Source organism: Rhizophagus irregularis, chromosome 1, assembly GCF_026210795.1.
Source record: "Rhizophagus irregularis chromosome 1, complete sequence".
Lineage (NCBI taxonomy): Eukaryota > Fungi > Glomeromycota > Glomeromycetes > Glomerales > Glomeraceae > Rhizophagus > Rhizophagus irregularis.
Genome location: NC_089429.1, coordinates 7,828,747 through 7,932,159, shown reverse-complemented (window position 1 = coordinate 7,932,159; position 103,413 = coordinate 7,828,747). Strand labels below are relative to the sequence as shown.

Genomic DNA, 103,413 nt, shown 5'->3' with positions numbered 1-103,413 from the left:
AAAATAATAGATTTCAAAGGAATTTGTATTAAACAAAAATATACCCAAATTTTATCAAATAATAATTATAATACACTGTAGTTCAAGTATTCATTAGAGTCCATACTTAAATAATTCTATTCCCAAATTTCAATTATTCATTAAAGTCTGGACTCTAAGTATAGAAAAGTTTGATTAAGAAAATTATCTCCGATAATTTTTCAAAGATTTATTAATTATAATATCTCAAAAAGCACATAAAGAATCAAATACAAGTATATGAGTAAACAACTTCCAGCTGTCAAAGAATGGGTTGAAATTTCCATAACAAGGGACAAGGAATGTGCAGAGGATTCTTTACTTCCAGACTAAGACTTCGTTGAAGAGTTACAGCATTACTTTGAACGAAGAAGAGAAATGCAACAGAGATAACTTATTTTAAAGCTGGCAATGATTTTATCTTTAATAGTATTTCTTAAAGAATCAAATGTAATTAGAAATATGAACAGTTAAAGAAAGTCAATGAAATTATTGATTCTTCAATCAAAGAAATTACAATTAAATATGCCATTTCAGCAAAGTTATCTACTGCAAATATTTTGATATTTCAAAGGATTTAGTGCAAAATTAATTATAAAGTTGACTCCTTAATGAAAGATGCACTGAAAAAAATCTTTTTTAAGACTTATTAAAGTTTCACTCGTACGATTGGTTATTTACTAATTCAAAAATACAAAAAATATCATATATATTGAATCAAGGATTGGAATTACGTCCGTTGGTGTTTTCTAATTTATTTCAAAGATGGTTGTATACCGAGATCAGACATTTGATGATTTCATGTATGAAACAAGTGCGAGCTTCGAGAACTGGAAAAATTATTTTTTTAACATTTAGACATTTAGTGAATCACGTTTGCCAACGATCAATACAAATGCCGGACCAGCAGAAATATCAACATGGAAGATAAATGCGAGGTTGAAGATTGTTATAAAAGTCCTATTAAAACTATCAATGATACAATTGAATGGACGGAAGAAATTAAACAACCATGGGAACTGAATGGAGAGTTTACATGGTCCCTAATCATATGAATTCTATATACAACAAACCAATTTCTAATAATAATTAGAATAATCAGAATAAAACTTATATTATATTCAAATTAAAATAGGAAATACATTTAATGTTCATTGTAATTTCAGCTCTGAAATGAATAATATAAATTATATGCTTGTCTAAGCTACCAAGTACCAACATATTCAAAAAATAAACAGCATGATTCAACAGGACAAGATTTGCTGACTTTCCATCCTCTTTATATGTCGCAAAAAAACTATTTAAATTCAATAAATGCTCAAAAATTTTTACGGCATGTACAAATTGCCATACATTATACAATACTGCTGAAATTTGTACAGATACAGAATTTAAATGTAAGCATGTAGAATTTCCAAATCACACATTGTGAATAAAAAGGGAACCCTGTGGAACAGTATTAACTGAGAAAATACCAATCAATAAAGGGTATAAAAGACGTCCCAAAATGTTATAATAGTAGTAAATTATAATACTATTATTATTTAAAATTAATATTACAGCCAAAAGAATAGTGTTATAGATGTAATGAATTATTTACTTTAGAAGAAAGCTAAATACTTATAGTGAAAAAAAAAGTATTTCTTTTTATTATCTTTGCATATAAAAAAAATCCTAATACAATTATACAATTTCATACTGTCATATCTGTCAGCAAACAAATGAGTCGTTACACACTGGAATATTATAAATTATTCAGTTAAATGAATTTTAAAAAACGATAATGATGTAAATTTTATAGAAATATATAATAGGAATTAGAAAATAACTTTAGCCATCGTCGTGGATAGACTGGACATATGGCCCAAGAATGCGACGTAGACAACCGACGATATAAACCACCTTAATCGCACGCTTCAACAATTCAATTAATAACAGATAATTGATTTTTATTATTCAAAGAAATCAAATTGCAAATGAACTTAGTAAGACTACTGGACGATTCTCCTTAACAGCAGATATGTGGACTTCATTTAATCATCTATTAATCAAGAGAGTTTTCTAGGTCTAAGAATTATGTAAGGGGTTTATTCATAAGGATTTAATTAATTTTGTTACATGCATGAATTCAGAATTTGCTGATTTTTACAAATGCAAACATTAGTCTATAAGAAAACTTATGTAGGAAAATAATAATTTAATATAGATTTCATAATGTTTATTATGCAAAGATCAAAAATTAGTAATACGAATGATTAAACAATGTTGAAAATTGAAAGCAATTCTCTTATTAATTAAGGGATAATACATATATATAATCAAGATGATATATTCTCTTATTAATTAAAGGATAATACATATATAATCAGGATGATATTATCACAAATTTTTTAACAATTTATTTCTAAAAATAGATTTTAGTTGTATTTTTCTTTCGAGTATGGTATTATTTAATAAAGTTTCTGAAAATTAAGAACCAATTACTGTTGCTCTTGCCCTGCGTGTTTAATAAACTAAAATTAGAAGTTATTGATAGAAATTAATACAATAATTAACTACATGATACGAAACCTTTTTTATTATCCTTATTAGAGAATCGATCGGCCTCATTTTCAAACTTAATTCCAATTATAGGTTAAATGGAGTAAAGTTCTTTGTATTTCTTCTCCTATACAGTTATACAGTTAAGATTTAGAACCAATCGCGTACACTTTGCAGCTATCGTGGATGATCTTCCATTTGTATAATAATATTTGGATAGAAATATATATTATCATAGTAAAATTCATAGTAATATTTCTTTGTTTCAATAAATATAGTAATCTTACTTTTAGTATTGTCAATTAGTAAAATATTGTTTCAAATTTTAGGATCACTACAATATAATCTACGGAAGAATGTTTAACCGTGCAAATCATGTTACTATTTATAAACTTACACGTCATTTTTTTTCCCTTTGATGGTTTTCATTGTTAGCTATATAAAATAACACGGTGTTCATTGGTTTAATCTGGTTTCTTTTTTTTTTCGTAAAGTTATATAAATTGGGCGTCAGAATACCAGCTAAAAATTTCTTTATGTCCAAAGACAAAAGCTAATGTCTAGATTATGTTATCAATAATTTTTTACTTTCATTAATCACCTACCACAATTATCTGATACTAATAATCTATGAAATTATTTATATTTACACACACTTCAACAATCGTCAAATATATCTTCACTATCAAATGTTCCCTTGCGTGTTACCTTTTCACTTTTTTTTTTAAAAAAAAACATCGCACGTATTCCTTACAATGATAAAAATACATGTACCTTATAATGGTTTTATAAATCATTTATTTCGTTATTTCTTTATTTCGTTATTTCGAGTTTCGTTATTTTCGAGAACATAAATCATGTTCACACTTCCTTCACGTTCGCACTATCGCTACACCTAAACTACTCAGGTAATGTCTATGATATTCTTAAAAAAGTTGTTTTGAAATCCACCTCTTTTATATTTCATCTATTAATTTAAATATTCTTTTATTAATTTAAATTTTCCGTTCTTTACATTTTAACATTATTATGTTTAAAGTAAGATTTTAATATTAACAGCTAATACATGTATTATATAAAAAAAAAAGATTATTATACAGTAGTCCAGAATTATGACCAAGCTATATTCTAAAACAATTTATATCTTATTTATATGTATTATATATAAGTTTTCTAAAAAATAAGTATTTTTATAATAAAATATATTTTATGTATGTAATGTATGAAAAGCAAATTATACTTGAATGTAATATATCAATGAATGCGTTTTAAGTGTATATTTGAATATAAAATAACTGTACTATTATAGTAATAATATTTATATATTATTCTTATAAAATGCTTAAATTTCGCCTAAGTAAAAATACTTCAAAATTCTGAACACGTTAACGCCATCTAATATATGTATATATTATTGTTATTCGCAATAATTGTACAGAATGTGTGATGATCAAATTTATTTCTTAGCTTAAAATGTTTATTTTGTTAAAAAGCATATGTAAAATAGATAAAACAATGATGACACAGGAATTTGTGACATGTGGATTAAAAAAAAACTAATTGTAAATATCAAGCCCTATAAAAAATTTTTCAGAAAAATGATCACGTGTCTGAGTTTCTTCGGAATAAAAACTAGAAAAACTAATTATAATCTATCTAGGTCATAAATTTTAAATTATTGAGACAGATTAATCTCCTCCGTACTACACCCCACAAGTGGGATAAAACCTTCTTTCGGCGAAATCTGCGGCGGGACGCACCAGCACATCACGAATTCTATCTTCCAATGAGCACGCCGCGGGCATGCACAAGGCTTTGTCACGTGTCTTGGTGTGAGAAAAGATTAATAATTGATGTTAGCCCTGTTCATTTTCGGTCGGTCGCATTTTTCGGTCAGATTTAAGTTAATTTTGATTGGGCTGATCAGTTTGTACAACGCAACCATTTTCTGAACTTTTGGCCCAATTTTTTTTTTTTGGGGGTTTTTTGGTCGAACGCCAAAAAATAACCAACCAAAATTAGATAAATTCTGTTTACGTGACATTTAAGAAAAATATATATATCAATATAAGGAGTTCGAACTAAATTTTCAATCTAAAGCAGTTCAATTTGCGATCGAAAATAAAAAAATTTTATTGGATAATTTTTGTACAACAAAATCCGACCGAAAAATGCAACCGACCGGGCTTATTATTATTCACGAGTTATAATTTAATTAATTCGTTTAACCATCCAATTCTTTTTGGGGAAAGCGTACTGATCTTCTCGAGACAAACCATTTTTCATGTGCCGCTGAGCCACAACCAGAACTAAGAATGTATTATATTATTGTGTCGGGATGAGTATATAGTACAGTATATTTGAGGATAAGATTTTAAAACGGTGAAGAGATATTCGCCCTTGGTATGAAATGTTTATATGCTATCCAGAATTATAAGTTTTGTATAAAATAAATTTTTTTTTTTTTAACTGGTTAACGGGAAAACTTTATTAAAAAATTGATGGAAATTACATACATGCCTTTAGTTTGATTTGGAGTTAAAGTTAAAAATAAAACTAACACAATAATACTAAACTAAATATCTAGAATATAATAATAAATTATTATATCCCCAACAAACCAGGTTAAACGAAATTTATGAAACGAAAAAAATACAAACTTACCCCCATGGGGCAAAAGGACTAAAATTAAACAAAAAAAAAATTTCTAACTGCCCGGCTCGCAAGCATTATAAAATCCAAATGACATCTATTGAAATATATGCTATCTAACAAACCCTCTGCTTTAATACGAACGATTTGTAAAGACATATTTCTATTGTTTTCTGAATGCTTAAACCCGTTATTTTGAGCGGTTGATTTTTTCTTCTTGTTAATCTTTAACGATTTTTCTTGAGTTCACAACGTTTATTCCAGATAATTTTAGTTTCATCATATATATAATTCAGAAATGATACACTTAACGTGATTCTATCATCGAGATTCATTTTAATCTCGTTTTATTTTTAAAAAATCTGACAATTTCAACGGAAATATGCCCTTGATCATATCGATAAACGTAATATTGCTTTCGTCAAAAATCAACCTTCCAAATTTTTCATTGCTATATAAAAGAAATATATCTGATTTGTTAATCTTATACTTTTCAAATTTCGAAATTTCTTCAAAAAGATATAAGAACGATTTTTCAATAATTTGTTTAACGTTATTCTTTTCCGAATTGTTTTCCGAATTGCACAACCAAACATGGTTAAATTTCCTCCTTTTGTATAAATTAAAAGGAAAAAGAGAAATCAGTTAACTTTTACGTTTCACGTGTTATTAGTATGCATATTGAGCGATATATCTCACGAATTGCGATCAGCTGCTAATTTGACTATATCGTAAATTTCACATATGTTGCATGCAATTCGTTTATCTTTGAACTTGCATACTACACTTATTTTTCAATAAATATGAGTACATAATTAAATTAATTAAAATTTAGATAATTTATGCAGTAAATTACTTGAAGGAAGATTTCAATCGATAAAAAATGAAATACCAAAAATTTCGTTAAATTTTGGGTTTAACCCCTGGTAACATGATCAACTGGCATAACCAAAATATATAGAGCCAGCCAAAAAAATTTTACTATTAGCAGTACGCATTTTTTCAGGGCCGGAATTATGATAATTTCGGGTAATAGCTTTCCGCCAGGCATTATCTATAAATGGAAAGAGATTTTCATGATTTATGATTTTTTTTCGGCTGATTGTATGCAAACTATATTTCGGGGGGTTCTGCATAACCTAATTTTCTCGTACATCAAAAAATGGTGAGAATTGATCAGACCACGCCACATAGATTAAGCAACTATTCATAATGAAGTTATGTTTAGGAAATAATAATCACTATAAATATTTATACGATCACGTTTAAGTTTTCAATTTTTTAATTTTTTACCATTAATATATGAAGATCATCAAGAGTATTCGTAACAATCAATGTTAATCGTATACTTTTATACATATAAACAGGAACTGGGCGCACAGTACTACAATACTCTGAGAAAAAAAAATCTTATCAGAAATAGACTCTGTGAAATACACATGAAAATACATGAATACAATTTTAAATTGGGAGTATTGGCAAATCTTACCGTGGATGATTTTTATCATACAATAAACGTTAAAAATAAATATGGTTGAATTTACTTGTAAATTTGAACTTTTTTTTTTCGCATCTAACCTAAATAATTACTTTTTGACATACTTATATATAATTTATATTATTAGCTCGGGATAACGACTTTTTTTTTTTATAATTTTTGGATGAGAATTGCGGCACGACTATTTTCGGTAAATGTGTGTTAATTTATTGTCTCGATGATTTGTTACCAATTTTTTTTTTTCATCCGAATTTGTTATTGCTAAAGTACCAAAATCCAAAATTCGAAAGGTACGAGAAATTGCCTGTTGTAATGAATCCAATCAAATTAATCGGTCACAAAAAAATGTTGGACAAAATCATCGAACTTGTTTTTCGATCAAAAATTCACAAAATTTTCACGATCCTCGATTTAAATTTAATACCATATTAACGCTCGTGTTTTCATTTGGACTCGAATGTGAAATATTATGATTTTTATATGAAAACTACAGAAAACATAAAATTTCACAAAATTCATAAATTATTTATCGTTTACTAACTTAAGAGATGCATTATATCCTTCATTCTTAATTTTATAAAATAAATAATGATTAATTTTTTGTTGAAAGAATCAAATTAAATTGGAAAAAAATGGAATAAAATAGTGCCGAATACCCTGAATTTTTTAATTTAAAAAAATGTTTTTTCTATGCCTATCAAAAATTTCAGATAAGATTTTTTCCCATCGGACGGTCAAGTACCAAATTTATATATTCATTTATTCGATTATGCATAATATTTGAAACTAATATCAAACTAGTCAAATTAAAAAAAAATTTTCACCTTTTATCACGAAACAACAACTAAAATTCATAATTATTAAAATCATCTGTCGATTAATTATGGTTAAGAACTTTTTTTTATCAATCAGAAAGATAAAAAAATTATAATACCAAATTAGTCTCAAATATATCTAATTTAAACTCTGAATGGGAAAATTAAATTTATATTAAAATTTACTATCGCGTAAACTTCTAAAAATTCATAAATTGGTTTTTGGATTAAAAGAAAGATTTTTAGATAATCGTCATTAATTATTTTATATTTTAAATTTTTCCGAAATCAAATAAAAATTGATCATGCTATAACACTTTTCCTTGTTGAACCGATTTGCATGATAAAATAAAAAAATCGCTAGTTTGATAATTCAAATTTGGATACTTGGCGTGCAGATATCAATTAAAATTTTTAGATTTACCCCAAAATGAAATCTTTTAGTATAAGTATTATGATGTGATATGCATTACATTATTACCTTACATTAAATAATAATTATATTTCGTACTCGTAAGAATTGTTATAAAATGATGCCTCAAATTTTAAAAAAATTAACCATGAAATTTTAAAATTAAAAATCGAATAATCGCTCAAATTTAAAATAAACAAAATTTAACGATTTTCTTTAATCGTTAAATCTTAACTCGCGTTTCGTTCATGATTATCTCGTTTTTTCGTAATTTTTTATCTATGGAATAATCAAAGTAATTGGGTTACAGACATTTTTGTAAATTCAATCGTAACAATGATGTTCTGTTCTCAATTTTCTTCGTGAGGCGGTGGCAAAATATCGGCCACCTCCAATTAATATTATAAGATTTTAAGCGGCAACCTTTTTTTTCAAAAAAAAAAATAATTATATGATTTTTGCTTATAAACACGGATTTTTTTTTTATTACTTATTGACTATTGTCGTTTTTGATTATATTTTTAATATCGTTCGCGGTAATAGTATTTTATATAGAATAGTTCCTTTTTTTTTTTATTGAAATTTTTCTCTCAATCATAATTATTACATGAAATGAAAACTCAAAAAATTATTATTTTCGTTACATCTTTCAAACTATTTTATTAGTTTCTTCGAATTTTATCTTTTATCGTCATATAATCGAATTTTTCTACTATTTTTTTACATAGATGAGGTTTTTTTTTACTTTTATATCAATAAATCGAATATCCACTTTTATTAAATTTTTTTTTGTGTAAATCACGTGTAATATTTTACAGTTGACAATTATAAATTTTGCTAAAGTTAAAAATCGAACTATAAATAATTTTTTTTTTCACCAGAAAAAAAAAACCATACAAATTGTTCGATTAATCGAATATGTAAAAAAATGGCATATGATCATAAATGCAACTGACCCAGAATTGAACAGGGCTAATTCTTGATTTTTTTTAAAAAAAATCAGGAATTAAGAAAAATTGGGCATACCAACATGACGATCGCTTATTATTTGAAACGGTAAAATATAAAAATTGGGCATAACACCATGTCGATCGCTTATTTGGAACCCGGTAGATATTTACCAATAATAAATTAATATGAAATTTATTTTAGTAATTTTTCTATAATTTCTATAATTAAAGTTTATTATGATATATTTTTTTTTTATTTAAAAATTTTTTTTTTTTTTGGTTTCATAATAAATTTTTTTTTATCATAACATGCATTTATATTTTTTTTTAACTAAAAACTAAAAATAATATAATGAAAATTACTATTTACTATTTAATTTACAGTACATAACAAAAAAAAAATAAAAATATATAATAATAAATCTAATTTTATGAAAATCACGTCAACTACTTTTATATAGTTAATATTTTTCGTAACACAAAATAAATTTGTGATTATTACACAAAAGATCATTGACACTTTTATATTAGATCAATTTTTTTGTCTATTAATCACAATGGGTTTGGTTACCGTACACAAATAATACATACGCCATTCATTTTAAAAAATGAAATTTTTTGTTTTTTTAAAAAAACCCTTTTTTTTGAATAACGATAAACTTTAATAAAAAAAAATAAAAAAGTAAAAATGGAAATTTTAAATATTGATTGTCTTATTCTTATTTTTAATGAATTAAGTTCAGATAATAATTCATTATATTCATGCCTTTTAGTTAATAAAGAGTGGTGTCATTTGGTAATCCCTATCTTATGGGGAAATTATCCAAATTATACTATATGTATAAATTCAACAGAAAAATTCTTTAATATAATACTTTCTTGTTTATCAACCTCTTCAAAACAACTTTTGATTGATAATAATATTAGATTGTCTCAAACTATTCTTTCAAAATCGTCGTTTAATTATGTCAGTCTTTGTAAATTTCTAAAAATTGAAATTATAAATAATATTATTAATATGATTTTTAGAAAAGAAATTTTAACTAATGTTGATTATTCAAAAGAAAGAGATCTTTTAGAACAAGAAATTTATAAATTGTTTGTTAGTCAATGCGAAGGCATTAAAGAATTGGAATGGCAATCTTCTCAACCTATAGTATCATTTCCCGGTGCTTCAACAGGTTTCTCTCAATTATATAACCTAAATATTGATCTATTTTATGTAAATTCAAATAGTCTTTATGAAATGTCTCAAATTTGTAAAGATTTGAATGAGTTAACTATTAAAGGTTGTTCTCAAGATATTCCCGGATTAATTTCTTTAATTGATGCACAAAGAAACTTAAAAAGTGTATCATTTGATTTTCAGACTAAGGAAGGGACTTGTGAGGAACTAAGCAAGGCATTAGCAAGGAAAGGTTGTACAATTAATAATCTTTCTTTATATGGTTCTGTTGATATTATTCCCCTATCATTTTTAATGTCACTTAATAATTTAAAAGATTTGATAATTTATTATGATTTTGAAAGTTATGGGAGGATTTTAAAATTTCAAAAATATTTGGCAAATTCAAAATTTCCGGATCTTCAGATTCTTGATATTAGTGATGATTTATTATGTTTTAAGGAATTATCAATGTTAATTGAAAATACCAATGGAAATATTACGGATATCTTTGTTTATACTTCTAATAAATCTGCTGAAAATACGGGAATGTTTATTAATTCAATTTCTAATAATTGTCCAAAGATTGAATTTTTAACTACATACCTTGGTCCTAAAGATTTAATTCATATAAAATCATTATTAAAGAATTGTAGAAATCTAAAAAGTTTACGTTTTAATAGTTTGAATGAAATTAAAAATATTGGTGATGGTTTATTAAATATTTTAGCTAAATTTTCTCCAAAATCTTTATCTAATATATCAATTAGTGGGAAATGGAAATATTCTGTTGGTTCTTTTGAAAATCTTTTTGAAAGTTATAAAAAAAGAAGATTACTTCATTTTGATATTCATGATGAAATTGTGTATATTACAACAGAACATGCAAAAGTTGTTAAGAAATATTACGATGAGGGTGTAATAGCATATTCAAATCTTATTATAACTGGTACTAGTGAGTACTAGCTAATTTTATGTATTTTTAGGTATTATTGGATAAAGTATGGGTTTATTTTATAGCAGAGCAAATAAATTTTTATTAAGTACTGTAAGAAACTTCTTTTTTAACTGTATAACAAACATATTTTATTTTTGATTTATATTTACTTCAAATTTCACGTAAATTAAACTGTAACTTAAAATTTCACGTAAAATAAGCTGTAAATTTAATATTTTCACGTTCAAATTCATCGGATTTTTTGCGGACATCCAATTTGAACCTTCTTGCTACGTCTGCTGGCGTGTTTATAGCGAGATAAATCAGTTTATGCTAGGATTGAAAGGGCTGATATTTTGAGCATACCGTAACATATTTTTATTGGTATCGTCGAATGCGTTCAGTTTTTTTTTTTGAATTAAAATATGTAAACTATAGAAAAATGACAATAGTTAAATCTCGACCATCATGACTCAAGCGTTTAAATGATTTAAATGATCGTTACATAAAAAGCCTTGTCTTTTATGGATAATTCAGGCCAAATTTTTGTTACCTTTTTAGATATTGACTGACATTATCCTAATTCCCGGCCCTATAGAATGCGTAATGCGTACAACGACAAGCGTCTTTGCGTGCGTTCAACGTCGGCATAAGTTCGAGTATTATGCGTTTTCAAAGTGTGATGTCAGATGCCTTATATGCTTGAGCGGTTAAACCTGACTAGCGATATTTTTTTTTCGTTCTGTTGAGGAACTCTACGTACTGTTATCGCGCCTTTCAGAATTATGTCACTCTTCTATAATTCGTCCGGAATATGTGATTGGTCACAATTCCGAAATGAATTTATTACAAAGAAAAGTAAGTCATAACAATAACTTTCCGTATGTAATAATAATAATTTGTTTAGCATGATGGGTACAGAATTCTGAAAAGCGCATAAATTCAAATGTTAATTGGTATCAGGTGATCAACTGGTTCATTTGATGCTCAGATCGAAATCTGAAAAAAAAAAACTGTAAATCGAAATTCTTTACATGAACCATTTTATTTTACTATTCTTTTATATTATATATATATAAGAATTTATTCGTAATTTTAAATTATTATTACTAATTTTCAATTATAACCGATTGAAAGAAATATGTGTATATGTTATATTTTAAATTATATTTTACGAAAAAATATTAAACTTTACTTCTTTAAATTAGAAATAGGAATGTTTTTTTAAAAAGATTTCAAAAAATTATCCTATTTTTTTTTTTATTAAAATTATCTAAATTTATTTATCTTCTATTCCTCCTTGATCATTGCTTTCTACAATAATAATAATTCTATTCATTTTACCAAGCGTTCGTTGGCCAAAATGAAAAAAAATTACTCTAAAAAATGAATATGATTTGGATAAACCTTCTGATAACAGTTCGCTAGGGCTATTTAAAAAAAAATTGAGAAACGCGCATTCCCGTTATAATATACCGAGTTAATTCTGGTCAAGTACCTGGTATATTTAAATTTGGTAAAATTGCGAAGTATTTTAATTTTTAGGTGAGGTCGAAATGTAGAACAATATGCTTACGGAATTGAGGACAATTAGGGTAATTTCAATGATCTTTTTTTTTTTAGGTGATTTGCTCGGTATAATTATTTCAAATTAACAACCAGCTATCTATAATTATTTACTGTAATATAGTCGGTATATCACAACTACAAGAATGAAATAGAAATAGTTGAAAGAGTCTGCAGATAAAAGAACAAAAGAACAGAGAAAAAAATAATTCCAAGAATCGGATCTTTGCAATAACCCGATATAAAAATTATTTAATTTTTCTTATTTTTTTTAATTTAATAAAACTGTATTTATCGTATATTCACGTAGTCAATTACTGGTTCATTCACGTCCAAAACCTAACCTTTATACTTTTATATTCTGCAAAAAAATAAAAATAAAAAATAAAAAATGTCGTTTTTGATGCATATATCATCACGTGTTTGTTATAATACCCGTTAAATTATTACGCACCGGAATAGCGGAGAGGACAATTAAAAGTAAAAAATTAATCTTTGCGTCAACAACATTCTTCTAATTCATCTTCAATGGAGATACAATAAAACATTTATTGGTTCTGCCTATTTTCACTTTTAATTAAAGTAAGAATAGATGAAATTTAACATACAAATATTAAAAAATTTTTAATTGTTATGATGTATTAAAATCTTTATTATTGAAATTTTTATCATCTCTAATCATTCCACCTTTTACTTGAAAAAAAAAAGTAAAATAATAAAGAAATAAAAATAATTTAATATATATATTTCAGAACTTTTATTAATATTTTTCCTCTTTCCTCCCACTTTTTTACAATATATAATAGTTTAATAATAAATACTAAAATACTGGAATATATTTAAGATAAAAACACAATATTACTACCTTCAAACGCCCACCAAAGATTATATCAATTCTCAATCGTATGCTAACCAGTAACCACTAATCTAACTCTTTTCTTACAGTACTTCCTAATTCATTTTTCACAACTTGGAATTTTTCAATAAATCCTTTTCTAAAAATTTCTTCATATCCCATATTACATGTTGATAACTCACTCTTTAAGGGGTGGGGGTATTTGAAGGTCATATAACATAAAAGTGTAACGTAAGATTTTTACATACTACATGGGGGTGGGTATGGGCTTATAATAAATGGATATTACGTAATAAATGTCACTTCCCTTACTGTAATTTCTTTTCTTTAGCATATTCCAATAGTTTCCTTAAATTATATGTAAATATTATATAAATAAGTAATAATAGAATTAAATAAATAACTTACTCCCTATATTATTAAATAATTTTTAAATAAAGAATAAATTATATGAAGGCGGAACCCAAATAATAGTATTGGCTATGGTTTTACCGCTTTTCTAAATGATGGCGGGAACTCCTACATGTGAAAAGGGTTCATTAATTCGCGCACATGATGATAATTATAATAAATTAATACTGATATTACTGATAAATTATTGTAAAAAGACAGAATATTAACCTAAATCCGTATCATTAGCGTCATGTAACAAAGGTTCTGCCATTATACAGCGCGGGATGACTCCATATTACCAAAAATTCATGTACATCAAGAATGACTGGATCACTATAGTATATTAAGTTACAATGTAAAAATTTGTTAATTAAATATTTATAAATAGAGAACGATTTATCTAAATAATCAAATCACCTTAGGTACGAAAGAATCATATACACAGTAAAATTCGATATACCGGAACCTTGATATAACGGAACATAAGTAAAGTCTTGATGTACCAGAATTGGGTCTGGAACGGATTATCATATTCTATAATTAATTTACCCTCGATATAACGGATTCTTTGACAAATTTTACGGATGGTAATTCGCTGCGTAGGTCCTTCTTCCTACAAAATTTAGTAATAAAATGCACAATATAGGCTCAATATTTCTCCTAAATATAACAATATAAAGGTACCAATATTAAGTGGAATGTAGAAAAAAATAATAATTAGAAATGAATGAATAAATACCGAATATCCAAATAAGCGAAATCAGATTTATCCCTAAGAGTTAAATCTTTTAATTTTTCATAGCCTCCCGACTTCTAATTTTTTTTCATTTTGATTCTTTTTATTTTGCTAAAATGAATTTCTTGATCAAGAGTAAGTTGCGACGAGTTAGTAAACCTTATCTGGAACTTTCGTTATTATTATCTTGAATGATGTCTTATTTTTAAAAATATAAATAAAATTTTGAAACATACATATCTGTAACAGAAGAGCAAGTAAGGAATGCTGAATATACTTCGATAAACTCGTACTTCATGTTTATAAGAAAAGTCAAAGGATAAACATATAAAGTTAATTGAAAACCACGATCATTATAAAATACGAACTCAAAGGATTAATAACTTAAAATATATATTATCAAACCTGGTAATATAAAGAAGCGTTGCGTAAACTTCTTGACAAATTGGAGATTCGCGTTGCAACAACTCCTATCGACGTATCTCATGAGGCCACCAAAAGCATCTATTCGTATACTTATCTCGTCTCCTCAACTTATCCATATTCTGCTGATTTTTTGGTAGTTCAAGAGCAAAATTATCGAATTATAAATTTGGATCCGTCATTCATATCCAATGTTGGTTTAGAAAAGGGGGGAAGGTCCCACTCCCACTTTCTAATTCAGCATTTCAAAGTACTAGATCCCTAATAATATAGATAATTTAAAAAATTTGTGCAAATTTTTTATAAGCAAAATTCTGACTCGAAATATAATCAGGCTAAAATACAACATTGTCGTAAAAATAATATCAATATATACAAATCTTTAAGAAAAAATTGTGTAAATACCTCGTTTGATCCTCATCATTGATACCCTATAAAATCTTATCTTCTCAAATATCCATTACAAGAGAATAATACGTCCATTCTTGCAAAAGATTACTGAACTAATAATTGCATTTCTTCTCGAGTTCTATAATCGGTTAGGGGCTTCTTTTAGAATATCTTTAGGTTTCATTAGTGATATCCGTCTTTTGCAGCAAGTCATCTATCTTGATTTTCTTGAATTCTTTGATAGTAAACTAGGAGCGAGCGAGGGATTCTCTTTCCTCAGTGTACTGGCGGATAACCCGCTTAATGTCACTCAAGCTACCATGACCTCTGTGCAGAGAAATATAGTTGACGTTCTCTCAGATAATCTTAGGGATTCCAAAGAACCGCTGGCTCACGTAGATGCATGAAACATTTCGGTGCCGCCCAGTATTTATATCTTTGATTATATATTATCATGTCTTAGTCAATTATTTGTCTAATTAGAGCTTTTTCATTTGCTTCATGTCAATTAAATTCTACGCCGATGACCATTGATTTGGTTCTTAAAATAATAAAGAACCACCTATAAAATAAATAAAAAAAATCAATTAAATAAATAAAAAAAATTTAACAAAACGCACACATATTTTGGTCACTATATTACATAATAACGCAACGGACTCATTTTTAAATAATAAAGAACCACCTATAAAATAAATAAATAAAAATTAATTAAATAAATAAAAAAATTTAACAAAACGCACACATATTTTGGTCGCTATATTACATAATAACGCAACGGATTCATTCTTAAAAAATAAAGAACCACCTATAAAATAAATAAAAAAAAATAATTAATTAAATAAAAAAAATTTAAAAAAACGCACATGGCACATATATTTGTCACTATATTACATAATAAAGTACCGGTAATCTCTTTTACCAAGAAAGTTTCAATACGTCTGTAATTTTGCATTGCTGAGGTTGATCTTGTGATCTATACTTAAAATTAAAATAAAAAATCAGAACTAATATTCATCCAGTAACTCGGTGAATTAGCTTAAAATTAAATCTCGGGAAGCTTGAAGACAGCGATAATTTGATGATGGCTTCTTAATCTTAGATGAAAATTTCAAATACCGCTGATGACAACTACTGTACCTACTTACAGTGAAATAAATTATAAAATAAAATTCTTTCACATTAACTTGCTTTTGTTAAAAGCAAGATCCTGTTGCGCGATCGCGATCACCCAACTCTTTCTAGTACAATTCCATATCTGAACAAATTTTTTTTTAAATTATCTTCCATTAATCGTAAAAAATACGATTGAAAAAAAATGTCCATATTATAATTTAATATATACCTTCAAACGCGTCCATGATTTATAGATATAGATAGAATATTATATTTGCACGTTCTGTAAGTTTCGGAAATTTGTTTGAACTTAAATGTGAACTGATACGATAATTAAAATCTGAATCATCTTGTCTGTTGACACGCAAACTGCAATTAATTATGTTCATTTGTGGAAAGTGAAAATTTGGTATCTTATAATTACAATAAAATATGATATCAGAATATACCTACATGCTTCTGATACTTTACGAAAAATCGGACCTTCACCATCATAACCATTCCGTCTATCAGATACTTCAATGTATCCGCCTGGTTTCGTTACTCTGCAGTGTGTTCCTACTAACTACCAAGGTGGAAACGGTAACTGTTGACTTAACGAGTTAATAAACTTTTATTACCGCCGAAAAACAAATATTGAATTTCAATGATCAAAATAATAAAATTTCCAGTTTTCTACATTTGTGATTCCGTTCTTCTCCCCCTTCAGATCTTGATTCTTGGGTTCCATTGTTTAAAAAGATTATAAACGTATAATCATAAAATATTTTCATGAAAATCAACATTCTGATACAATATTAACTAGAATTTTTCTAACCGGGGATGATCACCGGTGACTGAAATTATGACGATCGACCAGCATTAAAAAAATATAGTGCCGGTAAAAATTGATAATCCTGGCCAACGGTGATTTGAAGTAAAAAAAAAATTATAATTCAGTATTTTATATTTATATTTTAATTAACAAATCATAAAAATTTAAAAAATTTACCTCTGACTTCTCTTTACGTTATCTTTATGGTTACGCTCCGTACAATATGATCTAAAATAGGTTAATGTCTCACACAATACTTTCTAAAGAAATAAATGGTTGTCTTAGTTAAAGAACAAAAAAAAAGTTTGAACAAACGACATACCTGCGCTCAAACTTTAGGTCGATGAATAATTACGTTGTTGTTGTATTTGTTACGTCGTTATTTTCTGGGGACTCCTCTTTAAAATTGAAATTAGCGCTTGTAGTTCCTTCAAACTTCAAATTTTTAATAAAAACAATTGTCTAAAAAAACGAAGTTCAAACTCTAAGTTCTAACTCACAGTGAGCACCCCTTGAATTTGTTAATCAGTTAGTTGCACAACATACTATTAAAGTGTCTCGCAAAACATAACCTTAACCTTATTTAGAGTTTATGGTGCACTGATAGACACCATATTTGTTAAATGTATTATAAATTTTTTTCCATCATAGTATATTCATACGTCGCAGTTTGATGGTTTTCTTTAACCTTTTTCTTTTTTAGGACCCGATTGATAATCTATTTAACGGGATATCTCTAAAAGGTTATTACTTCATTACTTCATGAGGCATTCCCAAAATTTACTTTTAAAATGATTTACCTCACGTGACTAATTCTTTTTGCTGATTGCTGATTCTATAGACCTCTATAGACTCTATCATAATTAACCGAAAAATTTTCAAATCTTCTATTGGATTTATCGCTTGAACAATATCCACATTATAGATCTGCGTTTTAGTAGCACAAGAAAGGATGGATCGAAAATTTCGATCTTTCTTATTGAATTATTTAAAATAAGAATCATATTTTACGTTTAATATTATTCAACATGGTTCAAACAGAATAATGCATGCATGCGTAGTGAATTATGAACTTGAATAAAGTATAAAATAACCAGCTTGTAATGAATTTTTTTCAGCAAAAAAACGCTCGAAAAACTATGAGAGTGAAACTTCAAGAAATTATCAAACAAAATCAAATAATTTAAGGAATCCAATAATCCAATTACATATGTCGCTAAACCACCTACTGTTGAAGTCACTGAAAAATCTGTCGAAAAAGGGAGCGGTTGTACTATCAACCGATTTTTATTATTCGCTTTTTATATGATATTTTTTTTTAAAATTAAACTAAATTTGACTTAGTCAGTAAATCTTCACCTGCTAAATTACATTCATTCATATAATTGGTTGAATGAACGCATAATGTGGTGCAGAATTTTCACTCTCGATAAAATCCGATGTTATCGTTATTGATGATCGTTTTCAAATTTCAGTTGATGACACATAATCTGTGTAAGATTCCGTAATTATTAAAATATCAGCTAAAATTTTGTAAGTATTTGATGTAAAAAGTTGGAATTTTAATACCAGAAATTTTTGATAGCAGAGAATTTAGCCTAGCTCGATTTTAAGCTTGAATTCTATATAGGATTCATGATATAGTTCCTGGACTTCACAACTTATTTTGGTTCTCAATATAGATTCCATAAATTTCGTATATCGGGAAAGAGGCCGGGAGCCTCCCATTATTTTTATACCCTATTCGGAATTTTGTCCTAGAACTCCCAAAGTTGTCTATATAAAGTTAAAATCACGGATGAAAATGAAGAAATCAAATACATTTTTCTTATTTAAAAAAGTAATATTATTTTAGTTAACTCTTGTTTAATATTTGTACAACAATATAACTAAAGAAAGTCCTGTATATGAGATTATGAAGATTTATGGCTAGATTTTACTCGAGTGATTAATTTCAACTCTTTATTAATAAAACAAATGATTTAAATTGTTTTGTGATTTTATTTTTTCGTTATAATAAATAAATTAGACAATCAGATAATTTATATTTACTGTAATAGACTTGTATTCAAAAGTTGAAAAAATTGAAAAAGATTCAAACTTGTTTTTGTAAAAAGTTCTTGTGGCAGATATTTATATGAAATGAGTTCCTTTAACTCAATTTAAATCACAATTGTAATTATAGATATTATGTTTTTCTTAACACACTGTATGTAGCAAGTTCACAAAATTTAAAATGGAAGAATATCGAACAATTTCTCGGTTTATATTTATAATTTGATAATTTAATATATTAGTGTTATTTATTAATTATATTGTAATTTATTAAATTATTACGTAATAGTACAAAAAATAAAACGAAAAATAAAATAAAATTTTCGTTCTCAGAGTAATAATTAAAAATATTAAGTATACAGGAGTACACAAAGTAGTATGTACAAAAGGGTGTATTTCGTTACAATAAATTAATGAATGTTTTGCCCACTAAAAATATTCTTAAAAATTAAATCGTTTGCAGCATAACGACTTTATCGCTACGCTACAAATTTAGATTTAATCGACATAATTCATAATTACTGTGACTTTATCGCTATGCTACAAATTTAGATTTAATCGACTTAAAATAAAAGCTTAAGGAAAATAAATATACAACCTTAAAAAATTAAATCGTTCGCAGCATAACGACTTTGTCGCTACGCTACAAATTTAGATTTAATATACTTAGAGAAATCTTTATTATTTATCTAAATTTTTTTAAATTTTCGTTATAAGCTAAAAAATATTATGCTATTGCATAGGCGTGCTGTATTTCAATAATTTATGTTAAACGAGAAATTGAAATAACGAAAGGGTAAAAGTCTCAAATTTGATTTGTATACTAAATTCAAACCATTTTGGTAAAGTGTAACAAACGTAATTTTGTACACTAAAATATTCTTGTCTCTACGCTACAAATTTAGATTTAGTCGATAGAAGTAGGAATAACAATATATCTTTAGCTTAGAAAATTTTTATATGATAATATATAATATTATGTTATTGCACAGGCGTGCTTAATGTTGGTATGATGCGGCAATCATGACATGAATAACCGATTCATATCATGACCATTCATTGTTAAATGTTAACAAAAACTTTTGATAAAAATTAAAAACAAGAGTTTTGTAGTTAAGATTGAAGTTTTTTTTAGCGTTTTATAATTTATTTATGTCACACCAAGAATTAATTTATAATTTCTTCATAGAATTTACCACGTCGCACGAAGAAATTTTTTATTATAGAATTCCAGTGTGGAATAATTTCGGTCCTAAAAGACCGTGGTCCTACGGTTCGGTGTAGGACTGGTCCTGTCACTCATGTATCACTCTTTTTAAGAACTTTTTTTTGCAAATAAAAAATTTTTTTAGCTTTAAATTTAATATAAAAATTCATTTATTATATGAAGACCGGTATGAGGACTGGTCAGTCTTCGACAAAAAATGCAAGACCGCGGTCCGGTCCTACAAGTCCTGGGACCGGTCGATATATATATATATATTTTATCAACAAACTACTTTAAATAATACATTTATTCCGCGTCATTTCTATCTTCTAGGAATCTAAAATTGTGTATTGTACTCCCAACAATCAAATTCTTTTAATTTCCATGACCTTCCAAAATAATTAATAACTCCTCAACTTTATTCACGGCCGGAAATAACCGGAGAAGATAAATAATAAGAAGATATGCAAAATATATGCAGGTATTGGATTATTAGAATTTTCATTCTTTTAATACGTTCATGATTGATTAGATATCAAAGTACAAAGGTTAAATTTACGATTAATTTATTACTAAAAGTGAAAAAGAAGGAAAAATAAGCTTAATCATACAAAGATTACCAAATAAAAAATTTTTTATGTCCAAAAAATTTTTTTGGATTCCGGAAAAAAAAGATGCTTATCAATATATGGTAATATGAATTTTTTATTAATTTTAAATAGATAAAATTATTAATTTAATAGTAATATATTATTCCGAAATTTTATATTTTTTGATTTGTTTGTTTTAAAATTGGGATTAAATTTTTTTTTATTTTAATAAAGAATATTAAATTTAGAACAATCAGGAAAATTGCATGGTTACCACAAATCGTACAATAGAATGTCCTTCGCTAACGCTTCGGACAATTATTATCGATAACGAAAATACTAATAATTTCTTTGTTTCCGTATAAATGCCGGTAAAAAATCTTTAAACTTAAATTGTGATATCAATGTATGAAATATTGTACCTTACTTTTTATTAATTAACAAAAACTTGCACAAATGATTTTACAAAATTTTACAATGAAATGCTATACAAAAAAAAAGTAATGATAACTGTGATTTACTTGCTCAAAACTATTAATAATTCTAGGAAATGTATTACTTTTTCTGTATATTGGTGTTTCGGAATAGTCTTTATTCATATAAATTTTTTAAAAATAAAAAATCAAACTAAATTAAGCATGGTATCTTATCAAAGAACGAACAAAATTAAAAGATTTTCAAGAAAAAAAAAGGGATGAAAATTTAGAAATTTTGAGGATTAGTTTATATTATTACGAAATTTTGAAAATTTTTTTCTTTTACTTTACTAACGCAAGATCGGCCAGAAAAGCCCAGAATCACGTTGTAAAGTGTAATGTTGCGTCACATATAATCCAGTGAATATACTGTGTATATATATATATATTATAAACATGGACCGGATCCCGAAGAAAGCGTCTATTTAAATAGCATAAAGTCGTTTTTGTGATCTCTAACAAAAGACTTCTATTTAAATTCAGATCAATTCTCTGAGTGCCTTATGTTACGAATGTTGATCGGTGCAACTACAGGATTTTTAAATCGACTATATAAAATTTATGCTAACATCAAAGTAAGAAATATATTACATTGCTCACAAAAATTTAGTTTAAAAAATATAGCACAATTTCAATTATTGTTTAGGGTGCGGGATGGAACGATCACACTTTTTTCGCACTTTTTGCTATTTTTTCACACTTTTGGCGTGCCACGTTTTTTTTAATTCCAGACGAAATTACCCTAAATCCAGCCAGAATTAAGAATCACACCGAATCACACTTTTTGGGTTTTGGACTTGGTTTTGAAACTATTTTAAGCCTAATGATGTAGTCCAATTTAGTGACGTGCCAACTTTTTTTTCTTTGTTGCTAAAAAAAAAGAGGTTTGTACAAGTAAGAATCGGTGTAACCAGGTTAAATTTACGTATCGAAAAAGAATGAGTCATAATATTGTTAATTTTTATTTTTAGAAAATTAATTAAAAATAAATCAGCTATTGTAACTTATTTCCGGAGTTTCAAATATTATGAACAAAGAAAAAAATAAAAATATTTTTCACAAGTCTCGTAGATAATCTTTATTATATGAAATTAAACTTGTATTTTTAATATTTTATTAAATTTTAAGTCATGAATGAATAAACAAAATTTAAATTCCAGACGCAATAAGGACTTGATGAATATTGATATTCTTCTCGATATTACATTCACCCTATATACCACAATCAATTATTATTGCATATAATTTGAAGAAGCTATAATATATTCATCATATGAAATTCCTTTAAATCCTCCTCCTTTTTAAAACTCATCCACGTTAAAAGGAACAATGGAGAGGTTGTTGCAAAATAAACAATATCTATATTAGAGGTTTTATTCATTATTACAAATTAATTGATTTTAAATGTCTCTTTTGTTAGTCTATTAATAAACTGAAGATTTACTTTGATCCATTTAATATGCTATTAGGTCGTATCCATCTGGGCTCAAGACAGTCGCTTACTTAATTTTAATAGTGACCAATTAAATGACTTTTATCGAATAAAGAACCGAAAGGGGATGATGGAACATCCCTTTCATTATTATTGAAATGTTCTGTCCAGAACTGAGACCTTTCCAGATTCGACAAGAAGAGCCATTTAATAAAAAGAAGAACCATTAAATTAATCAGAAGAATAATTTAATAAAAAGAAGAACTTTAAATTAAATGATTCAACCAACTTTATCTATACACCGCAAAGGATCCAATGGGGAATCAGTTGAACTAGCATCCCCATTATTGTGATATGCAAGTATTTCTATCTCTGCAAATTATCCACAGGATCCAATGGGGAATCAGTTGAACTAGCATCTCCATTATTGCGATTTCTATCTCTGCAAATTATCCACAGGATCCAATGGGGGATCAGTTGAACTAGGATCCATACTTGTCATCAGCCCATTGCGATATGCAAGTATTTCTTTGACCATTTCAATAGCGACTTTTGTATCTTCATATTGATCAACGTTCGCGATGAGAGCCATTTTGACTACTTTATTATATGAAGTGTCAGTAGTAATGATGATAATGGTGATTTAGGTGGTTTGAATTTAGCAAATTTTCTATTTGAATGAATTTGTTTCGAATATGTGAATTTAATTTTTGATTTTATTTCTAAAATTTTTTTTTTGTACTTTCTCTTAGGATTTTCAGAGCCTTTTTATAAGAAATTTTGGCGGCAATCGTAGGCGTAAATAATTTAAAAAATGAAGTGTTGCATTACTTTCTTTTCAAAAGATTACGCAATATTATGCAAGAAAATCTCATCATTTTCCTTTGTGATTTTAAAATGATGCATAATTGTCTTAATTTTACGCCTAGCCCAATGATAATAAAAAGATGATATAATTGGTTACATAGCGTAATTACATAATCACCATATCCATTCTTTACAAAGTCATTGTTATTATAATTTTATTATTTATGTAACATTAAAATTTATGTTTAACACATATTTTTCGTTTTAGGTAAATGATATTTTATTTCCACTAGTAAATATAATTTCATGTAAATAAAACAAAACTAATCCAAAAAAAATCGAACCCCCAAAGTTCTTTGTTTTAATACCGTGTGATACACATATATAATATAGATTATAACGTCAATATAAATAAAGTTTACCCCAAAAAAAGGAAGATTTACTCCTTTTTATCTAAATTGCGTATATTGATTTGATGTGAAAATCATACCTTTTTTAATTCTGGCCAAAATCATACATAACGATGCAGGTCAAAAAATCCTAATGCAGGCCGAAATTTTTTAATTTTCTATTACCTTTTTGAACTTTTAACATGGTAAGGTAAAGAAATTCCATAAGTTTGTTCTAGACTTCTAAAAATAATTATACAAATTATAAAAAGAAAACAATAGGATCGTCAAAATCGTATTATATGCAATTTATAGAAATAATAAAATCCTGCAAAAAAGACAAAGAATCAAGGTCAAAAAACCTATTTTTGTAATCGTTATTATAAAAAATATATGAATATTTTTTTAAATCAATTTTATAGAATTAATTAATTTCAATAATTTCAATGATGCAAACATATGTGAAACATGCCAAGAAATGCATTGCATAGTTTTACAAATTTTTTTTTTACACAAAAAAAAAAGGTGTCATGAGAACTTTGAAAAATCTTTATTTTTTATCGATTTTAGCTAGTTCAAAATTACAATCTATTAATAATTTTTTCTTAAAGGATTGTTAAAATCGAAAATTCCAATGAATGCATATTGGCGTTTTTCGGAATTAGTCATCCGTCTTTCATCTTTTGTTGTTTAAATAATTTTTTTTTTTTTTAACAAAAAAAAATATTAGCCCAAATAACCTAAATGAATCATACGAAATAGTGTATCATTTTCTCTCCTTTTCTTAAAAGAAAAAAATATTGCTGATTTTTTTTAAAAAAAAGAATTTCAGAAATTTTATCGCAGAATCTCGAAATTTTTTTTCAATATAAATTTTACGTTTACTTTTGTATGTCGTCATATATCATAGGTAAAGATCCACAATAATGCAAACGTCACTATACTTGCCGCCCATCCCAATCCCAATCCCATCCCATCCCATCCCATCCCAAATCCCAAATCCCATTCCAATCACAAATCCCAATCCAAATCCCATATCCCATATCCCATATCCCAATCCCAATCCCAAATCCCATATAAATATATTAAAATAATTATGAATTTTCAATTTTTTTCTTATATAAAACTTATTACTTTTGTTTAATCTTTTATATATATAAAAATATTTTAAGCTTTTTTTTTATTGATTTTTATTACTTTTTTTAAAATAAATAATGATTAGTGATTTAATTACTTAAATATTTATGGCTTTTGTGGCTTTTATAAAAATCTTTCATAAACAACTAAGCTTTTAAATATACCATAACAATATTACTTTTGCCACTTTTTAAAATTAAATAACTAATAAATTATTCTAATGGTTTAATTGCTTATAGCTTTTATAAAAAAAAAATGAAATAATTTATAAAAAACCAAGTCCTTTAAATAGATTAAAATAAATGATATTCTATTGGCTTAATTGTTTATGGCTTTATAAAAAAAAATGAAATAATTTATAAAAAAACTAAGCCCAAAATTAAATATACTATGGCTTAATTGTCTTAATTTTGCAAAAGAGAACACTTTTATTAAGGCAATAAATCTTCAAAATTTTCTGTTTTTCAATATGAAATAAAATTTCATTTATTGTAGAAAACAAGAATGAAATAATGTTACTATACTTATTTTTGAAATAAAACTACGAAATATCCGCTATTTTTGACTATTTATTTCTGTCCAATCATATTTCAATATTAGATTTCTATTGATTTAATCGTAAAAAAAAGATTTTTTTTAATATTAATAATATTAATTATTCTTTATATTTAATAAATAGGTTATTTAACAATTAAAACTACCAAAATAGTTAAAACTTTACAATACAAATTATACAAATAAAATAAAAAAGGGGATTTTTTTTAATGAATCTGAAAATTTACTTTTAAAAATTTATATGTTTTAATTTTGTTTTTTATTATACAATGTCATAAATATTTTTTATTTTAATTTAAAGACTTATATTGCTACTTTATTTGACAAATTTTAAGTTTTTCACATTATTTTTTATTTTAATGGGAAAAAAACACCAACTTCTACTAGTTAAGTTCTAACTTAAAAAACAAAAAGCATTTGAAATTTTTTTTTAATAAATACTTAGAGGCCAACAAGAAGTTTTATTTTCCATATTTAGTTTAAGAATTATTTTGTGCAAATGCGGCATTACATTTGATCTAAAATTTTCAATTTTAACCGATTTTAGGCCGGCATACGAATTTGGCCAGAATTAATAAAATTTTGGCCGGAATTATAATTCAAAGATCGTTAATTTTAACCACATATACACTATATGTTCAATGATTAAGTTGACACCTCAATTTATAATATATCGATCATAGTAAAAAAATATTTTATATACAGTATTATAACAATAATAATTATTATTATTAATATAATTATTAATATTATAAATTTTACAATAAAAAAATAATTTTGCAGTGAAAAAAAAAGGTTAAATTAATTGGGATTTGGGATGGGATTTGGGATATAATATGGGATATGGGATTTGGGATGGATTTGGGACTAATGGGATTTGGGATTCTCCCAATCCCATTAATATGGGCGGCAAGTATAAACGTCACTGGCGCAAATGTATCGTTCTTATACGTGTACGACATACTATCTTATACGACCTATATTATGTGACATATACGTCGTATAAGAACATAGCACCTGATCGTATAAGAACGATACTTTTGCGTCACTGGCCAACTAAATATCGATCGTGCTTCAATAAATCCCAAAATAGTATACATTATTATTTTTTGAATACGTCAAAATAAAAGGCTACTAACCTAAAAAAATCACATGTTTGCATTGATGCACCACATAAATAATACTTATAATATAGAAACGCTTTTAATCGATAAACTATTGGTTAAAAATATACTGTATACAGTATATATAATTCTTATACATTTTTAATATATTCATTGTATTGTATATTTCAATAAAATAAAGTTAATTGACTCGGAATTGCATTCAAAATGATATTCTCACACACACCTTTTATTATACGTTATTCGCATTTATTATGTCAGACATATTGGACTTATCTAATATTTGTAGAACATGTTCAAACTGTGATAAAAAAGAATTTCGGTTTTGTGGTGTGTAGATTGTGGTGTTGCATATTTGGTAGAATTGTAAAATTATCGAGCTTATAAGACATTACCGGCAAAAATGGTTCATTTCTATGATTTACTCAGTTATGTTGATGGAAGATCCACTCTGGAATCGGGGATGATGGTGCTGAGTTATGGATCTGTGGTGAACCAGGACATATACTCCTTTTTCGTAACATATGATGATTATTTTGGTTGGAGAGAAATCGTCGATCTTCTGTGGTTAATTTCGTCAAGATTATGTAAAATTCATTTGCTCATGGAAAATTACATGGAGGCAACATTTTAGCTGAACATAATGGAAGCAGAGGATCACTGACACGGGTTTACATGACGATTCGAATCTAATCCGATCCGATCTGATTTGAATGAATTGTTGATCCGATTCGATTCGATTCGATCTGTCTCGGATCAGATCCGCGGATACGAATCGGATCGGATTTATTTCGGAACACTAAATTTACGCCATATGACATTATCAAATGACCTAGTCATTTAAAAATTACATCATAATTCTGGCCAAAATTATCTGGATAAATATTGTATCACGTGATAATATAATGTAATACTGGCCATAATAAATTTGGCCTGAATTAATTCTAAATCATTCGAAGGTCCACTGATTTCAAAATGGCCAAATGACCTGGCCATTTGACATAACTGTGACATTCAGAAGAAATTTTTGGGGTTGTACCATTTGTTCCTGAAATTTTTAAAAGTAGTAAGCTTCACATAATGAAGATGTTAACGTTAAGATGAAAGTGATTTTCATTCATTTGAACAGTAATTTAGAGATATATTATATAAATAATAATAAGGCCGTTCCAATTTAATCTTTAGTTTAACGTCCTCCCCCCCCCCTCTATTTTTGAAAAATTCAAGGGTGATTTAAACATATATGTTTGATATGTTTAAATATGCTTAAAACACCCCCTCCTTTACTAAAATTTAATAGTACCGAGAATTTCCGATTTTACCGAAAATTTCCGAAATTTTCAATATGTTTAATTTTCATGTTTGTTTAAATTATCCCCTCCCCCCCCCCCCTCAAAATTTTTGGCCGGAAAGGACGTTAAACTAATTATTAATTTGGAACGGCCTAACTGGTACATGGTTATTACCAAATAAATATAATAAGATATATTGCAGTATAATAATAATAGAAATTAAGACCTACGTTAACGAGGAACATATCCCATAACTTTTGCTTATTCCGTCGATTGTATCATATTTTTTGTTTACTAGGCTATGATTATAATGTATATTTTTGTCTAAAACAATACTGTGATCAATAAATAATACATAATCGGTTAGTCATAAAAATATGAGTGTACGCTATAATATACATGCACGCCTGTCACACTATAAGAAATAGGAGACCTGTCACGAAATAACTAATGCAGAACAACGATAATGAATAACCTTTACGTAATATGTATTGATAAATCAACATTCTTCATCCACCTATTAGCTGATTCAATCATCATAAATTGGAATCAATTTACAGTGAAGAATTTTATTAACACAAATATTTACGATTCATTATATGATCCAGGTAATTTTTTTTTTACGTATAATTAACCAAATTTTTAATTATTTATCAATAAATAATTCTTCAGCAAGGATTGTCGAAGTTTATGAGACACCATGCAATTTAATTTTTATTTAATTTTGGACGTTGTTATTAATAATTTTTATATTAATTATATTTTTTTATTAAAATTAACTTCATAATAAGATTTAGTAATATGTACAAGTATACAAATAATATCTAGGATTAACTTTTGGCGATGGATACTAACAATTAGCATGAAAAAAAAAAATTTTAAACAATTATTTTCGCATGAAAAGAAATATATTGTATAAACAATTGAATGACATTAAATAAACAAAATAGGAAATTGATAGGTCTATAAAAGTTTTCCAATTGTTGCGTATACTATATCAAAGACTTATCGGCTAATTGATAGCTTTTCATAAAAACCACACAACATCCACGCTATATACTATACAACATACATTTACACTCAGACTATAAATAACTGTTTGTTATTTCACTTTACTAAATACCCACTTCTGACGTGTACTACTACCTGTGCGCTTAAGTGTGACTATATATTTAAAATTTGGTCCGAATTCTGCTGTTAGAGCCCAAGCCCAATGTAGGTCATAAAATCTAACACTTTTGTGGAACATTGTTTTAATTTCTATATTAATATAATTTTACCAAGTAGTATTGAAAGTTTAATAATTGAAACATTTGGTGGGAACATTTTAAAAATTGATATACGTTTCCATTCAGTAAGTTTGAAGATTATCCGGCAACAATGTCCATATATTCCATGTTAATATCACTATGTTATGTAGCGATTGAACAGATGCAGTCATACCACGTCTGTATAAGAAGGTTAACTATAAATATAGACCCTGGAAATTTGAGAGAAACAGGAGAGACTGCTCTAATTATATACAATTAGAAAAAATATGCTTTACAACAGAGAAGTGTATAATGTATATTGCCCAATGGAGACGAATTGTTACTGGAAACAAAGAAAAATTACAACTGTGAAAAAACGAAATTCTAAGCTAAAGGAAAAGAAAAGGACAATTATAATATGCAATCTATATAATTTTCCAAATCTCCCTAAAAAGAATTGCCGTCTTAGTTCCTAGCCATAGATAAGGAATTAAGGATCGTATTCCCCTATGGAGTACAAGCTGAGTTACTATGTTACCGGTATAGAAAAAGGATTTGATAAAAGCGTTAAATGCCTATGGAAGGCCCAGCTTCCACTATGTAACACGCAGAAAGAGGTGCCCAAATCTGAGATCAAGAGTGTTTGGTGTGTACTGAGAATTATTTTTTGATGTATATTTTTTTTTATCTTATGTAGCTAGGGGAGATGGTGAAAATATATGAGTTGAAGGGAGGTTTATTATAATTCTAATTACAAGGAGATTCTAGAGAGGAAGTGAACATTTAAGATTATTGTAAATAATCTGAAGAGATTTTACGAGGTCGCATAGTGTACAACAAGATAAAATATTTCTTCACATGAAAATTCACTCACAAAAGTCAATCCATGACAACATAATTCAGATCATCGCTGTATCGCTGTACCTAAATTCATGGAAGGACATCATTAATGATATTAGTTACTTTTAAGCACCAAAGGTATTAAAGCCATTCACAACAGATACTCAATCACTGAAAAGAAAGAAGATAAATTGATGCAACAAATACCGTCATGTCACCTATAGAATACTAGATCTATTAAACAAATGTGGTCTTCCGATCAGATCATGAAAATGCCTATCTGCTGGAACATCATATTGGAAAAAAAACAAAGGATTGGAACGTACTATATAGAACGTACACTTTTTTGGTAATATATTTTTCTCGCCATCAGCGAACATGAGATAATAATTACTAACACATCAAAGAATCTTTACTAAGTATAGCAGAAGAAAGTAATCATGGGAGATTATAGTAATTCAATTGTTGAATGGGATCGAAACCTAGAAGATCATAGAGTAGATAGAGTAGTTAGACTCACATTGCTGTTTTGTAAGATACTTCGCCCAAAGAAAAGATGCAACGAGAATTTTATTATGTGAGGACTTAATCTGCATAAAAGAATACATTATTATATTAAGAATGTGTTTAGACATGTAAGGGTTCACAAAAAAAAACAAAAAAAAGAATCATACCATCAATGCAAAAGAAATCAATAAGAAAAAATTCACGCGAATTTTTTATGACTAGAATAGTGTTTAGCAAAATAAAATTAGTAAAATAAATAATAATAAGAGGATCTTGTTTGCTACTAAGGAATGTATCGGGGCAACTTCTAGTTCTATCTTTTAACAAATTCACATTTGGTCGGATGTTACATATACCAAATTGAAAAAATGGACGATGAACAAGGAGAAAGTCGTAGATTCGTTAGGTTTCCCAGGTTTGAAAATTCTTTTACACGCTCGTTGGAAACTTTTTTTTTTTTGAGTTACGACGTGTACGTGGATTCTTGCTAGGAGTGTGTGTGAAATCTATGAGTTTTTTCTTGGACATGTAACGGAGGTTTGACGATTAGCGTTAAAACGTGTGAAATAAGTAGGAATATTATTATTATCTATTAAAAAATAGTGAATTTTTAAATAAATAATTAGACTAAAAGTTTTACAAAATAATTTGTTAGCGTTTAATTTGAAGGTAATCATTAAGGCAAGTTTAATTTAGCCTTTCCATATATAACAGTGATTCAAAAAAACATCGGAATCATATTGTACAATAAACAAAGAAATTTTTGCATCACCGTAGAACATATCTATACATTTTCTTCTTAGGAGGTTCCGATATAAACAAATTATATAGAAGGTTATTTGTTAGTGGATATACAGCTGCAATATCCGGTTCAGGATACTGAAATTCTTAACTCCTAAGCGCACAAACTTTGTACTAGTAATCTCGATGAAGTTGGACAAATCATTATATTTGTCGTTCTGGTTAATAATATGTGTCCATCGTGAAAAGTAGACCACTTATCGCTTATTTTTTTCTTAGTTCAACAACCCCATCAAATATTTCTTAAACACAGCCGTAATCCTGTACAATATGAAAATCCTGTGAACAAAATGTGTAATCGAATTCATAGGAGATGCGGACTAAATAATTTCCGTTGACCACAATGTAATTTAGTTTCTTCAGGATAGTATCGGATGAATAGTATCAGTTACTCAATAAATCATTTGAGTGTAATAAAGTCTACACTACGGGATGTGATTTAGCCTTAGCTAGTTACACATTCTTTGACACGTTCTCCCGATCATTCCTATTTCCTTCTATTACTACATAACACTGTAATGATATAACACAAGTTACTAACAATACACGTTATTGTTATTGTTGTCCGTTAGTCCATAGCCAAATATCCTGTCCAAAGGTACCCAATAGGTGTGACAAAAAAATGAAGGTGTATCTTACTTGACAGAAAAATCCCCTGGTATTTTAATCGCAGTATTCCTCCCAGTAAAAGACGTCGTTATATCCCATTACATTAATCATTCGCATAACAAAGGTCCTGTTAGCAACATGTTACCATTTTCTATCGAATTCCACGTTAATTTTAGTTTGAACCCTAGTTTTAAAAGTTAATAGACAATAAGTGCTCTTATATGATATGCCTTGAAACTAACCGATCCTTACAGTGTCCCCCCATTGACACTGCCTTTTCTTCGAAAAGTCCGTTGTACACTCGTAACGGGTACTAGTGTCCATCTTTGAGCGACCAGTTAAAACATCTATGACAAGGCTTATATGCAAAAACAATTCTTCAGTTATTAGTTGTGGCCGGAAATAACGGGTTAGATAATGAATGTATCATTCAACGAGCCCATGGTAATGTCCTTAATCCAGATAATACACATATAATGTCTATTGCGTACCCTCTTGTTATTTTTTAATTGCATTTTTCATGACGAAATAGTTGATGATATACGTGGACAATATCTTTGAACATCAAAACAATTACCACTGGTAACGATCAGACATGCGAATTCGAAAACTGTTAGTTGGCAACAATCAGACCAATGAAACTCTACCAGCTTTTGATAGTGATATTAATATCTATGTTTGTTCAAAATATCATTTGCATTTCTAGTATTTCGCTGCGGAGAAAAAATTATTGGACAGATGTCATGTGATACCTGTCAGAGTGTCATGTGGTTTACACATCACATTCCAGTATTTGCTGCGGAGGATAAAATTAGTGGACAACAGATATTGACTGCGGACCCATGCAGAAATGCGCAGTAAATACTCTTCCGACTCTATATAACGTGAACCTCAAAAGGTCATTCAACGTTTCTAACACATGTCGAATATAGTTGTGCTCCTAGTCATAACAAGTGTTATAGAAGATGGTTCACGAGGACACGGCCTGATAATGTTATTGTTTCAAATGAGTCATCCCTAGTTATTCTTTGAATATTGTAATTCCTAACTACGAGACCGTAACCTTAGATTACGAACTTATTATATGATAATATTTGTGTTACAGTCTAGTCCCTTCCGAAGGAGTGAGCTCCGCTCAGTTGCACTGATTTTTTCTTTGTAATGTTTTCATACGTAGCAAAATTCTATTCCCGTTATTTCTCACTCTAGTGTATTCTCATTATAAACACCAACACTCAGATCATCTCCAATCATTGATGTTGTGCTTATGTAGCATCTCTGTTCTTCAAGAGTTATGAAAATGCGCAGGATGCGTTATGTTATAACATCTAAGGAAAGAGTATGATTGGGAGTTTAATAATTCCGATGGTTTCTTATAACAACAAATATGAATAAGATAATGCAGATAGATTCTTTTGGTCATTTGAGAAACAACACTAAACGAAACCGTAAATCAATCCTGCATGTATCCACAGAGAATAGTGAATGTTTACCTCACGCAATAGTATATGTGTAGTTTCGTTTCCATTCATCTTTCTTTTTAAGACTAAAATCAGCCCAGTGGAATAATCAACAATCACAAATCGATAACTCGTGGAACAATGTTCTTCTCGTGTTGATGAGGCATAATGGTTTCGGAAAATGTTTATGAAATTGTCTTTTGTAGAACAGATAGATAATTGATTGAGAAGTAAATTTTAACGATCAGTTGTTAATTATATCACAAAGGAGAGCATTCTGATAAGAGAGATGCTTCGTGATGGCGACACATTACCTATAATGGAATGGACGGAATTTAACAAACCAGTGTTAATTAGTTTATCTAGCTGCGAATATTTTTTCTCATGACATCACAAATAAAAAACATACGAAACCCACAATCTGCACGAGACGTATCTGGTCTGTTGAACTGATGCGAACAAAAATTCTCCAATTATTGTGAACACCATTATGAGATAATAAAGTAAATGATCCCAGAAAACGAGAATACCTGATAATACGAGCAGTCCATATGTTGATTCATCCAGACTATGATCTTCTGGAGCACCGATTACTATGAATCAGATCACGTTGCTCCTCATACTAGTTCTCTACAAAAAGAATCTCATTATCGTTCCTGTCTTTGTCCCATCAATCACGACAACATTCTCGTTCTCATTCTTGTTATTCCAATACTCGTTTTCGTATTTCACACCTTCGTTTTTCGATCACAAGTGTTGACACTTTATACTATAATGTGACTCGCAATTACATTTAAAGTTTTCTAGTTAGCTTTTTCATCATTTTCGATTTGTGTGGGATAAATAATATCACAAGATCAACTTTATTAAAAAACGAAAAATAAAGATAAATGCCTTACATAAAGGATACATTACTATAGTCATACAAAGTGCCTATAATCTACTTCACATCTTTTAGATAGCAACCTCGTGCTATTAGCTGAGCTGTTTTGGGCTTTGCCCTGAAAAAATGAGGAACAGCGTTTCATAGAACAGAAACGAGATAATTGTCCCTTCTTATTCAGACTATCGTATTAACTAAGGTAATCTTTACTATTTGTTCTTTTTGTTGACTTTCTATAAATTCATACAACTAATCTATTATAACACGCTATCTTAACTACATTAATCTGATGATAACTTGGATAGTCTTATTTAGATAACTATTATGCGTATTTTCATCCCCATCAAAGTAACGAAAAATTTCTTCCAGCTGGTCTATTCTCTTTGTGCGTATCGTATTTGTAGATTTTTTGAGTTCTTCAATAATTTGGTAAACTCCCATGTTCTAGTGAATAATCTTATCTAAAGCAAAACGATTGGAAGGTAATTGCAATTTTTTTCCAACCATGAATTTAAACGAGTTAACGAGTTCCTCGGTGGAGATTTTCATTTGAAGGATGCCATCGTACTCATCTCCAGGTACAAGGCAGTTGAGATATATATAGGGAATAATCTTGCCACTGGATCTAAAGCCGCCTGCGTAAATTATGGCGTAAGAATAGTTAAAACAAAGTGCACAGTAATTATTAATAACACTGGAACGCGTTGGGACACGTTGGGACGCGTTTGGACGTGTTAATTAGTGCTAAAAATAGCGTAGAACAATGATAATCAAACACCTCATTCTATATTTCCTTTTAAATAAGCCTCCCGATCTTTGATTTTCCATATTCATTATCCAAAATGACATATTACTATTACATTCTTCTTCTTTGCTGTTCCCCACTCTTGTTACTTCTTCTGGGGAATCTTTCTAAGCCCAATTTGGCTAACCATACTTTTACTAAGGCTTGTATATTTTGGTTACAACTGGTTAAGGTAATTCGTCAGTCATTTTTCATTTTCAAAACGACAAAATGTCGATGCTCACAAAGTACTTTTTTAGAGAAAAATACTACGATCAAAAATTGCATTTTCCACAAGGTTTCAGAGTTTCTGACGAAACGAAGAAGCAAATCGCCCTTTGGAATGACATAATTCAATTTAAACACAAAGATGATAATGATGAAATTTTCTGTAATGATCCACTTTTGATAGTCGAATATAACCAACCAGGCCTCGCCGCCCGAAATCTTAGGGAACTTGACGTCGCCAACGGTATTACCGATAAATATTATATAATCTATCTTAAAAAGTTTTTTCTAACCTTATTTTCTGGATTAGTAATTAGGGGTACTCAAAATTATATACCCATCGCATTCCCAAGGGTACATCCACCCCAATCCAACTCTGTTATTGCCTTTAACAGCATGCAAACGTTGGATGACGCTGTCGTACAATTATTTGAACGTTACAGTAACTTCACACAAGGAACAAATCATCCTACTATTGGAAGAATCTACGTGGTTGAATTTCGAAGAGCGAATACTTTCGATGTTTCAGAAAGACGACGAGTCTTTAATTGACGTTTGCTTTTTCTGAGATAATGATTGATTTGCATTCACACGCTTTTCAAAAAAATTCATTAATGGAGATTAGGTTGTGTAGAAGAAATTCTGCATATGTTTTTTTTGCATTAAGTAATCTGTAGTATTTTGACTACTTTTGATTTTTAGTATCATATATAATAAAATAACTGCAATTATTTTCGCGTGAATTCCATTTTTTTCCGGTTCAGATTGGGCATATGTGAACTTTGTTCTCGTGCTCGTATATTTTTTTATTAATAATAATAGTTTTAGCCAGTTTCACTAATACACCGAGTAGCTCTAATAATGATTGCTACGAGTTATATGCGAACTATACCAATTTAACTAGTTATTTTTTCGAATATCTTTTATTATCTTTTATTTTCTTATAAGTTTCCCTAATGCTCCCCTTCACGTTTAATCTTGATTTTCTCATTACAATCATGACAATCCCTAGGTCTATACTCTTTATCTAGACCGAATTTAACAAGCAACCATTCTTCCAGCATATTTAAGGAAAAAATTTCTTTTTGTTCCTCATCATAATCAATGAGAATCACGGTTAATTTACCATTAATGATTTCAGTTATTTTGCATCCAATATAAACCGGCACCGAATCTTTTTTACCATCTACAATACTTGAATAAGATTTGTTTATCCTTAGCTCATCTCCTATTTTGATAACGCCTGCAGAACACACTTTCTGAAGATATCTATCTACTTTCTCCTCTAAACATTATGTGCATTAGAATGTTGTTCTAATTCCTGATTCCTTAGTTTTAGAAACAAAGAAAACGAATTTATGATGACATGAACATGATTTTTGGGAGGCTGCTCTGTCCAGTAACGGTTAAGTTCCCCTTCTGTGAGCTTGTCATTATCGTTCAAAACGAGGTCCAAAAATTCGTCCTTATGATCATCAGGAATTTCTACCTTCCAAAGCTCTATGTCTTTGGCCTCGCTACATGAAAATACCTGCTTAATTTTTTCTACAAGACAGCCAAGATTATCGGCAGTCTCTACTTCAAATACGACAAGTCTCGGCTCTTTTATAGAGACAACAAGTGAGCGTAATTTTCTCCATGATTCTGTAAAGGTTACCCATAATTAATAACCACGTATTTATAATTCAATTTACAATCCCATTTACCATATCTGGAGTGTGCCTTGGTACTGCTCGTCCGGGAAAGTTTTTTTCATATCTTGATGATAAACATCTGCTGGAAGCTGGACTATGCCCAAAAGTGTTTGCAGACAATAAGTTAATTTTTCCATAGCTCAACCTCCATTGAGTCTCCATTCTTTATAAGGAAAAGAGAAAACTCGATTAACAATTTCGCATGAGAAAGATTGATGTGTTATACCAGAAAGGCTCGGTTGCAAAATTCTCGCACTCCCTAGGCATGTGAATTTTTTATAAGGTCCTTCAAGAAACGCCAGACTCCCTTATGACCCTAGTATGACCCTATTCAAGTACATGTACTTATTTCATGTGAAACGGGAATAACTACAAACAAATATAAAGATGATGTCGCCTAACTCGTTTTGTGTTATCAAAAAAATTCCTCCAGAACTAGTGAATGACACGCAAAATACATGAATATAAATCTCTGCGTAATGCAGTAATGGACATAATATAGTGAGAGCTTAATAGTTAATAGTAGATGAGGCAACAAATAATAATTTATTCAATTCTTTGTTAAGAATCATTACACCAATGATTGTGGAATACGGGTGACGGTCTCACTTCTCAGCCATACTCTTAATATCTGTTGCCCATGCACTGTTATTGTATACTATATTAATGAATCATGAAAAACGTGTATAAAAAAATTTAAAATATGACTCACTAACTCTACACACGTTTGCTTTCTCTAGACCCCTATTTCTACACATGGATAACGAATTTCTTAACATTTTTTCGGATACAATGAATCATCAAACGCTCTTTATATATTCTCGTTCCTCATTGTAGATTTTCAGATGTTTTCGTTTCATATGAAATCGATTGTGCTATTAATAAGAATATCGTGTTATGATTAATAGACATTAATTACAAATACATACAAAACGAAAAAATAAATGTTAATATTATTAATATATACTATACCTGAAGCCGCAGGAGACTGATTCACACATTAATACTACTTTTTATCTTCCTTCAGTGTAGCCGAGCGTAGTTCATTTTATCGGAAACTTGATTTTCTTTTTGTAATCACTTTGTCTATTAATCATATACAGTTAAAGTGCTGTTGATCGCAAATGTTTCTGTCTATGGGCATTACAATTAATAAAAAGTCTACCCAAACGAGAAACACGTCTTAGAAAGATTTCCACACGAGGAAGAATGTTGGCAAAAAGCGATTTACGACGTTGTCTTCATGTCATACCTGAAGGGCAACAATTAACAAATGCATGTATAATATTCAAATACAGTAAATCCGTAACAAGGCAGTATATATTTCTTTATCCTATGTAATACAAAATTTAGGTAATACAAATATTCGAAAAAAGATACTTGCATCGTTTCACACAATGTAATCGTTAACAGAGTGGAGGAATAACGTGAACGGGATAACATGGAAAGAATATGAGTGCCCAAGTGAAAACACTATACTAATTATTAAACAACATACAACTATTTTTGATATCGTGTATAAAAAAAAATTCTATGGACTCTATATCTTAGTAATTTAATCTATAATATTGATCTAATGATAAAATTTTTTAATTTATAAATTTCATGGTTTCAATAATTTCTTCGTACCTAAAATCCTCCTTAATTAAAAGTTGTATCATGTCTTCAATTGCTAAATAAATTCATTGATAAATTAAAATTTTTGTCGAACCTGAAATAATGTATCGAATTAAAATTTTTAATTTGGTAGAAACTTATGGTAGAAACTTATGATAATATTAAAATTTCTTAACCTTTTGCTACGACCTACGAATCTTGGATTTGTTGGGTCTGTCACGTGATTTTTGCTGTATTAACGACAATTCGACATATACAAAATAAAATAGTGAAACACGCGGGTATTTCATATATTACACAAACCGAAAAATGCAACTGATCAGAACTGCAAATTGATAGACCTATATGATGGCACCATATCCCTTAATGATAGCTATTGTTCTAAATTCCGCGGAATTTCAGGATTTCCGCAGAGGATTCCATGGAATTTCATTGTATTACAGATTAGATCGGCACATGAATAGCAGCCAAATTTAGCTGCAAAACGCTTATTGGATCTATCATAAATACGTAAAATTTGATCGTGATTTGTTCGATCATTCAAATAAAATATGGTAATATCCTTGGAAATAACACTTTCGAAAGTTGGAAATGTGGAATTTAAAGTACTTGACTTTTTATTCTTCTCTCCTTTGAAAAAAGGTAACAAACTTTTTAATATTTAAAAAAATTGACTTTGTTCTCCTAAAAAAAAATTGTATGGTAACTATAAAATCCTCTAAATTTTATTCACAAGGGAAAACGCGTTAATATTTCATTGTAGGATTGCCAAAATATTAAATTCTGCTGAAGAATTTGAAGAATTCAGAGATTCAATTGTGTTGGTGTACTGTAGATAATATACTGTATATATATAATATATTCTTTTTTTCATCCGTTCAGTAAAATTATATATTTTAATACTAATCTTAAATAAATGATCAATGTAAGACCAGCGTGTATGTTTATACTTCCATCCTGGTTCGTAATCTAAGTTACTCTCTATATATACTGGGGGCGTCCTTAACGTTGTACAATTTTAACGTACAAACTAACCCGAGTTTAGGAGTTACTATACACTTGCCCGTGATAGCGTTAATGTTAATTCCAGCCAGTTTGTACGTTAATATCGTACACCCTCACTGTCCTATATACTGTACCATTCCGAAATTAAACAACCATTTTTTGAACTTAATTCCGGCCATAGTAATCATAATTCTAGTCAAATTCTCTATAATGCGGGCCGGGTTGCTTATTTTCGGGGGTTGTTTAATTTCGGAATGGTACGGATAATGGATTGTTGGATGAAGCTAACTCTTGATTTTTTTCTGACACACAAAGTACACAGGCAATAAACCTGTCGGTATAGTCTCTTGTATTAAGCCTCTATCATGCTTTTAGCGTCTCTATCGCCGCTTTGATATCTCATTGAGAATGTACGCATCTGAATTAAGTGTTCTTGGGGTCTGACATATTATGATTTGTTTTTTTTTTCTCAGTATCAATGCATAGTGCTGGAGAAAGATTACTGATTATGTTTGCTTTTTTCTTAGTGTCACCTACAAAAGTTTGGTCTCGGCTATCTTTTTAAGTTGTTATTAGTTATATTGTTGATTTTATTAGTTATAGTTTGTCTAGGGTCTTCTTAACCTGGACTGCTGGACCAGATGCTTATCCTGGACTACAGTAGTCAAATTTGATCCGTTGTTTAATTTTTCGTGTTATATATTTCTTCAATATTTCTCGTAAGCACGTACATTTTTTTTTACATTAAAGGTTTTAATTGATAATACTTTGCAATCCCTGACACCAAAATCCCGATAGTCGATAGTTAAAATTCTTGACGCCAAAGTTTTTTTATAAATTTTATAAATCTAATTTTAAAAATACAGAGGCGCAGTATCGGGTCTTAATTTATCCCGGCTAATTAAAATATAATTTGAATTATTTGATTAGTATTAACGCAAAATATTTGTAAATTTTATACCATGCAAATTGTTTGCAAATTTTATTAATATTAATGAAAATTAACTAACGTTACTAAATTATTAATGAAATTAAAAGGAAAAATTTTTTTATTATTTTAACTAAAAGGACTATGTACAGTATATTACTAGATTACTAATCTTCTGAGATTAGAAACACTTGCACTAAAAAATTAACTAATCTCATACTCATCCCAGTCAGGATTTTGGCTGTCAAGATTTAGATTGCATTTATCGAGATTTTGGTTTCTGTCGATATTATGGTTGTCAGGATTTTTGGGAGATCCCGTAATTATTGTAATTGTAAAAGGCACAATATTTATAGATTTTGCAGTTTTATTATTAAAAATTTAAAATATATATATATATATATAATTATTTATTTATTTGCATTAATATAAAGCCATAGACTTTCGATATTTATGGTTGTCGGGATTTTGCGGTAAACCCCTTGGTAATTTAATAAATACATTTTAAAAATTTTTTTTTGTTTGAAATAAATATTTTGCAGATATTGATTTTATAATACAAGTCGACCCTCAGAAAATGGTGTGATTTATAAAAATACTATATGGTGTGACTAAAGAGACGGACCATTCTAATAAAGGGGTATGTGACCGGTAATTCCTTTTACAATATAGTCTATATAGAGTTGAGTATAGCTTGATTAAACTAACTGTATTTCATTTTATTTGTATGTGCATTCTCTAAAATTGATTTTATAGCTTATTTTTTGGGATGCTGACTTACTAAATTTTCGTTTATTCAAATTATATTTATTTTTGTTGGGATGTGTAAAACCTTGGATTTCCCCACGCGGTATAAAATTTGAATAAAATCAATAGATTATACCTGACCTGTTTCGGGTCCCTGTCGAGTATCCTATGATAATAAATATAAACAATTCGAAGCATCATCGTTTTCTTATCATTCTAGTTTATCTTTTTTTTTGTTTATCATCACGAAGAAAAGGGTTGATAAAACAACTTGTTTGCTTTATTCTGAATTTTAATTTGAATTATGTAATACAAAAAGGTTGCGATGGAAAAATAATTTGTTACATCAACAGGAATCAAAAGAAAAGGCTGAAAATTCTTTTAAATTATTCAAGAAGAATAAAAAAAAAACAAAAACTCGTTTTGAAATTTAAGTTTATTATTATTTTAGATGTAATGTGCCCAATTCCATGAATGTGAGAAATAAAATACATACAGAAAATATACAATCTTTTTCTATTATGAATATTTGTAACGTAAAATATTGTTCATTGGCGTAATCGGTGCAACTTTATATAAACTCATGACTTATATACAAACATATTATCTAATCGTGAGTTTCAATCTTGGATCGACACATAAATTTGTGGATACGGTTAAACATTGCTAAAATCAAGTAATAAAAATAAACTATAATCCCATGGCTAATATTAAACTCGCGCTTCTCGAACTGTAATTCCGATAATCACAATATTTATTTATCCCAACTGCTTCATTAAGCCAAACTTCATGTCATGAATATATCTGTTCGCGCCATTAAAATCCTGATGATTCAAGAATTAATGTGATTTGTGGTATTATGTCATAATTTCAAACGAATATGTCAAAAAGCGTGTAAAAATACTTTATTTCTATAGCGTTTCCTTTTGTGTTTTGGTGGAGCATGCTTTCTGTGTTTTAATTGATGTTCGTTGATTTTTGGGTTGTATTGATCTCCCGTACGGATCCGAAACGATAAATAAACGTATTGTTCGTTTTGTTATATAAACTGTCTCTCTCCCAACTTATTTTTTATAAACTCCCCCATCATTCATCATTTAAGTCATTATAAGCTTATCCGTCATTTAAATTCATCCGTTATGTAAACTATTCATTCATTTATTTATTGTAAACTCGTCCGTCATTTAAACTCGTCCGTCATTTAAACTCGTCCGTCATTTAAACTCGTCCGTCATTTAAACTCGTCCGTCATTTAAACTCGTCCGTCATTTAAACTCGTCCGTCACTTAAGCTTATCCATCACTTAAACTCATCCTTCTCGCATAATAACTGAAGTATGTATCATCTATGTATTATTATGTTGTCATCAGAATTATTTTATTAAAGATTTTTTCTTTTGTTTTCAAGTAAACGAAATTACCCTACAGTTAATTTATTAATAAAAATCTTTCAAGGTTTAATAATTTTTACACATAAAGATGTTAATATGTTCTATGCATAATTATTCTTTTTTTTACACGTAAATATGTGAATGACGTAATTGTTCTACAATGTTATTTTTAATACATATTTATCAAATAATATCGTAAAAGTTTATTTCTATAATCGTCAACGTAGTTCTTCTTTAATAGTTAAATCGTTAAAAAATGTAGTTATTTAAGGAAATACAAGTAAAATATGGCTTTTTGAAATAATAATAAAAAAATAACGTCCACTTGTTTTGAAATTTATAATTAATTTTTGAATCTTGCCATCATTTGATTCAAATAGTTCATAGAATGTTCGTGGGAAATATTATTAAACATTATTATCTTTTTGAATCCCTTAGCATACATGTATTATTTAGTTGTACAGTATGTTATAGTACCTTCTTTACTTTAACTACTGTATTAAAAGAGAATAAGAACAAATCTTTTTACGACGATCTAATAATTTATAGTAACTTTTAGTGGCAAATTTTAGGTATTATTTAAACTTGCATGGCATGGCATGGTGTGATTTTAATCTATAGTATGCAGATCCATACAGCATTTTTTGTACTTCAATTTCTATTTGCGAAATGGTACGCTTACTATATGAAGTTATCAAAAAATATAAAAAAAAAAGATAACAATAAAAAAGGGTTAACTCGAAAAATAGTTCAAACTTTTTTAAAAAAAGAAAAAGCAAATAATACGCATTTACGCGTTTGCATTTCTTTTAACTTATTATAAATATGCCTAAATAACTTGTAAATAAAGAAATAAAGAAATCAGCCAATTTTAGAAATATATTTAATAATAAATATACTAAAATTAGTCAATGTGAACCAATTATAACCAGACCCCAATTTCCAAATAAACCTTTATTACAAAATCAACCTATAAACCAATAAATTAATCTCCTTATTGGTAGTCAATTATGTATGCATTTGTGTTTGCGCAGACAATTTTCTTAGTTTTCTTAGCAATAACAAACTTACGCATATCTGCAAATTTACTAATCTGCCGCTAATGATGTCATGACATTTTGTAAAAATGCGCCACAAACTTTAAGCAGTATAATCGGCGTAATCTGTCACACATTTCATTAATCTTACACATTTAGATAAATGATCGATAACGTTATCAAAAAATGTATGTTGAATGGGGTACGATATTAACGTACGAACTGGCCGGAATTAACGTTAATGCTATCACGTGCAAGTGCATAAATCCTAAACTCGGGCCAGTTCGTACGTTAATATCGTACAGACGTTCACTCCCATCGTACCGTAATTTACAATCTGGAGTTAAATGATTGATAACCATTACTTGTACCAATTTTCTAATTTTTATTAAAAGTTTATATTATCTAATTCGATGTTTTTTTATTTTTTAATATATAAAAGAGTAAGTATTGAGAAGCAGATTGTGTAATTGAAGCTTAATATTTCGAATGTTTTTTCCAACGACAAGAATGTTGATGCGATGAATATCGATGATGATAGAAAACAAATGAAGAAATAAACAAATAATTAATTTAACATATACGAATTGATATCAATACAACCAATATCCTCTGTATCCTCTGGTGGAGTACGTAGATTACCTTATTATTTCGATTGGTTAACATTAATGAAAAAGTTTATGCAAGAAAAGTTTTAAAAAAATACTACGAGAGGAGTTGTGACCCCCTTATCAATTGATTTTTACGAACAAATTCTATGTTGTGTAAATTTACATAAAATTCATGCTCCTAGTACATGAATAGATAATATACGTTTTATGGTCACAGTTCCTAATTCGATGCATTTATATAATAGTCAAAAAGTTAGTAACTCTACAATTAATGACACTGAAATTGAAAAAATGGCGATGAACAAGATCTGAATTAGAAATTTGAAGACTAGCGTAAAATGCGTGAAATAAGTAGGAATAATATGATTATCCATTTTTTAATTAATTAAATTTTATAATTATAATTTTAGCTTAACAAAAATGGGAATGCATTAGATCCTTGTTATAGGAAGGCAGTAAGATTGCATATACTACGAACCAAAGTCAACACCATTTGATAATCGATGTAAAATATTTTACAATATGTTTAGGGTTTGGTTACAATTGTAGCATCAAGTGTTTATACTGGCATGTGAATCTATAGAAAAATGATGTTCCTTTCCGTTTCCAAGTAATTGCTAGATACAAAAGAATGATCCTCTCGTAAGGTAATATATATGAACATGTATTCTTTAAGTATTTTAAATATTTGTTTATTTTATAGGAGTATCCTTTGTACGATTATGCATCGATCAAGTTGAAAATATATTATGGTTTTCACATTTTGAGTTTTCGATAAACAAAATTTACAGTATTTACTTCAAAGGGAACTAGTCGCTTGTGGCTTTGAGGATTAGGTGTAGCTTATTAATTAGTGGGTAGTTTAATCATTTATGTTTCTATTGGCACGAAAAAGTTTTAGAATTACGAGATTGGTATAATAAGCGTCGGACTAGATGGAATTGATGAAGCATGAAATTTACAAATTTGATCACTTTGTAGTAGACTTATCATAGATCAAATTATTATCGATTAGATCAAATCGTCAGAAATATCAATTATATTATTTTATTGTGTGAAAAGATTACATCGGGATAATAAATTTTTTACCGACTTGTAAATAATGAATGCATCTGCATCGCGTGAAACTTTTAGGATACATATGTTTAAAATATAATTAAAATTTCATAATAAATTTTTATTTATAAGATAAAAATAGGAAAACCGGATTATTATACAATTTAATTTTAAAATAATAAAAATTGCTATAATTTTCGAGGTAAAGTTAATTAAAAACTTATAAAATTTATGAAGAAATATTAGATCTGCATTCTGCAACGGTAGCAACTGGTGCAGCTCCATTAGATGTACTTGAAGAATAAATATCACCTATTGTTTCTTTAGGATAGGAAATATATGCTGCTTATATAAACACACAAGACATTTATTAATAAATTAAGATGAGATATATATTTAAGAAAAGACGAGTATATGACTTACTAAGAGATCTTTAAGATTCGCGAGAAGGTACAAGATATGCCAAAAAAACGAGGCACGAATTAATATCAACATGTACCGATAAATGCAATTACTCATGAATAATAATCAGATGAGAATTTAAACATCTCTACTTATTCATCCCGTTCAATCTCGACCTATCCAACTCAAGTACGAACTACTCGTCCAATAAGTATTATTCTGTATCGACATAACTGCCAGTCCGAATACCGCTTATTAAAATAGATCATATCATCGACTTACGCCATCAAGATAAGTATTTCTTTCTTGTACCCCATTTGCATGATCTTTACTTAAAGCTATATCGTTGGAAAAACCAGTAATCAAGTTATTTTTGTTCAACTTTGATAACGGACTCTAATTATTTTTTTTTTACTTGAGTTTCACTAGCATTAAAGCTCATCACTTGTATCCTTGAGTATTTGTAATAAGATGAACAAAAGATATTTTTTGATTCTAGAGTAATCGGACTAGCTTATTTAAATAGTCCTACTAGACAAACCATTTCTTCAACTTTCACATGATCACCGCAGAGAACTATCTTGATATTTATTATTTTCCTTCCCAATACTTTTTCGTCGTGCGTTTCGTTTTCTTGAAAGACGAAAGCCTCTTTGTTTTTGAACGTTTTCTGGTTATTGCTTGGTAAACACCCAGGTTTCTTCAAGATGATGTTTCATCATCAATTTCCATCGGATATAATCATCATTCTTATTTACATCAAATTTGTATCAGAGCGCTTACGCTATTTCTTGGTTGTTAATATTAGCCGTGTTGATTGACATGTGATGGTTAAGTAGTAGATTGAAGTAAAGTTTTCTTAGTTTTGAAGACCAAGTTCGTTGTCTAAATTGGAATTATTAGTAGAATTATAAATTTGCTTATTCATAATTATGAAAAGTTTGATTTATTTATAACTTTCATCATTTCCTTGAATCATCTGCCACCAAAAGCCGTCTTTTCATACATGAAAAGCATCATAATAATGTTTCCGCACCTGCTAAAGCAACTGACTAGCTTGAACAAAAGCACCAACTAAAAAATTACGGCACTAAAAATAATTACATATAAAAATCCCTCTTTTTTTATTAGACTTTTCATAATATTCGAATATACCCTATTTTAAGGTGGAAAACAAATATTGCGGAGAAACAACACTTATATGAATATATCCTATTTTAAAGGTGGGAAAAAAAAGGCGCGAAGAAAAAACCACGGGTTATCAAATTAGCGCGTGCACCTTTATTCTTATCAACTTGGATTGGATTTGCCGTGTGTGTCACCAACTTGAATGGTTATCATGGTTATCATAGAATTTGATCTGACATCATCTATCAATTTTCACCAATTTCATTCCAATACTTTCAATACAAAAAATAACTTAATGTTCCTTTTTTATAAATAACTTGGTTCTTTAGCATATGTTTGGGATCCTAAACATGCTAGGAAGACAATAGGAAGTGCCGTGACCTCTTAACATCTGACTTAATCTCTAGTTTTCCTTAACTATCAACCGCCAAGATTTAAAAAATAGATTGTTAAGTTGTTGCAGCATATAACATTTTTCGATAACGTTTAAATCATATTAGATAATGCAGCTAAGGACTCTTTATTTATTTTGGTAATTATTTCATTATTTAATTAACAATTAAATACATTTAAGAGTTAAATAATATTTGATTTTAATTTTTGATTTTAATTAATATTTATTTTAATAGATTAAATTGAGCCAATTATTTAATAAAACTATTACCTCACTTGAACGAATTCGTAATGGTGATAATTAGGACACTTTTTACATTTATGATGATTCATCAGAAAATATTCTGGGATGGTGGAGTTGGTGGTATAGGTGTGATATTTTGCACATAACCTTTGCTTCCAGCTTGGCTTCATGGTACAGAATCTAACACTTTTGTGAAACGACCGGACAAAACAAATCCAGATTCTGACTCGCTAAAATCATCTAAAATGCTTCACAAATTAACAAGTAAACAATTGGTAATTGAGAACTGAAGGAAAAAACTCGTATGGCGAGATATATCATATCTAAGAAACATTGTTTTTATTTCTATATTAATTTAATTTTACCAAGTAGTATTGAAAGTTTAATAATTGAAACATTTGGTGGGAACATTTTAAAAATTGATATACGTTTTCCATTCAGTAAGTTTGAAGATTATCCATGTTAATATCACTGTTATGTAGCGATTGAACAGATGCAGTCATACCACGTCTGTATAAGAAGGTTAACTATAAATATAGACCTGGAAATTTGAGAGAAATAGCAGAAACTGCTCTAATTATATACAATTAGAAAAAAATATGCTTTACAACAGAGAAGTGTATATTGCTCAATGGAGACGAATTGTTATTTTATTTTACTGGAAACAAAGAAAAATTACAACTGTGAAAAAACGAAATTCTAAGCTAAAGGAAAAGAAAAAGACCATTATAACATGCAATCTATATAATTTTCCAAATCTCCCTAAAAAGAATTGCCGTCTTCCTAGCCATAGATAAGGAATTAAGGATCGTATTCCCCTATGGAGTGCAAGCTGAGTTACTATGTTACCGGTATAGAAAAAGGATTTGATAAAAGCGTTAAATGCCTATGTAAGGCCCTACCCAAATCTGAGATCAAGAGTGTTTGGTGTGTACCGAGAATTATTTTTTGATGTATATATATTTTTTTTATCTTATGTAGCTAGGAGAGATGGTGAAAATATGAGTTGAAGGGAGGTTTATAATAATTCTAATTACAAGGAGATTCTAGAGAGGAAATAAACATTTAAGATTATTGTAAATAATCTGGAGAGATTTGACGAGGTCGCATAGTGTACAACAAGGTAAAATATTTCTTCACATGAAATTCACTCACAAAATCAATCCATGACAACAGCAACGATCACTAATAATTCAGATCATCGCTGTATCGCTGTATCTAAATTCATGGAAGGACATCATTAATGATATCCGTTTACTTTTAAGCACCAAAGTATTAAAGCCATTCACAACAAATACTCAATCACTGAAAAGAAAGAAGATAAATTGATGCAACAAATACCGTCACGTCACCTATAGAATACTAGATTCATTAAACAAATGTGGTCTTCCGATCAGATCATGAAAGTGCCTATTTGCTGGAACATCATATCGGAAAAAAACAAAGGATCTGGACGTACTATATAGAACGTACGCTTTTTTGGTAATATATTTTTCTCGACATCAGCGAACATGAGATAGTAATTACTAAACACATCAAAGAATCTTTACAAGGTATAGCATAAGAAAGTAATCATGGGAGATTATAGTAATTCAATTGTTGAATGGGATTGAATCAGTATCGAAACCTAGAAGATCATAGAGTAGATAGAGTAGTTAGACTCACATTTCGATACTTCGCCCAAAGAAAAGATGCAACGAGAATTTTATTATGTGAGGACTTAATCTGCATAAAAGAATACATTATTTTATCAAGGACGTGTTTAAACACGTAAGAGTTTATAAAAAAACCATACAATCAATGCAAAAGAAATCAATAAGAAAAAATTCACGCGAATTTTTATGACTAAAATAGTGTATTTAAATTAAATTAATTAGCAAATAAAATTAGTAAAATAAATAATAATAATAAGAGGATCTTGTTTGCTACTAGGAAATGTATCGGTAATGGACTGATAGTGGCAGGATGTTGCATATACCAAATTGAAAAAATGGACGATGAACAAGGAGAAAGTCGTAGATTCGTTAGGTTTCCCAGGTTTGAAAATTCTTTTACACGCTCGTTGGAATCGTTTTTTTTTTTTGAGTTACGGCGTGTACGTGGATTCTTGCTAGGAGTGTGTGTGAAATCTATGTTTTTTTTCTTGTACATGTAACGGAGGTTTGACGATTGGCGTTATAACGTGTGAAATAAGTAGGAATATTATTATTATCTATTAAAAAATAGTGAATTTTTAAATAATTAATTAGACTAAAAGCTTTACAAAATAATTTGTTAGCGTTTAATTTGAAGGTAAAATCCTGTTTAATTTAGCCTAATCATGTAGTAATTTAATCTATAATATTGATCTAATGATAAAATTTTTTAAGAATTAATTAATTTATAAATTTCATGGTTTCAATAATTTCTTCGTACCTAAAATCCTTCTTAATTAAAAGTTGTATCATGTCTTCAGAACCTGAAATAATGTATCGAATTAAAATTTTTAATTTGTTAGAAACTTATGATTATATTAAAATTTCTTAACCTTTTGTTACGACCTACGACGGAATCTTTGGATCTTTTGGGTCTGTCACGTGATTTTTGCTGTATTACGACAATTCGTCATATGCAAAATAAAATAGTGAAACACGCGGATATTTCATATATTACACAAACCGAAAAATGCAACTGATCAGAACTGCAAAATTGATAGACATATATGGTGGCACCATATAACATCATTTTTGCATCAGAACTAGCTTATTGGATCTATCATAAAATTTGATCGTGATTTGTTCGATCATTCAAATAAAATATGGTAATATCCTTGGAAATAACACTTTCGAAAGTTGGAAATGTGGAATTTCAAGTACTTGACTTTTTATTCTTCCCTCCTTTGAAAAAAGGTAACCTTTTTTTTAATGCAAATAAATATTTAAAAAAATTGACTTTTCTCCTAAAAAAAAATTTGTATTGTAACTATAGAATTCTCTTAATTTGAAAATTTTTATTCACAAGGGAAAACGCGTTAAATTCTGCTGAAGAATTTGAAGAATTCAGGGATTCAATTGTGTTGGTGTACTGTAGAGTGTAGATAATATACTGTATATATATTCTTTTTTTCATCCGATCAGTAAAATTATATATTTTAATACTAATCTTAAATAAATGGTCAATCTATATAGCAATTGAAAAAAAATTGGTGATATTCAGGTCACTGTTTAAATTAATTTGGATGATATATCGTTACAATATCGCACGCTATCAAAATTGATGCAATACGCGATGCATCGAACATTTTCATTGTTCCTAGGATAAAAATTATATCACGTAATAATATATAAATTTGTAATTCTGGCCGGTTACTGCATTCAGGGGAAATTTTTGGGGTTGTACCATTTGTTGTTATTAGATAACAATCAGTAGTTTTATTAGGTTAGACATTTTATACTATAATATTTATATATTCCTTGATCCCCCTAAAAAGAGTAAGTTTTTTCGCCTTTCTCAGCATATTTAGTCTTGAAATGGGTCCATTCAGTTCCTATTGATCTTTACTCCGCCTTGCCAGTATATTCGATGAGTTTAATTAATCATAAAATTGATGTTGCACGAAACGCTAATTTTTTCCTTCGGTACAAAAACAAAAATGTAAATATTATAATTAACATTTAATATACCGTACCTAATTTTATGATTATAATATGGTTTTGATAGAATGAATAAATAAATAAAAATCTTTCATAAGCATGATTACTCTTAAATAATATTTTGGTGTCAAATTATAGTAGGGATGGTTGGTTCTTTCAGCTCGGCGTCCCAGCCGTCCTTAAGGATTAAAAATAGGAGCTTCAAGTTACATTTGTATGTAGAACATACGAAAGTTGATCAACGTAACAAAATAAATTTTTTAATTTGGGTTTGATCTATAAGCTATCTTAATTTCAATTTGAGCTGGCTCGTTGGAGCCTGTTCGGAGTCGAGACAAGCTTAGTAAATACTAAATTTGGAATCGGCTCGAGACGATACCATCTCTAAAGCTCTAAAGTAACATTGCACGGTCACGCATATGATCCTTTTTTTAAAAAAAATCTAGACTCTCAGGCACAAATAATTCATAATCTTCATAGTTTCATTTCACTATTGTATTTTCTTTGTAATAATTTATTATTATTTGCGGTTAAGTAATGAACTTTATCAAATGCATAAAAATCGAAAATGTTTAAAATTATAGGTAATATAATAAAGAATAAATTTACGACTATGGATTTGCCTAAATCACCAGTTAATCAATACTTAACCTAAAAGAAGCAAGAAATCAGACTAATCCCGTTTGACGACATACCTAAAGAAAAAAGAAAAAACGATCGTCTAGATCTAAAAAGAATCTAACCGGAACTATTATGAAATGCTCACAAGACTTTCAGTTCACAAGTACGTAAGACCAGCGTGTATGTACGTTAATCCTCACTGTAAGAGGGCGGACATCCTTATATTATCACATTATTGTCGATCATTTTGCCAATCATTTCAATTATCTATTCGATATTATCTCATAAAAAAAATACGATTATGTATATTAAAAACCAAAATGATTTTTATTTAACTATGTTCATGTAAAATTGATTGAGAAATAATGTTTTGAAAACTTACATTTATTACATAAATTATTATAATACAATAGCAAGTATTTATTTAATGCTAACTTTTTGATTATTTAAAATTTTTTATAATTATTTTTGTCACTAATTCTTGAATACCTAAATAATGTATTTTGAAAGTTTCTAGTTTGGCCCAAAGCTTCAAGTCAAATTAGCAGATGATCGGCACATATATGAATTATTGAAAATTTTGGCCTAAAGCTTATTTTGGAACCACATTTTATTTTGCCACAAAATTTTTATACTAAATTATTAATATATCTAAATTATTAATATATTAAACTATTAAATAAACCAATTTAGAATAATTTTTTTGAATATTTATGGCCTGGAATAAAGTTTCAAAATCAGTCATATGTTATGATCGGCAAATGATCAACATGTGATATAAGGTATGTCCGCCCTGTTCACTGTATCCCTATATACTGTACCATTCCGAAATTATTAAACAACCATTTTTTTGAACTTAATTCCGGCCAAAGTCGTCATAATTCTGGTCAAAATCGTTATAATGCTGGCCGGAGTTGCTTATTTTCAGGGATTGTTTAATTTCGGAATGGTATGGTAATAGATTGTTGGATGAAGCTCTAACTCTTGGTTTTTTTCTGACATATAAAGTACACAGCCTGCCACAACAGAATCTATTCATGTTTTCCAATTTAATTCTACTGATTGTAAAGGAATAATTGGACAAATTACTAATAATATAAAAATTCTAATAACAAAAAAAGAATCTATTTTAGTTGGTATAAAATTATGCCAAACACACCGCATTATAATAAATTTATTATTAATGAAGCTTATAAGCTACTTGAATACAATAAAATTTGTTCTTATCCAAAGCATAATGAATATAGAAATCAATCAAAAAATTTAAATCAAAAATCAAAAAATCTTAATCTTGAAAAAGTTTCAAAAAGATTAATTTCAATTTTACAATTAGATGAAAATGATAAAATCTGTAGTTTATGTAGAAAAAAACAGATAAAGATCCTGATTATAATACATTAAAAGAATATAATGCACCAATCCTCAAAAAAAATGATGATGATAATATATTAAAAATAGAAAATCATACTTATTCATTTAGAAAAGATATTTTATATAATGGAGAAGAATTAAAACAATTTGAATCAGATTATCAAGAAATTATAGCATAATTAACAGTTTCAGATAAAATTAGTTTAAGTAATAAAATTAAAAAATGTCTAACATACTTTATAAAAATCAAAGATTATTAAATCAAAAGCCAATTTATGATTCTAATGAATTTAAAAATACATTAAAACTAGTGCAGATTTAATTGGATTTTTTGATGAACTATATGAAGGAACTAATTCTGCTAGTAAATCAGAAAAAACTAATAATAATAATAAGAAGAAATTAGTTTCTTTATGTTATTTTTTAGCTAGTATTAATAATAAATACCATATGGGCTGATTTGTCCACCTTTAATTAAAATATTGATTTTGTTACATTTAATATAATATACAGTAAATTGGGGTGAGTATTAAAAAATTTTATTTAATGTTATTATACTATAATTTGGTAAATATTTCTTTTAAATTAATATAATTCTTAGCACTTACTATATATGTTGAAAATTCGTATTTCAACTTTAAACGTAAATATCTCCAGATCCAATGATCCAATCGGCAAGCTCTTTTTTCGCTCATATAGTCCAGATCAAGTGCTTTCCAAAGAGCCTAAATTTATAAAAAACGGATCAGTGGATCCAAAGATATTTGCATTTAAGCATGTTAAAAAATTCGTACCTCAATTTAAAACGTAAATATCTCCGGATCTAATAATTCAATCGGCGAGCTCTTTTTTCGCCTATAAAGTCCGGAACAAGGGCTTTCCAATGAGCCTAAAATTATAGAAAACGGATCAGTGAATCTTGATATATTTGCGTCTAAAGATGGTAATACAAACATCGACATAAAATAATTATTTTTATTGTTTGAAAAGGTATCCGGTCAAAATCGCGACGGGTCAAAATCTCGAATTCTAATGCTGGTCAAAATTCACGTGATTCCGCATAATTCTGCATAACTCTGCATAATGCAGGCCAACTGTCGGGATTTTGACCCATTCGGGATTTTGACCCGTCGCGATTTAGACCCATAATTACAAACTTCTGGAGCATCAGCTGCTTTTATTGATATACTTGCAAATTTGGGATTATAGTATCAAGAAAGACAGTAGATAAAAAAAAAAAATTATTTCAAATGAATATGAACAGTCTGTTGATAATTATTACATAGTCCTTTTAGTTAAAATAAAAAAAATTTCCTTTTAATTTCATTAATAATATAGTAACGTTAGTTAATTTGCATTACCGGTAATATTAATAAAATTTGCAAACAATTTGCATTGGTATTGATAAAATTTACAAATATTTTGCGTTAATACTACAAATTATATTTTAATTACCTGGGATAAATTAAGACCTGATACTGCGCCTCTGTATTTTTAAAATTATTGTTTAATTGGAAATTTATAAAATTTATAAAAAAAAAACTTTGGCGTCAAGAATTTTAACTGTCGACTATCGGAATTTATTTCTTTAAAAATTTTTTTTTGTTTGAATACTATGGTGTGACTAAAGAGACGGACCATTCTAATAAAGGGGTATGTGACCGGTAATGAGTTGAGTATAGCGTGATTAAACTAACTGTATTTCATTTTATTTGTATGTACATTCTCTAAAATTGTTTTCATAGCTTATTTTTTAGGGAATACTGGCTTACTAATTTTTTGTTTATTCAAATTATATTTATTTTTGTTGGGACGTATAAAAACCTTGGATTTCCCCACGCGGAAAATTCGAAAATCAATAGATTATACCTATTTTGGTCTGACCTGTTTCGGGTCCCTGTCGAGTACCCTTGATAATAAATATGAACAAATTGAAGCATAATTTTCTTATCATTCTAGTTTATCTTTTTTTTTGTTTATCATCACGAAGAAAAGGATTGATAAAACAACTTGTTTGCTTTATTCTGAATTTTAATTTGAATTATGTAATACAAAAAAGGTTGCGATGGAAAAATAATTTGTTACATCAACAGGAATCAAAAAGAAAGGCTGAAGAAGAATAAAAAAAACAAAAACTTGTTTTGAAATTTAAAGTTTATTATTATTTTATAACAATAATAGATGTAATGTGCCCAATTCCATGAATGTGTGTCGCCCATGAGAAATAAAATACAGAAAATATACAATCTTTTTCTATTATGAATATTTGTAATGTAAAATATCCAAAACATAAAAAATTTGCGACCAAATATTGTTCATTGGCGTAATCGGTGCAACTTTATAACTCATGATTATATAACTCATGATTATATACAAACATATTAATTATATATAAACATATTATCTAATCGTGAGATTCAATCTTGGATCGACACATAAATATGTGGATACGGTTAAACATTGCTAAAATCAAGTAATAAAATAAACTATAATCCCATGACTAATATTAAACTCGCGCTTCTCGAACTGTAGTTCCGATAATCACAATATTTATTTAACCCAACTGCTTCATTGAGTCAAACTTCATGTCATGAATATTCTGTTCGCGCCATTAAAATCCTGATGATTCAAGAATTAATGTGATTTGTGGTATTATGTCATAATTTCAAACGAATATGTGTCTTTGAATGAAAGTGATGTCAAAAAGACGTGTAAAAATACTTTATTTCTATGTTTGTGTTTTGGTGGAGCATGCTTTCTGTGTTTTAATTGATGTTCGTTGATTTTTGTGTTATATTGATCTCCCGTACGGATCCGAAACGATAAATAAACGTATTGTTCGTTTTGTTATATAAACTGTCTCTCTCCCAACTTATTTTTTATAAACTCCCCCATCATTCATCATTTAAGTCATTATAAGCTTATCCGTCATTTAAATTCATCCGTTATGTAAACTATTCATTCATTTATTTTACTCAGTCATTTAAATTTAAACTCGTCCATCATTTAAACTCGTCCGTCATTTAAACTCGTCCGTCACTTAATCTTATCCATCACTTAAGCTCATCCTTGATTTAAGCTCAGAAATTCTGAAGTATGTATCATCTATGTATTATTATGTTGTCATCAGAGTTATTTTATTAAAGATTTTTTCTTTTGTTTTCAAGTAAACGAAATTACCCTACAGTTAATTTATGAATAAAAATCTTTCAAGGTTTAATAATTTTTCTTTTTTTTACACGTAAATATGTGAATGACGTAATTGTTCTCTTATTTCTACAATGTTATTTTTAATAATATATAATGCATATTTATCAAATAATATCGTAAAATTTTATTTCTATAATCGTTATTCTTTAATAGTTAAATCGTTTATATAATACCTATTTATCAAATAATATCGTAAAAGTTTATTTCTATAATCGTCAACGTAGTTCTTCTTTAATAGTTTAATCGTCAAAAAATGTAGTTATTTAAAGGAAATTAAAAGATACAAGTAAAACATGGCTTTTTGAAATAATAATAAAAAATAACGTCCACTTGTTATGAAATTTATAATTAATTAAATATTATTATCTTTTTGAATCCCTTAGCATACATGTATTATTTAGTTGTATGTTATTGTACCTTCTTTACTTTTACTACTGTATTAAAAGAGAATAAGAACACGACAATCTAATAATTTATAGTGACTTTAGTGGCAAATTTTAAGTATTATTTAAACTTGCATGGTATGGCATGGTGTGGTTTCAAATCTATAGTATGCAGATCCATACAGCATTTTTTGTTCTTCAATTTCTATTTGCGAAATGGTACGCTTACTATCAATTTCAAATGAATTATGTTCTTGATATAAACTTTATTCAAAATTATCAAAAAATATAAAAAAAAAGAGATAACAATAAAAAAGGGTTAACTCGAAAAATAGTTCAAATTTTTAAAGAAAAAAAAAAGCAAATAATACGCATTTACGCGTTTGCATTTCTTTTAAATTTTAAATCTTATTACAAATATACTAAATAACTTGTAAATAAAGAAAATAAAGAAATCAGCCAATTTTAGAAATAACCAGACCCAATTTCCAAATAAACTTTTATTACAAAATCAACCTATAAACCAATCTCCTTATTGATAGTCAATTATGTATGCATTTGTGTTTGCATAAAAACACAAAGGGATTCAATTTTAGTCACGTGATCTTACTGAATTGCTTTAAAATGTGTGCCGGATCGGCACATGTGCCACAGACAATTTTCTTAACAATAACCTTTGGAATTACGCATATATGCTAATTTTGTCCGCTCTGCAAGTTTACTTAGAGCGTCAAAGGGGGTTTTTGTTGTAAAATTTGTAAAATTCGATCGGAATCGCTGCCGCTAATGATGTCATGACATTTTTGTAAAGATGCGCTACAAACTTTTAAGTAGTCCAGTATAATCGGCGTAATCTGTCACACATTTCAGACCCTTATACACCAATTACCAGTATAATCGGCGCAATCTGTCACACATTTCAGACCCTTATACACATTTAGATAAATGATAGATAACGTTATCAAATAAATGTATGTTGAATACCTTATTTAGTAATTTACAATCTGGAGTTAAAATGATTGATAACAATATTTATCAACTATTGTCGCCTTGTACCAATTTTCGAATTTTTATTAAAAGTTTATTATTATCTAATTCGATATTTTTATTTTTTAATATATAAAAGAGAAAGTATTGAGAAGCAGATTATGTATTCGAAGCTTAATGCTTCGAATGTTCATCTTTTCCAACGATAAGAATGTTGATGCGATGAATATCGATGATGATAGAAAATAAATGAAGAAATAAACAAATAATTAATTTAACATATACGAATTGATATCAATACGACTAATATCCTCTGTATCCTCTGGTGGAGTACGTAGATTGCCTTACTTCGATTGGTTAGCATTAATGAAAAAGTTTATGCAAGAAAAGTTTAAAAAAATACTACGGGAGGAGTTGTGCCCCCTTATCAATTAACTTCCTTAATTGATTTTTACGAACAAATTCTATGTTGAGTAAATTTACATAAAATTCATGCTCTACATGGATAGATAATATACGTTTTATGGTCACAGTCCTAATTCAATGCATTTATATAATAGTCAAAAAGTTAGTATCTCTACAATTAAACAAATCTTTTGGATTTATCAGTCGTTATTAATCGAGGGAGCTGGTGATGCGAACGATAATTATCTTCCATATTTGATATTGACCAACGAACAGGTACGTGAATTTTTCCTAAATAGTCTAGGTGTTCTGATGAGATTTAGTGAATCTGGCAGCCACAGGCGGCAATCATATGTTGAACGAGCAATCCAGGAAATCCAAGATTCTGGACGTTAAAAGAATTAAAATTGTGAAGAGGAAATAATGAGATTTTTCATTTATTAAATGAAGTCGTATATTTTTCTTCATGATTATTTAAAAGATCAGGGACGGAAAGGGATAGTTTTCTTTTAATATTTATTAAATTTATGTCGGTATAATTGGTCTTTTATTATAATAGATATTAAATTTTCCTCTCGGAATTTTAACGGGAGGAAATAGAGACGGAGTAAGATTTTATTTTAACGTTTTTATTAAGATAGGGTGTTAGTGTTTTTTCATGATTGACATTTCTTATGATTAGTATTTCATGAATTTAAATGTATGTCTGGAGGGAAATAAAGACGAGGGTTTTCTTCATAGGAAGTGTTGGGTCAAATGGTGAATATAATGATGAAGTGGTCCTATATAGTGTATCGGTAATGGGCTGATGGTGACCCAGCATTCTCTTCTAAGCATATTTGGTCATTTCCTCGGATGATGTTACAGACACTGAAATTGAAAAAATGGCGATGAACAAGATCTGAATTAGAAATTTGAAGACTAGCGTAAAACGCGTGAAGTAAGTAGGAATATTATTATTATCCATTTTTTAATTAATTAAATTTTATAATTATAATTTTTAGTTTTACAAAAATGGGAATGCATTAGATCCTTGTTATAGGAAGGCAGTAAGATTGCATATACTACGAACCAAAGTCAACACCATTTGATGGTCGATGTAAAATATTTTACAATATGTTTAAGGTTTGATTACAATTGTAGCATCAAGAGTTTATACTGGCATGTGAATTTATAGAAAAATGATGTTCCTTTCCGTTTCCAAGTATTTGCTAGATACAAAAGAATGATCCTCTCGTAAGGTAATATATATGAACATGTATTCTTTAAGTATTTTAAAAAATAATCGTATATTTGTTTATTTTATAGGAGTATCCTTTGTACGATTATGCATCGACAAAGTTGAAAATATATTATGGTTTTCACATTTTGAATTTTCGATAAACAAAATTTACAGTATTTACTTCAAAGGGAACTAGTCGCTTGTGGCTTTGAGGATTAGGTGTAGCTTATTATTAATTAGTGGGTAGTTTAACCAATTATGGTTCTATTGGCACGAAAAAGGTTTAGAATTACGAGATTGGTATAATGAGCGTCGGACTAGATGGAATTGATGAAGCATGAAATTTACAAATTTGATCACTTTGTAATAGACTTATCATAGATCAAATTATTATACGATTAGACCAAATCGTCAGAAATATCAATTATATTATTTTATTGTGTGAAAAGATTACATCGGGATAATAAATTTTTTACCGACTTGTAAATAATGAATACATCTGCATCGTTAAGATACATATGTTAAAATATAATTAAAATCTCATAATAAATTTTTATTTATAAGATAAAAATAGGAAACCGGATTATTATACAATTTAATTTTAAAATAATAAAAATTGCTATAATTTTCGAGGTAGAGTTAATTAAAAACTTATAAAATTTATGAAGAAATATTAGATCTGCATTCTGCAACGGTAGCAACTGGTGCAGCTCCATTAGATGTACTTGAAGAATAAATATCACCTATTGTTTCTTTAGGATAGGAAATATATGTTGCTTATATAAACACACAAGACATTTATTAATAAATTAAGATGAGATATATATTTAAGAAAAGACGAGTATATGACTTACTAAGAGATCTTTAAGATTCGCGAGAAGGTACAAGATATGCCAAAAAAACGAGGCACGAATTAATATCAACATGTACCGATAAATGCAATTACTCATGAATAATAATCAGATGAGAATTTAAACATCTCTACTTATTCATCCCGTTCAATCTCGACCTATCCAACTCAAGTACGAACTACTCGTCCAATAAGTATTATTCTGTATCGACATAACTGCCAGTCCGAATACCGCTTATTAAAATAGATCATATCATCGACTTACGCCATCAAGATAAGTATTTCTTTCTTGTACCCCATTTGCATGATCTTTACTTGAAACTTTATCGTTGGAAAAAACCAGTAATCAAGTTATTTTTGTTCTACTTTGATAACGGACTCCAATTATTTTTTTTTTTTTTGCTTGAGCTTCACTAGCATTAAAGCTCATCACTTGTATCCTTGAGTATTTGTAATAAGATGAACAAAAGATATTTTTTTGATCCTAGAGTAATTGAACTAGCTTATTTAAATAGCCCTACTTTGAAATCAGACAAATCATTTCTTCAACTTTCACATGATCACCGCAGAGTTATCTTGATATTTATTATATTCCTTCCCAATGCTTTTCGTCGTGCGTTTCGTTTTCTTGAAAGACTGTTTTTGAACGTTTTCTGGTTATTGCTTGGTAAACACCCGGGTTTCTTCAAGATGATGTTTCATCATCAATTTCCATCGGATAAAATCATCATTCTTATTTACATCAAATTTGTATCAGAGCGCTTACGCTATTTCTTGGTTGTTAATATTGGCCGTGTTGATTAACATGTGATGGTTAAGTAGTAGATTTGAAGTTGAGTTTTCATAATTTTGAAGAACAAGTTCGTTGTCTAAATTGGAATTATTAGTAGAATTATGAATTTGTTGATTCATAATTATGAAAAGATTGATTTATTTATAACTTACATCATTTTCTTGAATCATCTGCCACCTAAGGCCGTCTTTTCATACATGAAAAGCATCATAAAAAAATTTTCCGCATCTGCTAAAGCAACTGACTAGCTTGAACAAAAAGCACCAACTAAAAAATTACGGCACTAAAAATAATTACATATAAAAATCCCCTTTTTTTATTAGACTTTTAATACATACCGTAATATATAAATTATAAAAAATACGAACATACCCTATTTTAAAGGTGGAAAACAAAAATTGCGGAAAAACAACACTTATAAGTTCTAAAAATATAAATATATCCTATTTTAAAGGTGGAAAACAAAAAGGCGCGAAGAAAAAACCACGAATTATCAGATTAGCGCGTGCACTTTTATTCTTATCAATTGGGATTTGCCGTGTGTGTCACCAACTTGAATGGTTATCATGGTTATCATAGAATTTGATCTGACATCATCTATCAATTTTCACCAATTTCATTTCAATACAAAAAATAACTTAATGTTCCATTTTTATAAATAAATTGGTTCTTTAGCATATGTTTGGGATCCTAAACATGCTAGGAAGACAATAGGAAGTGCCGTGACCTGTCTTTGTTTCTTAACACCTGGCTTAATCTCTAGTTTTCCTTAACTATCAACCGCCAAGATTTAAAAAATAGATTGTTAAGTTGTTGCATCATATAACATTTTTCGACAACGTTTAAATCATATTAAATAATGCAGATAAGGACTCTTTATTTATTTTGGTAATTATTTCATTATTTAATTAACAATTAAATACATTTAAGAATTAAATAATATTTGATTTTAATTAATGTTTATTTTAATAGATCAAATTATTACCTCGCTTGAACGAATTCGTAATGGTGATAATTAGGACACTTTTTATATTTATGATGATTCATCAGAAAATATTCTGAGATTTTCGGGTTGGTGGAGTTGGCGGTATAGATGTGATATTTTTCACATAGCCTTTACTTCCAGCTTGGCTTCATAGTACAAAATCTAACACTTTTGTGGAACGACCGGACAAAACAAATCCAGAATTCTGACTCGCTAAAATCATCTAAAATGCTTCACAAAATTAAGAAGTAAACAATTGGTAATTGAGAACTGAAGGAAAAAACTCGTATGGCGAGGTATATCATATCTAAGGAACATTGTTTTTATTTCTATATTAATTTAATTTTACCAAGTAGTATTGAAAGTTTAATAATTGAAACATTTGGTGGGAACATTTTAAAAATGATATACGTTTTCCATTCAGTAAGTTTGAAGATTATCCGGCAACAATTTCCATGTATTCCATGTTAATATCACTATGTTATGTAGTGATTAAACAGATGCAGTCATACCACGTCTGTATAAGAAGGTTAACTATAAATATAGACCCTGGAAATTTGAGAAAAATAGCAGAGACTGCTCTAATTATATACAATTAGAAAAAATATGTTTTACAACAGAGAAGTGTATATTGCCCAATGGAGACGAATTGTTATTTTATTTTACTGGAAACAAAGAAAATTACAACTGTGAAAAAACGAAATTCTAAGCTAAAGGAAAAGAAAAGGACAATTATAACATGCAATCTATATAATTTTTCAATCTCCCCAAAAAGAATTGCCGTCTTTCTAGCCATAGATAAGAAATTAAGGATCGTATTCCCCTATGGAGTACAAGCTGAGTTACTATGTTACCGGTATAGAAAAAGGATTTGATAAAAGCGTTAAATGCCTATGTAAGGCCCAGCTTCCACTATGTAACACGCAGAAAGAGGTGCCCAAATCTGAGATCAAGAGTGTTTGGTGTGTACCAAGAATTATTTTTTTGATGTATATTTTTTTTTATCTTATGTAGCTAGGGAAAGATGGTGAAAATATATGAGTTGAAGGGAGGTTTATTATAATTCTAGTTACAAGGAGATTCTAGAGAGGAAGTAAACATTTAAGATTACCGTAAATAATCTGAGAGATTTGACGAGGTCGCATAGTGTACAACAAGATAAAATATTTCTTCACATGAAAATTTACTCACAAAATCAATCCATGACAACAGCAACGATCACTAATAATTCAGATCATCGCTGTATCGCTGTACCTAAATTCATGGAAGGATATCATTAATGATATTAGTTACTTTTAAGCACCAAAGGTATATTAAAGCCATTCACAACAGATACTCAATCACTGAAAAGGAAGAAGGTAAATTGATGCAACAAATACCGTCACGTCACCTATAGAATACTAGATCTATTAAACAAATGTGGTCTTCCGATCAGATCATGAAAGTGCCTGTCTGCTGGAACATCATATTGGAAAAAAACAAAGGATCGGGACGTACTATATAGAACGTACACTCTTTCTAAAAAGATGCAAATAATAATTGGTAATATATTTTTCTCGCCCATCAGCGAACATGAGATAATAATTACTAACACATCAAAGAATCTTTGAAGTATAGCAGAAGAAAGTAATCATGGGAGACTATAGTAATTCAATTGTTGAATGGGATTGAATCAGTATCGAACCCTAGAAGATCATAGAGTGGATAGAGTAGTTAGACTCACATTGCTGTTTTGTAAGATACTTCGCCCAAAGAAAAGATGCAACGAGAATTTTATTATGTGAGGACTTAATCTGCATAAAAGAATACATTATTTTATCAAGAACGTGTTTAAACACGTAAGAGTTCACAAAAAAATCATACAATCAATGCAAAAGAAATCAATAAGAAAAAATTCACGCGAATTTTTTATGACTAAAATAGTGTATTTAAATTAAGTAGCAAATAAATGCATTCACATTTGGTTGGATGTTACATATACCATATTGAAAAAATGGACGATGAACAAGGAGAAAGTCGTAGGTTCGTTAGGTTTCCCAGGTTTGAAAATTCTTTTACACGCTCGTTGGAAACGTTTCTTTTGAGTTACGGCGCGTACGTGGATTCTTGTTAGAAGTGTGTGTGAAATCTATGAATTTTTTCTTGTACATGTAACGGAGGTTTGACGATTGGCGTTAAAACGTGTGAAATAAGTAGGAATATTATTATTATCTATTAAAAAAATAGTGAATTTTTAAATATTTAATTAGACTAAAAAGCTTTACAAAATAATTTGTTAGCGTTTAATTTGAAGGTAATCATTAAGGCAATCCTGTTTAATTTAGCCTAATTATATACTAGTAATTTAATCTATAATATTGATCTAATAATAAAATTTTTTAAGAATTAACTAATTTATAAATTTCATGGTTTCAATAATTTCTTCGTACCTAAAATCCTCCTTAATTAAAAGTTGTATCATGTCTTCAATTGCTAAATAAATACATTGATAAATTAAAATTTTTGTCGAACCTGAAATAATCGAATTAAAATTTTTAATTTGGTAGAAACTTATGATTATATTAAAATTTCTTGACCTTTTGTTACGACCTACGAATGTTGGATCTGTTGGTCTGTCACGTGATTTTTGCCGTATTACGAATCTTCCCCAGTATCACCGACACTTTTTCCACCCCCACGTGATTTTGTAATATTCATCACCGGCATCACACCCCACCGCGTTTTCACTGTTTATATTTATCTGAGGGACTTTGGTTTTTTTTGCCTCACAAAATTATTTTTTTCACATCCCTTTAAATGTCACCGGTCACGTGGGGGTGGAATTTTAATTATAAAAGTGTCGGTGATACTGGGGTAAATCGTATTACGACAATTCGTCATATGCAAAATAAAATGGTGAAACACGTTCAACATCGAATATTTCATATTATTACACAAATCGAAAAAATGCAACTGATCAGAGCTGCCTATATGGTGGCACCATATAAATGTCATTTTTGCATCAGAACTAGCTTATTGGATGATTTAGATCTATCATAAATATGTAAAATTTGATCGATCATTCAAATAAAATATGCCAATATCCTTGGAAATAACACTTTCGAAAGTTGGAAATGTGGAATTTCAAGTACTTGACTTTTTATTCTTCCCTCCTTTGAAAAAAGGTAACAAACTTTTTTTTAATGCAAATAAATATTTAAAAAAATTGACTTTTTTCTCCTAGTAAAAAAAAAAAAAATTGTATTGTAACTATAAAATTCTCTTAATTTGAAAAAATTTTATTCACAAGGGAAAGACGCGTTAATATTTATTGTAGGATTGCCAAAATATTAAATTCTGCCGAAGAATTTAAAGAATTCAGAGATTCAATTGTGTTGGTGTACTGTAAATAATATACTATATATATATATTCTTTTTTTCATCCATCAGTAAAATTATATCTTTTAATACTAATCTATATAGAAATTGAAAAAAATTTGGTGATATTTAGATCACCTGTATAAATTAATTTGGATTATGTGCCGTTACAATATCGCACGCTATCAAATTGATGCATCGAACATTTTCGATATTTAGAAATAACTTCGCGTGCTCTTCTAACGGTTGAAACATTATCAGAGACTATGGCCGATATTCGACCAACCCCAATATCAACAACAATGACTTTCGATAACCTCGATAACCGACGATAAAATATTCTCCGGTATGTGAAGTTGTGAACGTTATAGCGTATCTTTAATTAGTGTATTCATTTTCGTTTGCTATATCACAATTTGTATTTGATCATTAGATTCGTATCATGAATATTTATCGACGATATCATGATTTTATCATCGTAATTAAATAAATTTAAAGAATTTGTTCATGCTATAGAATATTATTTGTGTGATCCCGTGCGAAGCAACGGACTGTTCGCTAGGATAATCTTAAAATTATTATCAAACTCATCATAGCGTTTAACATTAATTTCATTATAATAATTAAGGAAATGTTTGAGATTTATTTACTGTATCAAGGTTTCTCCAACCATAACTGGAATTAGTGCTTCGATCCGGATTGATCCGTTGATTAGGATCACAACATTTTTCTATTATTTTTGTCAAACTATAATTTTTGTCAGATTTGAAAAAATTATTCTTCTTCAAATTTTATTAATTTTGGCCAAACTTATAGCTCCAACTCAAATAAACCGTTGCCAAACCGTAGTAAACCGCGGATTGATCCGTTAAAACCCCATCCGGATCGAAGCACTAACTGGAATGTATAGTATCTAAGTATCCAACGATCTATGATCTACAGTATAAAGTTAATTTAAAAAAAAATGATATTGTTTTGCTACACACCTAGAGATGGGTTGAGCGACTTGAGTCGGTTCGTTCCATTCGGTTTGGTACATCAGGTTCCAACTTCCAAATCGGGTTTGATAAATTTTGATATGTACTGACTCGGATCTGGACCGAAGTGACAGAAACCGATTATGGAACCGAACCTCCTACGCCGGGCAGTGGAAGAGTGTGATGGTTGTGATGGTTGTGATGGTTGTGATGGTTGTGATGATTGTGGTGGATGTGGTGGTGGTGGTGGTGGTGGTTGTGGTAGTAGTGGTTGTGGTGGTTGTGGTGGTTATGGTGGTTGTGATGGATGTGGTGGATGTGGTGGTGGTGGTGGTGGTGGTGCTCCTATACTGAGCCGAGCGAGTCGTCCGCCATTCCTATGACATACACCTGATTTAATAAATTAGAATAAACTGAATAATCTGTAATCAATAATAAATTTTAGATTTATAGTAAATAATCCCATAATTTGAATGCTGGCAAAAAAAAAACCTGTCAAATATAGTTAAACCACGTACTTCACGTACTTTTAATTTGTACCGTCTCCATTTAACAAAACTCTCAAGTACAGTACATTGATAGTACATGCAAAATAACTAAAAAAAAAGAAAGAAATTAAAAAAAGAAAGAAAAAAAAAATATGAAACAATTGATTAAAATAAATAATTTATATAACATTGTAAGGAAGCTTCCGATTACCTTTATTTTTGACCATCATGTTGGCGGTTGCATTTTTGGAAGGATTATTATTAAAAGTTAAACCATATGGAGTTGGCGATCCCAGTGATTTCCCTCTAGTACTTTCGCACCTTGCATCGATCGCTGTGATGTTAACAATAAGGTTTTTAAATATTTCATTATCGACAAAATTCTTATAAAAAAATGGTGCCACGAACATATTTATTTATTCTTTCTCGTTTTAAGTAGATGCTAAAAGATGAACTTATGACATGAATCAAGAACATTTATTTCTCCAATAAAATTAAGTTAAATTACTACTTATATTAATAAATCAAACTTACCGGGAAATTATCTGCTGTATTTCGGAATATTAACTAAAGTTGTAACTTTTTCATTGAATATTTAACATAGATTGCATCAATCTAAAAGAAAAAAAATCAAAATTTATTATGGTAGTTGACTTTATAATATTTGATCCGTTTCTACCCTACGGGTCGTATGATATCTATATTTTAACAAAAAAATTTTTTTTTGCAATTCACAGTAGTTATATTTTAGATTCTAAATCGAATAAATGAGTAAAATTGAATGAATGAGTAAAATTTGGCCAGGTCAAAAAAAAAAAAAAAGAAAATAATTTTATATTTTATCTGGTAAATTGTTCCTAATGTTGAATCAACATATCAAACACGTGATGTAATATAAATTAATATAATAAAATCATTGAATTGACGGATCCTCCTTAAATAAATAAATTATATTAACGCTGCGGCTAATTAAATATTATTTTAATACAATTCGTCCAAAGAAGATTCAATGAACAAATTTATAGAACTTTTTATTTTCGGATGTGGGGTAATAACAAAAAAAAAAATACTTTGTGATAAACAAAATAAATGATTTAATTGATTTACAAATTGGGACTCAACGCAATCATAATACCGATCTACAAAAAGTAGATTGATGAAATAAAAGAACGATTTAGAATTGCATGAGTGATACAATTTATTTATTATTTTTTTTTAAAAAGAAAGTATTTTTTTTAGGGGGAAGAAAAAAAAAGAAATAATTTGCCTAATTTGTTCACATTGAATGTTTTTCTTTGGTAAGATGCCTCATTTAGATTCTTTTTTTTTTTAGAAAAAAAAAAGAATATCAAACAAAAGACAACATATGACCAATTCTGAGACGCCAACATACATCAGATGAGTTCTTAAATGAAACAATTTACTTTTACTATTATTATTTGAAACCTGTTAGAGTTTAGAATCAAGTGAAATTGAACTAACCTATTAAGAATTTTGATGTTTTTGTGTACATAATAAAATCAATTAAAATCATTATAAATTTTTTTTTTTAAATCATGAAACAAATTTTATTTGTCCATTCTTTGTTTCACATATGTTTGTACTAATTATACTAAAATGGATTAAAATAAACAACATATTTTTTATAATGAATATTTTTTTAAAAAAATCACTTTTCAATCGTTCCTTTTAAAGAAATTCATATCTTAAAAAGTCTCATGAAATACGCCCTCAATGATCACATTGTTCTACAACATCCTTTACGTACGTCTAGAATATACATTCTTCATTCTATACTTTAGACGCGAAAAGGAAATTGTGTGATTCACGTGATATCTGATACGATGATATCTGGCCAAGATTATGTTAATTTGGCCCAAGGATCTACAAATTTTGTTAAGGCATTATAAATTATGATTTTTATTTTTTTTTTCAAAAAATAAAAAAACTTGATTGTTAAAATTCTTTTCAATTACATGCATTATAATAAATAAATGCTACAACAAAATTTTTATTGGCGCATGAAATTTAAAAGCATATAAAAATAAAAATAAAAAATATATCACGAATTCTTACAAATAACAATAGATTTGAACTATACCATACAGGGAATAAAATGATTTAACATTACAAGGTAATTTTATAAAAGGATTTTGACGTCAAACAAATAAGATTTGAAATTTGTTTGGAAATTTCCAAGTGTTACATACATTCCAAATGTTACATACATGGATCATATTTTGTTCCTAGTATAGTTATTGAACAAAGTAATTAATTAATTAATTAATGCATAACTATTTTTGGTCATTGAATATTGTCTGTACGTCGTTTGAAAGCAAAAGTATTATGTCATACGGTCAAATTTCTTTCACAATACATTAGTTATCTTTTGATATTATTATTGTAAAAACAGATATATAAACGCTTAAGTTTTTTTCATGTTTTTTTTTTTCAAAAAGAAAGAAAACAAAAAACTCATAAATCTCATAAATATCTCTCTTCCCAATATTTATAAAAATCTTGAAATCTCAAAATCTCGAAATCATTAAAATGATCGAAAATAAGTTTCAAATAGAATTTTTAGCAACATCTCTAGTTCAAAAATTAAATAGAAAAAATATTTTCCCCCCCTTATTTAATGATCCCGAATCATTTATTGCCCCAGCTGGATCAAGACCAAAAAAACCTACTAATTCATTTCTTATATGCAGAAGAAATGTCTCCAAAGAAGCGAACAGAAAAGGAGCTCACAACATGCGAGTAATTAGCAAGGCAGCCGGCATATTATGGAATAGTGCGACCCCTGAAGAAAAGGATGTATACAAAAATATAGCCGAACGTGTTTATGAAATCCATATATTAAGAAGTTCAAATTTAGTTAATTCAACTTCATTTAAAATTGAATTAACAACTCAACCTTCACCTATTTCTCATCCACTTCCTTTCCCTTCTCCATCCTCTATACTCGAAACAACATTAAATAATTATTTTAACGATCACGATAACAACCAAGTCATTCCATTTAATTCATTTAATTCATTTAATTATAATGATTTCGATGAAAATCATCAATGGATTTAATTTAGTTTAATATTAATCATTTTCTTTTCTTTTTAGTTTAGAAAATATTATCCTTCTTTTATCAATTTTTTTTACTCATCAATTATTATCTGCATGAAAATACTTACTGTGATATTAAATTTTCCATATTTTTTTTCGTATTTCTTTCTATAGAATGTATTGAACAATTTTTTTTTATATTTTATTAATAAACAAATCAATTTTACAAATATCAAATTTCGTTAATTATACATTAAATATTTTAAAAATATATGATTTTTACGATTTGATTTCTTCGCATTGTCTCACCTGATTATATTACTTTGCGCTCCCAAATTAATGATTTTAATCCAAGGACGACAAAAAATTTATCTTACATGATAAATTGATATGACTGATCTAAGGTACACGAGTACACGCAAATAACCATAAATAATCTTGCATTGTGTATCACAAAATACATGTATCAATTATATGGTCTCACGGTCGTCATACAATTATCGATCTATTCAAATTTATAGTACTGCTTACTGCTATGATAAGAAAAGCGTGATATAAAATTTCGGATTTTTTTTTTTGAGGAAAAAAAATAAATAAAATAAATTATCTAAATATGTAAAATGCCTCATTTAGGTTCTTTATTTTTTTTTTATGTAAAAATTCGTTGAAATTTATTGCTACACAATGCTACACATTTATTTTATTATTCATCTAATTTTTATGTTTCACCAATTATTCTAATTATTCTGTGATTAGATTAAAATAAACAACAGTTTTATTAATAAATAATCTTTCACTTTAATTGTTCTTTTTAAAGAATTCCATATCTTAAAAAATTCTCATGAAATACGCCCTCGATGATCACATTGTTCTACAGCATTTTTTTACGTAATTCATTTAGACGCCTAGAATAAACATATTGAACCTCCCTTCCTTCTATCGTTCAAACGCGAATAAGGAAATCGCGTGATTCACGTGATATGATACTTGGCCAAGATTATGTTTGGTTTGGCCCAAAGATCTGCAAATTTTTTTAAGGCATTATAAATTAATTCCGACATTCTGTTAGATCTATTGGAAAGTCGATAATTTATTATTCCATAAAAAGTTAATACAATTAATATACAATTGATAATTGTTTAGGGTAATTTTACTTTTATTGTACACCAATAAAATATATTTGTTCCATTTTCCAAATACTCACTTAAAGTCAAATATGCAATATTTTTATGTGTTGCAGATTTCATCGATTGTAAATTCCGCCCAATCTTTTTTGAAGAAACTCATATATAAAGCGCCCAAATTTATCATTTATTTTCATTAACTCCAAAAACTTTCTCCCTTTTTCCCAAATAATAATAAAAAAAAATCCAAATTTGATAAAAATGTCAGAAATTGAAAACTTGGCGACATCTTTAATTAATATGATTGATAGAAAAAATATTTTCCCCCCTTTATTTAATAATCCGGAATCATACATTTCTCCAGTCGGTCCTCGAACAAAAAAACCTCCTAATTCATTTTTAATATGCAGAATAAACGTACATAATGAAGCAAAACGAAAAGGAATTTATAGTATGCGTGTCATCAGTAAAGCCGCTAGTATTTTATGGAAACAAGCATCCAGCGAAGAAAAAGCTGTCTATAAGAAACTTTCTGAGCGTGTCTTTGAAATTTATTCTACTAAAAAATCTGAATAATTCTTTAAAAAAAAAAGTTTTATTATTTTTATTTAACAAAATTTGTTTTATTTTTTTTTTATGTCGTAATTTTCATATGTATTTTATATTTGGTTAACATTGAATAAAGAATTACTTTTTTTAAAAAAAATGTGAATAAAATATAAGACAAGTCAATGTTTTGAAAGCAAATGACCTATATTCCGGAATTCCGGACCAACTTTATTTTTTTTTTAAAAAAAAAAAAAGAAAGTTCGAAATGACTAATTATTGATAAAATAAAATCCAATTTTATAATTGTAAATAATACAAATTCTAAAATTCTTTTTTTAAAAAAAAATATCGATAAACAAATTTTTTATCCAAATTTGTTCATATAGAGGTTGCCACGGATCTACGTACAATGAAGAGCGTGTGATCCAAAAGGAACTTTTTCGGAAATCAACTCCGTAAAGAATATCATGATAAATACAACCCAAATTTTTTTAAAAAGGTTATCCGCAAAAAATCTTTTTGTGTATTCTTTGTGTATTTCTTGTAATTATTATTTTAATTTTTCCCTGATTGTTAAAAATTTTTATTTTTAATTAAATAAATTATTTAAAACCGGATTTTAAGGTTTTCATTAACATAATTAATTACATGGGTATTATCTGTTATGGTTTCGTTGTTCTTTTATTCTTTTCATATGCTTCCTTATTATTATGCGACTTTCTTTTTATGGATGTGATAATCCTTAAATAAATTATAAATAAATTGGTTCAACCGTAGAGAATTGTGGCACAGCAAACTTATTGAAACCGTAATGACGCGCAGCAGCAAGTTGGGATCAAATAATACCTTTTGTAATCACATTTGTTGGTTAATTCGCGTAAACGTGTTTTTCTTAAAAGCCTTGTTAGAGAATTGTGATTCAGTGATCATTTTTCCCAACAAAACGTTTTGATATAAAAATTCATGAAGGAAATTTTTTGAATAAATAATTTTTACAATTCTACTCGATATTAATTTATTAAATTAAGCTAATTTTACTGATATATATAATGATACTGTATATATATATATATTGATATATATTGTATATCAATTTCTTTTTGTTTCATGGAATAAAACGATAAGTTATCGTCGTGATTAATCACATGATCTATCAATTTCATTGGCTGGCAAATGTCGATCATCGCAGATTTCTAATGACGTACTTATCGTATCAGTGATCAGACTGATCAGTCCTCTCAACAACTTTTCTGACTTTCAAAATGGCTTTTTTACTTTGCTCTGCTGTATTTCGTCATATTAAGCCACAAGAGTTTATTTTATTAGTCATGATTAAGAAAGAAAGCTTCGACAGTTTTTTTTATTATTTTTTATCAAACTTAAAGTCGACGTTTTAAACAGAGAATTTTTTAAAAATGAACAGTGATCAAGATAGTAAGTCTCATTTGTTTCATATTCTTCCTATGTATTCTCACCACTTTCAGGAGTTAAAATTCTTTATTTGGTTTTAGAACTCCATAACTATCTTAAAGGACAAGAAAAATTATCGTATTTATCGTATTATGGCTTTCTACTACGCAACCGTAAGGTTATTGTTGAATCGATATCATTCCCAAATACGTGGGACAATCTTAACATTATGTGGAAAACTAAGTTTCTAAAAGAAGCGGAACAAATTTTTGATAAAGAAAGCTATATTTATTTAAAAAATAAGGTGCGTTTTATATTTCGCAGTTTGTGGGTAACTCCGGGTTGATTGCGATTGACTTTAGGAGAATTACTGGGTTTGACAACTTGGTATCCATCCCAAGTCCTCAATTCAGGCGCCCTAAATTTGTCGTTAATAAAGATTTTTTAATTCTGGAGGAGGAATTAAATGTGAAATATAATAAGTTAAGGCAACTCCGGGTTGATTGCGATTGACTTTAGGAGAATTACTGGGTTTGACAACTTGGTACCCATCCCAAGTCCTCAATTCAGGCGCCCTAATGCACTACTAACGAGTCTCTTCTTTACAACAGGTAGATGCTGAAAATAGACGGTTATATAAAAAGTTAAGAATCCTATGGGAAGAGATAATAAATACATACAAGGAAAACAAAGAAAATCACAATGGTACTGGTAATACATTCACACTCTATATTCATTAAATAATGTATTAAGTAATTACTTATTTGTATATAACGAAACTTTCAATGTAGGAGTTGATGTAAAGAAAGGAAAATATTCCAAAGATAGCAGTGTAGCTCCTCTCGTAGAAACTACAGAAATTGTAAATTCAGGCGATGAATCAGAAATATATTCCAACATTAATGATAATGAGTACAAGGATGACCTGGATGTTGAGTTTGTCGGGTCTGAAGTTGGACCAAGCATCGCTACTACCGAATTTAAATCAAAGAATAGAATCTCTACTTCAGTATACCCCACTGATGATAGCCCAATGGAAACTTGGATATTGCCTTCTGGCAAATCGGTAGTTGACGTAATAAGTGGCCATTCTTCTTTACATAAATCCCAGTAAGTTTTAGATCATTATTTCTTTTCCCTCTGCTTTTCAATCTAACTTATATTCATTTGCACATAGTCCATCTTATATGGGGATTATACGACTTGGAACGAAGATTCAACAGCCAGAGTGGATTGGGAGCGACGACTGGGAATATTTACAAGAAAGCGTTGAATTTCCCAAGGATTCACTAGGACCAGACGCGAAGAAACTATTTAACGATTTATTAGAAACAGTAAGTATTTAATAAAACTCTTGATAATGTACTATTGTATATTTAATTCTATTATTAACTAATTGCAGAACTCCCTTGCGGAATACTCGGAATGTATTAACAACGCAAAATTCGATGCAAAAAATAAACAAATGGTATTTGTTGTAAATGTACTTCGATGGTTGTAAGTATTTTGTATAACGATGTCATTTTAATTTTGTTATTGTTCTGATCATTAATTTATTTTTAATATTAAGTGCGGATGTAGTTTTCAATCCTACGAACGCGTTCCACTGTCCTTGTGAACAAGAATCTATTTTGGGATCACTTCTATTGCATCCCATTTTACAATACGTCTCAAACATTTATAATAAATATGTTTATATTCCGTATGTTTCAGAATTTCATGTCAAATGTTTTTCACTTTAATAATTGAAATATATTGCTTTCTCTCAAACTAGAGGAGAATTCTATCTTCAAGCAAGCGCAAATCAGCGCTTGATTCGACGTAACATTAAGCCTGAGGACAATAAACCATTAGGTCTTAAAATTGATGGAGTTTTTGAGTCTACTGGTAATAGACCGTTTGAATTTGGGATGATAGAGATGTCCGGTGGGTATAACACCGATGATTTTCCTCGATATCTGAAAGACCACGTTCGTGGATGCTGGGGTATGCGAGACCTTCTCAATAACATTGCAACGATGCTTCCATGTGGCGATTATAAGGTTATGAGACAACTTCGTGTATGGTTTCTTCATACACATGGTAAGTAAAGCGAAGTGTGAACTTTTGAGTTTTAACTTTTCAATAATTATTAAACCAAGTGTCCACATTTACTAGGACAAGATGTGCAAATTTGGGGAATGGACATTCCTGCTAAGAAAGTTTATCTTATGTTTCTCCTCGGTACTTTCCGGTTCCCAATCAGTTGGGAGGATCACTACGAACTTATGCATGCGCTACCGATATTATGGAATTTCGGAGTAAGTTTATTATTTTTGGTTTTTCTTATAATGAAGCATCTCATTTCTGATCTTTTTTTGCACAGAAAGGTTTAAATGAAACTGTTGACGTACTTGAGAAGTTAAAGAAATCACACAGCCGCAATTCAATTTTATCCTCTAAAACTTCAGCATTGAAAACTTATATTCGGCCTATTAAGCAATCTCCAAAAAAACCTACTGGCAAAAAGGCGCGTACTATAAATCCAATGAAGCGTGAACAGCTTGAGGATCCGCCTTCTCCATCACCTGTTTTTTATTAGAATATATTTTTTTTTGTGAATCGCAAAAAAAACAAAATCTTATTAATATGTAATATTAAAATTTCGGCAGAAAAATAAATAAATATGCATATATGCAATTAATCTACTACTATTTTCATCATGATTGAATATCAGTTCCAATCTCAAATTTTTGACAGAAATATTTCAAATACTGTACCAAGAATATCATTTTCTCGAAAAAAAAATATATATATACATATCGTAAATGTCTAAAAAAACTGTAGGGTAGATTTATTTCATATATTAGCGGTATGTCTAATGGTTAATGAACTATGATTACTAGAGATTCTAATTTTCCAAAATTAATATAATTTAATTTTACGGTACTAATATTTGATTTATTTTATTGAAATAAATTACTAAATAAATTTTACAAATTAACTAATGATTACTTCATAAAATTGTCCAAATCGTAAGCCTCAAGCAAATTAATTCAGCTTGCCCGAATCCATCAGTTGCTAGCTCTGAAAGACAATTATAATTTTATCAATATAAAAATGATTCTACTACCATGGTAAAAATATCCACTTTTAATCTTTTTGAATTTTTTTTTGTTTTAAAGATTTGGTATACAGTATTTCAAGGTATTAATTATTAAAGATCCGGAAAATGAATAAAGCTATTCAGCCATTGGGAACATAAGAGATGTGCCAATTAAAGCGAAACAAATTCCTGTAAACAGTTAAAAAATAAATACTCTTTTTTTTAAACCGAAAAGAAATATTTAACTTTAAAATAACATACCTTACGTTAATGTACAGGTAGATCTGTGGAAATATTCTGATAAGGTCATATATGTGTTACGCAGTGTCGATAGATCCTGTAATTTATTAGTAAAAACTGATATTTATCGATTGTTCACCATTCGTATATCATTGGAATTTCCAACTCAAATTTGTCCTTTCCTAAAATCCTCGTATTTTTAACCGATTTGTGTATGTTTCGTTGTGAATTGGTCGTTACAGACGCGCTGAAAGTGGCGGAACAATTCCAGAGATATTTTTTACGACCCGTTAATTTATCTACATCTCGTTTTTCGTTTATCGCCCAACATAAGTGGTAACATTTGCCTTCATTCCACGATAAAATCACGTGATTTCAACAAATTTCATTATCGGCGTCTAAAGGGTCCTCAAAGCAAATAAATAATAAAAAGTGTTGCTTTCGATTAAGTGATTAATCTGTTGTTTTTGCTTAACCCGATTGATTGTTACCAGGTAACAATTTTATACAGTTCAAAAAGGATATTTTTTTTAAATATCGCTTGTGAATTAAGTCGACTATAAAGTAGTGTTTCGATCCGGATAAAACCTCAAATATTTTAACGTGGGATTATAATTAAAAAAGGTTACAAATTTCGGCTTTGAGTGGACTATAATTTCGGCCAGAATTAAAATAATATTATTCCATAAATTTTTATTAATTTTGGTGGTCCCAGCCTAAATTAACCGAGCCGGTATCCGGATAAAAACCGGATAAAACCGCTACGGATCGAAACTCTACTATAAAGGGCTTAAGGGCAGAGATCGAAAAAAAATCATTAAATAATTAGAAATATAATGAACTTGATCCTTTAAAATAAAAAGATTTAAATAACATACCTCGATTTACAAAAAATAAAAGCAATGTAATATTTTCTTCATTCTCATCTTACATTATAAATAATTTTGCCCCAAATTATCATGAGATTATTGTCCAAAATTAAGAATTGTCTCATTGTCTCATAAACTGTATGTGAGTTGACATTATTTTGTCCTCTTGTGTTGAATTTTGAATCGAAAATTTAATGCTAAATTCTGATTAGCAATGTTTAAATTTTTTTTTAAAAAATTTCATCATCTACTACGTTATTAATGTGTATAATTAGAAAATGCATAATAGAGGATTGCCTGGCGTACGAATATTTCTGTATTGAAAAGAATATTAAATAATTAGAAATATAAAGATATTAATTCTTTAAATAGAAAGAGATTTAAATTTACCTCAGTTACAAAAAAAAAAAATTCTGAGAGAAACCGACTATCCTTGTGATATTTTCAGGCTTGCATCGATTTGGCCCAAATTACCAAGTAATTATTTTCCAGGGTTAAGAATTATCGAATTATCTTGAAAATAAAATAGTTTTTTAAATAAAAAAAGTAGTTTCAACGGATTTTTGTTCAATATAAATTATATGTGATACCGTTTAACCAACTCGATCGCTTTGCCGACAAATTTCTTTTGGTTGACGTTACATTACTGGTAAATTCATCCTTTCGTCCTTTTGTTGCGTTACCAAAGTCTATTGATCACTAAATATGAAAGGGATTTCATAAAAATTTTTCTTTTGAATATTATATTATCTTCCAGATCGATCAATTCGATAAAAACATAATATTTTTACGTTATTTACGTTAAACTATACCAGCAATTTTTTTCTATTGTTCGTGAAAATTTCCAAAAAGAATAGAAATCAAAAGTTAACGAGTAAATACAACTATGTATAACGATAAGAGTTGCATTATTGAGACGTGTGAAAATGGATATTTCTGATAGTAAAGTAAGGGTACGGTGAAAAGAAGGTTGGGAATAATGAGCAAAATTCCAAACTCAACTACTAAAGCGCAAAAGAAATTTTTGTACTGAAAAAAAAAGTTCATAAACCAGTTTTCTCTCTCTCATTGTTTTTTTTTTTTAGGAAAAAAAAAACTTTAAAAGGAACATTTAAAATTTTCAAACAAACATACTCTATGTCGGTTGTTAAAAGTGTAATTTCAAATAATGTGAAAAAAAGACGACTTGACCCTCCTTCTTGGACTGTACATATAATAAAGAAGGACCAAGTCGAAAGGGAGATAAGAAAAGAAAACCAAAAATAAAATGCACTGGATAAACTGTTAAATGTGTAGATATTCAATGAACATCATCACTCGTTAAGTCACGTGATTCGACATATCGATGTAAAATTGTAAAAATGTAAAAAATAATTCAAGAAAATGATTTTTGAAATTACGATTTCCGGGTTTGAAAAAATCTAACGTGTTTCCAGGCCTAACTGCATCATGATCTGGCTCTTGTGTACAGATCATATACCAAAGAACCGGTATATCAAGAACCAAGTACGGTCAACAAGAGTGGATTATCGATGTTCAAAATTTTCTGTCCGTTGATCCCGTAAAAAGTATTATTCAAGATTAGTACCTTTTTATTATTGGTAAATAATAAAAATGATAACATGCATACCGAAAATCTGTTTGGTGACAAAAAAATAAAAATAAGAGTGAACTATTGCAATAATACACACAATATTATCATATTTTTCATATGGGTTGTAGTTGTAATTAATTATTAAGCGGATGATCATTACGATTATTGAGCATTTGAAACCACAATAAAAGGACATAAAAGGACATAAAAAAACCTTTTTGCTTTCGATATTTCCTTATTTGAAATTTTTTTGTTTTTTCATTTTTTCCTAATTTGATCAGCCGCAGTTTCCTTGTACGCTATTAATTGTTGAATAAAGTAGTGATTATCTCGGAGTTCGCGATATTGATAATATTATTATTTCTATATTTAATTTATTGAATTTAAGAGTCCCCCAATTTACACTTTTTCAGCACATTATTTATGATTGTACCTATTGAATAAATTGTTTGTTTCATAATATAAATGAATAATGGATTTTTTATTAAAATACAAATTTAGGGATTATGAAGCGGAAATAATATTAGAGGTTGATGTTTATTGAATTTTACGATATATTTATTTAATCTGAATAATTTGTACAATTCAACGATATATTTATTAATTTATAATTTAACAGTTAATTGTATCATACCAAAGAAATTCTTTTAATTTTTTTTTAATTAATTTTTAATGTTACATTTTTAATGATTCATGACAATTGTCATTCCCTTTTTTATCTCCATAGAACATAATCAACCCTTTACAGGAAATAAAATTATTTTATGAATGACGTTATTTGATCATGGGATTACTTATAAAAAGGTACATTCTCGCCTTCAATCATTTTCAAAAAGGTTCCTTACTCAAAAAAAATTTTTTTTTTTTAATAATTATCATTAAAACTAAAATAAATTCATTACTTTCATAATTTTGACCATTAAATTTATAGACCTTATTTTTATATTTAAATAAATTGAATAAAATAATTTCTGTCAAAAATTCTTGCTTCTTTCATAGTAGAAGATTTATTCATTGACCTTAGGTTTCTATTTACTTAATGTTTAAACTTGGTCTCATTGGTCTCATTTCAATTTGGCAAGTTTAAGAAATGTTTGATGGAGATTCAATTTCTTCAATTAATTTCCAATTCATAGAAGAAAATCTAAGTAATATAATTAAATCACAAAAAAATCTTGAAAACATTTCTTTTAATTTTGATAGCCTTCACTTATATAATTCACTAAATAGTCCTAGTCATTCATCTCCTTATCCTAAATTGAATATCAATCTTTCAATTAAAAGAGATCGAATGGCAAAGATGGCCGGGAGCCACACTTGTGTCATGGCCTCTAATAAATGACTCAAGTAAATCCCAAAGCAATTTCTGGTTTCAAAGCATGCTTTTTCTTGATCTTTGAGTTAACAGAGATCATGTTTATTTAACAAGGATTCGTTAATGAACAGCTCTAAGTAGAATATTAGCAATTGCTTGGGGTTATTTGATGACTTTGACTCAAACGAAACTCCAGGAAGAAGAAAGAAGCTTACTCTTATAATATAGTCCTTTAACAGTGAATTATGACTAGATAAAATATAATTATTAGAATTATCGAACTTAGTAATTTCACATAAGATGTATTATACAAGTTTTTTGTTATATAAATAATCTGATAAATGATCATTTTTCTAGTTTTCATTTAATAAATTTTTTTTTTTTAACTATTTCAAGACACATGATTCCACGTGCCAACAATATAAATTTAGAACACGTGAAGCCCTTGGTTTGACTTAAAGTAACGTGACTAAAAATTAAAATTAATTCTGCGCCTACCTGTTTTTGTTACCGAAATAAGTAATTATTTCTATATCAAATTTTGATAAAGTTGTGATACTAGAAAATAAATGACAATTCACATGACAACTAAATACAAATAACTTGTAAAGAAACCTGATTCTTCTTTTTTTCAGCTTAATTTAAAAATACTTTTTAATCCGAATGAGTAAAAATCATTTGAAAAAATTTAAAATTTTATAAAAATTACAAAAGTTGGGGAACGAAAATTACGCCAAGGACAGGGGACATAGCTGAAGAAGTAAAGATATGATTATGCACACTATGATCATGAGAACCCATTTGAAAATAATATGCATAGTATTAATTAACTCATTTTAATTGCGGAATCTCTAATTCAGGTTAAAACAATTTTTTTTTTTATCAATCATTGCCTTATCATCGGATAAGATATATTTTTTTTTAAACGAATTTTACCGTATGTACAAAGAATATTCACAGAATCATGGATGATAATTTTTCTGGATTATCCGGAGTATAAACTAATAAACTCCTTTCATGCTAATTGCTAATTAGTATTCATTATACATCATACTTTCATAAAGTCTGCTCTTTAAATTTTCCATTTGGGCTTGGCAATGAATATATTTTAAGAATCATTTCTTTTGGATATGTATTTTTTTTCTTTGCCTTGAATATTTTATTTCCTCTAAAATAGATTCTTTGAATATTGCATTTTTTTTTTAATGTTTTGATTTTTAAGCGTTTAAATATCAATTAATATTATTCGTTATCAGTATAATAAAAAAACAAGTCTAGAACCGGTTTAGAATATATTTAGTCTTCATAATAAAATTCAATGATATGTGAGAGATATGCAGGATAATAAATATGCTATAACTTAAAAAAGTTGTTGATTTTTAGAAATTATTAAAAGATTTTCGCTGCGCCAATACATATATATATATTGTGAAACATTTTCTCAATATTTATGGACAAGTTGTAAAAAATATTTTCACACGGGATTTGAAATATGTAACATAATTTACATAAATAGTTAATTAAATAAAAATTATGTTACATTTTGAGAAATTGGTTACGTACTTACGTACGCAACTTTGATATGTAAAAAAGGTTCTATTGCTATTGTTATTATAAAAAAGTCATATGGTGTGACTATGGTGTGAGGGTTTTCCAATATGTTTATTAGTACATTGGGCCAAAATATGGTGTGCTTATTTTATATGACGTGATTATACAGGGGTGACTATATAGGGGGTTGACTATATATATATAACTGCATATAATATATATATATGCAAAAATTTAAAAATTAAAAATTTTCATCTTTACTTTTTGATATCGTATCTTATACGTATAGAAACTTTTAAATAGTGATGCCGACTTAACTTTTAATATGCTGTAATGTTTAAAATGTAAAATTAAAATAATGTGAATTTTTATCTTTTACATGAATCTTAGTAATAAACTATTATTAAACTATTATTAAACCCTATTGAAACTAAAACACTAAATGACAAAACCGTTTATTATTTAACTCCAGTTAAGTCGGCACACTATTCCTTTTTCCACTTCTTTTCTCCTTTCAAAATCCTTTTTTTTTTTTGAAAAAAAAAAGTCTGGAAGATAGCCGATAAGCTTCTTTTGTGCACACTCGTGCAAAATGTAAAGAATTTCCTAAATATTGTGATAAAATAATATTAAGGGAGACCCGATATCTAGCTGCAAAGGATACAAATAATTCAAATTTAAATTTTCTTGAATGTGTTAAATTTTTATTTGTGATATGAAGAAGGTTTCTTTTAGGTCGATATGATTTCTTTAAAGTTTAATTGAAATACCAAAAGGTTTATAATGTAATGATTAATAAGCCATATAACACACTTATTATACACTTCATTATTAATATTATAAAAATGAGGTCACAAAATTCCTAAAAGTTAGGAGAAACACCGCAATAAACAGAAAGAATTTAATCATCCTACAAACCATATTCATATCAAACATTTTATATGAGAGGTTTCATAAGGATCCAGCGTAGAGAAAGGTTTGCAAAGAAATAACTTTTAATTTTTTCTTTGCTGAACTTCTTTCTTTTTTTTACATTCGTTTAATTTTTTTTCTTTTTTTTTTTAGACATCCACTTCATAGTCTTACCGCTTCTTACAATTGATCACATGATTAATTTTTTGTCGAATGAAGACACCAAGTGAAGTGAAGTAATTTCAATGATCGATTGTGATGAAGCAGGTAAATATTTTATGTTAATCAGGTTAATCATATTTTATATTTATACAAATATTTACTTTTACTTTTAGGAATTAAGATATGTGGATGTTCTCTATGCTTTATGGCGTGTCCTGTATCTACCAGGATCAATGTCCATACAAACAGTGGATCAGTATCAGTATAGTAGGTAATAAATATATCACCTTTAATTTTATCTAAAATTAATCAAACCCATTTGCAATTTTATTAAATTAAACTTCTACCCACTTCCTCAGGATTTGATGGTAAAAGTGTCATAGGCAATGACAAAAATTTTATACCATAACAATAAAGTTCATTTGCAACCACTCTATCATATCTACAATCAACCGTAGATTCTCATGCTAGGGAATCATTTTGTGACAGTAGAAGTTGTGCAAATTACTTGCAAAAAAATAACCATATAATAAAAAATAAAACAACAAAGAAAAAAAAAGCAACAAAAATGGACAAATAAAAAAATCAAAAAGAATAGCCGAGTAAAAAAAAGGTTAAAAAATTATATAACAAAGTTTATATAAATCATGTGATTTTACATTACGTGAGTTTTTTTTAGAAAGAAACAAATATTTGTCATTCTTCTAATTTGTATTTTTATATTATTAATTTTTAATGATATGTTATGTTAATTAAGATATTTAAGATCATAAATTAAGAATATTAAACTATAAAAACTATGAATAATAAATATGTTAACGTATTTTAAAAATTAAAAAGTGATAAAAAAAATTTTTTTTTTTTGATTGGTAAATTTACAGTATGGTTCTCAATATCAAATTTTTCTAGAATTTTTCTAGTATAATTATCCTCCCAATAAATCAAAGGAGCATTCCTACGTGAACGAAAATAATCTGAAAGACGTAGTAAGAATGCGCAGCTAACGGATAGTTTTCGTTCTGTAACAACGTGACTCTGGTTTGAATCCACAAAATCATATAATTATTAACAAAGGCTAAAAATTTATTATATAGAACCTTTTTATATATGAAATATTCTGCGCAAACTTCAAAATCTTTATTAGAATAACTAATTAGCACATATAGCGTTCGTTTAATCATAAAAACGCAATCCAGATCATTGTTTGACTATCGAGAATAAAAATATACGTACCGATAATTGTATGTATTTCACTTGATCTCATTTATATATAATTTCGCGATGTAACAATTGTAACATGCGATACTTTTCTCTCTTTATAATAGTGTACCGACCGATATCTCGCATGTTGGATTTCGGATCTCTTATCAAATCATGTGTAAATTTTACATTTTATTAAGGAATTTTCTTCGATATTTGTGGACTTACTGTGTAAAGTATCCTTTATCCAATTTTGATCTTTAGCAATTCCTATTTTTGTATCATTGGGTTCGCGAAGTACTTGAGATCAATATGAGAAATAAAGGTTTTATGACATCTATTAGAAGATTTCTTTTTAAGATATTTATTAGCCAAAATTATCATAAATTGCAAATAAAATTCCATCTATCAACGCTAGAGACGCGAAACTAATATTTCTTTTGTTTTGTCTATTTAATATAACTATACAAAATCTCTGATTTGCACGTCAATACGGTATAAAGGCGAAAATCAGTTGATTGTCAGGTGACACGACTGACACGTGATTGCAACAGTAATACGTAATTTTTTAATAGTAAAAGAAATTTTTTAAAATTTCAAGATATAAAATATTAAAAAAAAAAATTATTTGAGAAAAAAGTATCGCCCCATTTTTTGTGAGAAATTATTCAGCATTGACCATTATCTTTGATAAGATACTTTATTTTGGTTAGGTTGATTTATTTTATTTTATTTTTTTTTTTTAAAAAATAAATCTAAATATAAGATGACAGATGACCAATTCAAACGCCAATATGCATTTGATTGTTTCAAAAATATAACATGATTTTTTATATTTTTAAAGAATAAATTATTAATCGGAATCTTTTAGAATCATAGAATCACATTAACAATAAAGTTCTCATGACATATTTTGTGCATGCTTATAAATTCATTATATAAACTATTACAAATCATTTAAAATATTTCTTATCATGTTTCACATATTATTTATATATTTAAATTAATTGTTACATAATTTGATTTAAAAAATTTAAAAATAAATATTATAATAACGACATAAAAAAGGTTTTATTGATCTTATTCATTATTCCTTTTACAGAATTTCATTACCATAATAAGTTTAATTCAATATGCTTTATTGGTTTTTTGCATTTTTTATTTAACTCTATTTAGAAGTTTTTAACATACACGTTCAAAAGCGAAAAAGGAAACACGACATTACGTGTTTTGGCCAAAATTACGAACTAAAAATTATGAAATTATGTCACGGGTTTTGCCGGCGCTATAAGATCACCTACGGGCACGTGATCGGGTTTCTAAAATTTTTAAAATTTGATAATTCGATGTACCGCTGACAGATCTACCTGACGCCCGTCAAATATGTAACACATATCAGATATTATAAATCATATTTAAATTTAAAGTTATGATAGAATATAAAACACAGATCAATTAATAATGCGTGGCAAAGCTGCTAATAAAATTTTTTATAGTATAAACTTCCACTAAATTTTTTTTTCTTTTTTTTTGGCGAACCGTCTTAAAGAAAATTTTATTTATTTCTTATTTGTCCACATATATTTAAAATAAAACATATATTGAGATTAAAAATATAAAGTATTTCTTCATGATTTACCAAAGATACATATTTTATCCACAGATTGGATTGAAGCATTCTAAAAATAGACTAGAGTTATTTATCGAAATTTAAATTAAAATAGACGGTAATTCTTTTATGATCCACATTGTTCTTTTTTTCTCCAGGGATTGGATTGGGCTAAGTATTCTAAAATAGAATAGGTCGGGTAGTAATATTATTTGATGAACCATTGGATTAAATGAAGCATCCTAAAATAAACTAGATTTATTTATCGAAATTTTAAAGTGAACAGTAAAGGTATACATTGTTTTTATTTTTTTTTCAGATTCGACAATGGAATTGGATTGGATTTAAGCATCCTAAAAATGGACTAGGTTAGATAATATTATTTGATGGATTGATGAATGAAATCATCAGGGATTTTAATTTTAATTATTATCGATCATTGATATAATGATTTTAATAATATAAGGGGCAATGCAATATGTGCGATAATACGATCATATCATCATATGTAATGATTGAAGTAGTACTATGCGGATAATAATATAAAAAAGATACACATTGACTACTGTAGATTTATTTATCGATATTTAAAATAGACGGTATGATCCATCATTGTACTTATTTTCTCCAGATTCGAAAATGGGATTGGATTGGGGCTAAGCAAAATAGACTAGATCAGATAGTAATATTATTTGATGATCTACCAAAGATACATGTTGACCACATATTGACCATTGGATTGAATGAAGCGTCTTAAAATAGACTAAAGTAGACAGTAAAGGTATACATTGTTTTTATTTTTTCAGATTCGACAATGATGGATTGGATTTAAGTATCCTAAAAATGGATTAGGTCGGTCATTGATATTATGATTTCAATAATATAAGGGGCAATGCAATATGTGCGATTATACGATCATATGCAATGATTGAAGTAGTACTATGCGGATAATAATGTAAAAAAGGCAACGACACAAAGAGATATTAAAGCTAAAGCGATAACAAACATTGTCGTGTAATATTGATCTCAATTATTATTTTTTTATATTATCTTGTATTTGGATTGATCCTTATTATTGTTTTTTATTTTGAATCCTTCCTTATATAAACCGCATTTTTTTGACAAGGAAAATTTCAAATTTTTTTATCATTTTTGAAAATAATTTATTAATAATCATAATAATCAACAAGAAATGAAAATGTGCAAATTCGGTCTTGAAGTAAATATTATTATTGTTTTTTTTCAAAAAAAATATCAAATATTTTTAACGAGACATGTTTCTCTTGTAGGAAAACAATCGTATCAGACATTCCGTAAGAATGTATGGACATTTGGATGATTGTTTTATAAGGATTAGCAAGATATTGCCGCAATACACACCAAAACAAATTGAAAACCAGTAAGTAACAAAATATTTGTGCATATTCTTTTTCTTTCTTTTAGGGCAAAACTTTAATATTTTTTTGACAATTTTAAACCTTAGTTATAAAAAATACCTTGACGAAGAAGGTAAGTAAAACAGACCTCTTTAATATTTTCTTTTAAAAAAATTAATTCTAACCCATCTTTTATTTTACGTTTTTGATTAGCTCCGCCGATAAATTATGAACGTATTTTGGAAACATATGAAAAGCTTCAAGCGATAAATATTAAGAATGAACGATTGAGAAAATTAGTATTTATATGTCAAGAATTTTATTTTTCATTGAAAAAATCTGTGGAACAGAAAATTCATATTTATATTTAATTATTTTCTTGATGAGATTAATTAATAATTCATTGTTTGTTATCTGACTTATATATTTATCTTTAAAATTTCAAAAAATAATTTTATTAAAGTTTACTTACTTAAAACTAAAATGTAGATACATATAATAAAACTTAATATTTTTAAAAAAAATTATATATATACATAAATATTTTAAAATGTTATAAAATTTTTCAATTCACGAATACTAATTTTATGTATATTTGCCAGATTTTTTTTAAAAAAATCCCTTAATTTCGGAATCCGACGCATTTTTTCCTGCATCATCGAAGAATTACTTGAACAAAACCTTGAAAAAAAAAAAAATTATAATGAATTCGTTCTTGTATCTTTTAAGATCAAATTTAAAATTAATATACATTGATAATATATTATTATATTTGCAATTATTTAAAAACAAATGGATAGACACCTACAACTCATTTTGTTGTTTCTCCATAAATTCATTTATTTATTCAAATATTTGGCTAATATGATAGCAGTAGTACAGTAGTGTAGTCTCCGAAAGATGGTTTATTGATTTTGTATCTTTTTCTTTTATAAACTCGTCGACGTTTTAGAAAGTAAATACGATGTTGTCGGCAATGATCGTTTTGCTTGACATTGTGAAGTTGAAATTTAAGGGTTTTTAAATGAGAAATGAGAGAAATATAAGGCCGAGTAAATGAAATATCTAGATTCTCGTAACTGGCCCGCGTCAATTTTTGCGTCCGCATCATCTAAAAAATTTATTTGTCCGGCCTAAATAAGTATTTTATTTATTAATAGAACATGAAGGCCTAAGTACGCCAAAAAATGTGGTATTAAATAACAAATTTTGTGAACTAACACAATTTTTTTTTTTTGGTTTTGTTTATTAATTCCTAATCATTTCTCTGAATTAACCCTAAATGGAATTATTTTTCTTAAAATATTTTTCTGTTACAAATAGTAATTATAAATATAATATTGAGAAAATGAATAATAACATAATAAATATATAATAAATATATTCATTATTTTTTTTTTAAGGAAAACAAGCTAAGAAAATAATGATAATAATAAATGATAATAAACTAATAATTGGTGCATCAAAGGTGCATCAAATGAATTTTATTCGTCAAAAAAATCATATATGCATTTATCGAAACACAAAATTTTGTGATCTCTGGCGGTCCTATTATATTAGGTTTAGATAGAATATACCAAATTAGGCTTATCGAAAAATATACGTAGCACAGTATTATACTACATGCACATCTATCAGCTGGTTTAAAATTTTAAAATTCCACATAATACGACACATAATACGACGGTAAAAAAAAAGAAAATTTTCATAGCATATACTATACAAATACTATACAAAAATTTTATAAAAAATATTTTTCAAGAATTAATTTTTTTTTTTTTTGATATTTTCTTTATTTTTTTCTAATTTTATTTTTTTTAAAAGAAATAAAATACTTTTTACTTTGATAATTATTTTATTTAAACTAAAAAAAAAAGAAATATTTATTTTTTTTTTTTAAACAAAAGATGCCAGATGACCATTTCTGAAACGCCAATGTGCATTAGGTTCTTCTTAAATGTAATCATTTATAGTTGTTCATTTTAAAACCTTGATGGAATCAAATAAATCCGATTTTTTAAAGTTCTCATGACACTTTTCTATTCGTTAGAAATCATGCGAAAAACATTCTCATGCATGTAAATAATCCTTAAATCGCTATTCATTTTTTTTCATTTTTGTTCCTTTTGACGGAAGAATTGCATAAAATACTCCTTTATCAATGATGATCTGCGATTCTGCGATTGCTATTATGTCCCTCTTTTGGCAGTCATATTTTCTTTTTTTGGTTTTATTGATTTTTATTTCAATGATTTGCCCCTTATGTTTAGGAGAAAAAAAATAATGATGAGTTAAATAATATTATTAAGACAAAATCATATTATCAAGACGCGACGGTGATGTGACCATTTATCACAGTATATAGTATATTCAAGAATTAACATTTAGGGAAATTTATTTTATTGAAATATATTCAAATATATATATATATATACTGTAATATATATTATTTTTTTAGAGCGGAAATAATTTATGTTTCTCATAACAATATTTTCAAATAAAAGATCTAATCCGCTTATACCTGAATTAAATTAATTTACAATAATTACAATAATATGCTATTTTATTTGAGTAGTAAAGTATGAAATTTGTGACACATTCTTTATCCAATCATCTTTATCCAATCATTAAAATATCACATTACTGATCAGTTTTTTATATATTCCACTTGATTGTATGTAGATCCGTGTGATGTAATTGCTTCAAATAATGAACATCTATTTTAAATTTTTAAATTTTTGTGTGATTCCCGATCAATTTTTTGGGCAAAAATTTACAATATTATTTATATTGAATGTGATGTTAATATATGCTTCAAAATAATGAAAATCTATTTTAAATTTTTAAATTTTTACGTGTGATTCCCGATCAATTTTTTGGGCAAAATTTACAATATTATTTATTAAATTGAATGTGATGTTAATATATAATCCATATTATATACGAGAAATGAAATTTAAATAAAGAACTCGGGAGTCTTCAATTGCATAACTTTGAAATGATTAACCATTTTCTTAAATGTATTTTCGAGATGCAATCACAGGACAAAATTAATCATTTATTATTTAGAACGAATAAAAAATATTAAAGAGAAAAAATTTATTTTTTGTTTGTTTTTAATTGTTATAGATTAAATTATACATGATAAGTGGTGAACAATTAAAGAAAGTGGATTATGAAAGAAATGGACCTTAATAAATGAAATTAATTTAAAAGGGAAAAACAAAAGAGAGGGGAAAAGGGGAAGACGAAAAAAAAATGAAAATAGGGGAAAAGGTGAAGGATGAAAAAGGGAAAGTGGGATCTCAATTACTAATTGTTTACTTCTTAATTTTGTAAAGCATTTTAGATGATTTTAGCGAGTCAGAATCTGGATTTGTTTTGTCCGGTCGTTCCACAAAAGTGTTAGATTTTGTGCCATGAAGCCGCAAAGGCTATGTGCAAAACATCACACCTATACCACCAACTCCACCAACCCGAAAATCTCAGAATATTTTCTGATGAATCACAATAAGTAATAGTTTTATTAAATACTTAAATGTATTTAATTGTTAATTAAATAATTTAAATAATGAAATAATTACCAAATAAATAAAAAGTCCTTAGCTGCATTATTTAATATGATTTTAAGTCGAAAAATAAATGCTGCAACAACATAACAATCTATTTTTTAAATCTTGGCGGTGATAGTTAAAGAAAACTAGAGATTAAGCCAAATGTTAAGAAACAAAGACCGGTCACGGCACTTCTTATTGTCTTCCTAGTATGTTTAGGATCCTAAACATATGCTAATGAACCAATTTATTTATAAAAATGTAACATTAAGTTATTTTTGTATTGAAATGAAATTGGTGAAATTAACAGATGATGTCAGATCAAATTCTATGATAACCATTCAAGTTGGTGACACAAAAGGCAAATCCAAATTGATAAGAATAAGAGTACACGCGCTAATCTGATAACGTGATTTTTTCTTCGCGCCTTTTTGTTTTCCACCTTTAAAATAGGATATATCCATATTTTTAGAATTTATAAGTGTTGTTTCTCCGCAATATTTGTTTTCCACCTTTAAAATAGGGTATATTCGTATTTTTATAATTTATATATTATGTAAAGTCTAATAAAAAAGGGGGTTTTTATATGTAATTATTTTTAGTGCCGTAATTTTTTAGTTGGTGCTTTTTGTTCAAGCTAGTCAGTTGCTTTAGCAGATGCGGAAACATTATTATGATACTTTTCATGTATGAAAAGACGGCTTTAGGTGGCAGATTATTCAAGAAAATGATGTAAGTTATAAATAAATCAATCTTTTCATAATTATGAATCAACAAATTCATAATTCTACTAATAATTCCAATTTAGACAACGAACTTGGTCTTCAAAACTAAGAAAACTCTACTTCAAAATCACATGTTAATCAACACGGCCAATATTAACAACCAAGAAATAGCGTAAGCTCTCTGATACAAATTTGATGTAAATAAGAATGATGATTTTATCCGATTGAAATTGATGATGAAACATCATCTTGAAGAAACCCGGGTGTTTACCAAGCAATAACCAGAAAACGTTCAAAAAAAGAGATTAATGATGAGACGATTTTAAATCGGAGTCGCTTTCGTCTTTCAAGAAAAAGAAACGTACGACGAAAAAGTAATGGGAAGGAATATAATAAATATCAAGATAACTCTGTGGTGATCATGTGAAAGTTGAAGAAATGGTTTACCTAATTTCAAAGTAGGGCTATTTAAATAAGCTAGTCCAATTACTCTAGAATCAAAAAAATATCTTCTGTTCATCTTATTACAAATACTGAAGGACACAAGTGATGAGCTTTAATGCTAGGGCTTTAGGAGCTATCGGGTTAAAGGCGAAGATAGTGAAATTCGAGCAAAAAACAAATAATTGAAGTCGGTTATCAAAGTAGCAACAAAAATAACAATTACTGGTTTTTTCCAACGATAAAGCTTCAAGTAAAGAACATGCAAATGAGGTACAAGAAAGAAATACTTATCTTGATGGCGTATGATAAGGGCGGTATTCGGACTGGCAGTTGTATCGTACTTGAGTTAGATAGGTCGAGATTGAACGGGATGAATAAGTAGAGATGTTTAAATGCTCATCTGATTATTATTCATAATTTATCGGTACATATTGATATTAATTCGTGCTTCGTTTTTTGGCATATCTTGTACTTCCTCGCGAATCTTAAAGATCTCTTAGTAAGTCATATACTCGTCTTTTCTTAAATAAATATATCATCTTAATTTATTAATAAATGTCTTGTATATTTATATAAACATTTTTCAGCATACATTTCCCGTCCTAAAAAAACAATTGGTGATATTTATTCTTCAAGTACATCTGTACATCTAATGGAGCTGCACCAGTTGCTACCATTGTAGAATGCAGATCTAATATTCCTTCATATGTTTTATGTTTTTTAACGTTACCTCGAAAATTATTACAATTTTCATTATTTAAATTAAATTGTATAATATATTTTATTTAATCCATTTTTCCTAATTTTATCGTATAAATAAAAATTTATTATGAAATTTTAGTTATAGTTTAACATATAAGTTTCACGCGATGCAGATGCATTCATTATTTACAAGTCAGTAAAAAATTTATTATCACGATGTAGTGGTTCACGGTCTTTTCACACAATAAAATAATATAATTGATATTTTGACGATTTGATCTAATCGTAAAATAATTTGATTGATACTGTAAGTCTACTACAAAGTGATCAAATTTGTAAATTTCATGCTTCATCAATTCCATCTAGTCCGACGCTCATTATACCAATCTCGTAATTCTAAAACATTTTCGTACCGATAGAACTATAATGGTTAAATTCTACCCACTAATTAATAATAAGCTATACCTAATCCTCAAAGTCACAAGCGACTAGTTCCCTTTGAAATAAATACTGTAAATTTTGCTTATCAAAAATTCAAAATGTGAAAACCATAATATATTTTCAACTTTATCGATGCATAATCGTACAAAGGATACTCCTATAAAATAAAAAATATACGATTATTTTTAAAATAATTAAAGAATACATGTTCGTATATATTACCTTACGAGAGGATCATTCTTTTGTATTTAGCAAATACTTGGAAACGGAAAGGAACATCATTTTTCTATAGATTCACATGCCAGTATAAAACTTTTGATGCTACAATTGTAAAATATTTTACATCGACCACCAAACAGTGTTGACTTTGGTTCGTAGTATATGCAATCTCTCTGCCTTCCTATAACAGGGATCTAATGCATTCCCATTTTTGTAAAGCTAAAAATAATTATAAAATTTAATTAAATAAAAATAGATAATAATATTATTCCTACTTATTTCACGCGTCTTACGCTAGTCTTCAAATTTCTAATTCAGATCTTGATCAATCAGTCCATTACCGATACATCATATAGGACCACTTCATCATCATATTTTCACCATTTGACCAACATAAATTGGTGATTACCCAACTCTTCGATACTAACCCTATGAAGAAAACCCTCGTCTTTATTTCCTCCAGACATAAATTTAAATTCATGAAATACTATCATAAGAAATGCTAATCATGAAAAAACACTACCACCCCTATCTTAATAAAAACGTTAAAATAAAATCTTTCTCCGTCTCTATTTCCTCTCATTAAAATTGACTGAGAGGAAAATTTAATATCTATTATAAAAAAACCAATTCCACCGACATAAATTTTAAAAGAAAATCCTTCTCCATCTCTATTTCCTCTCATTAAAATTATGAGAGGAAATTTAATATCTTTTATAATAAAAAACCAATTCCACCGAGATAAATTTAATAAATATTAAAAGAAACCCATCCTTTTCCGTCTCTAACCTTTTAAATAATCATGAAGAAAAATATTCGACTTCATTTAATAAACCTCTTTATTTCCTCTTTCACAATTTTAATTCTTTTAATGTCCCAAATATCAAATATGGAAGATAATTCTCGTTAGCCCCTCGATTAATAACGACTAATAAATCCAAAGATTTGTTTAATTGTAGGGAGAGTTACTAACTTTTTGACTATTATATAATGTATTGAATTAGGAATTGGTCAATGTGATAATATATTGATATCAATTCGTATATGTTATTTGTTTATTTCTTCATTTATTTTCTATCATCATCGATATTCATCACATCAACATTCTTATCGATGAACAATCGAAGCATTAAGCTTCGAATACACAATCTGCTTCTCAATACTTTCTCTTTTATATATCAAAAAATAAAAAAATATCGAATTAGATAATATCAACTTTTAATAAAAATACGAAAATTGGTACAAGTAAATTGTAAATAGGAGATGACTATTATTAAACTAAAGGAACTTCCGAAACATATCTTCTTTGTAAATTTCTGGCTATTGCTAGAGCAACTGGGCTTGAACCTATGTACCCAGGTTCAAAACTTAAGGAGACTGGCTGGTTTATATCCAGATTGTAAATTACTAAATAAGGGTGTTCAACATAACGTTATCTAAATATGTATAAGGATAATTAGTAATTTATGATGTCATAAGTTTTAAACAAAATGTGTCGATCCTATTCTATAGTATGCACTAACACGTGATTGTTTTACCTTGAAGTCAATGGCGCATGTGGCGCTGCGCCTGCGCCATTAACCTTCAGACGTGCATGACGTATAGCTCGTTCACCAAACAGCACAGCAAAAAACATTAGATGCTTGGATATCATCTATTCAAAGCCGCGATTTAATCCTGTAGCCTAAGCATCAATAATCCTTTTATGTGAGAGAATTCATTTACGTATCTACATAATCCAACTTAGGTTTATAATACATTTTAAACTCTATTATAACTTTTCATGAGGTTTCCCAACATTTTAAAGCCTGCTAAGCCGTTGTGTAACTAATAGCGTAATACTATGTGACGTGTCAAAGATGGTTTCTCGTTCACAAACAGGTCTTCACAAGGGAATCACTCTTTCTAGCACTGTTCGTAATCCTATTAATCAATGTTGGCATTTCCAAAATGAATTCATTCAACCCTGCAATAACCTTAGTCTGGCTCTAACAGCATCAGGACCTGGACCAGGTCCATGTATAGTCAAACTTGAGTGCATAGGTAGTAGTAACCGTCAGAAGTGGGTAGTTAGTAAAGTGAAGTAACAAACATATGTATGTTATAGTCGGAGAGTAAATGTATGTTGATAGTATAGTATAGCGTGGATGTTGTGTGGTTTTTATGAAAAGCTATCAATTAGCAAATAAGTCTTTGATATAGTATACGCAACAATTGGAAAACTTTTATAGAACTATCAATTTCCTATTTTGTTTTATTTAATGTCATTCAATTGTCTACACAATATATTTCTTTTCGTGCGAAAATAAATTGTTTAATTTTTTTTTCTTTTCATGCTAATTGTTAGTCCTTGCATATCTATCGCCAAAAGTTAATCCTTCAATGCTATCGGGTATATATCGGGTACCCAATATGTGTATTATTTATGCGTAAATTCGGTGATACATATTACAGATATCGTGCACGTATTGCACAGTTTTTGATAAATGTTTCTGCTTTTTTTTACGGGTCTCAAACCGAAAAAATGTGATAAATTGTAAAATTTTACACAATCTTTCCATAGTAAATGACTAATTATGACCATTTTTATTTATCGACCTCTCATGTATAAAGGATCAATGTCGAGCTCTCATATAATACCGAGCGGTATTTAATTTTCACGTGCTCTTTAAAATTTGTGATCTTTAAAAAATTGTTAGCGAACTCACTCTAATGTACAAAGGATCGGTGTCGAGCTGTAGGATAGATCACAAACTCATACAGTATATATATAATCACCATCACTCCTTCCTAGATTCGAATGCAGGCTTTGCAAATGTAATGTGAATGCAAGCCTGATTTAAAACAATAATTGCACCGTTCATCAGTTAAGAATGTATAATCAGTTTTTTACCACAAATTTCGTATATAATATATTAGACATTTAGATTTTCTTTGCAAATTGTAGAAAGTATTGTATATATATAATCGATAAAACATAATACGCATTATTTACTTGCATTACTAATTAGGTCGTTTAATTAATTTATTATCAAATAACTAAAATATTCAATCTGTCAATAATGGATATTTTAATATCATATTTATGTTCGTTTATTACATTTTATATATATAAATATTTTTAAAGAATAAATAATTGAAAAAAAAAATTAAAAGGCAAAGGCGGTTTGTGTTACATCAATCTCTCTTTTGATTTCATGCTAATTAAATTAATTCTTAACTTTAAAAAATTCTTGTAAAAGTTCCTTTTTAGTTGAATTTCTTTTGGCGAATAATCATGGTGTGTGAAGAACCCAAATTTAATTTTAAAAATAATATATAATTGAGAATCAATTTTTATAATATGATCGAATGTATTATAGAACAGAATGAAAATTTTATTGTGTAAGGTAACAGAAACAATGACAGCGTTTATTTCTTTCGAGTACAATTGCGCAATATTATATATAATTTATTAATGTAGCATATGAAAAATGTTCTCGATCAATTTTAATTCAACAATTACCGCTTTATGATTAAAGCGCAATATTTGAATGAATTGTTCCGTTCCAAATAAATTATTTAAAATTTGAAAAAATTCCTCATGATTTACGATTCTTTTATATAAAATGCTCTGAAATTTCTAGTAAACCTACAAAAAAATTTAAATCAAATTCACTCTATTAATAATTCTCATATCATGGCCTTGATTGGTTCTTATGATATCACATGATGATGAAAATGCCCTGATCTGTGCAACTCAAAATCTTATGATAATTATCAAATCAAAAGGATTTAAATTTTATACGCAGGTGCGTTGCAACGCACCCTTTATAATATCTCACATATAAAAGTCAAAAACACCATTCTAAACCATACTTTGTTCTTTAAGTACAATTGTAAAGCAACCCTATAAAACAATGTTGTCCGATAAATATTCGGAATGGGGTCAATTTTCCCATGCTATTATACAATATTTGTTACAATTTAATACAAGATGTGGAGATTGAGAATTTTTAACCACATAAAAAAATGTATAATATCATGATGAATGTCCAAATGTCCAATAAATGTCAAGTAAATGTTCGGGACGGGGTCGATTTTCCAAACAAAAAACCGAACAGTGTTTGGACAATATTTTATATAGGGCAAGCAAAAATACGCATAGTACGTGTCTTTTAAAAGCTCTATAATATGTTTATTTTATGTAAATCAGGAAATTACTATCGACGATACAAAGTACAAAGTACAGGATCTGAAGTAATATCATCTAGCTAAGCCAGACCCATCAAGTGGTTTCAAGAAAGACCTTTGACCAAAACACGACAGAATCAGCCAAGTTGAAACGAAAAAAAAATAAAAAAAATAAAATAACGCACTGGGGAAAGGAATATGACCGTAAAGGAAAATAAAAAAAGGGGGTAGGAAAAAAAGCTAAAGCTAAAAAAAAAAACCTAAAGAACTACATCTACCTACGAAAACAACTATACACTCCTTAAAAAGTCTCCCCACTACCCTACCGTGGGATCCTACATAACAAAAAAGAAATAGAAGGGTATTAGCAACCGTTTTATGGTATAAGGGACGCCTTCTATTATTTCGAAGGATTTTGCTTGAAATCTAAGAGAGGAGATTCAGGATTAATTTCAACAAAGACCGCGTATCGTCGTTCACTTTTGTGGTTTTCTTGGATTTGTCGCGGGATTTTTTCGAAGAGGTAGAAACCTTAGGATCCGCCTTCTTCCCTTTGAGGGATTTCAAGTTTTTCTTTTTGTCTTTATCAGACTTCTGCGATTTTTTTTATTCTGGAAAGGGGAATGTGATTCAGCTCTATAATATGTACATAAAGTTTATTCGACATTTATTCAAATTTAACGATGTCACGTGATAAGAAATGATCGACATATTTACTATGAGAAAATTACCAAAAGGGGGTGCGTTACTACGCACCCGCGTAAAAATGTATTTTCCTTATCAAAGGATTTAAATTTTATTAAAATAATAATATGAATTATTTATTATATGGGGACGAAGAAGTTGTTTGTGGTGAAGTTTATTAAATAATTTAATTATAATTTTCAGAAAATTGGATTGTCTAGTAATCTACTACCATTTTAACAGTTTAATCGAGAATATACTAGATGAAATCGTTGGCTGACTTAGTAAAATGATTTCAATAAACTAGATGTTTAAAAAAAATGTCTGTATTTAGGAAAAAAAATCGAATTTTATTTTATTTCTAGGTAAATGATGAATTTGTCTCGTGTGAATTATCAGCACGCACTATCGACTACTATCTTACATACTAAAGGAATTAACAAAAGAATTGATTAATCATTTCAATATCATGCAGCCGAAATACTCGCAGTTCCTAATGCAAATTACTACTAATATCAGATATAAACAGACAATATAAATAAAATAATACTATAAATATATAAAATAATATAAATAAAATAATACAAATAAACAATACAAATAAAATAAACAATACAAATAAATAATACAAATGAATAATACAAATAAATAATATAAATAATATGTTGATAAAATTTTTACCCCAAAAAAATCTAATTTGGAAACATTGCCTCAGCAAAGCGTAAGGTAAGTTCCTTTATGGACGAATTATTCTAATTGTCATTAGGTGGGAATACAAAAATATATTTATCAATCGAAATTCACACGGATTTTAAATTCATTTAAAAAATCAGGAAAATCAGGTAAATTTAAAAGTAAAGCAGGCCGGTATTTTTCCCTTTTTTTTTGATTTTGACAATAAAGTTTAAATTACGAGGATCGTTTATATAGAAATAATAAAAATAAAGTTCAAAACAAAAAAAAATTAATCTCATATCATTATTATAAAAAATATCTATTTTTAGTTTTTTTTTAAGAAAGAATCAATTTAAGTATCATGAAAATGATTTTTAATTTCAGCTAATTCAAAAGTAACATTTATTATAGGCAACTTTCATCTTTTATTGTTTAAATGAATTCTTTTTTTAACGACGATCTCTTCATTTAAACTTTTTTTTTTAAAAAAAAATATTAACATAAAATAATCATGTATATAAAATAGTCAATATGAACAAGTTTAGATAAATTATTTCTTTTTTCTAGAATAAAAAAAGAAAAATTTGCTTCGTGACGATCAACGTTAATTTTTTGGTGCGTCATCGCACAGATCTACATACTGTACATATGTCAGCTATGAATGAAAACGCATATAGATTAGACATTGTTGTCATCAACGTCATCATCATCATTCGAGGGTTTGATATGTGACCTCGTCTAATCTCTCCGGATTATTTGTAATAATCTTAAATGTTTTATTTCCTCTTTAGAATTTTCTTGTAACTAGAATTATAATAAACTTCCCTTCAACTCATTATATTTTCACCACCTCCCCTAACTACATAAGATAAAAAAAATATACATAAAAAATAATTCTCGGTACACGCCAAACACCTTTTTCTACGTGTTACATAGTATTCAAAGCCGCAATTTATCCTGTGGCCTAAGCATCAATAATCCTTTTAGATGAGAGAATTCATTTACGTATCAGTATTCTGGTTTCCATTTTTATACATAATCCAACTTAGGTTTAACTTTTCATGAGGTTTCCTTAACATTTTAAAACCTGCTAAGCCATTGTGTAACTAATAACGTAATACTATGTGACGTGTCAAAGATGGTATAGGCGTATAGCTCGTTCACAAACAGCACAGCAAAAATCATCTATTCAAAGCCGCGATTTAATCCTGTAGCCTGAGCATCAATAATCCTTTTAGATGAGAGAATTCATTTACGTATCAGTATTCTGGTTTCCATTTTTATACATAATCCAACTTAGGTTTATAATACATTTAAACTCTATTATAACTTTCATAAGGATTTCCCCAACATTTTAAAGCCTGCTAAGCCGTTGTGTAACTAATAACGTAATGCTATGTGACGTGCCAAAGATGGGTATAGGCGTATAGCTCGTTCACAAACAGCATAGCAAAAATCATCTATTCAAAGCCGCGATTTAATCCTGTAGCCTAAGCATCAATAATCCTTCTTTTAGGTGAGAGAATCATTTACGTATCAGTATTCTGGTTTCCATTTTTATACATAACCCAACTTAGGTTTATAATACATTTAAACTCTATTATAACTTTCATGAGATTTCCAATTTTAAAGCGCTAAGCCGTTGTGTAATACTATGTGACGTGTCAAAGATGGTATAGGCGTATAGCTCGTTCACAAACAGTACAGCAAAAATCATCTATTCAAAGCCGCGATTTAATCCTGTAGCCTAAGCATCAATAATTCTTTTAGAAGAAAGAATTCTTTTTGGATAACTGAATCTAATCATTTAAACTTATGACTTCGCTAAACAAGCCTCTATATTGATCTTTACATGTATAAATATGTCCTAAACTTCGCACTATTTGAAACAGAAATAAAACATTCTTCTCTACAGAAAAAAAAGTAAAAATCTAAGAAAATCAAAATGAGATTTAACTTCCTTTTGCTCCTTTTAACCACCCTTATTGCTGTTGCTTTAAGCCAAAATTGGAAACCCTGTCAAGTGAATATTAAATTAAAAAGCACGAATCTTTTTTGGACATTAGATACCAGACGTTTTGTTATTTTACAACCAAAAAGTTCTAGCTCTCTTAAATTGACAACTGTTCCTTTTCGCGTTCCTCTTGGCAGTGTAAAGGGTAGTTCCATCGATAGATTTCATGGCGAATCCGTTCAATCCCTTGGTCCTAACAAGGGACTCCTTCTTTTACGCACTAATCTTGAACCTACCCAATGTTGGCATTTTCATGGGGATTTTATTCATCCCTGCAATAATCATACCCAGGCTCTAACAGCAGAACGAACCATAGGTACTAGTATAATTACAGTTAAACTAAAGCACAAAACTGGTAGTAACAGTCAGAAGTGGGTAGTTAGTAAAGCGAAGTAACAAACATATGTATGTTATAGTCTGAGAGTAAATGTATGTTGTATAGTATATAGCGTGGATGTTGTGTGGTTTTTATGAAAAGCTATCAATTAGCCGATAAGTCTTTGATATAGTTAGTATACGCAACAATTAGAAAACTTTTACTATAGACCTATCAATTTCCTATTTTGTTTTATTTAATATGTCATTCAATTGTCTACACAATATATTTCTTTTCGTGCGAAAAATAATTGTTTAATTTTTTTTCTTGCCATGCTAATTGTTAGTGTCCTTGCATATCTATCGCCAAAAGTTAATCCTTCAATGCTATCGGGTATATATCTGGTACCCGATATCGTGCACGTATTGCACAGTTTTTGATAAATGTTTCTGCTTTTTTTACGGGTCTCTCAAACCGAAAAAATGTGATAAATTGTAAAATTTTACACAATCTTTCCATAGTAAATGACTAATTATGCCCATTTTTATTTATCGACCTCTCATTCGATGTCGAGCTCTCATATAATACCGAGCAGTATTTAATTCTCACGTGCTCCTTAAAATTTGTGATCTTTAAAAAATTGTTAGCGAACTCACTCTAATGTACAAAGGATCGGCGTCGAGCTGTAGGATAGATCACAAACTCATATATATAATCACCATCACTCCTTCCTAGATTCGAATGCAGGCTTTGCAAATGTAATGTGAATGCAAGCCTGATTTAAAACAATAATTGCACCGTTCATCAGTTGAGAATGTATAATCAGTTTTTTTACCACAAATTTCGTATATAATATATTAGACATTTAGATTTTCTTTGCAAATTGTAGAAAGTATTGTATATATATAATCGATAAAACATAATACGCATTATTTACTTGCATTACTAATTAGGTCGTTTAATTAATTTATTATCAAATAACTAAAATATTCAATCTGTCAATAATGGATATTTTGATATCATATTTATGTTCGTTTATTACATTTTATATATATATATTTTTAAAGAATAAATAATTGAAAAAAAAAATTAAAAAATTCGGTAAGGCAAAGGCGTTTTGTGTTACATTAATATCTCTTTTAAATTAATTCTTAATCTTAAATAGGCAAAATTCTTGTAAAAGTTCCTTTCTAGCTGAATTTCTTTTGAAGAATAATCACGGTATGTGAAGAACCCAAATTTAATTTTAAAAATAATATATTTAAAATAATTAATTGAAAATGATAATTAGCTATCTTTGACAATTTTTATAATATGGTCGAATGTATTATAGAACAGAGTGAAAATTTTATTGTGTAAGGTAACAGAAACAATGACAGCGTTTATTTCTTTCGAGTACAATTACGCAATATTATATATAATTTATGTAACATATATTTTGTTTTGAAAAATGTTCTCGATCAATTTTAATTTAACAATTACCGCTTTATGATGTTCCAAATAAATTATTTTTTTAAATTTTGAAAAAATTCCTTATGATTTACGATTCTTTATTATATAAATACCCTGAAATTCCTAGTAAATTACGAAAAAAATTTAAATCAAATTCAAATTCATTCTGTACAAATTTCTATTAATAATTCTCATATCATGGCCTTGATTGGCTCTTATGATATATCACATGATGATGAAAATGCACTGATCGGCGCAACTATGATAATTATTCAAAATAATAATATAAATTATTAATTATATGAAGACGAAGAAGTTATTTGTGGTGAAGTTGATAAACACTTTAATTATAAAATTGGGTTGTCTGATCTACCATTTTTAACAGATTATAATAGATAAAATTGTTGGCTGACTTAGAACTAGATGTTTAAAAAAATGTCTATATTTAGAAATTTTATTTTATTTCTAGGTATTTGTCTCATGTGAATTATCGGCACTATCTTACATACTAAAGGAATTATCATGCCTAATGCAAATTACTACTAATTAATAAAGTATAAACAGATAATATAAATAAAATAATATAAATAAAATAGTACTAATAAATAATACAAATAATAAATAATATAAATAAATAATACAAATAAACAATACAAATAAATAATACAAATGAATAATATAAATAAATAATATAAATAATATGTTAATAATATTTTT

General features: G+C 28.2%; 14 protein-coding genes across 14 annotated transcripts; 11 read left to right on the top strand and 3 right to left on the bottom strand.

The window, feature by feature from the left end:
• Positions 1 to 9,574: 9,574 nt before the first annotated feature.
• Positions 9,575 to 11,017, top strand: OCT59_001569 (uncharacterized protein; the record flags this gene model as incomplete). The annotated part of the gene is made up of 1 exon (XM_025317957.2): positions 9,575 to 11,017. One exon carries the CDS (start codon positions 9,575 to 9,577, stop codon positions 11,015 to 11,017), a length of 1,443 nt encoding a protein of 480 aa, XP_025177225.2.
• A 3,034-nt stretch (positions 11,018 to 14,051) lies between these two features.
• OCT59_001568 (uncharacterized protein) lies at positions 14,052 to 14,837 on the bottom strand (the record flags this gene model as incomplete). Its single annotated transcript, XM_066139674.1, has 6 exons — positions 14,052 to 14,136; positions 14,221 to 14,269; positions 14,353 to 14,369; positions 14,443 to 14,463; positions 14,543 to 14,575; positions 14,776 to 14,837. 6 exons carry the CDS (start codon positions 14,835 to 14,837, stop codon positions 14,052 to 14,054), a joined length of 267 nt encoding a protein of 88 aa, XP_065989062.1.
• A 1,941-nt stretch (positions 14,838 to 16,778) lies between these two features.
• OCT59_001567 (uncharacterized protein) lies at positions 16,779 to 17,198 on the bottom strand (the record flags this gene model as incomplete). The annotated part of the gene is made up of 3 exons (XM_066139673.1): positions 16,779 to 16,837; positions 16,922 to 17,033; positions 17,148 to 17,198. 3 exons carry the CDS (start codon positions 17,196 to 17,198, stop codon positions 16,779 to 16,781), a joined length of 222 nt encoding a protein of 73 aa, XP_065989061.1.
• Positions 17,199 to 33,672: 16,474 nt separating this feature from the next.
• OCT59_001566 (uncharacterized protein) lies at positions 33,673 to 34,376 on the bottom strand (the record flags this gene model as incomplete). Its single annotated transcript, XM_066139672.1, has 4 exons — positions 33,673 to 33,681; positions 33,847 to 34,010; positions 34,223 to 34,262; positions 34,344 to 34,376. The coding sequence occupies 4 exons, from the start codon at positions 34,374 to 34,376 to the stop codon at positions 33,673 to 33,675; spliced, it is 246 nt and encodes an 81-aa protein (XP_065989060.1).
• Positions 34,377 to 35,252: 876 nt separating this feature from the next.
• On the top strand, positions 35,253 to 36,260 carry OCT59_001565 (uncharacterized protein; the record flags this gene model as incomplete). Its single annotated transcript, XM_066139671.1, has 4 exons — positions 35,253 to 35,284; positions 35,644 to 35,673; positions 35,741 to 35,952; positions 36,019 to 36,260. 4 exons carry the CDS (start codon positions 35,253 to 35,255, stop codon positions 36,258 to 36,260), a joined length of 516 nt encoding a protein of 171 aa, XP_065989059.1.
• Positions 36,261 to 59,267: 23,007 nt separating this feature from the next.
• On the top strand, positions 59,268 to 59,914 carry OCT59_001564 (uncharacterized protein; the record flags this gene model as incomplete). The annotated part of the gene is made up of 5 exons (XM_066139669.1): positions 59,268 to 59,366; positions 59,495 to 59,509; positions 59,574 to 59,618; positions 59,785 to 59,810; positions 59,878 to 59,914. The coding sequence occupies 5 exons, from the start codon at positions 59,268 to 59,270 to the stop codon at positions 59,912 to 59,914; spliced, it is 222 nt and encodes a 73-aa protein (XP_065989058.1).
• Positions 59,915 to 66,896: 6,982 nt separating this feature from the next.
• OCT59_001563 (uncharacterized protein) lies at positions 66,897 to 67,217 on the top strand (the record flags this gene model as incomplete). The annotated part of the gene is made up of 1 exon (XM_066139668.1): positions 66,897 to 67,217. The coding sequence occupies one exon, from the start codon at positions 66,897 to 66,899 to the stop codon at positions 67,134 to 67,136; it is 240 nt and encodes a 79-aa protein (XP_065989057.1). The 3' UTR covers positions 67,137 to 67,217.
• A 2,574-nt stretch (positions 67,218 to 69,791) lies between these two features.
• On the top strand, positions 69,792 to 70,322 carry OCT59_001562 (uncharacterized protein; the record flags this gene model as incomplete). Its single annotated transcript, XM_025326217.1, has 1 exon — positions 69,792 to 70,322. The coding sequence occupies one exon, from the start codon at positions 69,792 to 69,794 to the stop codon at positions 70,320 to 70,322; it is 531 nt and encodes a 176-aa protein (XP_025177233.1).
• A 1,364-nt stretch (positions 70,323 to 71,686) lies between these two features.
• On the top strand, positions 71,687 to 72,479 carry OCT59_001561 (uncharacterized protein; the record flags this gene model as incomplete). The annotated part of the gene is made up of 1 exon (XM_025332101.2): positions 71,687 to 72,479. The coding sequence occupies one exon, from the start codon at positions 71,687 to 71,689 to the stop codon at positions 71,999 to 72,001; it is 315 nt and encodes a 104-aa protein (XP_025177234.1). The 3' UTR covers positions 72,002 to 72,479.
• Positions 72,480 to 73,389: 910 nt separating this feature from the next.
• Positions 73,390 to 75,965, top strand: OCT59_001560 (uncharacterized protein; the record flags this gene model as incomplete). The annotated part of the gene is made up of 10 exons (XM_066139667.1): positions 73,390 to 73,408; positions 73,486 to 73,688; positions 73,996 to 74,089; positions 74,176 to 74,494; positions 74,562 to 74,718; positions 74,787 to 74,881; positions 74,955 to 75,086; positions 75,159 to 75,466; positions 75,542 to 75,684; positions 75,750 to 75,965. 10 exons carry the CDS (start codon positions 73,390 to 73,392, stop codon positions 75,963 to 75,965), a joined length of 1,686 nt encoding a protein of 561 aa, XP_065989056.1.
• A 4,297-nt stretch (positions 75,966 to 80,262) lies between these two features.
• Positions 80,263 to 80,514, top strand: OCT59_001559 (uncharacterized protein; the record flags this gene model as incomplete). Its single annotated transcript, XM_066139666.1, has 1 exon — positions 80,263 to 80,514. The coding sequence occupies one exon, from the start codon at positions 80,263 to 80,265 to the stop codon at positions 80,512 to 80,514; it is 252 nt and encodes an 83-aa protein (XP_065989055.1).
• Positions 80,515 to 87,119: 6,605 nt separating this feature from the next.
• On the top strand, positions 87,120 to 87,668 carry OCT59_001558 (uncharacterized protein; the record flags this gene model as incomplete). Its single annotated transcript, XM_025326218.1, has 4 exons — positions 87,120 to 87,140; positions 87,211 to 87,320; positions 87,405 to 87,430; positions 87,511 to 87,668. The coding sequence occupies 4 exons, from the start codon at positions 87,120 to 87,122 to the stop codon at positions 87,666 to 87,668; spliced, it is 315 nt and encodes a 104-aa protein (XP_025177235.1).
• Positions 87,669 to 95,241: 7,573 nt separating this feature from the next.
• On the top strand, positions 95,242 to 95,469 carry OCT59_001557 (uncharacterized protein; the record flags this gene model as incomplete). Its single annotated transcript, XM_066139665.1, has 1 exon — positions 95,242 to 95,469. The coding sequence occupies one exon, from the start codon at positions 95,242 to 95,244 to the stop codon at positions 95,467 to 95,469; it is 228 nt and encodes a 75-aa protein (XP_065989054.1).
• Positions 95,470 to 100,802: 5,333 nt separating this feature from the next.
• OCT59_001556 (uncharacterized protein) lies at positions 100,803 to 101,560 on the top strand. The gene has a single exon (XM_025317964.2). It carries the CDS (start codon positions 100,860 to 100,862, stop codon positions 101,322 to 101,324), a length of 465 nt encoding a protein of 154 aa, XP_025177238.1. The 5' UTR covers positions 100,803 to 100,859; the 3' UTR covers positions 101,325 to 101,560.
• Positions 101,561 to 103,413: the final 1,853 nt, after the last annotated feature.

What these genes read in the sequence shown, in the direction of transcription:
- OCT59_001556 (XM_025317964.2), top strand. Translation starts at nt 100,860, where the DNA reads ATGAGATTTAACTTCCTTTTGCTCCTTTTAACCACCCTTATTGCTGTT.